Genomic DNA, 144,179 nt, shown 5'->3' on the forward strand with positions numbered 1-144,179 from the left:
AGTTTTAAACAGCCCCTGTTCACTTCAAACTGTCTAGGTATCTTGGTAACTAACTCTTTGAAACCAAACTTCTCATCAAGATACCCAATAAACATTTGAAGAATAACCTTCACTTTAGTGCACTAAGGTCTATTAAAATATGCAAATAACGTTTTAATAGTCTCAAAGCCATATTTGATGGGTCACGTCTGATAATTAAAGTAGTGTTTGATGAGCTCTTATTTCTCAGGTAGAGCAGATTGATCCCTCATCTAATCTGATTAGGAAATGTGACTTGGTTTTAAGTCACATTTAACCTACAATGTGAGGTAATGTCACCACTGCCACTTTCATGTTTGCATAAACTTCTACTAATTTTTTATTAAATAAACATTTGTGCAACCCTTTGTTAAAAGCAAATATTTAAACTAAACGCAATCTTGATTTGAAGAAAAGGTGTGTTTAATAATATAGCTGTTATCTTGGCACTGTAATGCCACAGAACAGGTCTTACTATTTAAATCATCTTTTTATTTCTTGTTTTAATAGATACTGAAGATTTCGGAATTAAAAGTGAGCAGCAATTTCATCTGAATTTGACCCGAGTGACCCTCCTACTCAGGATGAGATATTAGTCTCACATTCCTGTGAGAGAGAACAGGCAGCTTATTAAAAACAACCCTTCATTAGCATAAGACATAGCAAAGCACTTGCCTTCCTAATCTTTGGGAAGCTCCAGATGAATATCTATCCATGACTCTAAAGCTGTTATGGACAGTGAAGCAAAATGCAACGTTTGCCTGAGAGTAGAGACTGGTGGTTGCTGTTGAATTTTTTATTGTTGTGGCAAAATAACTATTGTCTCTGTAAAATCGTGTTTAGTCATGCCATGATTGTCCTTTATTGACAGGGACATGGCTGTTGCATGTTGGTGGCTGAGTGGAGGAAACAAAGCGGAGGAAGGAGACAAACAGATGTTGTAAGGATAAGGGTTGCACACATTTAGTTAAAGTTAACAAAAACAAGAGAATAGAAATGCTTTGGAGACAAAAGAGAATATAAACATGTTCATTGAGCTAATTTTCAAGAATGAAAAAAAGATATTAAGAATCTGATTCTGATCTTGGACTCAGATGAAGATCAAATGACCCGAGGCATGGGAGAACCTGAATTCACACCAGGGTACGACAAATGCAGGAAGGCAATGGGAGATGCTGAGTGAATACTAATTGATGTGGATACAATGTGATGGCGAGCGCTGTCAAGAAAAGCTGGCATACCGGGCTTCAACTCGACCGGTAGCAAGATACCATGAAACAGATTGAGCTGATTATGCTGCTGATTATGTTAGCAGGAAGAGAGACAAGCAGCACTGATAGCAATAGAGGAAGAGGCCATGCCTTCTTAATGAACAACTGACGTATTTGCTGGACATGCAAGTAGATAGAACCATTATGTTGATATAAGCTGCTTATTTAGTTCAGCGCAAATTCTTTCAGGAAGACCTAACAATAATCAGTTCTCTCCCTAAAGCGAATCAGCGCTGGAGGCTTTCACCTTTCTGATAAGCCAATCAGAATCGGCCATGGATTCCATAGGCCAATCACAGCATCACAACACTGCTTTAAAATCTGCTTCTCTCCCTGTGCTATCAGCTGTCATTTCAGGAAAGGCATTCATCCCTCCTCCTCCCCTTCCACCTCCTGTCATACCAGTACCTCCTCGGTCTGGTCTTCCGGCCCTTCTCCGCCACCACCGGTGTCTGGATTCCATTGGGGGGTTACAGCATGGTTCCCTACCCCTAAATATATTAATATAACAATGGAGTTCAATCTCCAATACTCTGTACAGCTACATGCTCTTGTACATTAGCCAAACCTTTTGCATATCTGCAAACAAGTTTCTCCTGATTGAAATGGTTTAGTTTAGGAACATGGACTTATAGTGAGGGTTTGTTTTGACATAACAAGTCAAATCCGATTATGAATCTCAATTAGGCATTTTTGTCGATGGAATCTTTTTGCAAAACAATGGAATGCTTACACAGTACCTATATAAGAGAGGACACTGTTCAATACATTTTAAAAGTGTTTGTTCAATTTTTCCTACATAATTTACATCAAGTCTTTAGAGACTTGTTACACATATAAGCCATATTAAGGTTTGAAATCAAATAGCATTGCTTGTAGCATTTTCCAAACATTGTATTAACAATAATTAAGCCCTTACTTATTTGTTATTTTTCAATAATCTATAGATGCCACATTTTACTTTCAAAAAGAAGCCTATTGATATCTTCTTACTCATCCGTAACTTCCAATATCACAGAAAGTTCTGACCTGCACTGTACCTGACACAGCAATGCTGCACCATCATGCTACTGTGACTGGTAAGGTCTCAATGCTTGTATATGCATTAATTTATAGTATAAGTTACATGGAAAAAAAATTACACTTGTCAAAAAGAACTACTTTGAGTAATGTAAATTACTTGAGGGCTTACCTGAATAAAATGAGGGAATTTGACAGTTTGCATGCAATATACCATAGTTCTGGGTCTATAAAGACCCAAGGTATCTGTTTCAGTGGTAAACAATCCACTTGACTGCTATGAACTTTCTATTTTGATTTTAATCTCTGAGAAAAACAGTATTTACAATACTAGTAAATACTCCATGCAAACCTGTTAACTCTATTTTTCATCATGAAATGCATACCCACCTGCTGCAGCCCAATGTGACCATGAGTACATTTCTGAAAAAGAGAAAGCTTGTTAATTGCTTAGTTTCCCATGTTAAACAGGACTGAAAAGAGGATTTGCTGCCAAGGTTTCCTGATTTTAAATGATCTGGAAATGTAGTTTTATGATATTATTTGGTGGTGATGCCTTCGAAGAAAATACTTTTTGCTTCTTTTTTTTAATTCTTGATTACGTCAACTTGAATGTATTTGGTTCATAATCTGAGTTCATGTAAAATATGTTTCTATGTCTGTACCATCTTAATCAATTAGCATTATCAACAAAACAAAAGCAAAAACTCTCTGTGTAAACCGAGTTTCCATATCTGGCCTTGTAATTGAAGCAAAAGACACAAAAACATTGCCTACCATTTTCACAGTCTCATTTTCTTCTGCTCAGTCTCTTTTCACAGTAAGTAAGTATGTAAGTTGGCTTTCATACAAGTTCTGAACTGCTTTTAATACATTTCTTTGAGGTGTTCTGGTGTGGATTGCTACAGAATCAGAGGTGGGCAATAGAAAGGCGAAGGCTTCAACAGAGAACACAGGGTTTTTCCTGTTCTGCCTCTCCCAGCATTAATAGCTGGAGCATTCCTATTACCTGCTCTGAGCCCTGAAGATGGGATTCCTGTGGTGCAGGCTGGGAGCTGCTCTGCTGCACTGCATTGTGATGAGTTCTCCACTGATGTTTTCTTGCTCTCGCTCCTCTCAACTCTGCCAGTTCTACTTTTCTCTCCCGCCTGTCTTCAACCATGGTGTAGTCGCTACACTATATGTGTAGTACTTTTGTGCTTCTTTTTTCTATCCTCTTGCTTGAATTTATGTGTTCTCTTTCTGCATGTTTGTGTGTGTGTGTGTGTGTGTGTGTGTGTGTGTGTGTGTGTGTGTGTGTGTGTGTGTGTGTGTGTGCATGTGCACATCTTTTCTTACTATATCTGTTACTATTCCTATGAGCAAACTACTACTGTGGATTTGAGTAGAATAATATCAACAACTGCAGTCAAAATTGAAAATTGAATCACTATACATTTTCAGTTGGGCTATGAATGAAGGTATCAGGTTTTAACCCTCTGATTTGGCCAAGTCAAAATACACTACAGCAGCATTGTTTCTTTAACAATGCACAGCTCTTACAACCCAACCCAAAGTATTGTCACCTTCAAAGGAAACAAATGTATCATTTAAGAAAGGAGATTATATTATGATGGATTATGCTCAGAAACATATTTGAACCAGACTGTCATTATGAAGCTAAAAGCAGAAGAACATAATGAATCCATACATTTTATGCACCACATGTGCAATGACAAGACCATCTGAGAGTTTAACTGCAGAGTATTAGACAGAAATCGCAGGCTCCTTGGTCAGTTTCTCTTCTTATTTTCAACTTCTGTCCTCTTCCCTGTTTCTCTCTTTCTACTAATGCTTCTCTGTGTTGTCACTCCATGTCTCACTATCAGACACCACCGTTTTCTCATCTGCTCATACTCTCTTGGGAGACCCTGTTTGTCTCCTTTTTCCCCTCATGTATCCTTCCCTCCTACTTTCTCTTCCCTCCCCAGGAGTCTCCTGTCACCTTCTTTGCTCCCAGCGGTACATCTCGGAACAAACAACCCATGTGTGAATATAGAAACTGGAGGATCTAGAATATTGCATTGACAATGAAGTGCTTCATTAGTGTGTTCAAGGATGTGTTTCCAATGCTCATCTAATTAAAACTTAGAGAAATTAGGAATGTGTGTATATCTATATGCTTATGTGTGTCTCTGTGCATTTAAAATATGTTCCAGTTTGTTTAAGCAAAGATGAAGTCCATATTCCCCAAATAACCCCACACTGCTTCCCCAGGCTCCTGCCACTCCTACTATTACACCCATCCTCCGGGTAGTTCTGATATGGGAGCCTCTTTTGCTTTTTGGTTGACAGGAACCGATTCCCCCGCCCTCCCCCTCATTGGAGAAGTCTGGGACTCATCACAGAACTGGCTGCTTGACAGCTCATCCATTCCGCCTGGCCCCACTAGGCTTTGCCCCAGTGTTTGCTGCCTTAACTGGGCCTCCATAACAAACCTCTTTGCCATGTTGACTGTGGAAAGCAAAAGGGCATGGAGGAGAAACTGGCTAGACTGTGTGATGCTCTGGACTCGGGGGCTGTAAGGTGGATGAAATGAAAGGGGTGGAGGAGGAAAGGCTAAGGGACTGAGACAAGGAAAATGAAGTAAGGCAGAAAGAAGAAATATGTTACAGTCAATAAGTAACCTAATACAGCAGTGGTGAGCAGACCAGGCATTCCTCTTCTCAGTCCCTTGTGGTTAGCCCAGCAAGCCATTTTTCAAGTTAAAAGAAGGATTTGGGTTAGATGTGGAGGCCCATGAGAGTCAATGTGGCATTTGCACTATGCATTGGGAACCTGTGGAAAAAGGAAAGAAGGCATACTGTAGAGCAAATAATTTATCAGTTATAGTTAGATACATAGACAGACATAGTTGAATTAACTGGCATGTTTATAATTATAATACTATAAAAAAGTATTAATTTATTTCTAAATACATCTTCACTGTCCATGAAATCTCAATTTGCTGATAAAGAATGTGGCTGAAAGCAAATAGGGGGCCGTTGAGTTTTTTTGTCAAATTACTGTGTGAGGTTGAAGCTCAACATCTCAAAATGAGTTTTAAACACATTTATTAACAGTTGAAAACTGCATTTGTACATGAGGATTTGTTCAATCAATCATTAACTGTGATAGAGTAGTTATAAATATTGACAAATACATTTATTAACACCTAAATGTCTTTATTTCGGCCTGTTCTCATTTTGTCTTACTAAGTGAAAGAAAGACAAAATGAGAACAGGAAAAATCTAAAAGAAAACATTCTTCCTATGAATGAAATTTTTTTTTTGTCTCAGGTTGGTAGAAGACACTGAGAAAATATCTAACAGCAATATAAACACACCTTCATTTAGAAGAATATGGGCACAAGACACTGTTTTAATCACTTAGACCTAGATACTGAGGAGCTCCACCAAAATAGCTCTTTGTTCCGACCCGCTTATTCCCTGACGTCTGAGTGGGTGCACCAATGCTGAATAACCTCCTCCACACTCTGATGGTGGCCAGCTTCTACTACAGATGGAGGGGAATTGGATGGATAGAAAAAGAAATAGAAATAGGACAAGCTGGGCCTGAAGCAAATAAAACAGAAGTGGGAATCAATTTTATCATCCAATTATCATTTTGGCCTGACCCCTGTGCACTCAATATTACAACTTTCAATAATAGATTTAAAAGTGCTTTCCCTACATTCTAATTAGAGTTACTACATAGAAATAAAGATTGGTCATCTTATTAAGTTACTATACGTCAAGTTGTGTTTAGTAGGTTGTACTATATTGAAATCAGACATAAACATACCCACATATTCATGTTAATTAACATTAAATTAATAGAATGCACATATTCTATTTCTTCCAAAATAAAAACGAGACTCAACATGAAGCCTGCCAGTGACTAAGCATGACTAATCATATAATGCTGAGACATTTCCAAGCTGTCATTTGCCAGGAACCATCACAAGTATGAGAACTGCTCCCTCAGATGGAATACTTACTATTATTGTTGTTTAAAAAAAATATTTTGTCTGAATGTGCATACAATCTGTTGCCAAAAGAAGTATACTGATAGGATCCTCACAAAGTGATCTGCATAACTTGTTTGCTAGATTAAATGCTACCTTACATCATGGGGCATCACCAGCTACAGTAAATGTCTGGGTAGCATTCATCAAACTGTCAGACAATCAAACTTAAAAATAAAAAAGTGCTGGCGCAGCATAACAAGTCCTACAGGAATTAATTGTACAGATATAACTAAGGCTGTGGGTGGCATTGGTGGCATAAGTTATGTGAAATGATGATCAATGGTAATACACAGTATTTTATATATATGCTGTATATATACTATATATATGTAGTATATATACAGCATATATATAAAATACTGTGTCATCATTTCACAGATGACAAGATAATATATATATATATATATATATATTATCTTGTCATCTGTGAAATATATATATATATATATATATATATATATATATATATATATATATATCTTGTCATCTTATTAACCTCAGATATTAGAAGACCGGATGCAGCTATGCAGTTTAATGAGATGGCTACTAAAGCCCTAAAATAGCTAAATAAATCAATAAACAATTATTTTTTCATATTCTTATTTTTATAGAAATACAGCCACTGGATCTGTGACATTAACTATATGCGTGTACATGTATTTAATATTTATATATACATTCTATAATGTCAAGAGCAACATCCGCAATAGGTTTCCTCTGGCAAACTCTTGTGTTTCCTTGTTTATTTTGGTGAGCGATAACATGTGGAGGATACATGATTTAAATGTTGGTATGCAGTATTGGCATTCTATAGCCTACTGTTAGCTGTTGCTTCAGTGACTCTGGAATTTCACAATCTTAATGATTCAAAATGTGTACAAAGGTTTCTCATTCTATGCTGCCTGCTTGACAGTGACTTGTTGCCAGACAATCATAGCTGAGTTGTTTGTTGGGGACATTAGATCCTCACAGTTTAGTTGATAGCTGTATCTACATTCATTAGACAAATTTAAAGTTAAGATAATCTTAACAGTATGGAGATTTACATGGATACTTGATTTCTTGATCACAGTGTGACAAGTGTACTGCTTTATTATAACATCAAATTTACAGCTACATCAGAAACAAACACACAGCAAGTTCTTGTATTCAGTTTTACATGAGGTAGCCATACCAAATACTCCCCCACACTTAAAGTCACAGGACATTCAGACACCACAGGCCTAAAGAACATTGTCTGATGTACTGCAATAGTGTTTCACTTCCCTGCAGGCGTGTTTATTGAATAGAAGGGGTTGCTGACCTTTAGCCCAATTAACTACTTGTGACCCGAGTAGGCCTGTTTATGTGCCATGTGTGTGCTTCTGTCACTCCTGGACACTCCAGTGGCAGCCAACAATGACCTCTGCCAGCATGTCACAGTCCGGAGCTGCTCTCAGAATAATGGAACAAATTATGCAAGGAGCTGAACAAATAGAATGAACACACAGACTCATTCTAAATTCCTTCTTTTGCTCCTTCTCTTGTGAAGCAGACATGATTTCTGTTTGAACCACTGAGAATAATTGACTTTCCATGTTCCAATCTATAATTGTCATGCACTACCTATATTATCAAATTGCACTTTGATTCAAGTGAACCATCACCTTATCGTGGTGGAGAGGTTTGTGTGTCTCTGTGAACCTGAGGGCTGTGTTGTCTGGAGCTTTGTGCTCCTGGTAGGGTCTCCCAAGGCAAAGTGGTCTCAGGTGAGGGGCCAGACAAAGAATGGTTCAAAAACCCCAATGAAGAAGCAAGGTAGAGATGGAGTGACCCTGCCCGGAGGAAGCCGGGGCCCCCGCCTGGAGCCAGGCCCAGACGGGCGGGCTCGTCGGGCGAGCGCCTGGTGGCGGGTTTGCCACGGAGCCCGGCCGGGCACAGCCCGAACAAGCTACGTGGCTCCCATCTCTCCAGCCCATGGGCCCACCACCTGTGGGAGGAACCGTTGGGGTCGGGTGCGATGTCACATGGGTGGCAGTGAAGGTCAGGGGCATCGACGGACCAGACCCGGGCGGCAGACGCTGGCTCTGGGGACGTGGAACGTCACCTCTCTGTGGGGGAAGGAGCCGGAACTGGTGCGGGAGGTGGAGCGCTACCGGTTAGATCTGGTGGGGCTTACCTCTACGCACAGTATCGGTTCTGGAACCATACTCCTGGATAGGGGTTGGACTCTTTTCTTCTCCGGAGTTGCCCAGGGTGTGAGGCGCCGGGCGGGTGTGGGATACTCACAAGCCCCGGCTGAGCGCCGCTGTGTTGGAGTTTACCCGGTGGACGAGAGGGTCGCCTCCCTCGCCTGCGGGTTGTGGGGGGAAAACTCTGACTGTTGTTTGTGCATATGCACCAAACAGGAGTTCGGAGTATTCGGCCTTCTTGGAGACATTGACTGGAGTCCTGCATGGGGCTCCAGTGGGGGACTCCATTGTTCTGCTGGGGACTTCAACGCACACGTGGGCAATGATGGAGACACCTGAGAGGCGTGATTGGGAGGAACGGCCTCCCTGATCTAAACCAGAGTGGTTGTTTGTTGTTGGACTTCTGTGCTAGTCATGGATTGTCTATAACGAACACCATGTTCGAACATAGGGATGCTCATAAGTGTACCTGGTACCAGAGCACCCTAGGCCGAAGGTCAATGATCGATTTCATAATCGTTTCATCTGATCTGAGGCCGTATGTTTTGGACACTCGGGTGAAGAGAGGGGCAGAGCTGTCAACTGATCACCATCTGGTGGTGAGTTGGGTCAGGGGTGGGGGAAGACTCTGGACAGACCTGGTAAGCCCAAACGTGTAGTGCGGGTAAATTGGGAACGTCTGGAGGAGGCCCCTGTCCGACAGACTTTCAACTCACACCTCCGGGCGGAGCTTTTCGTGCATCCCTGTGGAGGCTGGGGGCATTGAACCCGAGTGGACAATGTTCAAAGTTTCCATTGCTGAAGCTGCGGCGAGGAGCTGTGGTCTTAGGGTCTTAGGTGCCTCAAGGGGCGGTAACCCCACGAACACCGTGGTGGACACCGGTGGTCAGGGAAGCCGTCCGACTGAAGAAGGAGTCTTCCGGGATATGTTATCCCGGAGGACTCGGAGGCAGTTGCAGGGTACCGAAGGGCCCGAAGGGCTGCAGCCTCTGCCGTGAAAGAGGCAAAGCAGCGGGTGTGGGAGAAGTTCGGAGAAGACATGGAGAAGGACTTTCGGTCGGCACCAAAGTGCTTCTGGAAAACTGTTCGCCACCTCAGGAGGGGGAAGGGAACCATCCAAGCTGTGTACAGTAGGGATGGGACACTGTTGACCTCAACTGAGGAGGTAATAGGGCGGTGGAAGGAGCACTTTGAGGAACTCCTGAATCCGACCAATATGCCCTCTATGTTAGAGGCAGAGCTGGAGGATAACGGGGATTGTCGCCGATTTCCCAGGCGGAAGTCACTGATGTAGTCAAACAACTACACAGTGGCAAAGCCCCGGGATTGATGAGATCCGTCCAGAAATGCTCAAGGCTCTGGGTGTGGAGGGGCTGTCCTGGTTGACACGCCTCTTCAACATTGCGTGGAAGTCTGGGACGGTGCCAAAGGAGTGGCAGACTGGGGTGGTGGTTCCCCTTTTTAAAAAGGGGGACCAGAGGGTGTGTGCCAATTATAGGGGTATCACACTTCTCAGCCTCCCTGGTAAAGTCTACTCCAAGGTGCTGGAAAGGAGGGTTCGGCCGATAGTCGAACCTCGGGTTGAGGAGGAACAATGCGGATTCCGTCCTGGTCGTGGAACAACGGACCAGCTCTTCACTCGCAAGGATCCTGGAGGGAGCCTGGGAGTATGCCCAACCGGGTCTACATGTGTTTTGTGGATTTGGAGAAGGCGTATGACCGGGTCCCCGGGAGATACTGTGGGAGGTGCTGCGGGAGTATGGGGTGAGGGGTCTCTACCAGGGCCATCCAATCTCTGTATGACCAAAGTGAGAGCTGTGTCCGGGTTCTCGGTAGTAAGTCAGACTCGTTTCAGGTGAGGGTTGGCCTCCGCCAGGGCTGCGCTTTGTCACCAATCCTGTTTGTAATATTTATGGACAGGATATCGAGGCGTAGTCGGGGTGGGGAGGGGTTGCAGTTTGGTGGGCTGGGGATCTCATCGCTGCTCTTTGCAGATGATGTGGTCCTGATGGCATCATCGGCCTGCGACCTTCAGCACTCACTGGATCGGTTCGCAACCGAGTGTGAAGCGGTTGGGATGAGGATCAGCACCTCTAAATCGGAGGCCATGGTTCTCAGCAGGAAACCGATGGAATGCCTTCTCCAGGTAGGGAATGAGTCCTTACCCCAAGTGAAGGAGTTCAAGTACCTTGGGGTTTTGTTCGCGAGTGAGGGGACAATGGAGCGGAGATTGGTCGGAGAATCGGGCGCAGCGGTGCGGTATTGCATTCAATCTATCGCACCGCCAGACGAAAAAGAGAGCTGAGCCAGAAGGCAAAGCTCTCGATCTACCGGGTCAGTTTTCGTTCCTACCCTCACCTATGGTCATGAAGGCTGGGTCATGACCGAAAGAACGAGATCCAGGGTACAAGCGGCGAAATGGGTTGCCTCAGGAGGGTGGCTGGCGTCTCCCTTAGAGATAGGGTGAGAAGCTCAGTCATCCGTGAGGAGCTCGGAGAGAGCCGCTGCTCCTTTGCGTCCGAAAGGAGCCAGTTGAGGTGGTTCGGGCATCTGGTAAGGATGCCCCTGGGCGCCTCCCTAGGGAGGTGTTCCAGGCACGTCCAGCTGGGAGGAGGCCTCGGGGAAGACCCAGGACTAGGTGGAGGGATTATATCTCCAACCTAGCCTGGGAACGCCTCGGGATCCCCCAGTCGGAGCTGGTTAATGTTGCTCGGGAAAGGGAAGTTTGGGGTCCCCTGCTGGAGCTGCTCCCCCCGCGACCCGACACCGGATAAGCGGACGAAGATGGATGGATGGATGGACTTTGATTCAATAAACATGGGGACTTTTGTACTCAATTCCCAAGGATGTAATCGCTCCCTCAGACCTCTGAAATATGCAAGGCAAAGCATGCTCGCAGTGCAATATCAACAGCAATGAGACCCCTCACCAACTTTATTAGTATCACCCACTCTATCAGAACAAGGAACAACCCCACCAGAACCACACCTGTCATTCAGGGACAAAGAAATCTGTCAAGTCTCAACAGTGTGTCCGTACATTCTGCCACAAAACCATTCTTTTAAATGAAATTATGTGATTTCAATCTATAACCATGGCGAGATTACAGATCTTTTGGGATGGCATTTCAGATATTTGAATTCATTATGTTGGGGACCCTCACCAACTTATTTTTTGAACATTAGATGGTGACTTTTCCACCACTAAAATTGATTAAATTATTTTAACTGTGCCAGCCAGAGGAGATACTGCATATACACTGCAGGCCAGCACAATGTGGCTGAGGTTAGATACAACTCAAAATAATTGTAACAGTTTCCATATAGACTGGTAGTAATCCATATGGGAACCTTGCAGAGATTAAAGCTTTTGACCTCAGTATGGACCCTTGTAGGCAGTCATGGCCAGAGAAAGTTTCATTTAGCTGGATAAATGACACTGGAAATAAACTGAGCCTTAACTTTGAATCTTCTTCTTCTCTCTAAAAGCAAATGTAACACCATGTTTTAGTGCACATTTTAAGTCTGTGCTTTTTATTTTGTCTTGTTCAGCATAGCACATTTCATTTCCCTTTTTGTCATGGACTGGTTTTCAAAATATTTCTGCAAATCCTATAGTAAAAATGCTGCAAATTGTTGGAGCAGAGGAAACACCATTGAATGTAATGTGCCCATTTACCATAGATTTTGTTTTTGCTTTATTATAGTGAAAACCTTGGCTATTCTTTATAATGTTGATAAAGATCCCCTTCAGGCATGTTTTAAGACATATACAGTAAAATAACCTGCTTTGAATAATTATTTGTGTCAAACTAAAAGTCTGCATATACTGTACATCATTCTGCACATCCAAGTTAAATAACCATATGCAAAACACATACTGGATTGGAGGGGAAGACATCTCCTGCCAAAAAAATCCAACTTCAGTCAAACAGAAGGAACATAACTGATTGATGTATCCCAGATTGTAGTAGTAGTGATTTGTTTCATAGGAGGAAGAAGAATAATTGAGGACTTTCTGAATTGACTTTTTTTTAAAGTCTGAGATTTTTGGTTTGCAGTTCCTAGTTGCAGTTCCTAGTTGGCTTAACTACTCAGCTGTGGTTGCTGCATACTTGGTTAACATTATCAATATTTTCCTTTCAAAACAAACATTATTACATTACATTTAATACAATGAACAAGTCTCATGTTCATATATTTTAAACCACCACTTCAGTCTTGTATTCTATTATAATGAATTTAGGAAAAAAAAGTTCTCAATGGTAATTACAGATAATCAACAACATTCCATCAGTGAAATTAGCTTGCAACTGCATCGGCTAACATATGATGAAGGCTGTCTGACCTACATGTTGATAAATTGGCCATGAGTGTGTGCGATTCTGCTTTTTTTCATTTGTGGGACAACGTTCCCCCTCTCCTCTGGTATGTAGAGGCATATCCAGCCCTCTCCCACTCCTTTTCTCTGTTTTACACTCACATGCACACAATTATTCTTCACTGAAGGCAAATTTCAGTGAGTTTTCCAACATTTGAACTTGTCTTCTCTTGCATATACTATATCTGCATTTTGGACATAGTGCGTGCGGTCATGACATAGTAATTAGTTTTCATGTGTGTGTGTGAATACCAGCACTCATCTGGCAGACATCTGGCAATTAAAAGACACAGAAGGTGGTCAGCTCAAAGAAAGCCAAATTGCAAAGAGACCAAGAAACTGAAAGAGAGACTGGTAGGTACAGCAACATCACCTCACCTCAGACAAAGGGTAACTTCCAAGAAACCCTCTAAATTTAAACACGTTCATGTATTCTTGTAAATGGATGCAATCCTCCTCATTTTGTGACAGATTTTATGATACCGCATTTTGTATTATGCATTAGGTCAAAGAAATGTAAACGAGGTAAGAGGAAGAAGAGCAGAGGAAAAGAGACACAGGTGTGACTGGCTGGGGAAGAGTTTGACCCAAAACGGAGTTGGACTGTTGAGACTGCTGGCGAGAAGCAAGACACAGCCTTGGACAAGCTGGACATGACGAGGAGGGGAAAAGACTTGGTTCAATGCGCGTATAGGCTGAGTAAATCAGCTGCAGCAGTTTCGAGGGACATTGGGACCATGTGAGGAGGACAAGTTGCTGAGGAACTGACTTAGAGGGGACAAGGGCCACACACCATTTATAGTTTTTAGAATATTAAGCGTTTTTTCTTTTTACGCTGAAAGTCAATGAAGCGATCTTTAAATCGTCTTCAGGCTTCTTCCACTGCTAAATGCTACTCCTCCCACAGACTTTCACCTATAGACATCATTCAAACTTTAAACTTCACAAAACCTCATACTATTAGAAAATTATTCAGCTTTTTTAAATATTTTACAATTTTTATGTTATCACTGTTTAATTTTAGTGCTTCTTTATGCTTTTCTGTGTTTTTAAGGGCTGCCCAGTGTGGGTGATGTCCAAGCTACAGTGAAGAGGAGAGCACAGAGAACATTGTCTTAAAATGTTCTCTTTAAGTTGCTCTTTCAGTTAATCTGACATAGATATACTATACTATGACTTTTTATCACTTTTTTTATCACTTTTTAAAAATTATACTACTTTTCTTTTTTTTTAAACATTCTATACTATGACTATTTTATGACTTATTTCAGCATACTATACTTTGACTTTTTTTCTGCTATGCTATGAAGGTAAATTAACATCTTTGGTGGCTCAGTTATTAGCACTTCTCCAACAGGCAACCAGCAGGTAGTCACTGCAGACTCTGACCCAGGTTTGATTCCTAGTTCAAGTTTGCCCATATCGTGACGTTTTTTTTCGACATACAATACTATGACTTTTTTCGCCATACTGTACTATGAATTGTTTTGACATACTGTACTATGAGTTCCTTAAACATACTATAGTATGGTTTTTAATGACCTTTTTCAACATACTATACTATGACTTTTTTATGACCTTTTTGACATACTATACTATGACATTTTCATGACTTTTTTTTGACAAACTATACTATGACTTTTTTCGACATGCTATTCTATGACTTTTTTGACTTTTAATCTATATGTCATACAGGAGAAATAGCTCAAATGGTAGAGAGCTTGCTTAGCCTGCGAGAGGTAGCATGATTGATGCCTGCATTCTCCAGAGGGCTTGTTCCCTGTTTTTGACTTGTGTTTGTTGCTTTACAACTGACTCTACAAATTATGACTTTTTTATGACTTTTTTTCGACATACTATACTACGATATCTTTGGACATACTCCTTTGAACTGTGATAACAAATGCATAAAAATAGCCTTTTAACATATTAAAACTATATAAAAAAAGTGTTGGGAATCTGTAGAGTACAGATTCAATCATTGGCAAATTATCAGATGTTTTATCAATATTAATCAAGTTATGAATATGGTTATTAATTAATAACTTTATCAAATCGACAAACAATCAAAACGGGGCACCACCCTGGAATATCAGGGACCAATAATCAAACTGTGAAACAGTCTCATTTAGGTGATTGTCTCTTTAAAATACAGATCTTAACTTGGTTAAGCTATCTGGTATTCAAGGAACAAAAGGAAGGAATTCGAGCAGTACCTGTTTCAACCAGCAATTATTATGACACAATACACAAAACAATCACAGGCAACTGCTATTTAAAATATAGTAGAATTTATTAACTTCAAAATTATCAATGGCCAATCAATAATCCTTCGATCAATTAAAACCAATATACCCTTTTTTAAACTATAACAAAAACAAAGCAAAAACAAACCAGCATGTGGGTAGACACGTCTGTGTCTGTGTGAGTGTGTGTGAGAGTCGAAATGTAGTCTAGCCCAAAGACTACAAAAATGGCTACTCCTGTGAGCTGCATAAAACTATTTAGCCTCAAGAGGACGGTAGTGGTGCTGGGTGCAGCGCTATGTAGCTAGAGCAAGCCAGTTAGCTTTCAGGCTAACGTCTTACAGACCAAAGAACACACTAGCTACTCTGCTATGGGCTAGCGGTTTAGCTATTCACGCACGTGTTTGCGAGAGTGTGTGTGTGTGTGTGTGTGTGTGGTTAGTGAAAGAAGAAAGGGGAAAGAGACACACTTAGATCTTAGTTATCGATAATGACCAGCCCTCTCAGTCACTCAGGTCTGGACTAATGTGAAATTAGGGCAGACTGAGGATTTCATCTGACTGAGGGGATGTTCATTATAACCCCTCCAGTGTGCTAACAGCTGATTCTCCGCGGAGATAACACGGCTCTGCCGGTCTACACAGACCGCGGGGTGGCGTTCTCGCGGCTGTGAACAGATGGGAGATTATTATCTCGCAGAACAGTAACTAAAACTCCTCAGCAGTGGGAGAAGCAAAAAGTAGCATTTACAGCCTGAACAAGCTACGTATTCAACACAACATATCAACCGTACACCTTGATCAGTGGTGCTTTCGCAGAAATCAGCGGTCACAATCATAGATTAATAAATCAAACGCGCACCAGCACTTATTAATCAATCACATTAATGGTAAACAATGGCAACATTAGCCTTCACACATTAATAAACATACTATATTCTATCTCTGCCCTGAACACTAATCCTTACTGTATGTAGTCCATCAGTCCGTAGGCTTCCACGGAAAAACAGAACGGGTCCATGTCACTCGTCAGTGGCCACGGAGAAACTTTCCCCCAAAAAGGACAGAAGGAGGGGAGCTATGTTGACTTTGAAGAAATAACGGTGTCCTTGTCCGTCGTTCTCTCTGCAGTGTTGAAACACAACATGTGTTTCCAGGATCCCTTAATTAAATCCACTTTGTTTAGAAATGGAAGTTTTTAGCACAAGCGCTTTTGTGCTTCCTTCAGCAGCGTGAGCCACCAGTGGAAGACATTTGTTTCTGTGTGTCAGAGGGTTTTATAGTTTAAGGCCCCTTACTGTGTTTGAGGAACTTCTGAACCAATGTGAGAATCAAAGTTCCATGAAGGTGTTGAACCTTATCTCCAGGACCCTCCCTGAAGCCATTTTACACTCTTCTCCTCCTGGTAGTTTGGTGACAAGGGCTGTGGTTTTTCCACCTAGGCCAAGATCTCTTTGTCTGTGTCCACATGTGCCATATGTGTGTCTTGTCTCCAAAGGTCAGTTTAATCTGAGGCCTTTTGGTTAAAATCAGGTTTAACACCACTGATGTTCCCAACAAAAGCATAACAAATCTTTTTTTCAAAGTTGGATATTCCCAAATTAAAACGTGTTAGTTGAAATTCATATTGATGTGAAATGACGGACGCATGAACAAACATTCCAGTGTGGCTTACCTGAGGCAGGGATCAAACCCGGGACTGCTGAAGTCCTAACTGCGTCTTTCACCACTAGACCATCTCAGTCATTTCTTTTGTGTGGCGCTGAGTTTTTGAAGAGACAACTAAACAGAAATGTGTATTTGTTTTACCAACCAGTCCTACAAACCATGCAAGAATATGGGTGGTTTGTCCCCTCCCTCTTATACAACCCACAGAAGCATTTCACAAATTACAGCTCCTAGCGGTGGCAAGAAATACGACCTCATATCTAAACAAGAGAAGGTAACGGTCGTCGGTAACGTAAAACGGTCGCAATTTGGTCATGTTTAGGCACCAAAACTACTTTGTTAGGTTTAAATAAATGGTAATTCTGGAAAAACACTGCATGTATGTTTTTCGGACAGAATATTGACAAACAGTACTCAAAAGAGTTTTACATAAGTGGGCCACAAGTGCACGACCGAGATGGCTGCAACAATTGATGTAACAGTATCACTCAATGGCTCTGTCACCAAATCCATTTTGATTAAGCCCAAGATACTGATATCTTGCAGTGTGGTGCTCGGTACCCAGTCTGATGTCTTGATGACAGCATCTTCAGCCCCCAGTATGAAACAATCACTCCCACACAGGTTCTGTCTGGAGACTTGAGACAAGGCCTTATGAGGAAAAGAGAAATTGAAAATATGATGTAAATTGTAACAGAGGGCGACAGATTTTTTTAGTATTATATGACATTGAAACAAAAGCACATTGTTGTTTTTCAACCTTTACTGAGAGGCTCAGATATATTTTTGCTATCACAAGTAACACCTGGATTTGCACAATACTTTCTTGTTCACAAAAGAAATTGTTGAGAAATGACGTGTTGGACAAGTGGTTACCTTTTGTAAAGTTTTGAAAGATGTACTGTACCTCTTGAAGCACTTTTGCAAAGGGAGTTGGCCTTTTGGTACTCTATCACAACAAGAATTTGAAAAATCTATTTAAACTGAGACCTGTCTGAAACAAAAACCTTGGAAGAACATTTTATTTTGCTCATTGTCTTTGCTCTTCAACTACATATATCTTATGGAAGCGTTGTATTTTGTGCACAAATGTCTGGTTCTGGTGCAGTAATAGGAAATTAAAACATTGCCTCAGAACATGAGGATGAGTAGGATGTAATGTTTGAAGTTTCTGTTTCAAGGAAGAGAACAATTGTGTTTTATACAACAAGCTCAATAAATATTTAGACAATGATACATTTAAGCTCCATTAATCTGCTGGGGGTGGGGGGGCTTTGGAGATCATCTTGTTCTGGGTCGTGCTACGTGTGTATATCACAAGTGTCTGTTCCATTAAATGTACATGAAAATGGTGACTGAAAAATGTCGCTGAAACGCTTCCTTTGTATACACGCCTTAATTTCTGTATGATGAAGCTACATAAAGTAGGCACTTGTTTTGCATAAATACTGGAAGGGGACGAGCTAACCTGGTGCCGTCTGAAGTAAAAAAAAAAACAGTTTACTTGTTTCCAAGTTTTTTATGCTATGCTAAGCTAATCTAATCACTTGCAGCTCTAGCCTCATATTTAACATACAGTTCATCGTTGGGAATGTACAACTCTTGAGTATTATCGTTAGATTGTTTACACCTGTTTCAAGATAACCTGATAAATAGTTTAATTTTTAATTAGATTTACAAGTAACTGTGGGCATGGCTAGATTGGCTCAGGATGGCAGAATAGCTTCATGGTGGGAATACATTATCATGGAGTTGAAGAAGTTCAGTAATAGGCCCATCACATCAGCTCATGTTATTCACTTTAAAAGCAACAGGACATTTTCTGAAGGGCATTAAGAAGAGTCTAGGCCAGCTTCTTGTGAAAGAAAACTAGGCAAACAAGCACAAAGATACAACTAATAATATATGCTGCCAGGAACAGATGGAGTCCCCTTTAAAGTAAAATTAAAACACACTAAATCTCTGTTACCATAATTTCTATGTTTTTTCTATTTACAATTTTTTCGATTGCTTAAGCACTATTTTGAAAACAGGGACCGGTTTTTCAGAACAGACTGAGGAAAATATAATGTATTTCTCTCCATACCCAAATCAGTCAACATGTCAACATCCCAACAAAACATGTCCCAGTTTTCATGCTACTACAGTAGTGTGCGTAACACTGTTAGCTCAGTCAAACATAATATACTGTATCCAGTACAGGTTACATTTACAGTAAAAAAAACAACAACAAACAAAAAGAAAGATCTGAAAACAGTACAGAAAATACTAGACTTACCTGTTGCATTTTTATAGTGCTTACATTTTTTTTCAATTGCTTAAGCACAATTTTGAAAACAGTAACTGTCATTTTCAAAACACTACACACAATTAGAACAACCACATACCCAATTAGCAGAACAGACCCTTTGCAAAATGAAACACTCTTGCAAAAACTATACACTAATTTATAAAAAACATATTTTGTTACCATATGAAACACACGTTTCATTTGACTTAATCCTGTTTGAACCAGTTACACACTGCTGTTGCTAACTTAAAACACTTTTAGCAATTCTACTTCTCAGTGATTAGAGTACTGTAAATGAAGTACACAGAGAAAGTGCAAATAAACAATAAGTTCATCAAACACTACACAAGACCAATGCTGCAGACTGAGGAAAATATAATTTATTTCTCTCCATATACCCAAATCAGTCAACATGTCAACATGGAGAATCAACAACAAAACAAGTCCCAGTTTTCATGTTACTACAGTAGTTTACATAATACTGTTAGCAGCAAACAACAGGCAAACATAAAATACGGTATCCAGTACAAGTTACAATCACAAAAAAAAACAACAACAAACAAAAAAATTATCTGAAAAAGTACAGAAAATACTAGATATTATCTCTTCGCCTAGCAGGATCTGGCCAGAGAATTTCATCAACATGCGATATCCTCATTGGCAAGACAATCGTCTTGAATGTCGAATCCATCCTTGCACAGCTGCGGCGTCGACTTGGTCACAGGGGTCCTCCATGGCCTCAATAAGGGGTACCTGAGCCTGGGCCTGGAGATCGTAAACCATCACGTGAATATGCGCCCCCCTTCCTCCTTGTCGTTCTCGACCCTCAATCCTCAAATGTCACAGGCAGGGGTATCAAAAGTGCTGATATGGTGCATACAATAAGCAGCTGATTACTGTAACTGTAGACAGATTTTCTTTTACCTTTTCTTTTTAGATGCCACTGTATATCTACCAAGATTGGCTTAACTGGTCCAGTCTCCCTCAGCGTCAATCCGTGGTTCACAACATGGTCAACTAGTGTTGCGCGACTTTCATTTGATAAATTTGGTCCTCTTCTTCTTTGAGAATATTCTCCGGCTTCAGGTATTCCTCTCCCTCTCCCTCTTCCTCTACCTCCACCTCAGCCTCTACCTCTGGCTGGGCCTCTTCCTCTTCCTCTACCTCCTTCTCCTCCTCTGTGGATTCCCCCTCTCAGTCTTCTTCTTCTGACTCCTTCCATCTTGGTTGAAGGCAAGTGAACTTACCTGCTGCATTTTATATAGTGCTTAAACCCGATTGGTGTGTCTACAATTAAGCAATCATGTGTTTGCGTACCTGGTGGCTGTGTTTAACCAGTTGGTTCATGGGTGTGTTCATTTGAAAGCCTTTGCTTTGAAATTGCAAGGAAATGACATCATTATATACTTCTGTGTCTAATGTATACAAGTGTGTTTAGTGTTTTGCAAATCACTGTGTGTATTGTTTTTCAAAAGTGTGAGGTTGACATTGTGCTTAGTGGTGCACATCTGGGCCAATGTTTTGCTCCTGGAGTGTAAGGTTTTGATAATTATGTAATACTTTTGATTTCAGTTTGTAAGCAATCGGGAATAACTATCATTTTTAGATGGCAGTGATGTCTGTGCAATGGCGATAGTATAACTGAGGTTCAGGAACAAGACCACACTTCTCTCCCACTAATTTAAATCACCTGTATCTCTCTAATTTACCCACCCGTGACTCACTCATACATATACATATAGTCATATTCTCAACAACACATGAACTCAATGATAGCAGAAAAAATATTAGAAAAGATAACAGTAAGTAAGCAAAAAAGACTTCCAAAGAGATGTAACAAATCTAAAATTGAAATGGGCCATGCAGTATTTTAAAAGCTGAAGTGCAGATGACCATTATTATAAAAAAGTTATGCACTAAAGCATTAAGCACTCCAAGTAAAGATAAACATGCATTCAGTAACAGAGTGCTGTCTCCCCTTTTTCCTCTTTTACACTTAAAATACCAAACTGAGAGTATTAGATCACTTTACCCTTGGCCTATTCCAAACATTGACAGGAGATCAATAAGACATGCTGTTCTCCTCTCATGGTGTTTGGAGATCATTTCAGGATGGAGTGATGAATGGCAGAAAAACAGGTTCAGCAGTAGGGAAAAATGAGCTGGACGGGGAAAAAGGGGTCAACCAGGTTAATGATGTTGGCCATGATTATTTGCAGGTGTGAATGATCTGAGATTAATCATTTAGGAGCAAAGCTTAAACGACAGGAGGTGAAAAAGGGCTATGATGAAACTGGTGGAAGCGTTCATGAGCTCTACAAAACCTTTACTGAGGTGGAACAACAAGATGAAGTGAAGGGAAAATAGTGCAGCTGTCCACTCTTCATTGTGTGTGTGTGTGTGTGTGTGTGTGTGTGTGTGTGTGTGTGTGTGTGTGTGTGTGTGTGTGTGTGTCAGGACAAAATGCTGAAGACATGTATTGTGCAACTATGTAGGGTTTTGAGACCTTCTCATTGTGAATACTAAACCAAAATACTGGATTGGTTAACTTGATGATAGTACTAAAAATGTGTTATAAACCTTCAATAATAACAAATAATTTCTAGTGTCTGAATAGTAGCCATCTGGATATTATTTTTGAATGTAACATGTTACATCCATACCACTTTATATTTAACAGATCAGCTGCATGCCAAATGATTGTTTAAGTGAATCAAGACACTTCACATGAATGCAAAATCACTGTCACGCTAAGCTAAAGACATGACTTCAAGGGTGTTTGTGGAATTATCTTAATTTGATAAACAGATGGATCTGCATAATATGTTTCTCAAAAAGAAAACAACATATTAGGTGCATTCACAGGAAAAATAACCAAGCACTGTTTTCTCTGTGACATGACAGACACGTTGCGCTCAGTTGCTCGACTGGACCAAAGCAGATTACCCAAGGCACTGACAAGAGGAGATACATACTGTATGTTTTTCAAGACACACTTGACAGCCCCAGAAAGCAGCTGATATAGATTTATCGGCTCTGTTTAAAATGCATCTGCACGTACATCTAGACCCAGCTGTCTGTGTGGTGCAATCAGCAGCATAGTTCTGGGAATATTGTTGCAACAAGGATAATCTGTGGACACAGTTCCAGAAGGAAATACTCTGATATTGCAATCTGTATGTAAAATATATATGTGTGTGTGTGTGTGTGTGTGTGTGTGTGTGCGCGCCAGAGATAAACAAAATGGGGACCCACTCATAATCATGCAGTCACATGGTCTGACAGGCAACTAATTCATTCAGTTTTGGTGATCATCCTGCATCATCAGCACTACATGGACTCATGTTGGTAAAAACTAGTGCTGTCAAACGATTCAAATATTTAATCGTGATTAATCAATTCCGAAAATCCGAGCGGTCAATAAGACCGTCTCTGGCTGAAATAGGTAAAAGTGCTTGTATTTTCTTTGCCTTTCGTGTAATGTATGTAAAAACAGTTTTAAATTAAAATACATTTAGGAAAAGTCAGGCAGCAGCAGGATTGTATTTTTTTATTCAGCAAAGTTATTACACATATAAATTTCAAAATGGGCCAAATGACCGTCATGGCCATTCTAGTGTTAAGGCACCGGTGCCGTATTAGCACCTGGTCTCGGACCCCATTCAAAATGGCGATTTTCGTCGAAAAGCGACTAGTTTACAGGTATGTACTACTCTTTGGCCGGCTCGCAAGCAAGTGCAAACAAGTGTGTGCAGTGGTTAACATGGGTTTGTGTTAACGCCGTTAATAACGCGTTTAACTGACAGCACTAGTAAAAACATTTCCTAAAACCAACATTAAGTCATGCAGCACTACTGAATCCAAACAATCTGCACCAAAATCTGCTTGGAAGCAGACCCAGACCCACCTTTTTAGGCAGTCTCAGACTGATTATTTAGTCTGCACCAGAGATAGATTGACAGCTTTCACACCAGCTTAAATGAGCCAAACCAAACTAGCCAACGCACCAGTGTGCATTGTCCGTATAGAAATACAAAAATGTATGTATGTGTGAGTTTGTGTCAAGAGCTAGAGACGGAAGAAAGCTGGAAGTACACAAACATATACAGTATACACTTACACTTACTCATATGTAGATGCATACACAACTGCATACAATATACAGTCATAATGTTATGATGCACACGCATATTCCCATGATATTTTTCAAAACCCTGTGGTGATATTAAAAGCAACATCTTGGCATTTAATGTAATCCAGATATTATTCATTATTTGTGGACATACTGTCCATAAGTGTCAAGAGGTGGGATGTAAATCGTTTCAGCAAGGATCGCGAGAATAACATGATTTGTCACAAGTATTGCAAATGCTGTTTTCTTGGGCAACATTTAAATTATGGTAATTTAATGATTATGACAAGGTCCATTGTTATGAGGCACACTTTTAATCACCAATAGAAAGGCATGTTTTCTGCTTCATTGTGGTAAATGTGCACAGCATGAGTTTTGAGCTAATCAATGAAGTGACCTCCACAGAGCTGTTCATGTATCTGACACATAGTTGGTTGATATAAGTGGAATTATAAAGTTGAACCAATCAGATGTGTCATTCAGAGACACCATCAATTCGCATATGAGCTGCATGACTGAGCAGCATACTTGATAGATAGGAAACTGAAGCAGAGAACAACATGAAGGTCACATCCGGTTGTTCTACAGGCTAGCAGCCATGGTAACTGTAGATATTATAAGGCAAAAAGCAAACAAACAGTTCAAATGTTTTTATTAGCTTTAGTAAAAGCTGAACTTCATGCTTACTAAATGCTTTGGCCTCATATTTGACCTTTGTACACCATATTTTGCATGTGTGTATATGTAGTTGTGAAGATAGATAATTTAAAAAGTTAAAGGTAAAAGTTGTATCTTAAAAAGGAGGGGAGACCCCATGTGAGTTAGAAGTTAATTAATAGGTTTATTTTACATAACAAAATGAATGTATGGGAAATAAAGAGGGAAGGAGAGACAGGCTCACAGCCAAGAGCATGTGTATCATAATCGACCAGTGAGTCCGGTTGAGTTGAATTCTACTATACTATATGACCTCAACTCAAAGATTAACGACGATTAATCTTTCTGCTACTGAAAAATGTAGAGATTTAATATTTTCCAAGATTTTGAGAGCATTGAGAGTTAATATGTATTAATGTTCTATCTTGCTAGCAGTTTAGGCTTGTAAGATCATTAGCCTCATTGATGCACCTGAACAATCAGCTAGCACACCTGGTGTTTATTGCCGTAGGAAATTAAAGTGTTTGTTTAAATGTGCTTGTTTCCATCAATTTTGTATTTGTCCATGTATTGTGTTTGTTGTTTCCATCGAGAACCACTTTAGAAATACATGTTTTGCTAATAAGTGCAATTCTCTGGTAATTTAGTGTCATTATACTTCTTTGAGATGTTGACCCTTAAAATCAAATCCTTAAATTCCTATAATAAAAAAAATCAAATCAAGTGTCCTTCAAGTAACTTCACTCTTAAATATTCTAGCAGTGGATCCTCATTGTTAGTTGTAACTGCACATTTTTGCACCTTGCAGTTCTTTTAGTTGCTTTCATAAGTTTCTCTCAAGGAGATGCCTGTCTAAACTCTACTCTTCATTACAAAAATGTTGATCCACTGCAGTGTTGGTGTACTGCTCTTTAAGAGAAGGCAAGGAGTTGATTTAATTGGCCATGATTGATGATAGCCCCTACCACACTTAAAGATAATTTATGTCTTTAAATCCAACCCCTTTTACGACTGTGCCATTGCACCTCTGTGCTGCCATGGATCTGGTTATGAAATGACCAAAAGTCTCTTGTCATGGCCAAGTGAGCCTTTATTTGCAGAGAGAGGGCCCTTCTAATTTTCAAATAGATTTAGGCCTGAAAGGCTGAACTCCCAGAAGAAAAAGACACCTACACACCCATGGCTTTAGCTAAAAACAATAATGAGGTAATAAGTAGTCTCATTAGTTTCAGTACAGGTTGCATGTGCTTTGAAATAGTCCATCCTTCAAATGACCTGACATTTCTCAGAACTGTACTCAGATAAGGTCAGAAAAGTGACCTTGTGAAATGAGGGATAGGCTGGTTTGAATGTGCACCTGTCCACAGAAACGAACATCTCAGGGCTCTGTTGCTCTGAATAAATTGTACAGGCAAGAGCACACAGGCTGTGTTTGTGCTAGTTCCATGACCGGAGGCAGAGTTTAACACTGGGTGGGATTAGAAGTGAAACATAATCAGTGGGCGTGGAGGGGATTGACATGAGCCTTCACCTATTAATTCACCTGTTTCCATTCCCAATAAAAGCAGTGCACTCATCAGAGTGGTTCCATTACACATGTTTTTCTTAACACATGTAGACATGCCCTGAGTGAATATACTGCATCTTAATAATGATTTTGGTAGGGAATCACATTTGTTTTTTTTGTTTATATGGTCGAAGGTGACCCTTTCTCAATGTAGGAAACAATTTACAGTAGTAAAGTTGCACTAACTATCAGTACTAGCCCAAAGTGGAAGTGAATGAGGGTTGATGCAAAGACACTTTGTCACTACATGAGACCAAACCACAGTCGAGTTCACGGCAAGGTACCAAAATATAAATAAAGATTATTTTAAACTGCCCAAGGTGCGGAGCATGCATCCTAAAGATCGTCCATGTGCAATGGTCCATCGTGAAGTCACTACTCTTCATACTACAAAACAAGACTTTACCAATCACCTTTAAAGGGTAACTACCGTTTTTTTCAACCTGGACCCCATTTCCTCACACATGTGTGTCTAATAGACTGATATGACCAAAAATCTTTGAATTTGGTCCAGTATTGAGCGTGATCGCAGTGACGAGCCTGGGCGAACCAAGCTGCAATGTAACCTAATGGGGCAATTATGCAGCCTTGCTTTTTGTCAAGTAAAAGTGAATTTTTTGCTACTGACAGACTCAGATTGTTACTTGTTGTTACAGGGCTGTGAGACATGAGCAAGTACGAACCATTGTTTTTATTGAAAATCTTTTACATAAGACAAAACCATGGATGTATTATAGTTTATTGACTGCACAAAACACTGCTGCAGCCTCTCTATCTCTCTCTCTCTCTCTCTCTCTCTCTCTCTCTCTCTCTCTCTCTCTCCTCGTCCGCTCTTTATCCGTAGCCTATAGACTATAGACTATACTCTGGCTCTGGCTCAAATGACAGCGGCCATCCAATTATATGACCTCATCTAGATTGTTGAAATAATTTAAATATTGAGCCATGGCATTGTTAATCGTTTAGAGTACACAAACCTATAATTTCTGAAGTCTAACCCAAAACAACAGACTCCCCAAACACCTTTTCTCAACTCGGATTCCACGCTCCACACCGCTGTCTTCTGACAAGAAATCATGTCCTGAGATCGATAATGTTGTCAGACACTTTAGTAACAATCTGAAGTAGCAAAAAAAATCACTTTTAGTGGACAAAAAGCAAGGCTGCACAATTGCCCCATTAGGTTACATTGCAGCTCGGTTCGCGCCGGCTCGTCACTGCAATCTTGCTCAATACTGGACCAAATTCAAAGATTTTTGGTCACATCACTCTATTAGACACAAATGCATGGGGGAATCCAGGTTGAAAAAAAAAAACAGTAGTTACCCTTTAAGGTTAAACCTCAAATATTATTAGTCTGTATCAGTATTAGTCTGTGACATTCTGGTGAGGGACATTGATCCCAGGAAAAAAACATGATTTAGTCAATGAGGTCAGGGTTAGTTTTGCGACCTCTGTATCAATCTCTTAAACAGACAAAAATATCAAATAGCATACAGTATACACTGTACGTGCATACAGTGTAGATATGGTGAACAATAAAACACGAATCTCAGAAGAAATCTGGTTGTGTTTTTTTATTTTGGTCTCTCCTAAAGTGCAAGACAAATACTAAAATAATAATAATCTTTGCGTTTTTATATATAAGCCTTACATTAATGCAAAAGTGTGTTAAATTGATTATTTGTATCATACAAAACATCACAACATAAATATATATATAAAAAGAACACTATGGCCCTGAAGGACTCTTCAGATATTACATAAACTGCATCATTGCTCATTCCTCTTGATGATTATAATTAGTCTAATCCAATCCTAAAAAGTGATTGGAGTGAAAAATACACACACACACACTGCTACTTCAAAATCAGGAGAGTTGCTGTAGGTATAAATATTCTGTTATTTTTCTTCACTCTCTATATAAGCATAAAAATCCAAACTATTTCTGTGTTAACTTTCAGGATTTTGGTTATCCCACACTGAGAGTAAAATGTAATGAAGTATAATTTTAAATTAAAAATGTACATCAGTATTCAGAAGGCACATTTATAAAGGGGGCAAGTGCAGAATCACAATGAGATGTTTAATGCTGCTGGAATCTTGAAAACAGTAAGTACACTGGTGTTAGTTTAATAAATCAAGGTTCAGCTGAGAACACCTTTTATGATGGGACGGATTGAAAAACAACCAATCCTACAATAGCCTGTTTTTTTTCTTCTTTACAAAGGTTGAGAGTGACATCAGCTGTCTTCCTGTCTTGACATCACCTGGGGAATTAGTAAACATAATTGTTGATCGGTTAACTAACTTAAATCTGGGAAATTGCTCTGAAACACCATCATTCTGTATAATTAAACTGCTGATTACAAAACTGCATAGCTTCAACATTTTATTACTCTTTCAGGCAATACATTTTCTCGACGCTGAACTTCTGACAAAGAGTGAGAGTGTATAAATCTTTAGCATAAAAACCATAAAATCTGTTCCAAGTATTCTTAAGATCTCTTAGACGCCCTGTTTCTCCTGAATCACTCTGATTGTGTAAAATCTGATGTTTAGTTTTTACCACACATCTTTAACGAATCAGAAGGCTTTCTTAAAATGGTGAGTGCCCGGTGCTAACATATGGTCCCACAAAGTAAAGATAAACAATTTTCTAAAGTGCTGTTTTAACAGCTATTAAATATAGCACTAAAATGTTGCAAGGACAATTTAAAAAGAGCAAACAAATGGCATGTTCCTCAATAACGTTCAGTATGAACTACAGTAAGGCTGATTGATGGGCATTAAAAAAGTCAGTCTGAAAACCCTCTGCACCTGTCCATGAAAAACTAGAAGTCAAGGAATCCCTGAAATAAAATATAACCTTAAAACACAACACAATATAAAACATTCTAATTCATTCTAGCAGGAGTGCCAGGGTTACGGGCAGGCTCGCACTCTTTCCCCTCCTCCTCCCCACTCTAACTAATGAGAAGCTATAACTGAGGAGGTTTGGATAATGTTTATCTACGTGGCTCTGAGGGGGCCAAGGTGCCCTCACACACAGCAGTGTGTAGAGAGGGGGACTGCTGGGCATAATACTTCACACATCAGCTGCCTCTCACATGGCTGTCCTCGCCTGGCCCTGGCTCCTGCCCCATCTGCCTTCCCACCTCAGTCCCCAAAGTTAGTTTTTCCAACCAGTAACTGGCTGCGTCTGAGTCCTTACTGTGTTGCCACATCGCGCCCAAAGCCAACTGTTCTATCATGCCCTCTTCTTCATTGTCATGTGCACATAACAAATTTGTCCTTCTCCACTCAATACAAGCCCAGTCACCCTCCTGCCCCATAACCTTCCCTCCATCCCTCCCCCCTGGATCACTGCTCTCATCCTGCCAAGCTTGGCGTAGGGTCACATCTGGAATGGAGAATTATTGCCGCCCCATCCCAGCCCTCCCCTCCATCTATTCACAGATGGCCTGTTGATTTTAAGCCCTCTACTGTACAGTGAATGCAGCCTGTTGGCATGTAGAGGATGGTTAATGTATGAGGAGGCCTGTCGAGGGCTGCAATGGCTAACTAGTTTTTTTAGAAAACAGATGCAAGGATTATTACTAAACAGTTCACACTTACAATTTATACCAAAGTAATGATCTGTTCAGGTGACCATGGGAATTGGCCAGCTGCAACACACTGATATATTAGATTACTGAGCTGGACCAGGCTAAAATGGCTTGGATTGATGAAGCAGAGTATGACATGTTTGGCTGCAGTTAGGCTGGGGAGTGATGAGGTTAAACCTGACATATGTTGCCTTTTTCAAACGGTGAGGATTTACTGCCATGTATTTCTGAATGCTTGATCTACTTGATTTTCACACTGGTCATGTTTTTAACTGTTTATTCAGCTATCGCAAAATTGAATGTTTACTGTATAGTGTAACAGAGACCAAGGGCTCCTTTACCTGCCACTGATCGATATACTGTATGTTACTCTGCACTCAATATTGATTGCATGGTATGGAAGAAGCACTACATGTATACGTAAGTGAATACTTGTACGAGTCATTTTTGCAGATAATCTCTGCACTAAAGGGAGGTGTTTTTTTAAAATCAAATTAGCTACAGGGTTTTGTATTCATGTAAATACAATCTTGTATTACATTTATTCCCTGTGTTAAATTCATGTAAACGTATTCTGTTTGTTTCTTTTGCCTTTATGTTAAGCCTGGGGTTGATATTTTTCAGCCAATCAGGTGCATCAGGGATCTATGAACAGCTGCTGGATGCTCTCAGTTGAGGAAGGTGTTGGCGTTTAAAGAGTTAAAATGCTGCTTAAAGAATAAAAGCCACAAGTGGTAGGTTGCATATTAACTTTGTCTCATGCCGCTTTTTTGTGGAATTCCAGTTGCTACTCATTATATGGATACACTGATTCTAGAATTATAAATATCAGGGTCTCTGATACAGTAAACAAGAGTTTCATTTTATGTGTAATAAAAACAATTATTTAATAATACATCATTCTTTTCCTGATTAACATTAACCTCTGCCTAAACTAGCAGAGGCATGGTGACTCAGTGGTTAGCACTGTCGCCTAACAGCAAGAAGGTACTCCCCGCGTTTGCCTGGGTTCCTCTGCTCTGGTTTAATCCCACCACCAAAAACATGTAGGTTATGTTAGGTCAGTGCTCCTGCCAGTGCCCTTGACCCTGTATAGGATGGGTTATAGGACACACTTTGTTTCAATGTATGTGAGTGCTGAGAAATGACAATAAAGGAATCTTATCTTATACCTCAAATGAAGTGCATTAAAGTGGAAAACAAAACACACTACTGATTTTGTTGCTATTTATGGGCTTAAAATATTCAAAGTCAGTGTGAAGTATTATTCGATGAATTAATAAAAATGAACAGTTCAATGTTTATTAAGTAAATATTCACTTCTTCATAGAATTAAAGTAGAAATCTAGTTTGGGATTTTGGTACCCATAATTTGCCATTGTCTTTCTGTAGCATTTGTCAGTAAATATGAGAGGAATTTGTTTTCAAAATGTGCATCACCTGCACCACATCCCCCTTTACCCATCTAATGCCAAAAAAACTATTACTTTCAAACTGCTTACAGCTGTTCTTGCTCAGGAGTTTGGCAAATGCACCCTTTGAACATCAACACATCGTCTAAAGCCAGAGGGGTGATTGGGAAGCCAAAGAATGACTGCCCAAATTTGGGCAATCTGCTTATCTGCTCGGCCAAACAGAATAAAGGAAGATTTCTGAACTGCAACATTTATATGGTGATGGACTATCATTGTATGTACAAAATCTTTTGACCAAAATAAAATTAATAAAAATTCAAATTAGATTAGATTTGCAGACTGTGTTCTGACATAAACCAGGCAAACAGGCAATATCTCATTTCATGTTGAGTGTGTCATGATGCATAGACTATTTAGATTGGATGAACAGTGAAAATGTATATATTTAAGACTTTCAGCTACCTGTTGTAACATTTTAAAGTGAGATGGTACGGAAGGAAGAAAACAAGTTGTTTCCCATCATCCTAATGAAGCTCAGCGCAAATACTTTCAGGAAGACGTCATTACCCCAATCACTACTCATTCTTAAATCAAATCAGCTGTTCAAGAAGTGACGTGTCAGTTAAACCAATCAGACTCGGCCAATCAAGACAAGGGCCAATCACAGCCTTACAACTCTGCTTTAAATCTGTTCTCTCCTTGTGCTGTCAGCTGTCGTTTCAGGCAAAGCGCTCGACCCTCCTCCTCCCCTGCCTCCTCCCCTGCCTCCTCCCCTGCCTCCTCCGTTGTGTTTCTCCGGCTGACCGCTCCGTTACCTCTTTGGTCCGGTCTCTGGTCTCTTCACCGCCGCCACTAGTGTCTGGGCTCCATCGGGGGGTTATGTTCCTATTCCCTATCCCTTTAAGAAGATTATTTCGATGGAGTCCAATCTCCAAAAGACTTTGTACATTCAATATCATACAGTTGTACAATAAATCTAAATAAATAAATGCAGTGTTTTTCCCACAGAGACCTGCAACATTGTCCTTTTGCTGTTTAAAACACACTGTTAGTACTGTATTGTACATTCATACTAAATGTAGAACACAGGAACACTGGGAATAAACCTCAACAACAAACGAAAAAAAATACAGATTCACAGGGGAGATGGGTTGGTTATACTAAAAACATAGCAAATTCAATAATCACTATAATAGAAAAAGAATCCAAGGTTGCTGAAATTGTTTTAAAGGAACAGGTTTTAGGAAAAGAAGGCCACACTTTTTTTTCTTCTCATATTATTGCAGTAGTGAAACTATCCTCCTCATTAATATTTCTATACTACTGTCCTTGTTGACATGACTAGTTTGTTTTTCTTTTCCTGTGACATGCATGGAGAAACTGAGACAATCCTGTTATTCTGTTACTTATCCAAACAGAGGCATTGTGGCACACAGCAGGTACAGTATATCAATGATAGATTTAAAAACACAAAATGTCAAATGAAGATAAACATTGCAAAATGGAGGTCAGTTTAGTGTTTCTACCCAAACAGTTGCCCTGGGGAATTTCTGTCTGAAATCACATTTGGCAAGCTTCCCTCTTTACACCTCTTTCCCCTAATAGCTCTCTTCTGGTAGATACTGGCAGCACGGGTCTAACTATATTCAGCATCAGTGATTATCTTGGTATTACTGGCAGATGTTTTATTATTCAACATGCGTAATATATTCAAAAGGTACAAAATTAGTGGTTAATCTTTTAACACTGACTTGCACTTTGTTTTGCCCTTGAAAACAGGCTTAGTTAACTGCTGTGCAGATGGTAAGAGGTGATGAAAATGTTGAACAGACATGCTGATTAGTGGTCGTGTTATTATTTTTTATTTATTTTATTTTTATTTTATTTATTTAGTTTATTTGTCAGGGACAATGCATATAGGCACTGTTACATCTAAAGTGCAACCGATGCAATGTATGTGGGACTTCTAGCCGTAGGCTAATCTGCAGTCCTTGTCTCTGGTTAGGCTTTTAGAAATGACCCACATGGTAAAACACTATAAAATAGATATACAAACTAACAATTGAAGCAGACAAACAGGCAGTCACAGATGCATAAAAACTAACAGTAAAGCAAACATGGACAAGCCACATACAGTACATGCATAAAGACAGCCGACTGAGGCAGCAACCTAGCAAGCAACCTACCAAGCTGAAAATTAAAGCAAACAGTCACATAAATACATAAAAACAGTAAAACAAACACAGACAGGCAGACTTATGTAACTAAGGATAAGAAGTAAAGACATTTACGGGAATAACAACTAAAAATAAACAAAAGAGGAGTGTAAATTATATTGTGCTGTATCAAACATGTGACATAGTGTTTGCAAATTTGCCTCTTTTTAAGCCATAGTTTTGCCTTAGTATTAAAAACGTTGTGATCAGTTAATGTTTTTATATCAGATGGTAAGTTATTCCAAATATGTGGGCCTTTTTACTGAAAAAGAGGACTGGCCAAATGCTGTTAGGTTGACAATTTGAAATTTCATCTCAATAGTAAAACTCATTTTTTCCTCCAGCCCAATCCTATCTTAATTTTTGCCATATTTTTTACGAATGTTCAAAAAGGGAAAGTCTTTTTTTCTGTTCTAGTGCCTGCACAGGGAGGTCAGAGAGGTTCTGTTATTGAGCAGCTCCTCTAGAGCCGGTATGGACTATGGGTACTATCTTGTTCAAAGACATTTAAATAAGTTGGATGCTTTCAGGCCCCTCCAGTTGAAGGGTGCTGTCCCTGCTTACACCAGCCTACTGCTTATTTAATGGGATATACTGACAGGGAAGGCAGCAGGATGTTGAGTTTGTCATGTTTGTGGGATCATTCCTGACCAGCCGTAGCCTTGTAGTGTGTGGCATTATCATGCTATAAAAATGAGAGATGGATTCATTACTGCAGTTAAGGAATGGAACAGCCTGGCAGTGATTGTAGTAGTCCCTGCATACTCATGCAGTCACTTTGGTGAGTCATGGTCTGTTGTAAACTTGGAAACAATGGACTAATTTTAGGATCCCCACCCTTTTCCTGTAAAAAACAACAAATGAACAAATACACAGACACAGACAATCATATGATGATATGAGCTTATGAGCAATTTACAGCAAAGTGCAGATTATGTGCCTTGCTCAAAGGTAGGGCTCATTATTTAATTATGTTTTCATTTAATTCTATTTAATTCAAGGATTTATTGCATGCATCAACAGCTCTTCTGCATGTTTTCCTTAAAGATCTTATCACTGTCTATTACAGGAAGTATACAAAAAGCTGCCCTTGCCTCGTGATGAACCCATTTCCTGTACACTTCTGTGGTTATTGTCCTCTTACAGCAGGAAACATAAGAACTCTTTTTAAGTGAGAACATGAAATCGGTGTGGAAAATGTATAATGTTTTTTCTTATTTGCAAATTGGCACGTTTTCAATATAACAAATGGTAAAAACAGGATCATTTCTTATTTCTTTGGACATCCTTCTGTCTGATGATTGTTAGTGCTTACTACTTCAATTTATCATATTATGTATAGTCAATATTAACAAGGTCACAAATGTTTAGAGACACTGCAGCATAGACGTAGTAATAGCCACTGCTGTTGAAACATTAGAAAGCACATGGGCCTGTTGTTGCATCTAGTGCAGTGGCAGAGTGGGCTTATGATAGCCACTAGTGATAACATAACCCAAGGACAGCCCCTCGGCAGGATCTGTGTAGCATATGCTCATAGCCTGTTTCTGGAATTGATGGGCAAACCATTAGAAAACTGCCGATGGGTGAAGCTTGTTCAAGTTCAGTGATTTAAATAGCCCTACATCACAAAACAAGACAGTCTGAAAGGATGCTGCAGTGGAAAAAAAAAAAAAGACAGGAATAGAAGCACAAAAGGAAAAAAAAGAGATCCAATAAAACAACAATACAATGCAAACTAACAGGTCTGTATTGTCAAGGGTACCCGGCACTACTAGTGGGTAACCTAATCTGGCTTCACTCGGCATCCTGCCACTAAACAAAGTGCAGCATTTTTCAAAACAAGCTTTGATAGTATTCTAGGGTCTGCACATTTGACTCCAGTAGTAGCCTGGAGGTTAGAGAAACAGCATTCTGACTGATAATTTGCCAGTTCTGGACTGACTACAAAAGGCTGATACCCCTCAACAGCTTCCATCTAAGTGCAGTTGAGCAAGGCACTGAACTAGCAATTGTTCCAGGAGAGCTGCATAGTTGCCAACAAAAAAACATAATGGAACTGTGCAAGTGTGAGCGTAAAACCCTTCGTGGGTGTCAGACTCTCCAGCTTTCAACTGCCTGCCGTAGCTGTGTGCTTTTAGTAAAAATATCTTCTACATCAACTCGTCTTCTTAAGTCAACATTATGAAATCATTTGTAGTGTATATATAAAAAAAGAAAAAAACATTAGCTTTCTTTGGAAATCTGTCTTGGAAAATATACTGTAACCATGAAAGTACATTTTATTATTCATTACATCACCTTCTAACGTATTGTGTCATTGGGAGAATGGCAGAGGATGTGTGCTGACTACTGATTTACCTTCATTTTGCATTTGAAAGTTGCAGCGATTTGTGTTATTACGACTCTGTCAGGCTGGTGGAGGCGGGATTGATGGGGCCACTGAGCTGTTGCCGAATGCTTATATGAGAATAGAGGTTACAGTCTTTTTCTCATCAACACCTATGACACTGTGATGACTGGAGGCTTGTAGTTTTGACTGACAACTAAATGTGCAGGCTTGCCTCATTATATTTGGATAAGAGGCAGCATGTGACTCTAATTTCAGGAAAACACTGCAATCCATGAAGCATAGCAAGACATGATTATGTAGTTGTGTGAAGATAGGGGATATAAAGGGAGAGGGAGGGAAGAGAAACGAGAGAGGAGTAAAAACTTAGCAAAAGAGTGTGAAGTCAAGAGGAAGTACTGAAAAAAACTAACAAAAAGGGGAGCTAAAATAGATAGAAAGGAATATAGCATGAGCTTGTAGCATCAGCAGTGTGGTTTGTAACTTTATTAGCTTACTAGTGTAGCACCAGTCTAATTTTAAACAGCAGCAGGCAGAGGTCTAGACCGAGGCAAACAAAAACATGTCAAGCAAAAGCAGGAGCAGAAAACGCTCATGAAAGTGCCAGCAGAGCTTGGCTGCCCAATTGACCCTGATGAAAAGAAGGGTAAACAAAACCAGGTGCAGGATAAGGTTTTGTCGGCAAGAATTGGGAAGTAAGTGATGACTGGCTCAGCAGTGAGTACCAGGTAAGGAAAATTAGACTTTAGTGGCACAAAGAGGAAGCTGATTTGCTACACATCTAGGGGTTATTTTTCCTGTTATTCCCTGACAAAAAAAAATTTGTCAACAGACCGAAACATACCATCATAATCACTGCATTGGTAGTTAGCCATGTTGGTCAGAGGTTATCCCAGTTTTTTTACAGAGAGGCCAACATAACTTAACCCTTTTCAATGTCATGTTGTTCATCTGTCATAGCATCTGTTTGTGAGCTAAACGCCAGCGAGAGAAACAAGCATTAGGACTTGTGAGGAAGACTGGTTGATTATCTGCCCTCTATCTCCCTCCTGCTACGCTTTGTTTACATGGTGGATTTATGATAAAGTGACCTCTATGATAATCAATAGGGATAGGAACAGGTCACACAAGACGGTGTAAGAAGGCATGTGGTCAGCATGAGCATACATTTCTCCTCTTTCATCTCTTCCTTTACATCTGTCTCAGTCTGGTTTAGTCTTTTTGCATGAGTGCCTGTATCACAAATCCCAGTCCCTGCTAAAGCGGACATCAGTTGGCAGTTTATCTAACTCCACAGCCCTCCTTTATCACAACAGACCTCCAGCTGTCATAGTAGACATCCATCCAGCCACCACACTGAGGGGAGAAGAGGTTGAGTCCAACAGAGCTGCTCGGGTTCCTCTCTGACTCAAGCCCTCCTAGGAAGAAGGAAGCGAGAGCGAAGGGAGCTTTTCATCTCTCCTGTGGCTCAGTGTGCAAAGCTAGTTATTATCAGTAGGAGGAGGTGAAGGAGCACCTTATGAGGCAACAAGGTGCCGAATGAATGCATCTCTTTCTTCCTTTCATTCTTAGGTCTTTTTCCTTGTACCTATACGCTACGGTATTTCTCCCTTGCTGCGCTTCTTTCACCTTTCCTATCACCATGCCTCCCTCTCTGTTCCTATTCCACACAGCTGACACCAACACAGGTAATTCTGACTAATGTGACAAATGAACTCTTCTAATCTCAAAAAAGCGGCTGTTGCGTTCTCCTGTGCATTCATCTGTGTTAAATCAAAGGTTTTATGCAAATACAGGTTTTTACAGGGTCTTACTTTTCATCCAAATAAGCAGTTATATCAGGTTGTAAGCTGGACAGCTTTGAACTTACTATGTAAACAAGTGTCAGGCTTCATGCTGAAATGCAAACCTCCCCAACATTCACCTGTCAAAAGCAGACTTTTTTTTTTAAATTACACCTTTTCTAGTGAAGCAACATCGCCTGCAGAGAGGTTGAATTTTAATCAGGTGTGTCTGGTGAGTGATTCACCTGCTCTGCTATTTGAGACTCCTGTGACCTTAAAGAGCTTAGCACAACATCATCACTTCCACCGTACAGCCTTACTGTATATGCAAAGCTTTACGCTGTCAGCTGTGCAAACTAGATAAATAATGTCAGTAAACGCTGCAATTCCACAAGTAAAGACGTCTGATTTGGAGGTCTGTGCAGTCTGGTCAATCATATTCCAACATTTATCTCCGAATAAGCTTCACACACCCAATTTCTTTATTTCTCCAGCTTGTGGGGAAGTACATTACTGTGTTTGGGATGGCCTTAAAGGCGTTTAAACATTAACAATACATCAGAATATATAGGGCCTGTCAGGTTGTATGTTGTGTACGGCTGGGAAGCGCATCGCCAAAGCGCAGCTGTCTTGTAAGTGAGGATGGGTTCAGTGCAGCAGAAAGACAAAGCTTCACCCTGCAGTATTCATGAACAATTTTTAGAGGGGTGGTTCTGAGTGCTCTCCTTTGTACTCGCCAGTCTACATATCCTGACCCACATAACCTGTGTGACAACAAGCAGTCGTCTGTTGAGTGCTGTCTGCTCTCCAAGGGAAAGTCTTGTTTTTCTCACAGCACCTTGCACTCGGTTTAATGTGTCAAACAATTGATTCATTAGATTACAGGTGCACAGTGGAAGATGCAACTCATGGTGATTCACCCAAATCCCAAATAAACATATTTTCCATGCTTTTCCAAGTGGTATCTAGCCATGCAGATAGTTATGGTTGTACTTGCCAAGGTTTTGAGAGTCTGCCAGCGAGAATTATGCTGCCACCCCAATAAAATTGTATTGTGCGCAAAGAATTGTATAAATTAAACATGTGCATGCCTTTCCAAACAGCATATTTTTCTTAATAGCAGGGATGGTGTCTGGCATTTCTTTTTCATTTTTTTTATTTATATTTTTTAATGCTTTTTATATTTTCAAGGATACTACTAAGACACTGCACGTTTTGCCAAATCGCTGTATTTCCTTAAGATTGTTGGACATCATTTTGTATCTACTGAGATTTGATCTGAACGCACGCTTATAGCAATCAGTTGATATTAATTATTTCAGTAATGAAAAAAAGTATGCCAAACAGTGTTCTAGGTTTGAATGAAGAATGAATGAATGAAGACATTTATTTCAGACATATCAAAAATAAAACAAAACAAACAAAACAAAACATGAAAGAAATGTACTAATAAGTTAAATAGGCAAAACATTCAATAAACAATAAGAAACATTAGCCAACATAGACATGTCTGAAAAGGAGTAGGAATAAGTATACACTTATTTAATCCTACCCCTTTTCCATACCTCAGTAATTGTGTAAATATGTGTACTAACATACACATATTTACATACGCTCACACATAATATAATAACCAATAATAGGTTGCTCCTTGCAAAAAAATTACCCCAAAAAAACAAGGCTCAAATATCAATAATTGTGAGATTGTGTCATACAATGCTATAATAATGTCAGCCAAAGCCCTCATCACAGTGAAAGTCAATCTAAAGAGCTTTACAAATACATACACCATACACCAATTTTGCATACCCAAATAGCTGGCCTAAAATAGAGCATTTAGACATACAATTAAGCCAAAGTATGGTTATGTTATGAATATATATTCACTATCTCCTCTATTTGACATTTTGCAGGCATGGGGTGGTTCTTCATATGACCCTGCCAGTCATCAGTGGGCATCAGTTTGTGCCCCAGTGGTCCTGAATGATGCCATCAGGAATGGATGTGGTCTAGATACCACACAGGCCTCTCAATACCATGCCAGATGCAGCTTTGCCACCCATGGCACCATCTCAACCTTTTGAAATTTAACGGTTCATGTACATCAGGGCTGAACCATCTGGCCCTCCAAAGAGGTTTTGCATGTAAAAATGACTTTGGAGGTGATGAAATGGACAACCTGATGAGCGCAAAATATGCATTATTTTTTGTTGATTTTAATGTGATGACCTTTGATCAGTGGTTTGTTCTGTGCTTGTTCATCCAAACCACCCACCAGACCTTCCCAGATATTTGGGGCCGAATACTAATGTCACAATACAGTTTATTTTAAGCATTTCCAGTCTCTCCTTTTTGAATGAACGTACATCCTAGTTCTTTGGGAATATGTTTGTTATGTGCAAATATTGACATGAAATATGAATATTTAGCCCATGTGGGCTGGACAACTTCGGTGCATGAAGCTGGTGTGAAATGAATAAATTATTTTGTCAATAGCTTAATCTATTGAGCAGTCAGTTGATCAATGCATTGATACATTAATCAAATAAGAGCTACACATGATTTTCAGAAACAAAATAAGCCATTTGACATGACTGATTTCCCTGCAGTCATATCCTTTGATGTACAATGTGACACCTTTATTGTAAACTGGTGTCAGGCACACTGTGTCACACCGACAGCAGATCTTAGACAGCACTGTCACTGTCCTTATGCCACTCAACTGACACTTGAAAACAGGGTGTTCAGATGTGCACTGGGCTGTCATCTGAGTTGTAACACTAGCCCAGATGCATAACACACACACACACACACACAGTTACACACTCACTCACACTCACGTCACTTGCTGTGATAGTCTGGGTGGGCCAGGGGAAGAGACAGACAGACAGAGGCAGAAAAATAGCAGTATATCTAAAGGGGGAAACATTAGAAGGGCATCTCTTATGTTTTCCATTAAGGTAGCAGAGATGTGATGGCAGGAATGTGGGACCAGATAAGAACAGAAAGAGACATAAGTGGAATGCTTTTTTTCCCCTGGATAACCTAAGGCTGGCATGATTTCACGGTGACTCCAGACAGTCATATTGCAGTAGTGCTTCAGTGATAGGTTAGATTTCTATATAAAGTTGCATTACTGCTCTATATAGAACACATGAAAAACATAATAAGCAGTATATTCTAATGTAATATATTTAGTACAGATTTGTGAAGTGACACCTCAAATGGAGAAAGACAGACAGCAGCTTGTACCATTGTTGAGCCAAATTGAGAATCCTTAAAGATAATTTTCCTTGCAGCTTTAGTAAATGTCAGATAGCATTCAAACAAATCAAACACCCAATCCAGGGAGTCTTTGTGTTATGTGGCACACATCTCTGGGGAGTGCCTGTTATTTACACCCTCTCATCCTGACTAGGTTGGTGCTGTGCGGATGCATTACATTCTCACTTTGTTGTGGATCAGCATTAGACTGCTTTAACTGTCAGCCGCAGCCCTTTAAATCCCTCAAGGCCCATTCTATTTGCACTAGCCATTAGCCGAGGAAAAGGCCTCTGTATGTCGCCCAGCTTATTTAGCAACTCTTTGTTTGTAATTCCCTTGCTGATTCCCATTTGATCGTTTCATTCCTCACTCCTCATTGATGCGGACTGTGTATTACTTTTTTGCTAGCGTTTCAGTGTATAAGTTTGGGGAATGGTTGGGAGTGTGGGTGGGGGTTCAAAGCTCTAAAGGATGGTCTAATCACATGCAGGCATGCTGTCAGAGCCTTTAATCGCCTTTGTCGGCCTTGTCTCTGAGTTCAGAGAGGGGCCGTGACACCCACTGCTGTGTTCATACTGGAGATACATAAACTTTGAAAACAAAGGGAGGAAGGCAAAGGCGCAAGGCTTTGATCCGACCAAAAGCTGCCAGTTGCAGTTGCTATACATTCTATGCCCTACAAAAGTTTGGATCTGACCAAGACTGAGTCATTGAAAAGGCGCAAACAGACAAATGTGAGATTTTCATTGTGGTCAACTGACTCTCAAGACCGAAGTATTCAGCCATCAAAGTGAAGTATTATTCTGTTAGAAGCTTTCTTCATTATTTAGGGGTGGCAGTAGCTCAGTCTGTAGGGACTTGGGTTGGGAACCGGAGGGTCGCTGGTTTAAGTACTAATACGGACCAAAGTACAGAGTGTGGATTGGTAGCTGGAGAGATGCCCGTTCACCTCCTGGGCACTGCTAGGTGCTCTTGAGCAAGGCACCGTACCCGCTCAGGGCGCTGGTCCAGCACTGGCAGCCCACTCACTCTGACCTCTCTCCATTTGTGCATGAATAGATTCTGAGCATGTGTGTGTGTATTTCAGGCCTGTGTGTGTAGTGATTTCTAACAAAGAGTGTAAATTGTAATTTCCCCACTGGCGATCAATAAACAGTTTAAATTATTATTATTAAAAATTTAATTATTAATTAATTCCTTCAAGTAGACTCTGTGTGAGCCGTCAGATCTTCACTACAGCTGACAACAACAGGAAATGTCTTTTACCTTAGACACAATGTTTTGTTTAACACCATCTCAAAAATGTTAACCTCTGATGAGCCACGGAAATAAAGCTACAATTGTGCATTTAGCGTAGAAAGTATCAAAAGAATTCGTAATGCTTTAGTTTTTTTTGGGGAAAAAATAAATAATTGAAAAAAATGAAAATATATTGTTTTCTTTGAGTTTATTGAGATTATAAAGCATGTTCGTTCTGTTTTACAGTAATAACAATGCTAGCTTTTGTTAGAAAAACATGTACCGGTACTTGTTGGGTAAGATAATAGAAATAATCAACAAATGTATTAATCCATGACAGAATACATCCTTGTCTAATGCTGTTCTCTACCTCACTGGACACAACCTGTCTGGCGACAGCAGCGCTAATGATGAGAAATATCAGACAGACAGAATTCCTGGCGCTGAATCACATAATTGCTTGGAAATGTCATTTATGTTTTTTATTTTAACAAAGAAAGTTGATATGGCAGAAAAAGAGCACAAGCTATTAAGGTAAATTCAATTATCTGCCCCTCTAATTTATTTTTTGTATCATGAGATTTATCATGTTGCAAAGGAATTGGTGAGTGTGGGGGTGCTGTCTGTACAGTGTGTGTGTGTGTGTGTTCACATTTCTACGTGCATAGGCCTAGTTATATGAGTGAAATTTAACTCAACACTGTACATGTTCTATTTATTGGATTGCATTGATGTCAGACCGGATAATGATGCTTTTAAAAAGGAGATTATGTCATGCAAAGTTTCCTAACTCTGCTTTTAGCCCTAACCTCAACATGCCATTCAAAGCTCAAACTTCCACAAGCTTTCCTTTTCGCATAATGTTTAAATATAGAGTAGACAAAATAGGTAGCTCAGGATATATCCCTAAGAACATTGCCAAAATGACATTGTGGTATAGCTCAGTTAATGATGGCATAGCTAATTGATATTAGAGCAATGGATCAATGCTGCAGCTCTGCCAAAGGAGAACAGCTTCAATAGTAAGACGTTTGTCCCCAAGGTCATATTCAGTTACTGTAATATTGACCTTCCTGTTCCCTCCTGACATTCTGTCTAAATCACATCCTGTCGTTATTGTACAGCCATTTAGATATCTGTCTTCTCTTTCATCCAATACATCCTCTCTGAGATGGCCTTTGTGGCAAGTTATCAAAGTCTAACAATAAAATCACTTGATTATTTAAATAACTGATCAATTATGTTGGGAAACAAATAGAAATTCTCATTTTGCCTAAAGATTTACAAATAATAATAATGCAGGTGTTCAACATGGTTTTAGGTGTCTTGCTTTCAATTAACATTTGTTTATGTGAACAGATATTTAAAAAAATGACATTTCCAAGCATTTATAATAGGGAACTGTTGTATTCGGTAATGAACCAGCTAATGCCTGTATAAATAAGATAAAATATATGACTCCCTGGAACATCTGAGGAAGTAACCTCAGCTTTACAACAAAAAGAAACTCAGAGACTGTATCCAATTTGACTAGAAACACTGCACGTGAAAAATTGACCAGTAACAGGGAACAAAATAGGTGACTATAACTAGTTAAAAAGTACAGGTGGCCTTTAGCGAAAGGTCCTCTTAGCTCTTGACTGTCTTACACACCAGACATTTGATATTTATGAATTGATTCAGTAGTGTCAGTCACTCCTGCACTTTGCCAGGGGCACTAATCCATGTGATGGAATTCACGTCTACTTCATATTAAGTTTTCCGTGTTGCTTATTGACCTTTTCATCTAGCATATTCCCTCACTGATGTGAGCTGGCTCCTTCACACAAGCTGTCTAAAGCCATTATTTTTGGGGCTTTCTATTCTGCTTCCAATCGGAAACATTTGAACAGTTAACACACTGCTTCTGTTTGAGATGACTGTAGAAGGGTTTGAATGTGAAAAGGAACCGGCAGTCTACGGTGTTGGGTGCAGTCACACCTTTCTTGAATGTTAATCACTGTGTTTGTGTCTTCATTTTGTACCAGTGCTTTTGTAATAAAAATTGAGAAATGTCCTGAAAAGCGATACAATAACAGTTTCCAATTGATACAGGCTTAAAGGATGGCTCCCTTTCAATAGAGTCTGAATGAAACTTTATATAGAGTGTCACAAAAGCTCTTATCACCATGGAACATTCATAGTGGCATGCGTTGTTATTTAAGTGTGTGACGTTGTTTGCCATGATTGCATGTGCCATCACTTCTTCTTCAGTTTGATGAAAAGTGATTCTCTTAAACACCCACTCAGGCACTGTGGCTATAGATACCTACTGTGTTGGATAGATACCTACTGTGTTGGTGGTGGTGGTGGTGGGGGGGGCGGGTTTGGCATCAAATCAAAGATGTCACGCATGACTGTTCCTGTTGTGAAACAATACAAACATTCATATTTTCAACCTCGGCGTCTCTCACGTCTATTTTATGCAACCATACACGCACAGTCTCCCTTTCACACACACATACACACACACACACACACACACACACACACACACACACACACACACACACACACACACACACAAGTTTTTTCATATTGCCTACCTTCTCGAACACTGCCACAAATGAAAGGAGAACCCTTGTCCTTTAACTAGAATATGATGAATACCTTCTCTTCTTTGTGTTGAAAGGATATTCTCTCCATTTGCCCTTTAAGCCAGCTCAATACGGAACAGTACTTGATTAAATCCCATTAGCACAGTTATTTGAATCAAGGACCTTGATTCAAATGTAGAAATATAATTTTACTATGTAGTGTTACTCTGAAATATCTAACTCAATTTGCCTGTGACTAAACAACTAAATGAATAGTGGACTAATGTATCCACCAGGACTGTATGCTAATTGTCTTCCTTCCTATATGCATGCATTATTTGCTGATTGATGCATGTTGTCAGTGTGTCAAGTATTATCAGACATAAAAATCAACTTCTTTATTATGTTCAGGTTGTGTTTGGTCCCATTAAACATCTTTATGACAACCATACTATTCACATTCCCCACTTTGTAACAGTTTCAAAGTTGTGTGATCTGTAAAGTTCTGAGAGACTATGATTAAAGGGGATTGACACGCACAAAAGGACGGACTGTTATTTTTTTGAAGGTATGCATGGGGTTTAATGGAAACTCTTACCACTTGGCCAAATGAGACAGCGCAGTATGAAGTAGCTCCAGTCCTAGAAATGGTGTTTTTAAAGGAGTACCTCTGCTACAGTATCTTTTTAATTAATATCTGCCTTGAGGCAACTAGTTAGATACAAACAGAAAATAGCCTTGCTGCATACCAATGGCCTGCAAATCCAGTATGGAGTAAAATATTCCCTCTGTGGTCAAAATGAAAATTAATTTGATAGAGTCTTGTTCAAATAATGAATAATTCCACAAATAATTGATCTTGATGTATTTAAAGATCTTTTTTTTATTACCATCCCAGTTGATTCTGAAAATCCAAGTGTATTAAAATGGATCTTCAGACAACTACAAACACGACAGACGTTAAGTTTGAAGACAGTTTTTCCTAATATTGAATCTCTTCACAAGCATTAAAAAATATCAAATGGTAGATTGTGGAAATAATTTGTGTAATTAGGATGTGATAGTCCTGAATGAGCATTTAGAAGGACTGCAGTCTGGAAAATGACTAATAACTTAAATCCTTAGACAGCAGTATGCCGATTGATGCGTGGAATCACAAGAGCATAAAACCATATGTACTTCTGCAATTAAACAGTAATGATGGAAGAGTTTCCTGAGATAAATGTGATGGTGTATCATTAGCTTCCATGGTCTGTCATTTTGTTTTGGAAAACACTGAAAAAGGACATTAAAAACCCATTCCAAAGCACTAATACTTTAAGCACCAGTCAGCTCCCAAAAGTTTGTTCACCATTCTTATTGGGGAACTAAACACCACAAGGGAGATCACATCTGCCAGTGTATGTGTCCCACTCTTAGCATCTAACACCTAATAGCAATTCATTCTAAATTAAGCAAACCAGATTTCTCTGAGTAAATGGGAAGCGTACAGTACAGTTTATCTCCATAACCACAGGCCGATGATGAAGAGACTTCAAATTGGCTTCTGAATGTGAATCTAGCTGGCTGAAGGGTGGACTGCAACATATTTTCTGAGTAGCATTATTACACATAATTTCAAGCAGCAATTTATTTGCCTCTGAGCAATTAAAAGAAAAAGAAAAAAACAGCATGAGCAGTAATCTTTTGTGTGGCGAAAATGTGAACTTATGACTGAAGAAACATTTGCCAAAGCAACATTTTGTCAATGTGTATGTGTGTGCTTGGGTACGAGGTGCATGCATTTAAAAACAAAGAACGCTAATTGAAAAAGCCAATTGTTATCTAATCCAAAGCAAGCTGGCACTGTGAAAATAAACAGTGCAATTCTATTTGACAAGGCAAAATTGCAATTTTGAGAGAACAAAAAACAAAACAAAAATCGAGTGCTCGAGGTTCTCTTGGGAGAAGAGAAATTATGACTAGCCATTCCTTTATCGACTCATACAAGGACAAGAGCAAACATTATTAGTAATTGTTTTATTTATTTGATCATTTCATCTTTTTTTCAGATAGATCACAATGAACACAGCCTTTAGACAATAGCAGTTGAAATAATCCATACAAATGAATGTCTCTGGTCTTTTCACCAGTTGCCCATTGTAGCGTGGAGCCCTATGCTATCAGTGTGGGCTTAGGGGTGAGGGGACTACACTGACAAACATTGGGTGCTTGTTTTAACTAACCAAAATGGCATGTTGTCTCTATGTGTGGGAACCAGTGGCTGTCTGAGTCTGTACGCACCTGCATCAGTGTGAGTCAGAGACCAGAGGCAGATAGCCACATTCAACAAGGCCCTGTTCTAATCACTTCCTAAAACCAAGTCTCAAGTGGGCAAAAAAAAACCACTCAATACCTAGATTTGAGTAATGCACTGCCAACAGCGTATGATGCCAACAGTGTGTAATTAGACAATAATGAGAGGCCTCGCATTATGCTTAGTCTCCAATTATGTGTTGATCTCAGCAGCAGCTTCTGCTCTATTAAGACAGCATATACTGTAGCCTGAGAGAGGGACCATGGCTTTAAAGAATACCTTCCATACACTGCACACAGCTCATTTCCTGCCCACAGTTTGTGAGTGTCCAGACAGTGGCCAGGCCAGGAGAACACCATTCAAGGGGACAGCACTTTTAATGTGCCTGGAGTGTGACAGTGACTGTTTGTGGCAGCCAGACCGAGCAAAAGACAGAATCCCGGGGTGACCTCTGCACGTTGTTTAAATGAATGCACAAATAAAAAAAGAGACCACAGCCGTATAGGTTTTGTGTGAGTTGGAATTGAAATCTTTAGAACACAGGTGACATATATTAAATAAGAAGAAAGGAATTGTTTTGTCAAACAATGAGGGGCATGAAAGCGAATCAAGCACGTGCACACAGACACAGTAGAAAATGCTTGATCCAGCATGAAGACTGAGCACAATGAGATAAAAAGAAAATAAACCACGAAGACAAGTGTGGAAGTGTCACATTTGTCTGGGTAGCGTTTTGCCCTCTCTTTCAGCCTTCACATTAACATTAAGGGGCTATGCATTTAGAAAAGCAGTGTGCTGCTTAAGTGCCCGGGTGCTTGTGTGTGTGTGTGTGTGTGTGTGTGTGTGTGCCTGGGTGTGTGCATGCGCGCACGTGTAACAGCATTTTTGTCAGGATCATAGCTGCAGTGCGCACTTTGAACAACACATTTTAACTGTGTGTATGATGTGAATGTCACGCTTGCTTGATTTACCTAAGTATTTAAGAGCGATAACGAATAAAATCTCATTTAAAAATAACCATCAATATTTTCCTCCTCCATCAAATCTTTCAAGCCCTCTCTAAAAACAGCCTCTGCCATCTCCCAGTAAAAGAGCAAGGGTAAACCGAAACCAAATATTTTACAGAAGAAAGAGAGGAGAAAAGCTAACAGTTGCTTTGCTCCTTGGAGGCGAAAAAGCAAACAGCTGAAGAGGAGAAAGTAAGCAAATGAATAGTGAAATATAAAAAAAGATGGCAAGTAGGCAAAAGATACAGAAAAATGGCAGAATGACAGGTGGATGTCCATACATGTTTCTCGATTAAAAAAAAGAAACAAGTACAGAAATACCAAAATACTCAGATGTTCCATGTCTGCAGGATAACATGTGTGATATCTGCTGTCAAAATTCCAACTCAGCTCACAAATGCTTTAAAGTAAACAAAACAGGAGCCATATGAATGCAAGTCACTGTTCCCTCTCATGGCTGCATCTTACATAGATGTGGTGATTGTGGTCATATTTTCCAAAACACATCTAGTCTAATAGCCTACTGATCTGCTTTTTTTTACTGTCAGAGTATATTAGAAAAAGCACCTCCCTTATTTCAGAGAGTGGCCGAAATGTGCCAAAATTTTCAAAAATAAATGTCTGTAAATTTTTTTTTTTTAAGAAAGCCTGAATGTGAAGACACTTGGTTATATAAACCATGTACCTACACAGCTAAGACATCAAATCCAAAGTAACTTCAGATAGAATTTTAGATGTCAAGTTTCTCTGCAAAGTATGAGAATTCTAACATGTATCGAGAAGGAGTACATACATAAACACAGACTGCTGAAAAAGAACCTCTGTTGGTCCTTAATAGAAAATGCACATTCTGGTGGACCAGGGCTTTATAAGCAGTCACAAGCTCCACAGATACAACAAGCTCTCTGCAGAGACAGTAAGGCAGTTTTATAATCACCAAGGAAACCACTCCATTTTCCATATGGCAGGTTTCTTTTTTGGAAAGAAAGTTAAAACATAATGAACACAAGATACGCATACTAGTTATTGTTAAAGAAAATAGCTGCCCTGTAAAAATTTGCTCAGTAAAAATATTCAAACTGTTTGTGGTTGTTGCTTTTTGATGTTGGTTTGATTTGTATTCTAGATCAGCTGGCTCATTAAGCTTTTAACAGTTATTGTATTTGATCCAGCTGGACCTTCGGGTAAAAAGAGGCGACATCTCAAAAGCACTGAAGCCAGCCTGCAAAGACGCAGAATAGAGAGGAAAAAAACATCAACAAAAACCCAAACTAAAGCAAACTCACAGAGTTCGACAGCTACTAAGGCAACTTTGCCAAATACAATATAAGCCCATGTATATTGCAACACAACTATATATTAATTTAATAAAATACACAATATAGCTTTTGTACACATAACAATTTGGCTCAAATGCACAGAAATTGCAGTAAAATTAATAAAAATATGTCAGTTTGATGTAAACACATCTAAATTGGATACATTTACACATATAATGATATTATGTATAGTGATAATGTGAAGGGACATTTTCTTGTTTATTTATATTTTTGGATATTTGTCTTCGAAACAATGGCAGTGTCCTTTGCAGTTCTTTGAGTTAATACCCCGGACTTGACCTTAACTCAAGGACACTTTTTGCTGAGATTCCTCATTTCTTTTTTTCTTATAAAATGTATAAATATTTTGTTAATATTTGGACACTATACATGGATTCTTACATAGTCATCTATATAATGATATAGATATCATCTTTTCACAGTTGAGGAAAAAATGTCCCTTTTTATACAACTTGTGATTGCCTTAAGGCATAGTCACACACATGATAATTCACTGTACACAAGGGACTGAAAGCTGATGATGTTCATGTATAAGACAATTACACGGATGGCCATTTGTGTGTAAGCATTAGTGTGCACGTGTGTGTGTGTGTTTGCGTGTGTGTAGGGGCATCAGTGCATGTTAGTGTGTCAGCATGTGTATGCGCAAAGTGTAGTGCACATGTGTAAAATTGGTGCATGCAACTACACCAGTCAGCAACATGAATGTTTAAATAGAGGCGCGAGACAGACACAGCTTACACATGTGGCTACAAATGACAGGTGAAACATGGTTACACTGTTACACTGCGTAGCAATTAAGCCCCTCCGTCCCCAAGTCCATAACCAACCCCTGCAAACACACACCTGATTAACCAATCTCTTCATGTTGATACGGGATCCATCACACATTAAACACCTATATTAAAGTCAAGAAAGATAAGGTTATTTTGTGTATTTCGGTCTTTCACTGTCCCAAATAGATTCAAATTTGTTTCACTGTATCCACATCGATTGTCATGTCTGACCATAAATAGTCCTTTTTCATTCAGTTTCTATGGCCGTCACACATAACAGAAATCCACCTACACACACTTAGATATGTAGGATTTCACGAGAGACCATGAACAACACACTTATGAGCTGGTGGGCACTTAGATAATAGCTTGCGAGGTGCCAGAGGCATAAGCCTCTGCAATTTGCTTAAGAATCCAAAACAAAAAGTGTTTATAAATTCAGAAGAATTCAGATGTTTGTTACCCAGTTACTTTTTTGTTGGTAGGGATCCTAGCACCTAAACTGGTGCCAAATGACTGACGTAATAAATGTTCCCATTGTCTGTCCAGTGTCAATATTTTCAACAACAAATACAGTGAAAAAAGCTCCCATCCTAAGAGCCATTTAACCTTTTTGATTTGTTTTGGTGACAGTTTTGGCATGAGAGTTTTTGGAATAGCATTACATTCCTCTCTCTACCTCTATACTTCTTTTTGTTGCAGTCATTTGTGTCACTTCCTGAGTGTGCCAGTGGCCTCACTTCCTCTGCAGTCCTGCAATAGTTTGTCGATGTCTCTCACCACCTGGTCAGCGTCCATTCTGTCACGGTTCGCGTTGGGCTCCAGCTGCTCCAGAACACACTCCATTTCGCCAGTTGCCTCTTGGCTAATCCTGGAACGGGCCTCTGCGAGCACCTTGGCCACTGGGTCTGAGGGAGGCAAAGGTGGATAGACCCCCTGGTCTCTGGTTTGTTTGGTTGGTGACAGGTACTGGCCATCGGGAGGCCCGTAGTGGCCGGAGCAGGTGGCAGGAGGAGGTTTGCCTTCAGCTCCGTCAGCTGGGCTTTTGACTGAAGAGCAGGGAGACATGGTGGAGCAGCCCTTGGTAGGACTGCCAGAGGCTGAGGGTACCTCTTGGAGCAGTGGACTGAGGGTACGTTTTGCTTTTAAGTAGGGCTTGACGTTGGCTACTAGGATGGTGTGGTCACGCCTCTCTTTTCCAAAGGTACAGAACGTCTTCTTGCCATTGGGGTTTACAGTCTCGTAGGTCTCGGTCTCTGGCACAGTCTCCATCCCCGCTGGCACGAACATATTATTGCGGTAGTCGACACCCTCTGCTTGGTTTCCTCCAGCGGGGAACTGGGGCATCCAGCAGCGGTCAGAATGACCCAGTACTCTGCACTCCTCTGTACAATTCACACAATCCTCATCTGCAGATAGAAAGAAAGGAAGGGGATGGATGGAGAAGAAAGTGATATTTATGTGAGTAGTGTGCATAAAATAAAGGAAAGCCACACAGCGTGAGGGTAATAGAATCATAGTACCATTAAAGGAAAGCCACACAGCGTGAGGGTAATAGAATCATAGTACCATTATAAAACTAAACTGTACAAAGAGCTGGAGCCCAAAGTTAAGAGAACTAGAGCTGAACCTAATGAAGTTATGTAAAAAAGAAGAGCCAGCTACGGATGTCCCATTCCAAACTCACATCTAAATGTAAACACACACACACACACACACACACACACACCTTTCCAAGAGACTGGGGGACACCTGCTAGCATTTTCCAAAGCTCTGATCAAGGGGATGGCAGAGCATACAGAAGGGTTGGGGAGAAAGTGAGAGAAAAACAACAACAGTTGAGGTTTGGCAAAGGCATAGTGCCGTTATCATAAATTCATGTCAGTGGGCTTTGAAGCCCTCCCTAGACAGAGAGGCTGTGCCAAATGGCTTGTGCTTCCTCCCTGTGTGTTTGTGCCTGTTTATTTGTGTACTCGTTGCTGATGTTGTTGTATGTGCGCGCATGAGTGTATTAGTGTGTGCGTGTGTTCCCTTCTTTCATCTCTATTCAGATGGATGCACACACTCTGGCTGATTATTGGAGTGTTCATGCCTGTGTCAAAAAGATCCAGAACTCGGTTAAAAAAAAAATAATAATAATAATAAAAAGAGGAGCCTATTTTTTCTCCTCTTGGGCGTGAAGTAGCATCTGTTGTCCCATAAATGGAATATTTCCATTGGCCGGGTGGGATGAAACCAAAAGAAGACAATATACGAATGAAATTGGTACAACTAGTTCCTTGTTTGTCAGCCAGTGAGCAATATACTGTACAGTAAGTGGTCAGTTGAATAATAACAAGATATGAAAGATATTAAAACATTGATTATCTGTCATATTTGGCACGGCTTTAGCATGTGAAAACAGACAATTTGCACATGCTACTTGACACATTTCAGTATGCCGCCTTTACAAACCCCCACCAATCATTCCACTAGTTAAAAAGGTGTAAACTCAACAAGGTACAGACTAGACAAACACAGGAATGCAATAAAACAGCAGCATTGAACACTGCTCTCCAGTAAAATCCAAAGGTAGCTTGCACAGGCTTCCAAAACAAATGCAGCAGCTCAGGCCAATTTGCATATAGGTTTTGAGATATGAAATGCATCTCTGCCTGTTTGTAGAGCCAAACGTGGCAGACAAACACCACACTTCCAATTTCTTATAGCAATGCAACACTTGATTTTTTGCTAAAATACACTTTTTGGAACAAAACTAACTGCAACAAAACTGAGGCAGCTTTCTTTGTTAAGAGGAATTAGGCAAGTCTATTCATAGGAGCTTAATTTCCGCATTGTTGATGTTTGTATAGCCCAATGAAATTGTCACTTGCACAAGTCGCAGACAGCAATATTTTAGGAAAAACATAGTCATAGACTAAGCAATTACATGCTTTTATAATGAGCAGTAAGCAGCTTGTTGTCACCTTTCAACTCCCCTGCTGAATGTTAATGGTTTAAACCTTGATTCCTCATGATGAATCTTTGTCCTTGTTCAGTGTAGCCAAAACCACATTTTAAATCAGTGTAATTTGTCCTCATGTAACATGCCTGTTAGTGGTTTGAAGTCTGAAAACAAAGTCAGTAGGTGTAAACTATTGCCAACTAAATGTGAGAAGACAACAACATGACTGCTAGGCGCTGTAAAACCACCCCATCAATTCCATTATGCGATGCATGGTCCTTTACAGTATGGCGAGAGTGCTGCTGTAAAGACCACAAAATGGGGACTAATACAATCTTTCATTGATGCAAATGAGCAGACAGAGTGGATGTGCTTGAGTGCACTTGGCTAGGCTGTCTTTGCTGTGTTGCGGGTCAGCAGTCTAGATTCCTGAGAGACTGCCCTCCTAAGCTGTAGCGATGAGCTTAACACTTCACAAATGTTTGAAGAAGCCAAACAGCGCTGGCAAAGAGAGCCTGACATTTCCCATGTCGAGGCAGTCATCTGAAGAGGAAAGAAGGTGAGCTGGAAAGCTGAGGCCAGACCACTTTGAGATGGACTACATTTAAATGGTGTGGGGTGAATGAATTCCTCTGCACACACGGAGAAGCATTTGCTTGCATGTGCCTGGGTTTATGGGCGAGTGATTCGAGATTTGAGTGAGAAAATACAAACAACATGTCAGAGCACAAAGATTGATGATTTGGACAAAAGCTTGAACATTGAAATAATACAAACCTGAATACACTTTCCAACCAGAACACGCCATTATTGTAATCCATCACCAAGCCACAAAATATAGACCCTATGTGTAACCAAGCTTAACAACTGGATGGAAACTGGCTTCCATTCACCCACCTTGCATGCATTACAGACACAGAAAATTAACTTGGCCTCTACAATGTCTTCATGCTCTCAGAGGTGATTGTCCGTTCACCGTTTGCATATTAAAGCATAAATAATCCATGCAGACATATTTCCCTCTATTTAGTTGGAGGAAACCTCTGATAGATTATTTATGTCTCAGCTGCACGTTCAACCTTGAGGCGTTCTCCTCATATCTATGCTTAACAATATGACATATGAGAGCAAGGGTGACATTCATCTGCCTCCCCCCCTCCCCCTCTCGCTCTCTTCACCATGGCTTCACCAGCTCTCTGGGATGGGCAACAAAGACACATTTGCCTGTGATGATTTGGCTACCAGAGGCGTGCTCAGTCACTCTCTCTCCAGTTTCCCTCTCTGCTCTGGTCCAAGATAAATTACACTGATAGATACACTTAAACATGCAATCATTTGTCACAATTTGATTCACCTCTCGGTCAATGATTTGATATGGTACAATGATTTGATATGATACAATGATGAAGCACACTAATACGAAGCGTTATTCATTATTTTTGAATATGCAATAAATCATTAAGAAAAATAGTCATATTACTATATTACCTATCACCATATAAGCTTTACTATTTCTCCATCACTAGAGACTCACTGTTATGTTTTACATTGATATCCTGTTAGTAGATGTCCTCAATTTATTATGGGGTTATTTTTTTCTTTTTTTGCAAGCATCATTGCTTTCATTTTTCAGCTAAAATTATTTGTAGGTATTTGTTGTAAAATCAAAACCTCAAGATAGCTTAAACCTCTAGATATCAATCTGTGTTTACAGCAGTATTTTTTATCTTTCGTGTTCACTCTTTTATCAAGTTTGCAATCCTGGCCATTGATATTGTAGGGCTAAAGGAAAATGTGTCCTTAAATCTCATCATACAAACAAGGCTTGAAAAGGACAGTACGTCTTATAACCACATTGGCCCTGAACTAAATTGGAACAAATGAAAATGACAGCGGACAATGAGAATGATATGCAGAGAGAATTTTAGATTACTCAGTATAAAGCGTGACCAAAACATCTTAGACATCAGAGAGAAGAGAAGAGGCAAGCTTCAACGCTAGATGGTGTATTAAGCCCCCAACGTCAACTTCAAGGCAGCATTGTGACCGTAGACTTCAAGGCACCTAACCCTGACCATTACCTAATCCTAGGGCCTTCCAGGCAGCGCTGCCTGGAAGACAACGTTGGGGGCTTAAAACACCAAACACCAGCTTCAGCATCATTTACAAGTGTCATTGAAACTCTGATCGAATTGCCCGGTCAGGAGGCTGACACAGTTGATGTTTGTATCTTTGCAGCCCTATTGTAGACACTTGACCTGAATCCCTGATTGAAATCGGATATTTATTACACCTCTATTGCCAACAAAAAAGTTTAATTAACTCCGCACACTCTTTTGTACTTGTGGCTGCTTTTTTAACAGCGAGAAGCCAGAGCTATCTTACTACCTCTGGCAGGGTTAATTGCCTTGCTTTAGGGCAGAATAGCAAGACTGGTTAACAATGAGTTAGATAGGACAGCTATGTACCTGCCAGTTATCTTTACTGCTAAGAGTACATGAAACAGATATAAAAGTAGCTAAGCTGCTTTAAGAAATCTGTGAGCAATAGCAAGGACACACAGTGTCAAAGAAACCTTAACAATTTCAGTAAGACCCTTAATTCAGCAACACTGCAAAAAGAAAAAAAAATGAAGCGGGTTCACTGTGTTATTTGTTAGGGGTGGAACGTTTCATGTATTCGTATTGAACCGAAACGGTATGGGCGTCGCGGTTCGGTGGGTATAAAAATAAATAAAACTTGAATGCAAATTAATTAATGTAATGCGGAACTACTGTTAGATATGCAGGTTCCGAGCTCAGCCTATGTATGCAGTTTTAGTGAATTACAGATAGCAGCATTAATCACGAGTATGGCGAGTGGTGGCGAAGAGTTAGAGGACCCGCCGGCCTCTTTAAGATCACAAGTTTGGGAAAATCGTTGCCCACGTGTGCATGACATCAGAGCAAGTTGGGATCAATTCGGACACAAATCTTACATATAGCCTAATAGTGTGCATGACGTCAGAGCAAGTTGGGATCAATTCGGACACAAATCTTACATATAGCCTAAACATACCCCCCCCACACACACACACACACCCACACCCACACCCACACCCACACACAATCCACTATCTACAACTCCACTTGACATGATTCACAACCCAGTGTTCACTGTAAAATGTCAAGATGGAATGAGGTTGATATTAAAAAACTCCAATAATCCAATGGGGGAGGGGGAAATAAATGCTGAAGAAAATACAAAATACAGTTACACCCAGTGGACTTATTTTAAAGTGTGTGTTCTGCTGTCATTTAGCTAGTAATCATAATATAAAAATCATCAATAAACAGCCACTTTTTAATCACCATCTCATATCATGAGTTATCAGTATCATGAAAGCTCCCTCTGCCGTTTCAGCATCACAGCAACTGTGAAGGTGCTTCTTCTACAGAGCCATAAAATGCCTCTCATTTCTTTCCAAATTCTAAAAAGAAAAATGCCCCTCTTTTTCCCTTCCAGAGAAAGTGTTTTACTAAATTAACATTTAATTAATGAGGGCCACGGGCCACGTAAAACAACACACAGGTGGGCAAAAAGGCGCAAGGCTCTCTGGTCACCATTCCTGAAATCCGGAGTTGGAATTTTGCCTCACCTCAATTACATTTTTTAAACTTTCAGGGGGGAAGCTTTCAGTATGCTGTGTGAACGATGTGCACTTAAACCTGTGAGTGTAAAAATGTGCCTGTGTATCAGTGTGTGTCATAAAGCATGGTGTGATTTCCCTAAACACCCTTTTCTCCCTCCAGACGCCTGCCCCCCTGGCCCTACATGCCCATCCCTCCTCGCTTTATTACCCAGCCCTGTGATTAATGTCCCTCTGCCACACACCGCAGATCCTGTGGTGGGAGGGAGAGAGGAAACAAGAGTGAGCTGTACAAACACAGGCTATTGCTAGCAAAGCAGCAGCAGCAAGCTGAACACACAAACATAGTGTGATAGAGTATTCATTAAGTTCAAAAAGAAGGTGCAAGAAAGTAAAAAGCTGAAAACACATAACAATTTAGCATCCATCACAGTAGCGGTGAATCATTTTACTATCGTGCACACCTGGCTTGTCATTAGACAGCTCTATGAGCTCCTAAAGTAGCCTATGAGAATGGAGAATGATCCAAGATAATGTGTGTGTGTGTGCTGAGGTTGTATGTGGTGAATATCCCCCAACCCACCCAAAGTGGACAGGAGGAAAGGCAGCTGACGAATTGCGCAGAGCATCTGTGACAGACCATGACTGCACCTGTTCACCTGAGGGAGCTCACAGTGTGTGTTTGTGTGTGCATGCGGAGTGTTATGGTTTTTTTAATCTCCTCGCCTACTGTTATCAAGCCCAGCTGATCCATGCAACCCCCTCTCCCCACATTGTCAGCCAATCATGATGACTAAATATTTGAACTGCACAGATGAGAGAGTCTCCACTCTGACTGAGCCTAATGTTGAGTAAATATCGTATGACTTCTTAGGCCGCCAGTCTACCAAACAAACTGTGGTGTGGTGTGCGTCTGAAATTTCTGATTTTGTTTTCTAAAAAAAAACTGTTTAAGCGGTGGGCAGGAGGGCCGATTTGTCCTGGGGCTATATACAAAAAAAGCTTTCAATGAATATGGTATTCACTGTTGAGTTAGATCGTACGGTTTCCAGTTTTGGAATTTGTGGAAATGACGTTATAAAAGAACTGCTGTTTTATTATGAAACTTTGCTCTGTTATTTATTCTGCTGTAAATTTGGTTTTACAATGACACAGACCCAAAGGAATCAAAATGTTATATTTCTCATCACTTCGGATATAGAGCAGGTTGTTTTATATTCCTTTCTCCTTACACTGCATTGCTGTGGTGAAAATGAGAACATTACTCAAGTGTATTACTGAATCTGATATTGTTATGATTCTAAAGCAGAACGGTGCTGGGAAAGCAGGTTGTTCTCTATAGTTGCAAGTCTGTATTTTAAGAGGTTGCAATACAATAGTTTCTCAATGAAAATGCTGTTTTGGTGTATTCAACATAGTTTGCTGTTGGACCTGCATTTTATACTGGCCTACTTAAAATCTATTAGCAACGCTATATGGTGCCCATGATGTGATTTAAAATGGTAATTTAAAGAGTAAAGTGCAGTTTAAAATACATTTATACCATTTTTCTGGTGAAGCTCTATCCATGGCATCACAGCACACAGCCAATAAAATGTATCGAAATAGTAGCTGTATCCAAATTAAAACATATTCTATATTATATGATAAATTGTTGTTTAGCGTCCAATTATTGATTCAAGTATGGCTGTGTGTTGAGGGAATAGGTCTGGATTGTTTTGTGCAGTGGGTGGCTTAGCACAATGAGAAGGATACTTCTCTCCAGTGTAATAGCTTTTATCACAGTGGGAGGCAAGAGAATACCGATGCATAGCAGGAAAAGCTTGGCAGCAGCGGTGGGGGGTGCCTGGTGGCTGGCAATGCCGAGACTGAATCAAGGACATGTATCTCAGGATCAAACACGTCCTCTCTTCAGGCGTTCCTTCACAAACTGCAGGCCCCTTCCGTCAGCTAATGCCTGGCTAAGTTGTTCAAAGAACACCCTGAGGAGAGAATATTTATGTATAGGAGAGAGAGGGATGAAAACCCAAGAGCAGGAGGAGGAGGAGCATAAGCTCATATTCAAACAAACACACAAAGCCTAATCAATGATGAGCAAGCAGGGCTGTGTGCTGTGGGTGACGAGAAAGGTCTGTGGGTTGTAGAGATGAGGGGCATCTGGACAGCTATGTTGCTGTTCTCAAACAGCACTTCCCTTTTAACACAAAGCAACAATGAGGGCCCTACAATGCAGGATGAGGTCCTTATAAATACAAATTAGTTTGCAAGTGACCTACCTGGTTATATAAAGGCTGCCGCATGTGTGTACGTGTGCGTGTGGGTGTGTGTGTGTGTACGTGTGTGTGTGTGTGTGTGTGTTTTTGCCTGTTTGTGTCTGAACAAAGCAAAACGTAATGTACATTTTGCCAGAGTCAATGTGAGTGCAACTTAAGGGCATATTGATAGTTTTGTAAGGAAGCTCATTTAAAGATACATGGATTTATATAGAAATCCATTACAATATAAGTAACCTTTCCACTACATAGGAATGGTGTTCTCTATTATCTGTTGACAATCACACTTCAGACTAGTAACAAAACTAGCAACCTCAACAAACAGGTTCAACAGTAATGAACGGCCATGGGAATTTATTCAAGGCCAAAAAGCAATGACAACAGGCAAACTGATGTTTATATGTAACCACATCTGTGATGTGTGACAACACACTTCAGAAGGTTCCCACCGCTGTGTTAGGGCAGCTTATTCAATGTTCAAAGTGTTCTTCATTTTGCTGCTTTCGTTGCTGGACAGAAAAACTGTGTTTTTTTGTTGTTATTGTGCATATACAATTCCGAGCATTCACTGTTCACAGCGGTCAGAGGCACTCAAATATTGCAAGGTCAGTCAAGAAAGATCCTTGATTCAGCGAATCAAAAAACCTGAGCATCTTTCCAACCTGCGACTTAAGACCTTGTAATTCACATTTCCTCTGGATACAGCTTACTCTTTAACCCCTCTTTCTCTCTCTTACTCTTTAATATCTATATACCATAAACTAAATTTTGCCATAACTATATCAAAAGCTGAACTAAACCTGCATGTTAAAAACAGGTTAATTTAGGTGTTTAAAAAGCTGCCAGGAACCCAAAATAGAAGAGCGACACAAGCGCCTTTACAAAATGCACAAATCTTTACAGATAATCACTCACAATGTCATATATATATATATATCTCTCATATAAATTCAAAGTTATAAAAAATCTTGTTTTACTATTTATATACACAAATACAGAAAAAAAAATCTAAAAGAAATGATCCCAACGTGTTTTGGGCCTTAGTTAAATATATGGACTACAGACGAGTGAGATGTGTGAAAGCCCAGTATCAGCAATTTTAACTGGTATTCCCAGCTCGTCTCTACAGGATACAAATGCTGTAAACAATACCCACTCAGTGTATTCACCGATGAATAGACAGAATCCAGGTTGTACATTTATCTAAAGCTAACCTATATAAAAAAATAACATAACAACATAACAATCACATGTTTACCCCACAATAAACAGGCACACATTGCCAACACGTGCACTAAATTCAAAACAAAGCATGCACAAGAGAATGTGAGCCTATATATTACTGATGTAAACAGTGTCCAAATTATTGAACATAAAATAATAACAGCTAACAAAATAAGCCTGCCTCACAGCCTACTTTTAAAATGGGATTAGGTGGTGTTGTCTGAGGCAGACAGGTTAGCAAGAAGAAACAAAGAGACGCAAACAGCGATAGGTCAATAGTATATTGCTACCTTTACCTGGAGAGATACATGGAGGGTGGCACAAAGGGTGGCAAAAAGACAAGAAGGGGACTTATTAGAAGATGAGGCGAGCAGTGTGGTGAATCAGTGGCTAATCCTCCGTTTCCTCTAAGCCTGTGTAATTAGGACATGGGGGAATGCACCGTGACAGGGGATGTTTCTGGACCGCCTTGCTTTTTTTCCATCTCCTTTGTTTATTTCTTCCCTCTTTAGCCTGGGTTTATGGCAGTTTGTCATCTAAATATAGCATGCATGTGTGTGTCTTATCTCTATTGTGTGTGCATCGCCGCATGTTCACTCATAAGCAACATAAACAGACACAGCATGCCTGCACCATGTTTTCTTTTGACTCACTACTACTTACTGTTTGCAGATGTGAATGAGAGTGCACTCTTTTTTTGCTGCTTTCGTCGCTGCATGACACCCTTAGATTGTATTTGGGCATATTTGCTGGAATCAAATGAGCTCTTTCAGTCAAAAAACACTTCCTCCACCACAGACACACCAAAAAATACAAACACACAACATTTGAAGGATCGTATAATTGAAGAGCATGAGGAGAGAGTATGTACCAGACATGAGACCAGAAAGGCTGATCAGCATCCTTGTGCATGTTAATAGCCTTAATCTACTTCCTTGCCCCAGTAGACAGCGAGGAAAGTTGCCTTGGCCCATTTAGCGAGACAGTGAGCGCAGGAAATAAAGTGAGAGAGAGAGAAAGAGTGACAGAGAGAGAGAGAGAGAGAGAGAGAGAGAGAGAGAGAAGGGAGGGGGCAGGGAATAATAAAAGAAAAATTCAGCTGAGAGAATCTATGACTCACCAGCTCATTACAGAAATCCTGTTTCCATCCATGGAGAAAACAGGTTTAAAACACCCTATTAAGGAAAGAATGAAGGGAAACCTTTTGTTGCTAATTCACAGAGGGTCGTCTTTTGAAGTGTTTTACTCCAACAATTTTTTTTTACATTCTAACCATACTGCTTCACGGATGCTATTTCTAACACTTTAGATTACGGATTTAGTGCCTAAAATGAGGTGCCGTGGCCCTGTCCTTAAAACTGGCCTAAAACAAGCGTAAACACATCCAGAATTGTGGAGGCTTCATTCAGATGATCCATACAATAACAAAAAGATCTACCAGACACCATACAGTACAATTCTGTCACATTTGCTGAATCAAATCAATTTCTTTTATTGTCTCTCTCTGTGTGTCTGCCTCTCTGTTTGTCGCTCTCTTTTGAACAAAAGGGATTTGAACAACTCAGGGTGTCATGGCTTTGTGCAAGTAATCATTCCCATGTGTACAGGTTTAGCGGGATTAGCGAAAGTGCTTCTGACTCTCTGTCTCAACAGAACCATTAGTGTGATACAACAACACATACAGTATACAGTAGCATTGTTCTTACCATTGCATTAACGTTCTGTGGTATCAAATGACCATGACCAACTTTGAGCGTTGAGTTTGTTTATGTAGAATGAAGCTAAGCTTTAAGACATACAGTATATAAATTCATCAAAATCACGCAAAAAGCGGAAAAAGGAAAATTTTGTAAGCCATATGCTTATTTGATAGCTTGCTGCCACTAGCAATAGCTTCCTCTTAGTGGCCGAATCAGGACAAACTCAATAAAAACTGGGTAGGTAGGTGAAACATGTCAAGAGGCTTGACAATTGAGCCTAATGCAATCCAAGAAGGGGCCAAAAAATGCAAAAAATGCTTCAGACATCAACAAAGTGAAATATTGGAAATCATGGTTGTAAGACAAGTATAAACAGATTGATCAATTTGCAGGTGGTTTGCAATCTTTCAGATTCAATTATTCAGATTGGGATACATACTGTACCACCACCAGAACCTCCAGTGTTTCTCAGGAGAACACCTGTGACACTTCAAGATCTGTTGTATACTAGGGCTGTTGGAATGAATTCTGAAAGTCAAATATAATTTGAATAGTAAAAAATCAATACTATTTCGAATGCTGAAATTACTACTAATGTGATTTTTTTTTTATAAATAACAAATTGTGAGGTCTTAACATCACGGAGCACGTAACGTTAGTACAGGTGGAGTGACAGGCTGCGGCTGGAAATCGGAAGAAGGATGGAAAATAGTTTTAACATGACTTTAAAATTGAAATCCACCGAGACAAAATGCTTAAGTTATCAATAGTTAGCTCATTCTGGTTTCCTAACTGCGTCGCGAGTTATAGGAGCTTCATGGAGACAGCTAAAGTTTATGTTAGCTGCCCTACATCTGTCAGAGTAGCTTTTACTTCATATATTACCTTCTAACAGCTGCATTCTCAGTGACGTGACAATCTGCAAGAAACAGGTTACTTATAAATCACTAAATAGTAGTGACAGCACCGTTTGGCTTAGTTATCAATGCCGTTAGCATCGTGGCTAACACTTTTGTTACTCAGTTCATGACAAATCATGTGGCTGTGCTTTCTAACATGCTGTCGTTGTGCTAACCGAGTACCGTTAGCCATTACAACAATACACTTGTTAGATAATGTTACATTACAGAGTTCTCTGTTGATTTGTGTTTGTCGCTGTGTTCGTGGTGGAAAATGATAGTAAACAGAGAGTGGCGTGTCCAAAATGCAATGCGCCATGACGTAGGTCCCCTTCACGGCCAGGCTAATGTTGGAAGCCCTCTAGTGGACAGAACATGTAACAACAACCACGTGCTCATAGTGGCATTGACAATGCATAAGCCTGAGTAGTGTAGTACATATTAATAACAGGCTGCATTTGAGCATTAAATATTCAAATGTTATTCGAATATTTCAAAAAATAAATGAAATTTGAATGGTATTATAGATGAAGATTGACAGCTCTATTGTATACTTACTGTATATATAACTGCGTAAAAAGGCTGTGAGCTTACGCACATACAAACAGACAAAAAAAATTTTCCACTCACTGAAACGCATAGAGTCAGGCATTTTCACCATGTGTATTATTTGTGTGAAAATCACATAGAAATATGCACTATTTGTATTCCATTTGGCAAAAAATGGGGAATGTCACTGCTGGAACAAATGTTTGGCTAATTAATAATGCACACCATCATCTCTACAGAAAAAGTATACAGTAAGGTCAAATCACTGAACTTTTTCTTTGTACTGTACATGACACTGATACTGTGTGATGTATCAAACTATCAAGTAATCGTATCATAACAGACTGTGATAAAATGGGATCGCCTTAAGACTGATTGCCTATGTGCTACATCTGCCAAGAGAGGGAAAGAAGTGTGAAGACACAGCACCTGTAATGCTACCTGCCATGCCACATAGCAGCACGCCATTTTAATTAATCCTCCAGCACGTGCACTCATGAGACTAATACGTGCAATAAGAAAACTGTACACTTTAGCATGTAGGCATTTGATCAATTGTGTCAATGAACAGCAGTGTAGCTCCCCTAAGGATATTGGCGGGTGTTGAACAGAGGCTAAGTGGAAAGGTGGAAAGAGGTAGGTTGAGTCGATGGTGTTGGCTTTCTCAGCCCTGGGGCCTAACACATTTAGAGAGCTAACTGACACACTTTGGATGTATTAGCCACAGTGAGCCCTGCCAACCTCTCCTCTATTTCTGCTACACCACCTCCTCCTCTTCCTATCACCGTCTGTCTGTCACTACAATATCCTCTCCATGCAAGACTGAGGAACATGCCTAGTGTTTCAGCAACATTGCTTTAGCATTGATGTTCCACCGTGCCCCAGCCAAATTGGTGTTTGCAGTCTAGACACTGGTTGCTTGCGTCTCTGTATGGATAAACATGCGCACACACTAACACTCTCACTCGTCTGTTTATAAGTATGATTAGATTAAAAGAAACTGACGGAAATGCAATAACGGTCTATTAGTCTACCCTTCAGGGGGGATAATCATTTCAAATAGAAACGTGTTTTTCATCTCACTATCTAATTTCTACTTTCTTTGCCTCTCCATCTGTTTCACTCCTGAGACTGGTAGGTTATGAGCACAAGGCTTTAAAATAGGCAGAGTTCAAGTCCAGGCTGCTGCAATAAAACGCAAATAAATAGAAATATTTAGCAATAAATAACTCTCAGACTCGGCTTGTGAAAAAGGAAACCCAAAGGCTAGAGGACCCCAGCTCTATTTGACAGATGTATGCATTGAATTTGAAGGTGAGAAAAACAACTCTCCTCAATCCATGTTGCCTCATTCTATGTGGGGGTTTAAGATTAGGGTCAAAGATTAGAGGGTTTACACAAGATAAGAATAGGATTAAAAGAGCTCAGAGATGTAAAATTACAGATCAGAGAAGTGGTGAAAACACACCTGAATTGTAAACAAACTCATCACACAGCAGCCACCTGTCCTAGTAGACAATCCTGGCATTATGGGGGGGGGGTTGGGGGAACAAAACAATGTATTACTGATGAGAGAAAGGGGAAGTGAATATTATGGAAGCAGCATCCAATATTCCAGGGAGGCATTCAGCACACATCACAGGATGCCTCCGCAGTAAGTCTGTTAGATTTGGGATTAATGGACTCCAGAGGGGCCTGGACACACATGCAGGCACACGCACAAACACGTGTACACATACACCCACACACCCACACACACAAAATCCACTAGCACAACTCCGCCTGATAAGACTCACAACCCAGGCTAGCAAAGCACTGCAGCGCAGAGTATATCTATTCTAGTAACTCTCCACAGTAGACTCCCTACTGCAGCATGACACTGTGTTACAACATGTTGTAAGTCTGTAAAGGCAGTTGGTGTAATTCCTTAACATTCCAGTAAATGCTGGACAGCAAAAAGCTTCAACTGTCTAGTTGGTTCGAGTGCAAGATTTCCATGAATGCAGCACAGGCTCTTTCCAGTCATGTCTATTAGATGGTTTGGACAAGTTCTTTATTTTGCTAGTCAAATTACGAAGCACATGCCCAGAAAAACACACAAATCACACACACACACACACACACACACACACACACACACAGATCCATGCATACGTGCACACACAACCGTAAGTTGCCTCCAAGCTCCAATGAGTTCATGCAAATTACAAAAATGCAAATACTGGTGGTAAGGCTCTGCTGTCCTCTGATGCATTTTGAGGAAAACGACAAAATGGGGAAAAACTTACAATGAATCTATTTTGTTTAATCTCGACAGAAAGAAAGACAGCCTAATCCCAACCCTGACTGCCTTTCCACCCCAATGCCCAGACTCTCCCCATTCTGCCACCCCCCTCCTGCATCCCCTGCCCTCTGGGCTAAAACCACAGGTGCAGGCAAATGCAAACCACTGGGTGGAAAATGCTCATTGACAGCATTCTGGTGTGTTTGTGATTGGTCAGTGAACAATGAGGGAGTTTCCTGAACCACTTGTCGTGCCGATGGAACAGCTGGACACCAATACCAGCCACAGATCAGGGTGGGAAGAGACCATGCGAAACTACAGGGAACTTAAAACTAAAATGAGATTAAGCAGAGCTTAAGCTCACTGTCATTTCACAAACTGTGAGTTGCACAGAAAAGAAAAAATTGCAAAGAACACAAACCTAGCTAAATCACAGTTATTTGCGAGAAATTCACTACATTTAAATGTTTGGACTACATTTCACACTGCACATGTGTTTTCTAGTAAACAAAGTGTACACAATGAAATAAGCTTCTGTATACTATAGGATTTGTCTGATTTTACTGTCACTTGAAATTGGTGTTTTCCAATTCATATTTGAGTAGAAGTGGTCATAATTTAGTAGCTCAAAGCTGAAAAAGGAAGATGGTGGTAATCACCTGTTGTTCGATATGTCTTAAATCCTGATGTGGTTGCCTGGATACAGCAACAGCAAGAGTACATGTTCTCCATCAGTCTCTGTGTACTAATTCACTGGCTCACTCTGCTATTGTCTGCTTCTTCTCTTTTGAGCACAAGCACGCAGGCACACAAGTGTGCACAAGCACAGATCCACAGCCATGTGCACACCCAAACCAGCTCTCATCCACATGATCATCCTGAGCAGCATTATCACAATCTAGGGAACTAGATTATCCCTAGGCTCAAAACTTCATCCTCTTTGATCCCCACTTGGGAGGGGATGAGAGGCAGCACAGGGGACCATCAACCAGATTTCCAACTTGTTAATCAAGGCAGATTTTGATCACCTTCAGGGACAGATGGACAACTGTTTTCAAAACATCTTCCTAGAATGGGCATTGTGCTATCGAGGATACTTTTCAGAACTATCAACCTTCACAGTAAGTACGTTTACATGCACACCAATATTCAACTATTATTCAGAATATGACAATAGTCCGAATTTGATACAGGTCATGTAAACAGCATATTCCGGTTGGATATTCTGAAAAAGGCCTTTTTCCGAATATAGCATTTTCCGAATAAGACATGTGGGATATTCCACACGTGTATACAGCACATTCGGAATATGCGTCTCAATCTGTTTTTACTGCAGTTTACGCCCAGTTCTAGATCTCTTGCCTGTTTACGGCTTATGGTCAGCTCTGTGCATTGCTATGGTTCCTATAAACAAACCAACCAGCCAACAGTTTGCAGGGCTGCAGACCCAATAAAAAGGAGAAACACAGCTACTTTTAAACATTATCAAAGACTTGGATATCAACAGGTTTTTGGACACGCGCACACATCGCTACGACGAGCTTTTCAAGAAGCTGGTTGAAGGAATGAAAGAGGGAGGCTGTGTTTGCATGGTCCTACAAGTCCGCTGCTGGTAAACTTTGAAAAAATCATATTTTGCACCGCTACATGTAAACAGGAATATTAGTTTCAATTTTATTTTCTTTAGCCATGTAAACAGTTTAGTCGGAATATCATCTTTTTCAAAATAAGGGCAAAAAGCGGAATATTATGTGCATGTAAACGTAGTCAATGTTTATAAGATTCCATATATTAATTTATAAAAAAAAATTGAATTGAATTGAATATTAATCTCAGTAATGCTTATTTTCTAAAACTATATCAGATACAGCTGCAGATATTTCAATTAATGATGCATTGTGTGGTGCCTTTTAAAAAAATGTATGTAGAGTAATGAGATTCAGTTAAAAACAATGTAGTGCTACCCTCTAGGATGCTTTAATAAGTATTTCAACTTGCTACAAATAAGTCAAACAATAAAAAATGAAAACACATTCAACACAGTTAATCCGGTGCTAACTGGAGGGAGTAAAATATATAGGTTGAGTGGTGTTCTCTTCAGAACCTGTTACATCTACAACACATCCAACCATCTACCTCACCGTGGTCTGAATTTCAATGAAGTGTGTGTGAGTAAACCAAAAGAGGAGGGGAAAACAGACACCCATAAGCTCTGTATGAAGATCCATCATACTTAGTTGTTTACACTGCAAGCTTTCGAAATCTCCATAATAGATCTTTGTTGTGGTTTAAGGTGGGATGTTGAGGTCAGTTGTTAATTGGCCGCGGGTAATTACAGATGCATCTTAAGCTTGCTGACATTGTCCGTGGGGCTTTTGAGACCTGCCTTGCAACTAATGCACCGCTGAGATTACTGCAATGTACACAAAACTCTCATTCATGCCTACTGAAGCAGCAATTAAAGCTCCTCATCTTAAGTCTAACCTGGTTCTCAGCCTGTCATGGAGCCATTGTAAGCATCACATGTTTGGTATATCATGTATTTAGTGGGTTAAATTATATTTAGGTTGAGCTGGCCCATAGCTTTTTACACATTTAGATCAAATCACACTGTCTTTGCCACACCCCTCTTCATTTAAATGTTCTAGCTCGTCACTCCTTCACCTCTTCCATCCTTTGACAGTAGCCACAAGGGTGTTTTTCCCCCTCTATGGGGCTGCTTCCCGGTGAAGGGAGGTAGAGCAGGGACAATAGCAGCCACCCAATTAAAGCTGTGTTGGCCTCGCAATTCCTCAAGGTATTGCCATGTGACAGTTTAATTAACCAAGCCCCTTATCTTAATTTAGCAGGATCAAAAAGTAACAAACTGAGGTTATCTGAGAAAAACACTCCCAGTCGCCATCCTTGCATACTCCCCAAGACACACACATGCACACATTCTCTCTCTCTCTCTCTCTCTCTCTCTCTCTCTCTCTCTCTCTCTCTCTCTCTCTCTCTCTCTCTCAATCTCCATCACTGTAAGAAAACTATGATACAGTGCCACATGTGTAACAGAAATATTTGATGAATTCATACAGCTAGCTTTAAATGCATTCCACACAGATACCACAAAGCTCCATTAATGGTGCAAATGCTTTAATGCATATTAATTACAGCTGCAGGGGTCGGCCTGATGACGGGGACATACTTGCCCACACTGTGGCGAGTGTGTATACATGTGACTGGGTTCAGGCATGTCTTACTAGGGTATGTGTTCACGTTGACAGGTTTTTCTTTTGAATTTGAACTGGTGGCTTACTATGTGCAGGAAGCCAGGCACCATGCTACTTAAGCCAAGCTCCCATGGAGTCTGCCTGCTGTCCCGCCTCTCTTCATCCATCCATCCATCTACTGTATGATGAGCTCTTTCTTCTCATTATCTTATTACTCATTAACTGGTTGCCATGTTTCTTCCTTCCTCTATTGTGGCCCCAGGGCTCCAAACTATTTTTTTTATTTTTTACTAGAAGCACTGTAGCCCATAACTGAAAATTTTAGGGACACAGGCAGAATATTTAGGGGCGCAAACCTTAAATCGAACCAGCAACGCAATTTTTCACATTTTCCTTATTTTAACTGTATTACTGATACATGCTTTATAATGCTAATGCAATGCCTATGAATACAGTAACTACAGTGTGCTGTTTTATTTTAGTTCACAGTCAAATTTTAATTGAATGGTGCTTAACAAATGCAAAGTATTATTACTGTCAATGTACTGCATTACTGCCTCAGCCTCATACAGGCTCCCTCCCTCTCTTTTTTTATTAAAACTAAAATAGTAATCATATCTAAGGTGATTAAACTTCCAAGGAAAGGGGAGTATCTAACATCTAGGGCCCTATTTTAACGATATAAGTGCACGGCGTGAAGCACATGGCGCAGGTGCGTTTAGTGCGTGTCCAAATCCACTTTTGCTAGTTTGACGGTGGAAAAAAGGGTCCGTGCGCCGGGTTCAAAAGGGTTGGACTTAGTGTCTTCATTAATTCATAGGTGTGTTTTGGGCGTAACATGCAATCAACCAATCAGAGTGTCATCTCCCATTCCCTTTAAAAGCCAGGCGCGTTGGTACCTTGATACATTGCTATTAGGATGGCAGATTTGCACCGTAATATTTTTATTTGTAATCTTTTGTGTGCTTCTACACTTCCCTGTGTGTGTGTAACAAGCATAGTGTGCACGCTGTGCATAAGCCTAGGCACATTTTACAAAAATGCTTTGCTATTGACTTTAGACATTTTTGTTGGTCAGTGGCGTGATTGCTTCCCGCTGCCTCAAGATAGCAAAGAACACTGAATTCTGTACTTAAACATCACAATTTTCAAACACAGTGACAACAGCACCGTGCAACAGCATGTGCATCTTTCACTATGGCTGACTTGAACGTACGATGAGTGTGAAACCACGAAAGCGAGACACACAAGTGTGGATGATGTTACCCACCCAGTTGACTAATCCCTCACGGACCCTCCCGCTCTCACACACATTGGCAGACTCGCTCCCCCCTCGTTTTTTTCAGCATGAAATACATTTGCAGGTTGCTCATGTTGTAAAAAGTATGCAAACTCAAAATGCGTCTCAAAAAATGGTCACAAACCATTTGGTCGCAGTCTGGAGCGTTTTTTTTTAGATTTTTATTCTTTCAATCCACTTATTTTAGTTTATTTATTTAATGCATGTGTAAGCCCTACTACTATAATTGCCCTTAGTACCCTTTCAGATATCAAATCTGTCTTCTTTTCTGACATTTGTGATCCCCCTATCCACTGCAATCGCATAAACCACATCTCGCTTTGTTTTATTTCCTCTTCTTCAAATACTCCATTATCTATAGCACTGCAGGCAGTGGATGAAAGGACATTACTAGTTATGGTTGAGCAGAGAAGAAGTCCTGATGCCTTGGACAGGCCAGGCCCATTTATCTCTCTGGTTCCTGATGCAGTGTAACATGGGGAAACAATGCCCCAGGGCACCACAAATATTCACTCACATCGGCAAAGGAAACAGGCGGGACAAAGCGGCCCTTCGCTTGTATCTTACGATTCAGTGGAAGTTGTGCTGAATTCAGTGTATAGGGAAACTTTTAACAGGCATTCTATTTTAACATAATCAAAGCTGAACAAATCCCCCCTATTTCAAACAATCTGCCACCTGGAGTTTTTGTAATAAATAATGTTGCATCCACTATAGCATTACTGGGCACAACATTTGTCAAACCACGGCATTGAGTGATCCAAACATCAAGAAAATAATTAGAAAGAATTAGCTTACTGTGGCTGTCCCAACAAACCTATACACAAATATATACTGTATAACAGCACGCTAACAGATTCCATGTTTCCATTGGATCTACGTTTGTAAATTAAACATTGTCAGTAGCAAAGTTTCCCTTTGTACTGAGCGCAGATGCTAGAGAATGGTACACAAAATACGAAAAGTGTGCCGACCAGTTTGTTAATTTAAAGTCCAAAACAAGAGTCCAATAATCCATTAAGCAAGCAGTGAAATTGCAAGTGAAATGCGTTTGGTGAGATCAGACAAAGGGATTTCACTTCCCACAACATTGTTACCAGCTGATTAGATAACCAAGTCCTCTAATTGTGAGAACAGCCTACAGGTGTGAATTTGTCATATGTAATACATCACCGTTAAGAAGTCTCTCCATCTGTCTCTTGATAATAAAGTCTAATGTTGAAGGTGTTTGATTTGATATTAATCTAGATAGGGGAGAGAGAAGCATGAAATAACCCTCAGCCCATAAAAAATACTAAATGCACCCCAGCCAGTGAGGCATGGGGAATACTTGTTGTGGCACTCCATGAAAATCACCAGTTCCACTTCCACAGCTTTTGACTGCAAACAAGAACATGTAAAAATGCTGTAAAGAAGTACAATTCACAGAGCTTTAATCTTTTTTCCCCCGAAAACATACAAACTAAACTCTAAACTGTTACATGTAATCAGTGGTGGAAGAAAAATTCAGATCCTTTACTCTAATACCAGAGTGTAAAAATACTCTCTTACAACTAAAAGTCCTGCATTGAAAATGTTACTTAAGTAAAGTATGTAAGTATCATCAGGAAAATGTACTTAATGTATTAAAAGTAAAGGTACTTTTGCAGAAAAATCTTCACGTTTTAGAAACTCGAAACGATCAAAACAGTTCTGTGTTTAATAATTTCAGCTGGACTTGTAGGTCTAAATGTTGTTGGGTAGTTTAATTTATAATAAAACACTTAATTTGTAAAGTAACTAAGCTGTCAGATTAATGTAGTGGAGTAGAAGCAGAAAGTGGCATAAAAAGAAAAGACTCAAGTAAAGTACAAGTAGCTGAAATTTGTAATTATCTCTAGTCTGTCTAATGTTTCATTTATTTTATGACTCTTGGCAGATTAGTTTCTTGTGGTCTGAAAGAGATCCAACTCAAGAGACAAAAACTACAGATGGCCCCACTGCTTTGACTGTTACAATACTGACAGAAAGCTCTTTTTTTAATTCACCATTAATCAACTAATCTTTTGCCAATAAAATATTGCAAACAAGGACAAATACCAATTAACCAACAAATGTATTCTAATTTAAATGTTGCATCTCGTCAGCAGTAACAGTTTGGTATTTTTACTTGAAAAATTCCTTAAAACAATCATCAAAGTTGGTACCAATGACATTGTCAAGGCACGTAAATCAGTGCTGAAAGAGTTAGGAATGATGATGTATAGGACTGAAAAATGATAGGAAGTAAAAGAGGCTATAAAAGCATATGTGCAAGAATGTGGTTAATGTCTAGAATTACATCCAACACACCCGCGCGTACACGCACGCGCGCCCGGCTGTCCATGGACAGAGGACAGATGGCCGCGGAGTGGCTCTGGTCCAGGAAGTGACGACGCTCTGTATCATTATAATCTACTCCGTAGTATCCTCCCTACTGCTGTGCTGGACAACATGTTTCACCCACTGAGAGCAGACACTGGAACAGCTCTTCTGCTGCTCTGTCACACATACTTTTAGAGTGGTGCTGTGACTGTGACAACAGACTAACTTGTATTATGAGTGCTCCTTCATTTAACCCATAGAAAGTTGGTCATTTCACAGCACAAAACCACCAGGATTTGCAAATGTACAGCAGCAGCCTGTTCTAAAGCCCATCCAATCAGTCTTGGATCATACACAGGAGTTATTTTTGTCAGTGTGTGTGTATGTAACCGACACAAAGACACAACCACGATGCTGCACAACACTGATTCTGAGTTAGTTGTTTTCAGTAAAACTTAGTACCACCCATAGGCTGAAAAACTCCACACTCTGAATCCAGTGCCAGAGCTTCTATCTTAGAATATCTTAGCATCAAAAGTTATGATAACGGCCTAATTGTGTCTGCTGTAATCACAAATTTAACTAAGCTTTTCAATGAGAGGTTCATGCCTGGAAAAACAAAATAGAAAAAAAAAAAAAAAAGTAGGCTGCACTGCCATAGGGCTCAGCCACACACTGTTAATTAAATTCATTTATAGCACAGACACCACATCTACAAGGTTGTTGTTCATGTGATTACAAAGAGAACAACTGGGAGCAGAAACATGTCTGTTGTGATGATAGGGCTGATAAATACACTGGATTTTCTACCTTGCTGTTGCTTTGGGGAATATATTTTACATGTGTATGGTAGAGCAATTTCGGCAGGGTATCTTTTTTTTGCAGTCTACTTAATCGATAATGCAGGTTACTAGTGTGTTTACAGCAAGCAAGTCTGTGTGCATGTATAAACTGTAAACATGATAACTCATCAAACTGCCTAGCCTCACTTACTGAGTTCTATTACACACAAAAAAGGCATTAAAGCAGACACATTTAAATCCATCTGCAGGTGAAGCTTCGGACAAGAACAATGACAAAAAGCATCTCCTGCTTGATCTACAGCTCAGCATGAAAACGGGTTTAATGCTGCAAATGTAAAATCTGTTTTCTAGAGACTGACAAAAAAGACAAAAAAGAATAATAATTTCACTGAGGGTTTACGGGACCCAACAGTGGATGAAACTTTAACAATATGGTTGAAGAGTGATTACCTTTTAATCTCCAAGTCTCTGGACTAATCCTCATACTTTTTTTTTATGGGCCTTGAATAACATTCCCATAGCATTTAACGGCTGTGTGTTTTTTCAATGTGTAATATGAGTGAACACACACACTTGGATTAATACCCTGTAATGTTCTCATTACAGAGCGGTGTGTGGAGTGAGGGCTGGCCAGCCATAAGCATTGGAATGTGTAGGAAATGAACGCACTCTCAACGAGATTGAACACATTTTTTTTTTCATGGTATGAATCCAATCATGGTATGATGAGAGGTTGTAATGATACCCAGAGTGAAATAATACAAATGTTTTACCCGTTGCTTCCATAAACATGCCATAATTATTCACTGCGGCTACCAGGGTGAAGGGATAATGCCAGAGATTTATAGCCCAAGTGGTAAGAGTCTGAGATATTCATCAATCCTCTCCAATGCTGTGGTGCCACAGTGCTTGAGATGGGCTTCACTGGCTGAATGAGGATCAGGGGGTGAGCCGCCATGCAGGCGGGCTGGGGTTTAGAGGTGGAAATCACACCCCACAGCCAGCCCAGCCCAATATCACACACACTAAGCACAAGAGAAAGGACACAAGAATGGACAGTACCCTTCATGAACCACAATCATAACAATGGAATTTAATAAAACTTCGTGTATTAAAGAAAATAGACTAATCCCTATAAATCTTCCGTAATGAGAGAGAAGAAATCCTAAGACTGTGATATTTCCCCTCCCTTCACCCCACAAGATTTTAGGCTTTCCACAGGATTCCACTAGCTTAGCTACAAATCGCCTCACTGCTGTGCGATACCGCCATATCCGCTAAGAATGGGGTGAACACACAGGCTGGCACGTGTGTGGGCACACACACACACTCACAAATCGTATTTAACTTTGAGTGATGCATCCTGGAGAGGTCCAGATTGCTGATGGTTCTCATTTTCCACACCAGGAAAGTAGCTGGTGATGTTGCCATGAATCAGGCTATCAGCCCAGCCAGGGACAGGCCACAGAGAGCTGAGAAGATGAGAAGCAGGAAAAGATGAAAGGCTCAGAGACAAATCCGCTCTGTCCAATGGCCCGCACAAACCGTAAGAAGAAACATGAGCATCTGGCGGCTGTTTTTAGAGGTCGCTTGTTTTTCTAATCTACTCCCAAGGTTATGCTACAGATTTTATATCATTTATTTAAGGTTTGATATTAAAACACGACAGACACTTCATGAAGAGAAGCCAACAAATATCAAATTTATTTTAATAATGAGGAGGGTGGCAAAGAGGACCTCTGTAACACATTAAGTCCTGACACGCTGCTGTGAGCGAGTTCACTGGAATGATGCACGTACATGTCTCCACTGGAACAATGGTTGTAAACACACTCTGATGGCCTTAATTAATCATGTTTAAACAGACAGATGTGTTAGCATCACATGAAACCCTGGCTTCTCCATATGCTACCTGTTTGGAGTAATGTTTGTAAACCAACTAATTACAATGCTCTCAAATGAAGCCTCTTTCTCGGCAGATGTTCGTGCATTAACCTGCAGAACAATTACTTCAACATCGTGTGAAGAAACATTAACAATGCCCTCTCTGCACTGGAGAATACTCCCTGAGGGAGACGTTAGTTTATCCCACTAACTTGCTAATAGGGGGGTTATATAATAAATAGAATAGCCTCTGCTTTTAACTTTGAAAAACTAAGTTCTTGCTCTACTTATTTATGGAGAAAATACATCAATGAGAAATGATTGTGTCATATTTGTTTGTGACACCAGTCATATATACATTTACTAAGGACTGAAAGTTATTTATGCAATAGGGCAACATAGCCTCTTGATAACACGGCCAACAGGCCGTATGCATGAAAAAATGAATAACATACATCATAATAACACGCATACATACAAATCTCACAGCTAAGAATAATCAATTAATGGTAAAGAAAGATTGGAATAAAAAAAAAAGATAAATATAATTAGATTTTCGGTTCTAGCTTGGAAGATGTTTCCCAAATCTACCAGAGTTTAGAATGCCAACAAAAAGAAAGCTGAAGGTGAGGGACATCCAGCCGAAAACAAGGGACATCCGGCGGAACCTCCGGCAGCACCTGAACTATCCCGTAAATGAAACCTTGTCTGATAAATAAATGTCTAAAAGTCAAATAGCTGGCCATGTCTCCATCACATGTCCACTTTGGATCTGATGCCCAATGGAAAACTGTAGTGAGATTTCAAGCAGCCCGTCTTTCAGGAGACAGATTTTGTGTCGCTTTGTTTATTTGTTTTTGAGGTTCAATTGTTTCTGAACTGTGCGTTTCTCTCTTTTTTCTCTCTGCCTGTCTCTGTCCTTTTCGTACTTCAACTAAAAACTGTACATGATAAACTATACAATAATTTACCCCTTAAAAGGAAACCCACAAAAAAAATATATTTTTAAAACAACAAAAGATATAAGTTTATCCATTGGACTGTAATAAACCATCAGTCAGAATTGCAACAGCCATCACTGTTTTAACAGATGTTTCAAACATTTTTAGAACGCTCTGAAACAACTTAAACTGTCTGAGTCACTTAAATATGAATATATTACATGGACTAATAATAAACTAAATTGTCTTGTCTCAGTTTTGCCTATAAAAAAGGTACACTAGGTCAGCCATAACAATGCACTTTATATTATAAATTACATTATAAATACAAATAACACCAAATGACATATACATGCATTATCAATTGCAAACAGAAGTGTAAAATATATTTACTTGACTGGCCTAAATGCACTTTTTGTGACAAAAATGTCATGCATGTAAACATTGAACTCATAAAAGGCTGATCGTGATACATTTTGAATACAAATTTAGAATTATAAGAGTAATACATATCTACCCACCCTATAAAAATGTGTCTGCATTTATCTGTCCATGAAATATGAAGGATGTCAAATAGATTGCCCTTTTCCAACAGTCAGATAAAGGTTTATTGAAGGCCAAAGTGAGCAGGATAGCGGTTGCCATGGCTGCAAGTGTGAAAAGGGCATCTGATCTGACTTCTGACCAGTCAATTAATCTTGGAATTGCATTTTTTTTCATCAAAGGTTCCCTCATGATTTAAAATTAATTGCTGTGAATAAAAAGAAAAAAATAAAGACTGTGATTATGGGGACTTAAAACCCTTTGGAAACGTACAGTAATGCTAGAGTCTTAAGATTAAGACCGCCAGGGACATCAGGGAAGATGGGTAAATATTTAAGATAGATTAAAGTCTGAATATTTAGTTTGCTTGGTCTCAGTGTGGACTTGTAGAGAAACCTATTATTAAACAAAACAACATAAATATTTTATTTTCTCATGATTTTACAGAGAAATAAATGTAAAGACAAGCCCTCTTCTTGCTTGGAATTGACACTATGACAACAATGATGTAAAATAAATTACATGAAATTGCTATTTAAAAAATATGTCGTGCTCATTGTTTTGGCTGCTATATATATATAATTGAAAAATGCTAATGATGAGAATAATAATAGTGGGGAAAGCAGCCTTATATCTAAAAGGAACTGGGCTCTCATGGGTGCTGGTTGTTCCCAGAGGCATATTCATATGAAAAACTTACAGTAAGATATACTGTGATATTGTTATGTCAACGGGACTTCCATATTTGGCATGACACGTTCTTGTGGGATTAAGAATGACAGCATTGTACAATACCTAATAGCTAAAATGTCAACATATAGGCTGCAGAAAGAAATGCCAATGAAGGATTAACCAAAAAAACCTGCACTGGCGGAATCCTATTACATACTATTTACAGCTTTAACTGAAAGATTCATATAGAGACTAGGACTTCAGTTATTTTTAGGCTTTTGAAATTTTATGAAAAGGAGTTATGAGTCTGCAAGGGCCGCATTAAAGACATAAAGGTCCATATTGTGCAACAAAGTCAATGACACATTAACTTACCAATGTCATTTACATTTTAAGATATCCTCCACAAAAAACTGTACATGCATGCATCCAAGTTTATAAGTATAAGTTGCTCACGGATATCATTGGGCCATTAATTAATTAAGAGAATACAAGTTTCATAGGGTTTGGTGAAAAACAATTAAATATACAACATCATCTATTATTTGTGTACAGTATATAAGTCTCTGTGTGCATGTACATCATTGTTTGGGTGTAGAGTTTATGTGCCAAGAGTTTGCGTGTGTGAGAGCAATTGACAAAGCATTTCACTTCCCTTATTTAAGCTATTCACAAGCTGAGGGTTGATGTGGGGGAGGGGCTGTCTTTCACTCTGCCACAAATATAGGGGAAAAGTCCATTTCATTGCCTTCTATTGCGCTGCCATAGGAACACATCTCATGCCATCTTCACTGTATCCACACTGTGCTTGTAATATCACATTCTCCTCCCACCTCCTCCCTCCTCTTTCCCACTCAGGCCTCCCTTTTAAAACAAGGCAGGCGGCTTGCTTATCACACTCCAATCACAGTTAATGAGGACAGGTCAGCTGGTACAGTCATACAGTATCCCTGTCAAACAGTGTCCCTCCATGCTCTTCCTCCTCCTCTTCCATCATCCCTCTCTCTCAATTTTCTCGGACAGCCCTATCAGCGGGTAACATCTCCCTACACCACTGCCGCCTGTCTGTTCATGATTGCGACTATAGCAGTCATCTCCACAGAGGCGAGCAATGTGCTGCCAGCCACTCCGCCGGAGCCAGAGAAGCCCATATCAACGTCTGCTGCAGGCGCATTGGAGCATCAATTAATCGCCGTTTAAAACTGGCAAAAAATGCATTTGATATGCTTAAGCTTAATTAATATGTTGCTACCAATTTTGCCGGGCTAATTAATCAATTTGAGACTGATCCCTAGTGCAAAGATGTCCAGATCATGTTGTCTGGAAGGAACACATACTGAACATCAGAGAAGATGAATTACGCATTGAAATGGGCATAGATGGCAAAAGTACTCACTTCCCGTAGTCAAGTAGAAGTACAGATACTTGTGTTAAAAAATACTCTAGTAAAAGTAGAAGTACTGATTTAACTTCTATACTCAAGTAAAAGGTAAGAAAGTACAGGCTTGGAAATTTACTTAAAGTATAAAAGTAAAAGTAGCTTTGCGAATGACAACCATTTTTTATGCAAAGCTACCTGGACCACACAAATGTTACTAGAGTGCAAGCTGAGAAACTTCAGTGGACATGGAAAAAAGGCTCTTTATATGCCATTGTCTACATTTTAAATGGATGTCTGCCAATAGGCCTAAAACATCACATATATGATTATTGTGACAGAGACTGGGACTCCAGGTTAATAAGATTCCAGGAGAACAAATGTAACTGACCATTAACGTAAACTTAAAGTTACTGAAACAAACAACAAATAGCTTTTGATAACAACAAAAAGATGCATTTACCTCTATGTGTTTTTTTTTAAATTTGATGGTGAATTCTTGAAAGCCAGCAATTTGTGGTGTTTCGGTTGGCACAATTTGCAGCAAATTCGCCAGGAGTCATTCGTGATGCCTCCTATCTCAAACATCTCTCTCAGATAAGACCAAGGATGATTGGGAACGTCTTGCTGCTTGTCTGCCGAATCTCTGGGATCTCAGTTTTCTTCATTTTCAATCATGTCGCCGTCCATACTACTATGTGCTAATGTTACCGCCATCAAGCCGCAATGATTTGCCACGAATGAACGCCGCCGAATCCGTCAAGTCGTCTTGTAGCGGTGCGTCAAGTGCAACGTATATTCCCATCCATTTAGATTGAATTCGGCATTGATGACGCAAAAAATAATAACGGGAACTCCACTGACATTTTTTGAAACTAAAGTAACAAGCCAATTTTGTAAAATGTAAGGAATAGAAAGTACCGATATTCGTGTTAAAAACGTAGGGAGTAAAAGTAAAAAGTCGGCACAAAAATAAATAGTAAAGTAAAAATATCTGAAAAATCTACTTGAGTACAGTAACAAAGTATTTGTACTTCGTCACTTCCCATCTCTGGAAACGGGGGAGTTGTATGTTTGTTCTACCGATGCCAATTACCACAGGAGAGCATACAGTAAATAGAGAAATGGAGGGATAGAGAAATAATTGAGAAATAAATAGAAGTAAGAAAGAAAAAGGCCCAAAAGGGATGGCAAAGTCAAAAACAAAAAAAATGAGAAAGGTTCACAATTGTGTGTACACTGTAAGCTAGTGACCATAAGGGCTAAGAACTAGAACCGGTTAAGGGATTGATTGGGACTTGAACTACATGCTTTGTGCACTTGTAGTTCTGTTATACTGAGCCAGTGAATGAGGCCGCAGAGTTCTGGCAGACAAGCAGAGAGAGCTACAGAGAGTAATTGGGAGGGCTATGCTCGGAGAGCAACAGAGGACTTAGGATGGGATAAAGGAGGATGGGAAGGGTGGAACAGAGAGAGACCTATGAAGTAGATGCTAAGTGCTGAGATGTGAAGAAAATTAGCCTGCAGAAAAAAACAAACCCAGGGACAGTCACCAATGACAAGCTCCCGTTTCCTTTTTTTCCCCGATCTGATAACATACATACCTGTGTGCTTTTATGTGTACAGTTCATGCGTGTGCACGCAGGGAGCTTTATTAAAACCACAAATGTCAGTATATGAAAGCAGAGCAGCACAATACAGCATATTTCCTTTAATAGCTCATGATTCAGTTTCCCCGGTTCTCTTTTTTTCTTTTACTAAGCCTCATTAATTAGCCATGAAATTACTATAATAAATTACCTGTACATGAGCTGTTTTGTTGAAGACAAAGTAGCAGATGGGACTAGTCTTGAGCTCACCAGGCACAAGGTGACCAACTTGCGAGTTATCTTTAACAGCAGGACATAAAACATACAAACAGACCTTTCGAAGCAGATGAAATTGTAATTTGAGAGGCAGAAGATCACACCATAATATTGTTTCTCGTGTAAATATTCACTCAAAGTGAGGCATAATTTGCTGCTTTGAAACATTCAACTGGTTTCTTTGCAACTTAATGAAGATGAACTCGAAACACTGTCAGAGCGATGTTCACCACCCCTCAATCTTCACTGCTCTTGCACCATGCTTTGGCCTCTGCCCCTGCCCTCCCCCACAGCTTAGCTAAGCCTGCATGTCATTGGCTACTCACAGCCAGCTTCAGCCAGTTAACTGTCTAATCTCACATCAATTGATTTCCTCAAACAAGGAGAGGTGTAGAAGTTGAACAAAAGTCGTGGAGCAGAGATAAAAATACAGCAGAGTGTGAGAAACAGGCAAAGGCAGGTTGCAGCCTGAATTTCCAGCACCACCGGGCTGTGTATGGGTGCGACAATGTCTTGTTCAAGACCATCAAAACGATACTGATCGAAGACACAGACAACATAAAGGTGGATGGACAGGTTGTGGTTGGCACTGCAATAGAAGTACCCATCCACCAATAATGTTGTATTGGGACAGTTTTTACTGACTGACTACTACCCAACACAAATCTCCGGTTGTCATGTGTTTCATTTTGTGTGTATAAGTGTGATACTTTTAGTCCCTCATGGACAATTAAATAGGAACATTTTCAAAATGAGAAACATATGGAGTTGTTTAATTGGCCAATTTTTCTTGCCAACGTGTGTGGCTTTTTTTCATTTTAAAAACCAATAGAAAGGGGGAGAGGAAATGCTATCTAGTCAGACATGCATATTGCAGCACAGAGTGTTTGTGCACAAATTGTCATTGTCCTTCCGCAAAGAGTAAAACAGCCCTTCTGTTCCCTGGATTAATAGCACCATTACACAAAATCCATGTTCAGTATGCCACATTGTACTTCTGGATCCATTCAGTGAGATACATACTTCTTGGTGTCGAGACTTCAGTGAATTTGTATTTCTGTGAGAATTTCTGTTTTGCCAAGCAGGTAATGGCCCACACTGAGGTACATGAGTGGATGAAGCTGCAGTGAAAAATGTACCATACCACCTCCTGTCCCATTACTTCTTTCTATACCTCATGTATAATGTTGGCTTTCTTGCCTCCCCTGACCCTGCACTTATCATGTGAGGTGGCTGGGGTGGGGACAGCTGCAACAACTCATATCTGGGGAGTTATTGTTCTACACATGTCATGTGTAATCTGCCCGACCCACAGCGCTTAGAACAATTATTCATATTTAATCACCACGCTACGAAGCTACATCTTCTGCAGCTCACTAAGTCATTTTCCATGTTCCATTATCAAAGTTTCAGAGATGGGTGCTCAGGGAAGGGGGACTAAATGGAGAGGCTGAAGTAGTTGGGCTTATAAAAACATAATGGGCTTGTCTGCTTTGATAAACTGAGGACGTGTATAGAATGCACACTCACACCCTCAAATACACAAATAGACACACAGACACAAATAGACAGACAGACAGACACCACACACACACACACACACACACACACACACACACACACACACACACACACACACACACACACACACACACACACACACTAAATGAGAAAAGTGCAGAGAACAAAGTAGGAAAGAATAAAGTAGCCAAGTATAAATTCAGATTGTGAGCGTTCAGGCAAGTCAGTAGCTCAATTGTTAATACAAATAACCCAGATCCCAGATTGATAGTCATTTGGTTCAAGTGTGTCTGGCTTGAGCAGCATCTTTCATTTCTCATGCAGTCAAATTTGCCAGTGAGGGCTTACCTTGCTCCAAAGGCGGTGGTTTCACGCCTGTAGCCTTCAACTTTAGGGCTTCTTTTGCAGACATATCGCAGCAGGAGCCTTTGTTGGTGTCCTGGTCACTGTCAGCCTGGTCACTGTCACCATGACCACTGTCTCTGAGGCTGGCTCGCTCTGGGTCTTTGAATGTTGAACTACTAGACACATGAACAAAAAAAAGAAAAGAGTGTTAGTACACAGTGTTTGGATTAGAATTAGTCAAGGCTTTTCTTTTAACCCTCATAGGAAGTTTAAAGCGAGCATAAAACATTGATGAGCAATCCTGAATGCTTAAGTAAAACAAACGAAAATATAATAACAGGATTTAGGATGTAATAAAATGCTTCTAAAAAAATACTGTACCAGCAGTAGTGTCTGCTAAAGGAAACTAAAGATAAAACAATAAAACAGACCATCTTGTGTGTGATTATATTTGATGTATTATAGAGAATACTGTTGACTGTGACCATTTTTTAAACCTAATTAAATGTGCATGGCCTTCCTCCCCCTGCTATGACACTGTACAATTAATTGTCAGCTTAGTTACTGTTGCTGTAGTACTGTGTTGCGGCTATTGGAGAAAAGAAAACAAAAGGTCTGATGTAGTGACTGGTATAGATCCCAACTCTTACCTTTGAACAAACTGTTGTCTGCTTCCCATATAATTAGGCTCAGTGGGGAAATTGTCCGTCTGTGGAGAAGAGAGAAAGAGAAAAAAAAAGTATGTAGTGGGCTCTACAGGAATGAGTGTGAGCTTTGAAACAAGATCTCCCAGTGACATACTGTATGATAAATTATGCAGAAAAATATGAGGTAGAGGACAGAGTAGGGGCAAATAAAATGCTGGGGATGTTGGCTCTATATTGTTTAGGTTTGAGCATTTCATTAATCACATAAAGCAGGCTAATTAGCCTTTCGAGAGTAAACCGCAGAGCTGAACATCAAATCTGGCAGACATAATCAATAACTGCTAGGACAATATGATCAATAACTGCTAGGTCTTGATGAGCATAGAAAACGTGTCAGCTAAACATCTCATAACCAAATTACAGCACTATTTGTACAGGATATAAATGAAATTTGGTAGTTCCTTTCACAATATTTCTGTGAGAAACCACTGACTTTCTAAACCTCAACACTTTGTTTTTCTCGAGAAACTGAAAAAAGTGTTTGTGAGGAGCTGGGGCTTGTATGTGTTGATCCAGAGATGGGGACTCGAGTTTGAGACTCGGGCTCGAGTCACACTTAAGTTTCACACACAGTGACTTCAGACTTGTCCTCAAAAGACTTCAGACTTAACTCTGACTCGAGGTGTGGGACTCGTGAACAATCTTTATTTTTAGGAAACGTCAGATGAGCTGAATGTTATTCCTCTCCCTGCGTAACCTATAACCTACCTAAGTAATACAGAATACGTAACCACACGTGAGAGAGGATATTGAACATGTCGACCACACAGGCAGCTGCTGTGCCTTCATCAGAAGCTTTGGCTTTAAAAACAAAAGAAGAGCTGAATGCAAAATATGTGCTATCAAGATAAAAAATTCTGGCTCAACCACATCTCATTTTATCAGGCACCTGAAAAACGCACCCTGATAGGTTAGCAGACATGATTAGTTCAGCAATGGCCACCTAACGTTAGCTTGCTTCTTGCTTTAGCCATGACCTACGGCAGGTTAACTCTGACTGTCTTTTGCTAGATGTTATGAAAAGATGAATGAGCGTTTGTTTGCCAAACTTGTGGTAGTAAGTTTACGTAATCATTTATGTCCCGCTAGCTGCAATGCTTTGAATTCCTTATATATAGCTTATATATAGCTATGTAGCATTCTAAGCAGGCTGGATGGAACGTAGCAGGTGATACAACACTCATTATAACCACAAGAGACTTGGAACATGATTTGGACTCTAGCTCAGAGACTTGGGACATGACTTGGACTCTATCTCAAAGACTTGAGACTTGACTTGGACTATATATATATATATATATATATACATATGGGGCTTCATGCTATGTGGATCGATAGATAGATAGAACACTCATTATAACCACAAGAGACTTGGAACATGATTTGGACTCTAGCTCAGAGACTTGGGACATGACTTGGACTCTATCTCAAAGACTTGAGACTTGACTTGGACTATATATATATATGGGGCTTCATGCTATGTGGATCGATAGAAAAACTCATACTGTACATGCTTGTGCACGTTTACACTCAACACACACTAATGCAGTACAGTCTTACATACTGTATACAGTCACACAAAGACACACTAACGCAGTAAAGTCTTATATATACAGTCACACAAAGAAACAGTATGTCATATATGATAAAATACAGCAGTATAATAGAATGCTGGTACAAAGCCTATACTGCATAAACTGCACAAACACTCTTCAATCCTCAGCACTGTATGCAGCAGTGCATTACAGACTGGATCAATCACATTGGCACTGGAAAGTACTGTCTCTCTCTTTCTTGTTAATTATATCAAAGTACGTTATATGAAGGTTTTTAATCATGTCAAGTGATCTAAAAGGTCACAAAAGATCCCAGTTTCTTTCTGGCATTTGCAAAAGTGCCTGTCAACCTTCCTAATGATGGAAATAACTAATGTATAAGAAATCAGGTGTATAGACTCGCTGTAAGGCACAGAGAACACACAGATAGAAAGAAACTAATGTGTTTATATGTTGTTTAAATTATTACAGGGATATTTCAAACTCCCTGTTGGGTAGAGGTAGGGAGGGTGGAAACAAATGGCCCTAAGAAAAATAGCTTTCATACTGTTGGAGGTGTATTCATCACAGTAACACAAATAATTACCCTATGTAGTGCACAACTCTCTGTCCTGAATTGATAGCAGTAAAATGTCATGTTTAGTGAGTAATGTCTCTGTGTGCCAGGCTTTTTCACATGCACAGCTTGACTCACAGTCGATAGAGTATTTCAATGTCATCTGTGCTCTGCGGTGGCTCAGTATGAAAAAAACGGTGTGTGAAGGTCAGACAGGCCACCTCAGTACTTTGACCTTCCATGCTTTTGCCAACACCTTTATCTCTACCTAAACACACTATTCTACCTCAGCCTTCACCAAGATTAAAAGAAAACACCCACAGAATATATCAAAGGCTAGAATCTGACCACAGAGTAAGAGAAGAATAAATGTTTGAAATCATTTGGCATTGAAATGATAACAGCCTCTGAGTTTCTCAAAAAGGGGTGATGGAAGTCTTTATATTGATGTTCCCCTTCTGTACTTTTATGACCAGGGACTCGTCCTTGGACATACTTTTCAATCAACTCAGCTCTGTTGGCACTGAATCTGATCAGGATTAAAGGATGTTATAATATTTAATTTACTTTCCACATCTGTGCACATAGAGCAAATATCATAATGATGTCCTTCTGCATTGAACATTTTTGTATATTACATATATATAATAGTCTTAAAAAGTTTACCCACTGTAGTGTTTAGCATTGACGGCAATGGTCTACTCTACTTTGATTGTGTCTTAAACAGGGTTGGGCATCGAGAACCGATTCCTACTTGGAATCGTTTAAAAAATTACAATTCCAGTAGAATCGTTTCTTTATTGGAATCGTTTAGAGGATTTGGTTTCAAATTCGATCATTGTTTCCCAATTTAATATGCACAAGTTTTGGTTTCCATAGCAGCCAGGCACTTGTTTTGTTGCAGCCTTGGAGCACAGAAAGCGGCGCTCTAGTGTGGCTTTAATTTACGTTGAAAAAGCCCTGTTAAACTGCAAACCACCATTGAATCAAAATAAAACTTTCCTCTTATTTGTGAAAATAGGCATGTGACCCGTTTCAACTCCACCCCTGAAAGAATCGGAATCAAGAATTGATAAGAACCGGAATCGAAATGAAGAATCGGAATTGGAATCAGAATCGTTAAAATCCAAATGATGCCCAACCCTTCTTCCCGTCTTAAATGGAAATACACCACTAAATCCCATCGCATGGTATTCACAACGGTAGTTATTTCTTACCGAAAAGAAAAAAACAAGCCAAAAACATGTCGCATGTGATCTACATCCATCTACCGCCTATGCCCCCTACAAGCCAATAAAAAGCACATTACGCCACTTCATAGAAACCTCTTTCCTGCCAATTAGAGTCCAGGCTGATCTTAAGCCTCCATCTCTTCCTGTCTGTCTATAACTGCCCAGCCCTTTCACTACAATGGGCCGCTTTCCAATTAATGGATCGATAATGGCCAGTATGGGCTGCTTTGTACTTAGCCAGTCAGAGCCCACAATGAATACAAGATAAGTTGAGGGGGGAATGACACATACTGGCTAGATGTCCAGTAGTTGTATTATCATTATTAGACACTGAATTATACAGTACATAAATTAATTTAGCATTGCAAGTATCATTGAGTATTTCATGTTGCATGCTTGCACTTCTTGCCTCCTAATATTGCCTTGTGGGACTTCTTGAAATGAAATTAATTGAATGGACCGAAACTGCAGCATCTGTATAGTTGGCCTTTAGGTTTCAAACCCTGACTTGCTTATGGACCTAAAATATGAGACTTTGACCTCATACAAAAGGTTCAGAGAAGCACAAAACATGTTCAACGCAGGATCAATCCAGCGGTTCTGGGTCAATGCACTAGAAATCTGGAGAGGTGAGTTTCATTGGTAGTGTGGATGAGAATAGCAAAAGCCTGTTGTTGAATTGTACTGAATGATATGTTGTATCAAGTCCATGCAGCAAGGCCACAAAGGTCAGAGAGATACTGAGTACAGTGAGGCTGAGCAAGTGTAAAAAGCTGCACTCTATTCTGTATTCCCATTGAGACCCTAAGACTGACCGAGCAGACAGCGGGCCGATTGAGACAAATGGGACGAGCATATTGGAGTGCTATTCTACTCTCAGGCCTTGTTGGTGCATTTTGGGGCACTGTTCATTTCTATGGGGTGTGTATCTGTCTACGTGTGTGTACATGTGAGTTTTATATCTTAGATAGGGGTGGTGAAAGAGGACAAATTGCAGCTTCTCTTTCACACATCATGAGACAGCTCTCTTTTATTTACAGGAACAAGAGTACACCCCCTCCCTCTACCTACCCTGCTAGGTATGATACATGCATTTGTCCTTTACTGACTTCCAAAACAGACATACTCACTCTGTGTGTATGCGTGTGAGTGTGTGTTTATTTATGTCAGAAGGTGTGAGTGGTTCCAAATCCAGCATAACCTTGTCAGTAGTCCAAAAAGATCTGGATCGCAGTTTTTAAATTTGATAAACTATGTCTCTGGGGTGTAAGTGTGCATGCTACGTTACCACCGAGGGAACTCTACTTTTGGAACTACTACTCTTGGAAAACTGTCAAAGTAACGCAGCAACAGCCAAATGGGAAGGATGGGTGGGTTAAGGATAAAACAGAGGGGAATTAAGCTTAAAGTGCTCATATTATGCTTTTTGGCTTTTTCCCTTTCCATTATTGTGTTATATATCTTTTTTGTGCACGTTATAGGTTTACCAAGTGAAAAAGCGCAAAGTCCACCCCAAAGGGACTTACCCTCTCCAACAGAAAACACTGTTCACCAACTGCTCCAAACAGCTCTGTTGTAGTCCAGCCTTTACTTCCGTGACGAACGTGAGTCACTTTGTAACACGGTATAATGCTCGCCTAGCTACTAGCGTGGCACGCCCTCATACTCTGCTTCAGACTGGGTAGTAGTCCTTACCTAGGTACTGCGCATGTGCGACTCCCAACAAAGATGGAACAGAAGTGAGATGTCTCACTCTGTAGCTAAAACAGAGAGCTCAACACACAGGGTGAAAAGAGGAACTACAACAAAAATATGGTGTTTTTTGAAAATTAAACCACATAAACCTATTCTGATATAACCTCTAAATACAATTATGAACCTGAAAATGAGCATAATATGAGCATTAAAGGAAAGAAAAACACTGGTAAAGGGGAATGCAGCAAAAGCAGGAAATAAAAAAAGAAAAAGGTGAGCAAAGTGAGGGGATGATAAAGGAAGTAAGGAAAAAGGGGCGGAGATCTAGACAATAATTAGACTGCATTGATTACCTAGTGGCTGAGGAGCAATTGTAAGTGATCAAATCTAATTAGCTGGTCCTATACATCTTCCTGGAGATAACAGAGCAATCAATCAATGGGCTTAAGTGAACTTAAAGCCATCGCAGTCTACTGCCTGCTAAATATCTTCCACTATCTTCCAAATAACTTACAAGAGGTCAGGTCCAAATGAATTTCTGAGAAGTAAGGAAGTGCCGCTGGTGCCGGTAAATGGAGATTTCAACCATCAGTACAGATGGACACATTGCTAATGATTTTGGACGGGGCTTAATCATAAAGCAGACTTTGAAAGATATCTCACACATATTATGAGGCATTTGGATTTCAATGTGACATACGATTGTTTGGATATTGTGTATGTAATCATAGTATTTTAGAATGCCTTATCCATATTCATGGTAGGAGGAAGTGGTTTCTCTGTGGGAAAAAATAACATCGCTTGTAGTCATTTTGATTAAATTTTGTTTACTTCACCAAAAATGCTAAGAAAAAAGCCATTTAAAAAAAAGCCATTTATTTAGAGTGTAAATATATGTGGCTGATTTTTGATCATTTGCATCTGTACCACAGAATTTGTACACTATTTGCAAATTATCCTGCAAAGAAAGATGTGTTAAAACAGGTACAAATGATGCAACCTGTCTGTGTGCCAAAGGAGCCTCGTGAGTTTTGTGCACAAAGGTACAAAAATAGTAGTTAAACCGGCATCTCCCGAGGGTGAACAAGTGCAGCTGCATGAATGGCATGAGGCACAGCTGACATCGAGCATGCATGCTCAGTAAACCTCTGGACGAAGTTACGAAAAAGGCAAAAAAAAAGTTTCTTTTTGCAGTGTAAAGAAACACTAGTAAGGGAGTATTCACCTTGTTTGTTGGCTTAACCATCTGAACCACATAGCTTTTACTGGACTATTTTAGTTCTGCTAGTTTCAGCTGGCGATCTATCCATTTATTTTAAATTTCGACAGCAGTATTTATGGACCATGGGCCAATGTTTAGTGTTGTGGTTTTTAAAACCCAAAAAAAAATTTAAAGGAATTTTACCCTGACCCCAAAACAATGCTGCATATATAACTGTGAGTTTTGTGTGAAGTTACAGCCCTGATTAACTGAATATCATGTCCTGTTGCTTGGTATCTATGAGGTATAAAGCCCAGTTGCAGTCTTGAATGACTTCATATGCTCTTCGCTGGTCAGACCACAACAGAAGATGAAAAAGCCCTTGCCGCAGGGTTTTGTGCAAAATGATTTGCTACTGTGAGTCACCTGCATTTAAGCTATGTTGATTTTCCTCTATACCACAATGTTTGTCACAGGATGACAGGTAACCATAACTGTCAAATGAATGAGTGAGCTGACTCTCCATGTGACTGATGTTTAAAGCTCTGGGTTGGTTTGATATAAAGCAGCGTAAACCCTAAATGGACTTGAAGCATGTGCAATTTCTGGCATTATTAAAAAGGTTTCAGGTTATTTTTCTGGATAGAAAAATTGTCTGCAGGAAAAGAAGGACATACCTCAGTAACGCAAGAGAACATGCTCTGGAATTAGTGCCAGTGTAACGATAACATATCACTAGAGACTGTATCATAATATGTTAATTATTTGTCTCACCCCTAGTGATCAGTGGTCATTTAAAGTATATATCTTATGACAAGTCTCTCCTCTCTTCCCCATCTCTAATTTTACTGAATTCAACTTCAGTACCACAAATCTAATACAACTCAGCTGAATAAAGTCGCCCACATCTGCATGTGTTAAGGTTGCCGCTGCTTTGAAATATTGTGTTTCTTGGAGAAATATAATGGAGCATTCTGTAAGAATCGCTGGTTCATAATGAAGCTGGTGACTCAGGCAGCTCTAATCCAAATCAACAGTCTCATCGTGTTAATCATGATTTACCATAATTTATAACATAACCATATTCTTTCTCATTTTTTGTGCGTTTGAGTTCATTTGGTAGGGAATAGGGCTATTTTTTCCCGTCATTAAATCGGGCTAAGTAGCACTTTGGAGGCTTTTATATTCAATTGTATAAACAGCATGACCTCTCCCTTGCATATTCACTGCTCACCAGCAAAGACACAATATTCATAATTAATATGCAACCACTCACATTGATCGCCTATTATTTTGGTTGACCATACAGTGACATTAGAGGTGCCTATTAAGAAGCCCAGTGGAAAGAATCAAGTCGTCTTAGTGGCACTATTTTTCTTTTCTTTTTTTTCATCCTCAGTCTCAACAAAACCACTTCATATAGTGAGAAAATGGCATGCAAATGAAAGAGTTGACCTGTTATTCTAAACGCACAGTGACTGAAATCATGGAAAGGTGCAAAGTAAAAAAGGAAAGGTAGAAAAGAAAGGGTGCACAGGGCAGAGGGAGGGCTGAGGTGGTTGGGCTTGCCTCTTTTCATCAAGAGACGGGAGACAGAAACACTCTTTGAAAGATGATTTCCTTCAACCTGTGCAGTTACTGCTATTTTATTATTCCTTTTGAGGAAGAGCGCGAGCGAGCATAGATATAATTTTCTCTTCTGTCTACAAATGACTACTTTGGTCAAATTTCTAAGGTAGTTATCTTATGTACAAGCAAGATAGCTGCATTTGCATTTGCAAGAGTAACAGCTATTAAATAGTTATTCAGTGTGGATTCCTTTTTGGTTTGCTTGAGCTGCTTTTGTAGAGTACATTCTTCCTTTGTAATGATGTCATTTAATGTTGGAGACTAAATTACTTTTAAAAGGGCATGAAAAGAAAACTCTATGGGATAAACAGTCTGAGAGATGGTCAACAAAGCATGGTTAAACTATATTCCTTAGCCTTTCATTATCATATTAAGAATCAACTCAAATAGAAAATATTTAAATGTTTTTCTCTTTCACTTACACAGTCCACACACACGCACATACCATTACAGGTGCTAGAGATCTTACAGTCTAGCCTATTTTATGATGCATGAAAAAAATCAAATGATGGGCTAACCTAAATCCTGCATACACAAAATGGCTCAGAAGGCTTGTCTTAATAAGCAGATAGTAATAAAGAATAATCTGTTTACCACAAATTACAAAACAATATATAGTAATCTGTTTTGATTAACTCATATGAATGTAATTGATTCATTAATGGGCTGATTAGGCTATTATTGAATGAATCATCCTTATCTAACTAAAAAGGACAACATTACCCATAAACCTTTATGATGTTGACCAACATCCCCTCGGGTAAAGATTACAATAAGCTGCCACATTGGAAACACAAAACTAAGGCTCTATACTACAGCAAACTGGATCTTTTTTTTTCACTAAATGGAAGAAAATAACACCAATTTGACTGTGGCCTAGTTAACAATGGACCTGCAGTTTGAAATCATATTAATTGAATTCCAAGTGTTTCAGTCAAGGAACCCATATCTTTGTGCTAGAATTCAACACCTGCCGCCGCACAGTGCGTTTCATATAGTATATTTATATGTTTAATGCTATTTAAAACATGCAGCATTCATTCAGCTGCATTCCCTTTCCCTGCTCTCCTCCGTCTCTCTGTCACTCACGCACACACACGCATACACACACAACCCCTCGATCATCACCACGTGCACTCAGCGTCTGTCTCCATGAACACACTGTCTATGGAGAAGACGGCTGGCAAAATTCACAAGTTCACAAAAGGTTAGTATCTCGTGAACACCTTTACACAATCACACATTAAAAAGTGCTATAAAAATATTGTATATTCTGAATACAATGTTGTCAGTGTATTAATGTTGGAGTCCCGACCCGACTCTTAGCAAACAAGCGATTGCGCCTGCTTTAGAAAGTTAACTAGTCTCAAGTTTGCTGTAAAATGCAGTTGGGTTGTCAAGGTCAAAACACTATATGTAGCAGCTGTGAATCAAATAAACGTATTATAAATAATGTTGTGTCATTTTTTTACTCTTACACTGAATGTTTGCTGCTTCAATCCAGATGAGTACTGAAAAGTATTTTCCGCGATTGAAAAAGACAGTCTGGAATGGGGCGTCAAACCGACAACACCCCGCCCCCCGGCCACAAATTGCTTTCTAATCTGTGGGAAACACTGTCCTGTATACTTCACTTTTGGATTTAGTAATAGGGATGTGGTGCTTGTGGCCTTGTGAGCTTTACTTTGCCTATCTACACTAGTTCTAAATATATTTAAATTAGGGGTGACAGTGGCTAACAGGTAAATTTTGATATAGCTCCCAACAGTACGAGGGTTTTTTTATTGGCAAATTACATCTTTATAATGCGATTTTCTCTTTAAATGTTTCCACAAAAATATACATAAAAACAATTTTTCTTTCCTTTTTAAACAAGAAACAAAAAAAATTAAGAACAAACATTTTCACCAGCGGAATAAAGTGGAGCACAGCACGCACGTTTCACATAAACATAAAGTACATGAATCATTGGTGTGTGTACAGTATATGTGTTATTCCTGAGCCATTATGAGGTGTAGTCACACCTGTGTGCAGTGTAATATAATAAGGGCAGCCTGTTCAGGTGTTGACAGTCAACACTACATCAGACATAAAAGAAAAAAAACTCATAAAATAGGACCTGGACATGAAATAAAAAATAAATAAAATAACATTCTAAATAACAGTCCACTAGACAAAAAAAAGAGTCTATATGGAACAGGTTGTGACCCTGTCTCTATCTATTCCCACCCTTTTTTTTGGTCTCAAGTTGAAAAGGTCAAAAGCACTCCTCATTCTAATCTTACTCAAGTATTATAGGCCCAGTTACATTTGCAATTATCTTCTGCAATATGACTTCTGTATGCCTGCAGTTCCAACCGAGATTATCTTTTAAAAACACTCCGGCAGTCAATTCCGTCTCAGCTGCCATCTCAGAGGAAACCTTTCTACTCTGAAGAGGAAGGGCGACACAAGACAGCACGTTTGTACTCCTACCAACACAATCCACATCTGTGGCAGTTTAGCCCCAGGAGTAAATTATAAAGCTTTTGGCATAGATATTTATTCCAACACACAAAACCCCCTAACACAGCAGTTTCCCTTCTCTCCTAAAATAGCAGTGTTGTTTTCCCTCACTACTTGAGACATTTTGTGTAGACACATTTAACCAGCAGTAGGTTACAGCTGGGACCAGTCTTATGATTATTGATAAAGGAAAATCTTTCAACTTTGGGGGAAAAAAATGAAAGAGGAGTGGGAGACGGAGGACTTTACTTGATGCTGAATTATTTATACAACCTTCAAACTTTGAGGAAAGCTCTCATAAGAAAGAAAAGGGTGCAGTATATGATCTTGGTGTGTAAGCTACTAATCATTCAGTACTTGCTCATCAATAGTTACAACAGCTTTGCTGTTAACTAAGGCTTGAGTAAACACTGACCTTGCTTCACCCTCATTAATCCAAAGCCAACTCAGCCCAAATTCCCAAAGCTGTTACAGAGGTAACAGGCCCACTCTAACGTACATTTTTAGACAGAGTTAAATTCCCTGTACATGTTCACACTTAGTCAGCCATTAAAACTGATTCTAAAGACACGCATGCATGAATGTAACCAAACAAGCGCATGTTCTTATTGATCAAGAAGCATTTAACAACACTTAAAAGCAGAACTGTCTGGTCCCCCTCCCATTCAGACAGATTTCTAGCCAATCACACCGTGTCTGCAGGAATCACAACCGTATCTTATATGGGGCCGATTTGATACGATGACAACTTGCGGAGCCTTCACGCTTTTGGCTCGCGACAGGGATACTATGGCAAGCACAAACCTAGCTAAGTAAAGAGGAGCGTTGAAGCGTTTTTGACACACAACAACCAAGAAGGCTGCAGCTGATGTGGAACTTTCTGTTGAAGTACGTCTTTAAAATTATGATCGCAAAAACGGCAACACAAACATATTGATGCTACACCATTACAGCTCATCTCTGCATGCTGCCCGTCGCTCAGCGCTATGTCACATGTTTCGTTGCTCTGATTGGCTGTGGGTCTATCCATTTGTGTGCCCCTTGGAAATAAAAAATGAACTGAGAGGTTCCAGACAAACTCGCATTTGAGATTTGGTGTGGCGATTTCAGGCTAGGAAATCACCGTTTCTGGCAACAACAAAAACGTTTGACATGACCTCAGTTGTAACAAATTAATTAGGGAGCTTCAGAGTTGCTGGTAAGTAGGGGTGGGCGATATGGACAAAAAAATAACTCAATATCTCAATATAAATAATCTCTATATTTTTTGCGATTTTGACGATAACGATTTTGACGACGTTTTTAAAAGTCTGGGTTACTTAATCACTGATGACAGTGTTTCCTCTATGTTGATTTGACTGTGGCGGCCCCCCACGGCAACATTTCTGCCCCCCACGGTATCAGAAATAGGGCTGCATTGTTAGAGTGCATGTCAGAGAATAGCGCAGTCTCTCGGCAGAAAAAGGGAGAAAGGGAAAAGAGACGCTGTCCGGATGATAAGCCAGTTGAGATTGTGTGTGTACATCCTGGAGAACTGTAAGTCGTATAACTTATGTTGTCAGTTCATTCATGCCTGGTCTTGCAAATTTAAATTAAGTTAACTGGTGATTTTCGTTGTTTGTGTTCTTCACCTGCTAGATAAATTCAGACCTGCCCCCACTGTTAAAAAAAAATCCTAAAGGAAACACTGAATGATAATAATGGACACAATGTTGAATGAAAACAATTCTTATTTATTTTCTTAAAAATGTAAGTATTCAAGTAAAAACAATTCAAAGACATAAAATACTAATACTATACTAATACTAATTAAACTAGTGTAGGAACATTGAACTCTGAGTAAACATTCAGTTGTACACCTCTGCTGTAATGTAAATTGTGCAGCATACAAGCAAGATGAAATCATAATAAGGGCTCTGTTCTGTAACATATTGCCCACAACCATGTCCTTATTGGAAGCAGTCCTGGAGCTGGGATAGGGCAGTGTCCGGCCAGGTTTTGATAGTCCTTCTACTTGGCTGTATAGTCCTTCTGACTAGGGCTGTCCCAAACGAACAAAGGATTATTTTTTCAATTAGTCGACTAATCTAACAATTCATTTTTCGATTAATCTAATGATTCATTTTTCAATTAGTGATTATTTTCCCATTGCTCAATTATCAAAAATTTACACAAAACTAATTTCAATAATGCTCAAATCTCTATTTATTGAAATTGTTTAACACTGCACTGTTCAAGTAAAATGAATTTGTAGTGCAACCTGAAGCCAGATGTAGGCTATCAATCCAACCACAAAATAAAGTCACTTTCAGGAGGAATACAAAAATAAAAACTTAAAGTAAACAGAGCATGTGCAAAAAGAGTAGCCTGTATTTGCTTTTTTAACAGTAGGTAAAATAATGAATAAGCTCTTGTTTAACATCCAAGTTCTTCTCCCTTTAATTTAACTTTAATTATTTGTATCTCTAGGCTTGTTAAGCACTGTAGGGAGGAGAAGTTGGACAGTTTTTTTGTCTCGTTCAAGTGATTGGCACATCTGGGTGAGGGCGTCGGATATGTGTTAGCATGTTAGATGTATTTCCACTCACATACCCAACAACTGCTGAACAACCACGACACACAGTCCTTGTCCTTATCCACCACTCCCTTGCCTGTAGCCTACTACTGGAACTGACCCGAGGACCCAAGTTTTCAAGGCGGGGACGGCACCAGGCGGGAGGGCATGACACAGGACCTGACAAAAAACTGCATGTAGGCAGAGAGCTTGGCTAGCTTCAGAGCTAAGGCGGGACCACAGATAGGTGTCCCTAGAACCCGCGTATCTAACAGTAGTTCCGCATTACATTAGTTCCGCATTACATTAAATTAATTTGCATGCAAGTTTTATTTATATATTTTATTTAGTGACGCATCAACGCAAATTATTTTTTTATTTAATTATAAAGTAGTGACGACGACGAATCGTCCCAGCCCTACTTCTGACCAGGATTTATGCTGGGATCAGGAATAGTTGGATGTGATCTGACTGGCCCAGGTGAGGGAGAGGCGCAGTTCTGTATGCTTTCTTGATGTTATGGTGCGTTCTTTTTGTCCACTGAAGTCGATCTACGAGTCATTTTTCGGAGTTACAAACCGGAAGTTGCAAAAAGAACGCCCCCGAGGTTGTTTATACGACTTGTCAAGTCGTCTGAACTTAGAGGACCCTGAGTTTGTTTCTCGTTTTTCGATACGGATGTGACGTCACACTCGAGCTACTAGTCGCAATTACAAGACAAAAAGAACACACCATTAGAGTATGCATGGTTCTTCCCTCTAGTAGCACTATCTACATGCTGGAAAATGCTGGGGAGTACAGACTTTAAGGACGCCTTGTTAAAGTCCCCTGCTATAATATGTGTCCCCTCTGGGTGATCGCGCTGCAGTTTGTTCACTATGGTTAGCAGTGAGCCAAACTTGTGCTAACGTCAGCATCGGGGGCTATGTAGACGGCAGTGTGATGTTTTTGTGGTAAATAAAATGGCCTGTATATTACCGACAGGGCTCCAGGTCAGGTGAGCCGTGCTGGACAACGAGCCTGCGGTTGGTACTCCATTCATTCTGCACAAAAATGCAGTCCTTCGCCTCTGGTCTTGCCAGAGTTATGTTCTCATCCTGCCGGTAGCTAGATCGGCGTGCTAGATGTGGACAACAACCCACGCAGCGCCCGTTCTGGCTATGTCCTCCGGGATGTTATGAGCCGCCTGGAAGGCTCTCGTAACGGCTGTGTTGTATCGTAGTCCTATATTGATTAGTTCAGTGTGGCTGTACCGACAGGAGAGCTAGTAGCCGCTGCACAATCACGCGCCACCATCTTTGTTAACATTAGTGAATGTGTTGCATTCCAATGCGTGTTTTGAAGTGTTTTTTTCTAAGTAATTTAAATACTCGATAATGTCAATTTGCACATCGTTAACACAACAATGACGATATTATCGTAGACGATATATATCGCCCACCCCTACTGGTAAGCTGATTTTGTTACCTTCAGACAGAGCCAAGCTGGCTGTTTTCAGCCTGTTTCTTTATGTCTTTATGCTAATCTATGCTAACTGGCTGCTGGCTGTAGCTTCAGATTACTGTATAGAGGGGTGGAGTGTGGTATTGATCTCCTTGTCTAACTCTCAACAAGAAAATAAAATAAAGGTATTTCCTAAATTCATGAAGATGTGTTTTTAAGTTAGATCTACATTTTCACCCTTCAAATGATTTATACAAATAAGAAAGTTTCACTGAATGAAACAATGTGATCTAACAAACTTTGCAAAATGCAAACAAAAATGCATTCACACAAAAATTGAACAAAAGTCTGTATCCTTCAGTGTTTAGAGTATTAGCTAAATGCGTGCTCGTTGTTGTACAGTAAGTCAGCATTCAAAGTTGAATTCTTTAGAAAATCAGAGTGCTTGCAGCCTTGCAATATAAAAAGGGCTAAAAGCGCACCTTTAATACTCTTTCAAACTGATATTATTAAGCCCTCCTATCCAGTATTTGTGTTAAATTTGACTAAAGAAGCAAGCCTTTTATAATTTATTGTTGTTGTTGCGGGTTAACAAGACAGAAGCTGAGGGCTAGTGAACAAAAACATTAAAAGAACATTATTCCATTTGAATGGATGGAGGATGAAAGGAGTTTTAGATATTTCCCCAAAGCCTAAAACAGAGGAAGACGCAAATATATAAACACACAAACCCAGACACACAGAATGCAGGAACACATATGTCTAATGTCAATACATGCACAAGTGCATATACACACACCTGGGTTCTCCCTCTCTGTCTCCACACACACACACACACACACACACACACACACACACACACACACACACACACACACGATTTTTTGTGTTTTTACTTCAATGTGACCTATCTGCTGTATATGTATCAGGTCAGAGGAATCTGAGCAAAGGAGGGGCAGGGAAAAGGAGGAATAGAAGACAGGAAAGATACTGTCCATACACCTGGGTAAAAACTGACAGAAAAGGCTTTAGAATAATGCTCTCTTGTCAAAGTGTTGGACGCCAGTTCCTCCAAGTCTCTTTTAAGTGCATCTATGGTGCATTAAGTATCTGTCAGACCAGCTTTAGCATTAATCAGCTAGCCCACAGAAGAAACAATCACACATAATCTCAAGCTCTAAACCCTGCTGACCTTCTCTTCAAATGCACAGATAAACCCCCCTTCAAACCTCCGTGATCTAAAGACACACACAGGCCCAAGCTCCGGCGCAAGTAATTTCTTCCTCCCCGCTCTCCCTCCCCTGTAGTCTATCCGATTGGTTTATCCCACAGCAGCACCCATGTCTCTACATCGACTCTGCATGTCAACGTGACCTCAAAGAGGACACATTTCAGACAATGTGTGTGGGGAGTGGGGCTGTTTTACCCCATCAATCTGGAAATAGGAGAGGAGAGTAGGAAAGACAGGAGCAAAAGAGAAGATAAGGGCAGAATACACAAGTTCCATTCATCATTTCAGCAGCGTTGAGTGTATGAATAGCAAGATCTGTTCAGCGTTATCATTGAGCCAACGCTTCCATCGTGGTACTTCATTTATTAAGACTGTGCGAAGATCAATACAGCAGACATATACACTCTGTACTGTTGACAAGATAATCTCATCATTATGAATTTGGCTTGGGTCGTCAGTAACATGAGCAATTGCATCGCTTATCTGAGATGACAAGAGCAGAGAGAAAGAAAGGGAATCTGAAAAGGAGGAGAGTCAGAATAAGAGCAGGGGGACGCAAAGAAGAGATTGAGAACTAGTCCATTTTTTTTTTAACTAAACAATGCTCAGAGCAATAGATAACGAAATACTGTATTTTTAGTACCAAACAGAGGAAAAAATCCATAAGAAACGGAGCAATCCAGAAATTGATCTGTATGCTAAAGGCCCTAAAAACATTTCTGTCTAAGACATAAACCCAGTGAGGGGCCAATTGAATACATCTGTGGACTACAATAGAAAAACACGAGACCGGCCAAATATAACATTTTCAATACGCTATTAGCACTCAGCATCGCCACTGCTACCCTGAAGAGAAGACACAGTCAAACGTTTGATGACAAATCTTGTGTGCCCGCTATTTAGTGGGCCTTTTGTGTAGGTAATAACATCTGAGAGTGCCGACTCGTTCGCCTCTGTTGCCACAAACACAAAACAGCCACTGCAAAACACAGTGGCTGTCAATTCCCTTCAGACACACACAGGGCTGTAGACATGGGAGTCAGATTTCAAACTGTGCTACAAATATAAGCAGGAACAGAGGAGACCGTGGGATCTCTCCTATTAGGACCTTCTCAGACACACACACAAACACACAAACATGCAAACATAAACTGGCAAGATTAGATTAGATTTTAACACTAGATTAGATTAGATTGTACACGGTTAACAAAAATACTCCTCAAATTGCAAAGCAAACAGTCGTTTCCAGATTGGGCGACTGTAATGTACTGGGAGAAGAAGCCCGTTTTATAGTGCTTTGTTTTGACATGTAGTTAGGTCAAATTAGTGAAAATGAGATGGTATTCCTGGTATATCCCTCCAATCAATTAATCACATTACTGAAGAAGCTGAAAAAGTGCTGAACTGTAGAAGGCAAGGACAAGGAGAGAGAGATTCAGGGAGAAAGGGATAAATCATTTCTCTTATACTAATGAGATAGAAGGTGAGAACAGATTCCCATAACTCATTCTTTGAGCTGCGTGTTGTTTCTACAGCACATGCCTAGGGGGCACAGTGAAGGAAGATGTGGCAGAAATAAAAGCTCTCTCAGGTTGGACTGGTTCCAAGACACAACAGAGCGAGTTTCACTTTGTTTGACTTTGAAAGTGTTTGATTTACAGCAAGGAGACCCAGCTGCTGGCAATTCAAAGAATACATCGCCATGCCATGTACGCCAATGCAGCCCTCTGTGAGCTGTGCATCTCAGCGCACATTACTGTGAGGTCACTCCTATATATCCACCTATGGCTGCAGCTCCAGCACCCTGCTGCTCAAAATGTTAAGTCTAAAGACCCCAGGAGGGATCCAAGAGCCCTCAGGGGGCAGGCGGTCCCTACAGGGGAGCCCATTTCAATCTGAGGGAACCAGCAAGGCCTGTGCTTCAGAGCACAGCTGGTAGTTTCACAGGTGCATGTGCATGTACATACACACACACATACACATGGCAGCCGAATCTTAGATTCCTCCACTGTGAAAGTTATGTTTTGTTCTCTTGTTTTTGTGACCTCTGTTGAGGCTAGGTTGGCTCCTTGTGCCAGAGATTTTTGAGCACAATTCCAGAAGTACTTAGGAAAATCTACTGGGGGCATGCACAGATTTTTTTTTTGTCACAATCTTCTCTTTCTTCTAGCTTGTATTGGAGGAGTTTAAAATAAAAAGAAAACACCTCGCAGTAAAATGATTGTCAGGTATAAAATGCACATATGCATCTAGTGTGGGCGTCCACTTGAAATGCAACAGAAATATGGAAAGCTTGCAGTATCAGTAGGGTCAAGAACACAAGAGACACTGTCACATGAGAAAATAGCCACAACAAACACAAATGACTGGCAAAATAAAGAAGTCAGGCTCTTGGTAGCCTCGTTAGAACAGAATAGAAAAGTAATTACTAAGTGTGACAGGACTTGATCTGAAACAACTTAAAATGCCAGTTTGTCTATGGAAGCTAAACCAAGCTAAACAATGGCTCTAACTACTCAACAAAATGACATGACAGTAGGTCATCCGGTGTCAGTGAATAAGGCTGATCACCCACTTCCTTTCTATCACAAACACACTCATGTGCACAAAAACTCGAGAGCGAATGTTCACTGACAATCCACAGTCTTATTATCGTGCCCATGTCATCTCCAATAGGCCGCTTCCTATTGAACCAGGCAAATTGGTTTAATGTGTCCGGGCAATCTGGCTATCACGGAGGTCAACTTGTGTTCTCATATCCTGTCTCTTTCTCTGCACTTGGAAAAAAAACAAAATCTCTTTGTTTCCCTGCATTGCCAGGTCGGGCGGCCTGTTAAAATAATGACCTTATGCACTATGCAGCACAGATAAGTGCTATGTCCAAATGAATGCACAACAGCTGCCTGAAAGGTTTTATAATAGCTGACCAATTAGACCAATATAATGTATACATACATACATAATCTATTTATCTACAGTTTGACTCTGCTCAAGTTAGGGTTAGGGTTAGTGGTGGGCATAGTCAAGGGCCTACATATACGTTCAATTATTGAGCAGGGTTACTTGGATTTTTGAGAACTTGTGATAAATAAAACATTCACTTCCACAGCTGCCTCCGATCTCAAACAAATGTTCTGGGTACTCGTAATATGTTTCTGCAAATTATCTATTAATTTGGTAAATCTTCAATCTTCTTGAAGAATCTTCAACCTGCGTCGATTTAAAAAGGTTTTGATGGAACTAGTGGCAAGTTAACACATTGGTGTGTGTTTATCACCTTTTTCTTTCTAAAACTTGAAAATGTCATTACCACAGAGGTGTTGAGAGGACAAGAATCGGCTACATGACTCAGATGATTACTACAGTCATCCCCACTTTTCTCTCATGCTGTCTCAAATTTTGCTAACAGACCCAGGAAAAGTAAATGAATGCTTAAATTCTGCTTGTATCATGTTCACAAATGTGTAGCCAGAGACCTGATGCTTATCGTGACATCTTCCGCTTCCCTCTGATTTGTTAAACATATGATTTATTAATGAAAGAGGATGCAAATATAGCTGCTGTTTTGTGCTGTGCATTACACTTCTGCTAAGGCTTCAAGACATACTGACGCATCTGCACTGAAACAAGCTCCTCTGCAAACTGAAATACCACTAATAGCAGCTAATAAACCAAACATTCAATGACAACAATTATATATTTTGGTTAGATAGAGAGAACATAATTTACTGTTCCCCAAGGCAACATTCTGTGGTCTGACTGCACTTCCTCTCAGTTGTATCTACAATACGAGCTTGGGGAAGATGAAGAAAAATAATACTGCCTATAAATAATTCAGAATTTCAGCATGTAGTGGTATGTACAGTAGCAGAAGGTTTATTTGAGGAAATATGAAGACACACCCCAAGGCGAGACGATCATTTTCTTTTTTCTTGAACTGGCAAACTCAAAACAAATCTGGCCTAGTGGCCCAGAAGAGCTCAACTGGGGGACAAAAGTATATAAATTACAAATGGCTTCTCGAACCTCATTTCTATAAATGACTGTTGAGACTGACTGCATCTAGTTGCTGAGCTGCTCAATCCTGTCAGCAAGTGGGCTTCAGTACATACAGGTTTACCAAACTCATTCCATAGAAAGCTCCAGAGGAAAGCAGTTATCTAAAGATGAAGGGAGAGGGAGAGAAATTAAATAAAGAGTGCTTTTCTATTCATTGCCTCAGTGGCCACTGAAGTGTGGGAGCAATTTCAATACAATATACAGCGGAGGCTTTGATAAGACTTCGGTAGAATCCTTAAAAACAGTCCAAGCCCGGTTACATGTGCATCTGTTTGTGTGTGTGTGTGTGTGTGTGTGTGTGTGTGTGTGTGTGTGTGTGTGTGTGTGTGTGTGTGTGTGTGTGTGTGTGTGTGTGTGTGTGTGTGTGTGTGTGTGTGTGTGTGTGTGTGTGTGTGTGTGTTTCTTGGAGGAAGGGTGTTTCAAGGTTCGGACAAATACAAGATTGTCCCGCTCATAAAAGAGAGGGGCTCTGTCACAGAGCCTGCCAGCTAAAGGCTTAAATCACATGCCTGGAATACACAATGACGCTACACCCACAGACACACACACACACACACACACACACACACACACACACACACACACACACACACACAATCTCACTAAATTATGCAGAGTAAGACCATTCCTGGAAGCACCCATTTTCCACATCTGCTCCAGCTAAATTGTTGGCATGCACATGCTCAACCTAAACAGATCAAAGGAGTGAACGTTGTATCTTCTATATTGTATGTGCTGCTTAAATGATCACCGCCACACCTCTTAACTGCTTTTTTTTTTAGCATTCTTTAAATCCTCTCAATAGGTTTATGGCTGCCAGTCATTTTTAGAATCCATTTAAAGACTTTGGTTTATTATCAATTGCTACAAAAAGTATCTGCCCTGCTTTTCAAATTTATATGCAGAAAGAACTGTGTGCACATTTTACATATTATGATTATTATTGTGATTTTATGATTAGGTGTCTGCTTGGTAAATACAGTGATTGCCATTTAAAACAATTATACCAAAATGTCAGGTAATTCCAGAAAAAAAAAATTCTATATCCTATGTGTTTGTTATGTATTTATGTCTGACATTTTTCATTAGAGCAGCAGGAGCCTCCCTACCAAGTGACAAGTGACAATGTAAAGTCAGCAGACTAAAGCCCCTTTTCTCCTTGACACCCTCATCTCAATGCCACCCCATCTAAAGGCAGAATGTCGCCACCTAAAGGCAGCTTTTACTGCCTTTCAGACTCCCCCTTTGCCTCTGTGCCACCTGCACCTTATTAACATGGATGGTATCCCACCGAGACAGGATTCAGTTTAATTACAGTTTCATGGTGAATCAAATTACTACACTCAAAACTTATCAAAACAAATCAATATGATAAATTATGGGCCATTTGAAAATAATGACACAGGAGTCTTTGAATGTTTGGTAACAATGTTCCCGAAAAGGTGTAAAAAAAGAAAGCTGCAGAGAAACTTCTGAACCAGTCGGCGAGCCACAGCTTGGCACAGCTGCTGAAGCTAAACAGAATGTGGGACAAAATCCTAAAACATATTCAAGACAGAGTGGGAGACGGCTCACTCTTTGGAGCAATTTACTGAAATCCCTTCTTCCTGAGCATTGAGGAATTTTGCAGCAGATTGGTTTTAACCTTGATTCCACACTAAGTAATTCCCTTCAACGCCTTAAGCGGAATTAGGCATCATTACGTATCATCCATCTCCTTATCCCAGGAATTCTCTTTAGAAATGAAATGAATCTCTCCACTGGGCCGGTTGCTGGCACGGTGGTGACAATGATAAGGCCAGCAGAGCTCTGCTGATATGTTCATATTATTCCCTTCTCCCAGCTAGAGACCAAGCCCAGCCTGTCTGCCAGTGCAGCACTATAAAACATCATTAGAGGCCAGCAGCAGGGTTGAGAGAGACTGGGAGTTGCAGGCAGCTACAGTAGCCTCACTAGGTGCAGATGAGGAGAGCAACACTAAGGTGCCCTTGTGAAACCGACTGAGCAGGTGATATGCTCTCCCGTTTTATCTATCTCTTTATTTATTTTTCCTATTTAGCCTGTCCTCCCGGTGCAACTATAGTGACAGATGGGCTGAGAGGCCTTGGGATCGATGGAAGGGGAATTCTGTCTTTGTTTCCTGACATTTTTCCCATAGCCACTCTCCTCCGACTCAGGTTACTTACTGTCCACACAAACGGAGAGAGGAGGCAGAAGCAGGAGAGGAGGGAGAAAAGTGATACGCTTCTGTACAGATTCTGAAGAAACGTAATGCCTCAGGCCATCTCCCTCTACACAGGTTTCTATTGAATAATACAATAGAGCACCCTGCACGCCTGAATTGTCGAGGGGACCCTCTGTAAACAAGACACTAAGGAATGTGTTGTTGTTGCTCATGCGTGTTTTCCCTTTGACAGTCTGAAAGGGGAAAGAAAAGTAAAGATGTGCAACAACCTCACACAGTCTAATTCATCATCACTACATTAGCAGAGAAACAGCCTGCAGAATGGACCAGCAATTATTCTGTCCCTCTGATTAGGAAGCCTTAACGGTCTTTGTGCTGACCCTTGCCCTATGCAGCTGGCTCATAATAGAAGCAAGGCTGAGACAGAGTGGGAACAACAGACAGTGGCCTTCCTCCCTGGTGGGAACACATCACATCTGATCACAGTCAATGTCACATCTACATCTAGTGCAAATAGTGGTATAGAGAGCCTAATGGAGAGACTAATAGTTACAGTCCATCAGGATGTAACTAGAAAGAATGTAATTCTCCAATTGTGCCCAATAGAATAAGGCCATAGGCAGAACATAATAATAACAACAATAATAATAGAACTCATTAAGGACTATTTATTATTTCTATCAAATTATGAGTTTCTTTTATTTGTGAACAATAGGTAAACATCAGAAAAAGGCTTTCCTACAACTGCCCATATCTCCAGTGTTACATACCACTGTCTTAAGCAGGCCTTAATCCTCGTCTGACACGACAGACTTTTAATGAGCTTAAGGCCAAAGACACAGAGAAGTTATCACGTTAGAGGCTTATACACCCAAGTACTCCACCCAAAGACGTATAAAGTAGCTGTGAAAATAAGTACAATCTGATAAGCTCTAGGAATTAAAATCGCTACAATTAACCACATGGAGCTATAGAATTTGATGACTGATATTATGTTAAACAGTGGCTTGAAACAGTGAACACACATCTGTCACTGGTGTAACTTTACTCTAATGATACAACAGTTTTTTTTCTGTGTACAGGTATATTAACATAATATACAATTATGTTTTATGTATTTTCAAAAAGAATTAGTTATCGGATTTGGACTTGCAAATATCTGTGGGATACATAGTATAACATGGAATTGGTCCTCTTTATTCCACGGGAATGAAATGACAGTGATTGAGCGATTAATGAAAGATTTCTACATGTAAACTGATTTCAAAAGCCTGCCGTGACGTATTTCAAGCACAACTGATTTGTGTCGATGTCACTGGTTCTGTTCTATGAGAGCACCAGAATGACGGTTTAATCCTCCTAATGCTCACCCCTCCCTCCCTCCCTTCCTCTCTCTCTCTCTATGCTCTTGGGCCTCTCTGCCTCTGCCCGCCCTTATCTTTTTTTTTCTTTCAATTTACAAAACAAGGGGCCAAATGTTGATATAGGAAATGGGAGCTTCCTGAGGGTTGTGACGTGAAAATGGTGCCATAACAGTGAAGGAGAGGAGTGCAATTTCTCTTACCTGTATGATGGACATGCGGTTAGTAGGTGTGTCTGTAGTGCTGGTGACTGGGCCTGTGAAGCTGCTGTGGCATCCCACGTGGCCTTGGGGCACGCTGAGGTTATTGGCAGTGGGTTTGAGGTACATAACCTCTGACCTTGGTGAGCTGAGTGGCAGGCGTGTCTGGTAGTCAAAGTACATGGGAGAGGTGGCCAAGGAAGGGCTGCTTACCACATTCATCACATTCATGGCATCCCGCTCCTCCACCTCGCTCTGCACCAGCATGATGTCGTTCTTGTTAATCTTCTTCTTCTTGCCTTTTCCCAGCTGAGGGTGCGAGTACTCTGCAATGCGACAATTATAGGTACGGATCTCCTTGTTTTCTTGCTTGCACTTGATTGCTATGGTCACCATGGCAGCCAGAAGCATGATAGATATGATGCTTAGAGTTACAATAAGAGGCAGGGATATGTCCCAGTTCTGAGTGTCCTTCGTGCGTGGCAGTCCATCAGGAGGACGGCCGTTGGAGGCCTTGACGATGAGCCTGGCGGCAGCAGTGAGGGTTGGCTTGCCATGATCCGATACTCGGATGATCAGCTCCACAACGGGGTTCACGTCGTCCCAGAATGGGTGGGCTGTTCGCACCTCCCCAGTCACCGGATCAATCTCAAAGAGGCGCTCCTCATTTCCATCCGAGATCTCATATGTGAGCCTCCCGCTCTCACCATAGTCATTATCCACCGCCCTCACTGTGGTTACAATGTAGCCAACACCAACATTACGTGGCACATGTATCTCAGCCGTGTCGTTTAAGAGCAGGGGCAGAACTATGACAGGGATGTTGTCATTGACATCCAGAACACTGATGCGCACTGTAGCATTGCTCTCTAGGTGTGGAGATCCTGCATCTCTAGCAAGAACCTTAAAGTCAAAATACTTTATTTGCTCATAGTTAAAAGATCTCACAGCATAGATGGCTCCATTAGCAGCGTTCACATTAACATAGGTGTTGACATCACCCCCACTCACATTGGAGTTGATTATGCTGTAGTACACTGTGCCATTCTGGCCAAGGTCTGGGTCATGTGCCAGAACTGAACCTAGGTACTCCCCAGGGATGTTGTTCTCAGGTATTTGAAGAAGGTAAACTGACTTGGTAAAGCGAGGAACATTGTCATTTTCATCCAGAATCTTTACGGTGAATGACTTTGTGGAGTTTAGAGGAGGAATGCCATTGTCTTTGGCCACAATGGTGACATTGAACTCATCCTGCACCTCTCTGTCCAAGGGCCTGTCTGTCACCACAGTATAGAAGTTATCATAGTTCTCCTCAAGTTTAAAAGGGACATTACCCAGCACTCTGCACTGAAGCTGCCCATTCCTTCCCGAGTCCTTGTCTGTGACACGGACGAGAGCAATGACAGTGCCTGGAGGTGCTGCCTCGCTGATCGCTCCCTGTCTCACGGACACAAAGCCTATAGATGGCCAGTTATCATTCCTGTCAAGCACTTTAACAGTGACTTTACAATGGCCTGGGATTGGATTGGGACCTAGATCCTTTGCCTGGACGTCAATCTCAATAACTGGGCTCTCTTCGTAGTCAATTTCTCCCTGAATCTTTATGACCCCTGTTCTGGAATCTATAGAAAAGAGCTCCCGGATTCTCTCTGGGGCATATCCACTAAAAGAATAGACAACTTGTCCATTGTTGCCCTCATCAGGATCAGTGGCGTTTAAATCAATCAGCACTTTACCAGGAGGTGAATTTTCAGGAATTTCCACAACATACGAGGGCTGATCAAAGACAGGGCTGTTATCATTGGAATCAATAACTTTAACATTTATCTGCATGGTACCTGACCTAGGATATTCCCCCCCATCTGTGGCTGACAAAATAAGGGTGTGATGGCTTCGTTCTTCTCGATCCAATGGCCGTTGAATAACTAATTCTGGGAATTTAGTCCCGTCCCCACGGGATTTTACCTCCAAGGAAAAGAGATTGTAGTCATCGCGTGTTATTTGATAGGTTTTCAGGCCGTTCTCCCCTGCATCTGGGTCATGTGCGCTGGTCAGGGGAAAGCGTGTCCCTGGCAATGCATTTTCAGAAATGTCAATATCAATCTGATCCGAAGGGAAAATGGGTGAGTTGTCGTTAATGTCTTGAATATCTATTTTGATCATGCAGATTTCCTTGTCATTGGCAAACACCTCCATGGAGAGCTGGCACTTGGGGTTTCTCTTACACAAGGTTTCCCTGTCGATGCGCTGCTTTGTGTACAGCAGTCCGCTTTGGGGGTCCACATCAATGAGATGCGGAGCGGAGTTCTCCAGCACCCTGAAGTTGGCTTTCTTACCCTGTCCTCCCTGCCCCACTTGTTCGAGTCCGAGTCTAGCATCTTTGGCAATATTCCCAATCACTGTACCCGGACCCTGTTCCTCCGGGACAGAGTAATTCAAGTTTTTCAATGTCAGGGCTTGAGCCCATAAGAGGAGGAAAAAGAAAATAGAAAGATACATCCCCACTCCGTAAAAGCTTCTATAATCTGTCTTGTTTACGCTTCCTTCGACCTGTTGGTATTTTCTTCAAATGTGGCGTTTCTATTATTCAGGATCAAATAAAGAGTTCTGTTCATCATCTGAGGCCTTGGCATTTGTCTTTGTGGATTGTCTTTGCTCTGTCTCTCTCTTCCTCTTCCAGCAATATGTGGTGCTGAACACCTAATTTATATTCAGCGGAGCGCCCAGACTCATCTGAGCAATAATCACGATCCAGTCGCCAAACTGAATAGTCATTGTAAGAGTTCACTCAAACCACCTAAGAAGGAAAACAGAAAAATATATATATTTGTTAATAATGTATATGTGTCAATTAGTCACCCAAATAAAAACAGACTAGGCTACACTAGCCATTCTGCCAGTAAAAATCAGATCCACCGCTGAGCCAAAACTGAAACAAGGCTCATGTGTAATTCATCTCAACAATTATGGGGGAAGCTTGTCAATTAGTTAACCTTGGGAAGACACTCGGCGCAGCCCAGATACACAGGGAAATAATGATTCCCCTTGTAGCGTGTATCATTATAAACAGAATGTAATTTTTAAATCTATCTCTAACATGCAATCCACACCTTGACCTTAGCCTGATGATGGCACATTCGTACATTATAAGAATGCTGACTAAACTGTAGCCTAATAGGCAACTTTAATAATATGGTAACACTGCAGGCATACAGCAGAAGATGGCCTATTGTGGCTATTTGAATAAATGTGTATAAAAATGAGCCTCTTACACACATTAACAAATCCGTATAATCCGGATATTTACAATGAGCCTTATAAAAATTCGGAAATGAGCTGTCAACATCTCAGCGCAGCCGTGTAATTCTCTCCACTGATGCCCTCTGTCTGTGTGCGTCTTTCTCTTTCGTTCTCTCTCTCTCGTTCTCTCTCTCTCTCGCACTCGCACTCGCTCTCTGCTATATTCAACGGTCCTTGGAAGAAGCTGTTGCATCCGCATGCATAGGGATGGTTGTGAAATAATCGTTTGGGAAATGAGTCACAGACAGGGCTTCCAGTGTGGAATTACAGAACAGAAGAGACCTAAAGAACATAAAAAGACAAAACGTAAACTTACCGAAAGAAACCACTGCAATAGTCCCCCCCCAAAAAAAATGATTACTGTAAAAATCTAACAGTCAGTTACAGCAGGGTTCAGGGAGTTTCATCACCTAACCACTTCAGTAGGTACCACCCGTATCCTCTTTCCCTCCTCTGTGCAGAAAGAGAAGCCACAAGCGTCCGCTGCACACGCAGGCTACAGTGCAGCGCAATGGAGGGGGGGGGAGTGCTCCAGAAAAGTATGACTGTAATGTCAATGAGCTGAAGTCCTCTCCGCTGTCTGATTAGGATGCAGCGGCTCGCCTTCTGCCTGCAGTGAGTCACCGTTCTTCAGTAAAGGAAAACTGTTCGGAGAAAACTGTTCGGAGAAATACTCTATGAGGAGATAATAAAACAGACGTGTGGTAAGGTAGATCCAAAGTAGGTATTTAAAAGGTGATCAGTGTTTTCGCCCCCCGTCCGAAACAGCGTTGAGTGACTGATTCCCGTAGTGGCATTTTGTCCTTGTCCGCCGTCCCCGTAAAAGTCCACACAGAGAGACAGCTGCTGCTGAGGAGGTGGTCAGCAACAGCCCCACATTCTGCCACAGGTCTCTCTGTAGCTGACAGAAGAAAGAAAAAAAGGTGATTTTATTTAATATCTACGCACAGTCGTTACTTAGTATTGTCTGCACGTAACACAATCCTAAGCACATAGAACGCTTCCTCTCACTGACTGAAGTCCGGACACCGCATGGTGCATTAAACATTGTCGCTACTCCTCTGGCAGCCAATGAATTTGAAGAGGTGGGAAGAGAAGGAGGGATTCAAACGCCGCTTTGGGTACAGACTACAAATGATTGGTGGCTCGAAGTTCACCGGTGGTGCATCTGTGTTTTTTCAAATATCACACTTCATTGTTGTTTACAATAAAGGAAACGGTGGGGGCCAGGCTGAAGTGAAATGGAAATTTCAGTTAGGTCGTTTATCAAAAACAGACAATAGGATTTGAATTCAGTGGAAATTAATTCATTTGAATGAAATGGATTTAAATGAATTCCACAATAAAACGCTGAGAACCACATCTTAAATGCATTCAGAGCAGAGATACAATGTTTAGTAAAAGAGGAGCACAGATTATATATGCTTGTATTTTTAGATAAAGCTACTACAGTATAATTGTAGTTTAATTTAAGGATTACGATTGGATTGTGAGTGTTTTTAAGAACCACACATCTCTCCAGTTTTCATTGTCATTCTTCATTTAGAGTTTTTGGCATTTTGCAGCCATCTACTTTCGAGACTTGTGTTTGGAATCAAATTTAAAGGTTTCTATTAAACATTACTTCTCTTTACCAGTGCCTGGATACAGTATATATTAAACTGCCCTTTGTTATGGGTGGTAGGTAGTTCTCTAAAGAGAAGAAACATCAAAACTGTCCATTAAAGTTTTTTCTTTGGAAGTAAAGCTGAAATGATTTGGTAATTGCCAGAAAATTACTGATCGATTAAATGATCGATTTTTCAAGCAAAAATACAAAATTGGTGACATTACCCGTTTCTCGCTTCTCAGTGGTGAGGATTTGAAGCTTTTTTTTTATCTTTTGTGAGGTAAATTGAATATATTTGTTTTTCAACGCTTTCTCAGACAAAACAAGGACTATGAAGACGACACCTTAGATTCAAGGAAATCGTAATGTTTTTAAATTTTATAATATAATTATTATTTAGCATTTTATATATATCAAAACTCATTACACATCCATAGAAATGTCAGATTAAAGCCCTGCAGACATTTAGTCGTCTTTTGACTTGACTGTTGTCATAGAGTTGCAGTTTTGTCAGGGTTTAGCCATGCCCTTCATTTGGTATTGCAATTTCAACATGTCAGCTTTGTTCAGAATAATCTTGTAGTCGATCCATGTATAAACATGGGTCTCAACCTCTTTGACTTTCCCACTGACCTTTCACTCTGACAGGAGGGACTGACATTACTGTCAGAACCATTCGTTAGTCAGAAGGCGACCAAAGCTCATTATTAAACAGCAGGTTTGATGTACTAATGTCAAGATGTTGATAATTGATGAAGGTAAATGTCACATCACTGTCTCTATCTGCATACAGTTTGTGTGTGTGGGTGTGTGTGTGTGTGTGTGTGTGTGTGTGTGTGTGCGTGCGTGCGTGCGTGCGTGTGCATGTGTGTGTATGTGTGGATCAGCAGCTTGTGTGGAAAATAATGAGAAAATAATTCAATCTGCTCTTGAATGAAGTTGAATTATCCATTTTCCTCAAGAGCACATTGTTCCCACCACGTTTGTGTTCAAATAATATGTTTGCTACACACTGAGCTTAAACAATGCCTGAAAAACCACCTGCTTTGATGAAATATCACCAGTGCTGCCAGAGATAAACCCAGCCATTAGCAGCTTTCTTCATTAGCCCAATTAAATGGCCCTCAGGAAATTCACTGCCAGAAAGCGTATTTGGAATGGGCTGCTGGTGAACAGCTGCATTAAAACACTATTTCGTAAATTCAATTTCAAACTAATGGCAATGGCCTTTCTTCAGGTGGTAATAAGAGAGAGAAGGCCTCTTCCTGCCTATGCTTTTTAACCCATTTTTTCTTATTCTCTTTTTCTCCCTTTCCTACACTTTCTGATTTCACTTCTTCCCTAAGGCAATACAATGTGTTACACTGTTAGAAGAAATTGAAGACGGACAATGTGGAGTCTGAGTGTGAGCTTTTGTCTACTACTGTACCACTACTGTAAGAAAAGAAAAAAAGAAAGAATCAGAGCTGACTTTTTACACATGGAGAGTTTTTCCAGGAGCAAACTGTCACCTCCTCCACTGTTACTTTTTACCTGCTTGTTGTTTGTCTCCCACATAAATCTTTCCATGTTGCCGTCTGAATCTGTGCCTCTCTTATTCTTTACACTGTTTAACTCTTTTCTGTGTTGGAGGGAGAGGGGCAAGTAGCACCTTATTGTTTACTTCACTTTGCTGTGGTTCAGCAGTAGAAAAAAGCTGGTTTCCACCACAGTTTGAGCAACTCGTTGTCTTTGCCTATGATAGTATAAAAAGCTGAGACAACAGCACTGATGATATTTTTAAATAGAGGTGTCTCTTTCATTCTTCAAAGCCCTCTATATTGTACATTAGTTACAGCAGCCATGTATAATGCAGCCTGACTGCACTAAGCTATTAATATTAATACTCGTTCCTACAGGTGACCCGCATATGACACGCTTTACTGAAAGTTAGTTCAACCTGCATTTGACCCCATAGCTATACTGAATATTATTACAGCATAATCCGTGAGCAGCTAAAAGAGACTGTTGAGGCTGTAATTCCCTACAATTTAATTCCAAACCATAGACCTAAAGTGAACTGCAAAGAATTGCACGTACTTGCTCTCTGTTGCTTATTGGAGTCTCTTTTCTGTTTCTTTACATTCCATTTTACTAGCCCGGGAACCAGACAAAACCAAGTAGGATTCTCTGCGGGTCCATAGTACTACACGACACGCCTACTAAATGACACACTCTCAAAACAGTTGCAGTTGGGTTACGTTAATTCAATCAGGAGAGACTTTGTTGCAGATATGCAAATATTTATTGTACATATGCATAATATGAAATGTACAGAGTCTTTGGAGATTAGACTCCATCGATATAAAAATATTTTTTAAAGGGGTAGAGAAGCCAAGAAATATCCCCCACGATGGAGCCTAGACACGGGATGGTGGAGAAGGAACCCGAAGACCGAACTAAGGAGCTGTCTGTTGGAAGGGGACTCAGGGTGCCATGGTTGACGATGACCAGAGGTGGAAGGGGAAGAGGAGGGTTGCACGTTTGCCAGCTGACAGCAACGAAGAGAAGACATTTAAAGCAGGATGTCATGCTGTGATTGGATCATGAATTTCTTGGCCAATTCTGGTTGGTTTACTGAAAAGTGAACACCTCTAAACAGCTGAATATATTTAGGAAGAGAGAGCGGTGATTGAAGTTATTAGTTAGTATATAGTTATAAGTCTTCCTGAAAGAATTTACGCTGAGCTTCATTAGGCACCAAAACTATATGGTTAGGTTTAGGCAAAAACTACTAAGGCAAAAAAAAATACTTGGTTAGGTTTGGGAAAAGTAGGCTACACAAATACGCATTTGCGAATTAGTCTGACAGTGCTAGGCTAATTTTTTACACTTGTCCGGTAAATAAAGTATGCTTCAAGTTAACTAGTATGTATAAAGTGTTGTCAACATTCATCTAAAGGGAAAAAGTGTGCCTGTTCTAAAAGGCCACACTCAAAAGTAGGGTGAAAAGTCTTCCATAACAGGAAAGGACACCATGGATCTAGAAATGTGCACAAGGGCGCACACTTGCAGACATGCTCTCATCAAAGCCATTCATGGTGTTGCTCTTGATTGTACACAAAAAGTAGTCGTGTAAAGAAAGAAAAAAAGAGAGCCTGAGATACAAGCACTTTGTTTGAGGCACACTGATGCCTTAAATCCTCATGAATGTAATTTAAACCTCAATAATAATGAATAAAAATGGCCATTCCTAATAGAGATGCCTGTTAATTAAAGCTGAATAGTGTCCAAACCACATTTAAACAAACAGGTCAGGAGGACAGTTGGGAAGCCAAGTCAGATGTAAATGCATTGATCCATTCAGTCCGCTTCACTGTGTTGGTCTGAAGAAGGTATAATAGAGGTAAATACTGATGAGCACAGTCACGGTTTACACTTTGAGCCATTAGAATTTAGCTATATGTTTAATATGCAGCCTGTCTTTTTTTTCTTCTCTTTCAGCTCTTTGCTGTCTGCTTTAGCAGTGTCATCAAGCCTTAAGAAAAACAATGGTTGATTCAAAGAGGTTGATAGACAAAATGCTATTCTACATGACATTGTGTCGTTCCGTAAACATGTCTTTATGTTGATTTCTAATTCATCTTTACATGGGCTGCAGGTAATGAATGCTTCTTTTGAGCATATTGGACAGGATGGATGTGTTTAATGGTCAAGCACAATCTGTTTGTGTGATTGTTTCTGTTCGTCAACCAAATGTGTCTCCAAGAAATATGTCCTGATCAATGCTCACTGTGTAACTAATTCTGCCTTATCACAATCCTCACAGTTGCACTGTGAGCTGTAATAGGTCTCAGCAGGTGGAGGGCTGGATCACGGATTACCACAGTGAAAAGGCTTTAGTTTATTTTTGTGAAATCTTTGGTGAAATGTTTATAAGTTGCTTTGTAGGAAACTAAGATTGCTTTTCATCAGGCGTGATTTATCTGCAAATTGCTGGACAACCTGTATTTCTACACTGACTACACTTAAAAAAAGGTGATGAGTTGGAATCGGATGCATAAATTAATGCTCTCCGCATGCTCTTAGTGGAACACTTTGGAAAGAACATGAGTGAGAGATGAATTGTAATCATCTCCTATAGCTTTTTAGCATAGTGCTCCTAAAGTGCCAAATCACATTTGGCCAGCTGAGACTGGACACAGAAAATAGGTGCAGTATGGGAGTCATGCACATGGTTATGCTTACAGTATGTCTTGTTTTCACCCTGAGGTGCTAATAATTACCTCTCCTCTCCCATGCACTGCCAGGTGTCATGCAAGGAGACGAGACGAACAGCTCCCTTTGGCATACTGTAGGTGGGCCATTAAATGTTAGCCTAGCATCAAACGATACACCAACACCCGCATTGAAAATTTCCATCAACCATCTGTTCTCTTCTGGATCGCTTCAGTCAGAAACACTTTAAAAGTGCTGCATCTTGATCTCCTGGGTTTCCAACATTATTTCTTCGCCTGAACAGGTGACAAAGAAAACCAAAACCCTTTTCATACAAAGTTTAAAAACCTGTGGAAGAAGTCAAGCTGGGCAGTCTTTGGTATTAGCACCGACCACTTACATCTTTTCCTGCAATGATTTTGTTTTGCTTATTAATACTAGAGAGATTAATTACAGCAACAAACAGAGGTGTTTATTAGGCAGCGTAAAGAGCTTACCAAAGTGATCGAGGGGGCCCCCTGAGAGACGATAACTTTTCATCAACACTTATTAGCCGCATATGATTTGATTTTTTTTTTCTTCCAGGCCAGGCAATGTAAGAGTACTCAGTCCATTAAAGGTTAATTTTTCTATTTTCATTTGAGTTATGCAAATTAGGTATTGCTGTACACAGTTTTATTAGAATGACACAAAGGATGATAGTGATATTAACAAGCTTGATTCAAGTGTATAAAAATATATGAAATACTCCAAAGTAGTGTCTTGGTCATACTTGCCTAAACTTATCTAAAGTTAAAGCGGTTAAAAGACACATCTGAAAGATCTGATTTCAAATATGCACAAGCTCTACTCTCTTTAACAACATTTTTTTTGTTGTATTGTACGTTCTGCTACTTCCAAAACTTATTTTACTTAAAAAAAAAGAGATTTATTCATTTTTGGTTTTATGATGAGCTGACAATAGAAGAGAGAAGAGATACTCTTTGACACTGAAAACCGCAGAATGGGAATATGAGCAATGCAACATGTGTGGGCAGAAGTCAATGCAAAAAGGTGCCGTTTTATTAACAAAAACGATGAGCAGCTAAATGAAGAAAACTTTGAGCTGAAATAAAATCTACTAATGAAAGCAACAGTGAACTGCCACTTTATCCCTCACTACAGACAATGACTGGCATTTATTGTCTCATCTGCTCAGGTGAGCACAGGGGTGAGCTCAACAAATACCAGCATCCAAGAATACTAAAGAAAAACCAAAAGAATTAAGTTACACTTAAAGCTTTAGTGTGTAACTTTTTGATATTAATAAACGTCTGTTACATTCACGCCATTGCCAAATGAGTTGCTACAAAGCTAATTAAGACTATCAGCTCCACACAACTCTCTCTGTATTTCTCCTGTATGACTATGTTCAGAAGATTGTGTCATCCGGTGACTTTCCTGTGCAGAAGCTCGAGTGAAAATAATGACCTCTTCTGAATAGTCCATCATGTTTTTTTTGTCTTTGGTATCCTCCTTGGCTACTAGCAACTGTGTGGAGGAGGGGTGGGGGTGCGCGATCATGTGGACACACCACAGTTTTGTTTGTCATTACTTAGAATTTCTCATAGGGGCGAAAGAAACTACACACTATAGCTTTAAGATAGATATTGTTGAAACCTAAAAGAATTTTAGCTGTCAGCAAGAACCCACTGTTCACATGAGCAACATTAATCAACTGCCATCTACTGTAGAACAGTTTTACCCCTACTTCAACCACTTGTGAGTAGGATACAATAATGCACACCTGTTTTTAATATCACTGAATATGAAGGTGATCGGCCACACCACAAACACAACTGACACAAGCTTGTGGTCTGTTGGTTGTAGAACTTGACTGATAAAATATAGAAACAATAGACTTTATGATTCAACACTTTAATATACCTTCTTCTGAAAAGAGAAGGAAGTTGCCTTTTCACATTTGAAGATGCAACACAAAGTTATCTTAAGCTTAAAGCACCACCTACCTAATACATACACATACACATCAGTTCACCAGGCTCTTCAAGAGAGATAAATATATTTTTTGAATGGCACTGAATAATGTCTAGACTTAACAAGCGTATGTCTAAAATTGTTCTTTTGTCTAATTTATTCGTTTATATCATAAAAGGCAGAAATAAGAACATGGACTACATTACATCGAAATAGGTCAAAGTGATTTTCTACAGAGAAGATAGAATCATATGGGTCACTGCATTATTTCTGGAAATTCAGAAAGAACAAGTGTTGTAGGATTGTTGAAAATTACCAACCAATTTTATATAGGTGACCTAGTAGAGTGTCTATATTTGTCTTTCATTGGGCTTACCGTATGTGGAGGGAGTGGATTTGTGTGTCTCTCTCTCCCTCTCTCCTTTTTTTTACATCTCCTCTCACTTTATCTGGACTTTATCGTCTTCGCTCTTTTTCTCTACATGGCTGCCTGTCTGTGTTAGTTGCCCGTGTCTGTCAAGGCCAAAGACTACTACAAAACAACTATACATTTGCTTTTTTAAAAGCCATTCACTTGTCTCAGATTTTCATATAATATGCCAAGGTCTTGTTTTAGAGAATTGGAACCAGTCTCAATCATGCCTGATATTAAAAAACTAATCTTAAAATGTGCATAAAATGAACTCTTAATTGTTCTATTTCACTCAACAACACTTATGAGTAGCATTGTCATTTTGATATCAAGAGATAGGGAATTTTAAAACAGGATTTGAGATTTCTTCTTTGGTGTTTGGCTTGACTTGGACTCAACTAGGCCAGCTCAGTTTGTCTTGTCAAAGGCAATTTTGACTCTAGGGATGGTCACGGTTTCATCCTCTGTAGCTGAGCATCCCTGTCTCTTCGTCTTAATCTCTCTCTCCCCACTCCTCAGCTGCTATCTCCTTCTTTCTTTCTGTGAACTTTACCAACCACTCCTTCTATCTTCCTCGTCTCCTTCCCTCTCTGTGCCCTCTGTCTCAGTCACCCTGTAGCGAACAGGTGTATCTGTCTCTCTCCTGATGAGTTTATTACTCTGAAGTGTCTCCATGGTCCCCGTGGACCCCCTGCCTCCTAATACACTTAGCCCTCACAGCTTATGTCAGCCAGAGTGGGTGGTCTGCACTTGATCAAGCCATCCACATCAGGGTCCATCTGGTCCACAGTCACTTTGGTCAGCTTGTATGTCAGGGAGTAGACACACAGACAGACAGACTCCCACACAGAGTAACCATTAAAGGTGATGGGAGTGACACTGCAGTGTGGTACCACGGTGACCAGCTTTCTAGACCTGGGGAACATTTCTAGAAATCTTTCCTTTTTCTCTCAGCAACAGGTATGGAGATTAATGCAGAATGACTCAGCTTGGTTTCTTCAACACATCAAACTGCCTTGCTCTCGAGAGTAATCAGGAAGAAGTCCATTATATATATACAGCAGCTAAGCGACAGAATTCTCCGCTCACTCCCAAAAAGTATACCATCATATCCCAGGTTTAAAAGCCAAAAGCTTTAATATTAGGGAATTCATATAAAAAAAGCTGCTATCTCCTTCTTTCTGTCTATGCACCTTACCAACAACTTCTCTTTCTATCTTCCTCGTCTCCTTCCCGCTGCGGTAAGGACTCAGCTATAATGGTACATGCTCTACCCGGTGAGCTCCCGGGGCTCCCCTCAGAACCATCTGAGAATTTGTAAATGGAAACTGTTAAGAAAAGGGCAAGCACTTTCAGAAAATACTTGGTGATTGGATGAAGCATCTATCTATCACCGTCTATCACAAACAGTCACCTCTCCGTATCTAAATCATGCCCGTAGCTGCCAGTATCTTTGCACAAGACGTTGATTGGTTCCAACCACTAGTGGTTTGGCACAAATGCATTATTTGAAGCCTTACTTTTGTGTGACTCATGATCCTGCAATTCTCTGAATTCGCGAATTAGAGTTGTGTTTCTGGCCACCTGATTAATGTAAATCCAATAATCACTCTCTCTTTTTAGCTCTGCTTTTGGTCTCCACCAATTCCTGGGGGGAATATTTGTCCCTGTAAATGCTTCACCACATTTACAAGCCATTGGATCTTAGGGGGTGAGAGCGATGAGTGAACCTAAAAAAGGTAAGTTGAGGGCCTGTAAACCTAAACATTGAGTTGCAAGATGCCAAAATACTTGAGGGGAATTATGGAGTTGGCTAATAATGTTTTGTGGATTAAACACTACAAGCGACCCCTTTCACATACCATTTGATCCATTGTTAATATGAAAATATTGACTGTAGCAGCTTTAAAGCAAAACAATGTAAATATGTAATATATATAAAAAAAAATCATGACAATATAACTAATGGAAAAATAAGTACTGTAGATGCAAGCAAAAAGATAGACATACAGCTGACAATATGGCACGGAACACAGTACAGTGATACAGGGATCAGGATCACAATATACTATTACAAAGTCTCAAGGTTCGCAACGTGGTTTCACTGGCTGAGTTCAATATTCTATATATACTGTAACAGGGAGACTGTATCTTCTTCTCATTAATGGTATTACCCTCCACTGTTTCTTATTCACAGTATAAATAACAGCAAGCTAACATATGTACTGAGTAATCCATGGAGACTCCCTGCTCTGATCCTGGGCAGCAGAGGTGAAATAGGATGGAAATGTTTGGCTTGCCATCAACAGAGGAATGATCTCACCCTCTCCACCTGCCTTTTCTCCTTCCCTCTTTTTTCTCTCTCACTTCAGCATTTTCCCCCTCGTCTTTTACTTGCAAATGCCTGCCCCCTAACCTTCCCACGAGGAGATATCAAAGGGGTTGAAAGCAAGACAAAGACTCCAACCCAGCCTCATAGAGTAGTGCGGTGCCTGCACTTAGATGTGAATCGCGCTGAAGTGAGAGTGCAGCACCTGATTCCCTCAGAGCTGCTGCAAGTCTTCATAGACTATCAAGGCCTTGAAGTATGCATATGGGTTGTGTGCATCATCAGTAGAAGTACACAACAGCAGGAGACAACCTTTTTACTCTATGAAGTGCCTACAGGTGTTACTCACAATGATGTTTGACATGCAAAATAACATGTTCAGTACATTTCCCACAAGCATCTGAGTTATTCACAGCATTTGTTAGAGCCAAACCTGCATTGCACTGCCATAAGATGAATGGGCTGAGAAGTAATAGCTTATTTACAGTGATATGTTGTATTCAATTTACACTGTTTCCATTATCCATTATATCCAGTCCTCATCAATTGTAAAGAAAAAAGTACCCTCTATACTTTACACCATACTTTAATGTCTGGTTGTCCATGGCAACCACACACTCTTTTTTTGCTCTCCTTCTGTGGTTACAGAAGATGCACACAGCTCATCCTAAGCTGAACCTTTGAAATGTCCTCTCTTCTGGAAATTCATCTAAGACCTTTCAAATTAATATGTTTAATTTAACCTTAAATTGTTCAAGTGTTGCAAAGAGAACATCCATCAGCTGACAGGAATGGGGTGGGAAACACATTAGCACCATCTAGTGGTGAGTTTAAAAGAGCCTTTGTGTCCCTTTACATGATATCACATCTGTATTGTCATGTGTGGACTCATCACTGCAATTTTTAGCATATCATTGTAGACACCTAAACACAGTTTGCATGCCATCATGTTTTACATATCTATCTATCTATCTATCTATCTATCTATCTATCTATCTATCTATCTATCTATCTATCTATCTATCTATCTATCTATCTATCAATCTATCTATCTATCTACATGTTTACTTCCTGGAAAATGCAGTAAATTGTAGCTATATACTGACACACATCATGCCTTGCAGTGCTCTGATTAAAATAAATCTCAAACTAGAGCCAATTAACCAGATAAAGTATTCTGAATTTCAAGTCAATTATGAATTCACTTCCAGCGTGTTCTTGTAATTATCTCCAAATGTGTCCTTTTTCAAACCTCTCTTTACCTGTTTGAAAGTGCCAGTGCTTTATGTCGTATATAATAGATCAAACCATTGGCCAGAGCATTTAGATACTAATTTCAAGCCTTGCTCATGGAAGTCACAATCCCATCTCCAAACCAACTAAATCAAAGATTTCAATGCACATAACCAGCTTTCTTCACACATGCCACGGTGTTCTCATGAGATTTGTAGGGATTTTCAGATTTTTGTCACTCATAATAGTCAAAAATTCCATTTGAGAGGTCCATTTTCTTTCTTGTACATTTCTATTTATTTATTTTGTATTTGGTTTTCATTTGGTTGTGTCTCTGTGAGAGCAGGACCAGTAACAGAAGGCTGAAGTTCAGCAAGGTCAATATTAAATCAGTCTGGGCTAATGTTACCACTGTCTCACTCCCTTTGGGATGTATTTGGCTTTTGTAGCATACACATTTAATTATTTAACATGAACCTTAGTTAATTAATGTATAACACTTCATGTCAAATCTAAATGCTTTGAAGTCCAAATTGCATGACTAAATTGTTATTTATCTGTAGAGGACAGTTGATTATGTGGTCAGTAGATGATTCTAAATCTGGTAGAATACTCAGGTAAAGTACAGTCTTTCCCAATGAGAGATTTGTTGTAACGGTATGCGTGATGCTACAGGTGCCTTTTATAGCTCGGTAACTTTTGCTACATTTAAATGTGGCCAGCTATTTTCATAAACAGACATTTTAACCTCTCCGTTTTCAAAAATAACATTGTGTTATTTAAGATATCCGGTAAATATATACTGCACATCTGATTACATTGAATACCTGTTAAATAGTGATACTGGTATTAGAAGTAGGAAAGTGACAGAGGTCTTCTGCCACCAGATTTTACATCCGTATCTCCCAGTGCTTCGACAGATGATTTTTGCTGTGAATCTGACTTGGATGTAACATTTTACTGTGATAATATTATCTAAACATGACAGAAATTAATGTAATGGCAGAAGCTCCATATTCATATATCATACTTCTTTTTTTCCCCCCTGCACACTGGTGCATTCTGACCGCAGAAGTAGCAATCAGCCAAAGCAAAAAACATCCTTTGACAGATACAGTATGACATAAATTTGAATTCAATGATCCCTCGTATAATTATGTAAAGATTTGATTTGTAACACATTAAGTTCTCATCAGGCCAGTAACTGTAAAGTAATTGCTAGAAAATCTAATTGTAATAGTTTCACTATTCTTAATGTGTTTTGGGGGAAATTAATGAGATTATCCTCAGATTATTGCCCTAATTACTTACACAAATTCCCTTTTTTGAGAGACCTGTGGTGATGGTATTGCTGTTGTTTTAATAATTTAAGATAACCTGTGCTCTGTTACGCAGTTATTCACCAGGCTAAGGTCATTCTAGATTGAGGGAGAAGTGGAAGGCTGCTTTAGGAGTTTAGTGGACTGACTCTGACTGACTGTGTTCATGGAGCCAGTAGATGACCTCTGTATGAATCTCTGCTGCTGTCTGCATATTAAGTATTTCTTAACCCTTTCTGGCTGCATGACTTTAATGCCAATTTTTCATATCTTTTCTCTTTTCATATGTCTCATTGGCCTCCCACGTGATATATTTGTCTTACTCCTGTTTTTTTCTTCACTTTTCCAAGGAACAAAATGAAAATAAATACATTATACTGTAAGTTTTTAGAAGCTAAAGCAGTGCCAAAGATCTTCTGAACCTGCTAACAAATATTCTGAGGTTGACTGCATTTTATGAAAACATGGAAATGAAGTGGAAGTGGAATGATTGCAAAATCCAACCTACACCAATGATGATTTTGTATAAGCACAAATGTTACTATTATACCTTACCAAAGGCAAAAAGGTATCCCAAACAACATCTAACTGTAACTCCAAGGTCATGCAATCACTGCAAATGTATTTTAATATAATGACAAATTTATGGGCAAAATGTCCTCCCAAAATGGAACCACTAATACAGAATTGTTGAATATGTAATTCATAGGAAATTGGGTTGGAGTTAACGATTTCTTTGAAACACTTGATAAAGTAACAGTAACATGATCCCAAATCTACTCTTTTTTCCATCCCCAGTGCTTTAATGCCCGTGGTGAAGGCCACTGAGGCATGAGTAACCATAGTAATTTATGGACACTGTGTGTAATTGTAGTCTTCTGCTGGGACACAAGGAAGAAAGAGGCATGAAATCACAACCTGATATTTTTTGGGGTCTTATTATAGACAAACGTGGACACAGTAGGATACTAAGAGGAAGAGAGAGAGAAAGAACAAGTAGACCCTGACACAGTTTACATAGTGAATTTGTCACACTAAAACATAATATTCTATTGAACTAGTATTCACAGTACATGTTTTCCATATTTTCTTTTCTTATTTAAATTATCTAAGTAATGTTAGTATGTTGAGTACTGTTTGAGATTCAAGAGTAATATTGTATTTAATTTAAATGTTCAAGACATTTTCTTCTGGACAGGTTTTGGTATAAATAGCTGAAAATCAATTACACTGTAGCCTTTGTTTTTACCTTTCTTTTAGGTTCAGCCTCCATTACAGCCTGCAACATGAAGCAGCAGCAATAAATCACATGTTTTGCTGGATTAGAAACAAAAACAACCTTCGAAAACAACCTTCAAATACGTTTTTGAAACTGCATCAAAAATAGCTCCAAGTGCGTTATAAAAAAGTCAGTATTAGCCACCACATCCACAGAATGACACCTACATTTCAGGAAATTGTATGATTCACTCTGGTTATGTATTTATGTATTTATATATAATGTATTATCTTAGTCTCTTGGTTTACAGCTTAGTTGGTTGACAAAAATGTGCAAAAAGACTGTGCACTGTAGCGCTCTCCATGGTTCTGATCTTGTGGCTGGGACCGGCTAGGGTGCTATCCTGGCTGCTTTCTCTTTCTCTTTCTCTCTCTCTCTCTCTCTCTCTCTCTCTCTCTCTCTCTCTCTCTCTCTCTCTCTCTCTCTCTCTCCCCCGCCCACACCAGTGGGAAGGTTGCTGCCAGCAGGAAGTTCCAGCCAATAACTTACAATGTCTAATCATTGACTTCACCTATTGTCTATCATAGATAAAACCCCTGTAAGTGTTTCATGGTTGCTGAGACTTGAGTTCACCTCTCATGCCTGCTTCTTCCAGAGAAAATGTTTGTTCTTTTCAGCATAGTAGATTGACAGAGGCCAAGTAAGGGTAGTTAACTAGCATTGTTGGTTGTAGTGTTTTTGTTTTGCCAGGATAGAATATTTGTTAAACACATCTTTAGTCCCCTGCCTTTATCTGCACTCTGGTGCTTACTGTATACATATCAGAAAAATTATACTGATTTATCTAATAAGAAGTTTTAGTCAACACCATCCTCATTACAAAAATAGCTTTGGTAGTTTGTTCAAACACATTAAACAACATGTTTACATTTTTGTGACAAATTACCTCTTTTTGTATGTGAATAATGATTGTTCCCTCTCAGAAGAAGTGGTGTCATGTTGTTATAACCCCACAAAAACTCTTAGAGAGGAGGTCAGGGTAGATACTAGAAAACTGTCAGAATTTGACATAACAAACTGCAAACTGTAGTTTGCAATTGGTTTATTTTAATCCTAACCAGGATCCTACCCTAACCTTAATCAAGTACTTTTAGTAGCATTAACTTAACCTAATCCTAACCAAAGTGGCCTCCTGTATTTATTATGGGAGCAAAGCTGGAATTAAGGTGACAAAGTATAAGAGCGCCAAATTTCACATAAGGAGGGAGAGGTCAAACAAACAGGACTTTCATCCAGGAGACTGGGGTTTTTTGTCACCGTTAAGTAAACGTCAAGGTTTTTTATGAAACAAACATGCGTAACAGAAAGTTATGATTCTAACCCAAAACCATAATCTTTTTTTAAACTTAACTAATTTTGGTGCCTTAACATAGCCATGTGTTTCAAACAAACCGTTAAGTTTAGATATGAGGACAGAAAACGCTCCCGTGGGTCGTATTTCCTGCCACTGCAAGGGGCGCTAATTTATGAAACGCTGCTGTGGGTTGTATTAGATGGTAAGAATAAACTACCTGTATCATCATTTGGTTTGTAGGACTTGTTGAACCATGAGTTGGCAGATCTGAAAGGGCTTAATGAGTTATTTTGGAAGGCACTAAGAAACTTTCTTTTTAGTATGAGGACTTGTTGGGCAAGTCATACAACCGATGGGACCGCCAGCACAGAAAATGCTAATATGGGTCAGTGACCTTGACATTTTTGTCTTTTTGGTATTAACACTGGTAGACAAACTGGTGTTATATGCGTTTCGCTCATAATGATAATGACTATCAAACAATAGCCATCATTTTATCCCTAACTTATTTAGTCTTTTACTTAAAGGTACCTGTGTAGTTTTTGCCCATTAGAAATTCTATGGGGCAATGTTTAATGTCGGTTTCCGTTTCATTTGATCTTGTGCATGTGCACAAGGACACAGATTCACACGCACGTGTATGCTGGTAATGAAATACGCATTACAGACAATGTTTCACACCATCCCTGTTGTACAGGTGGCAGTAATGCACCAACAGAGGCAGGGAAGAAGAAAGGAGTAAGGGAAAATGGATGTGAACAATGCAGGTTTTAGACCTTTAAGAAATGTATGCTTTGCAAATGTTCCTTGAAGAAGAAAACACATTCAACATGTTTGTTAAGACCTCAAAGACAGGCACATGCACACATAGACATCAAAAGGGGCTTGAGAACTTGTACTTTTTCCTCCTCGAGAGAATATTTCTTTAATAAAAAAATCAAAATATCAGATCGGGAGATGAGACTTTGTCGATCCCTCTCTTTCTCGAAAAAAAAAATAAACGCGCAAAAAGACACTGCACTGTAGCGCTCTCCATGGTACTGATCTTGTGGCTGGGAACGGCTAGGGTGCTCTCGCTCTCTCTCTCTCTCTCTCTCTCTCTCTGCGATGCATCTCCTCTTACCACACACACACACACACACACACACACACACACACATAGAGGCAGACAGGCAGGCAGAAAGGCAGCAGTCCCTTCCAGCTTCTACCTCAGAAAGTGTTTTTTGGCTTGTGTGAAGGTGAGTGGTGATGAACAAAAGACTTAGCAGCCAGTGCCTCAAGTTTACAGCTAATTAGCCAAAAGACAAAACAAATAGTTAACTTCTGTCTTGCTAACATGCATGAGCTACTAGCTTATGTAATAAGTTATCTAATGTTTAGCTAAAGCATCATGGCCCTACAGGCTAATGTACTATAAACAGAGACACACCAGGTGAACAGCTACAGTAAAATCTGTGTCTAATAACGTCATTACAATCGCTACATTGATATGCAAATTAGTGGTTAACTAATTAAAATGTGCTAATTTGCATTCATCTGACAAGGCACTGCAAGTGAACAGGATAAACAAAATAACGTAAACATGTTACAACAGAACATCCCCAGTTAATGAGTTGAGAGGCTTTCCCCCTTAAATGTTAGGTATAGATTAATTTAGAAGAAATCTACAGATGCATCCCAAAACAAAATCCATCTAGATGTGTATTTTGCAAGTTTTATTTCCTTTAGAGTAAAAGAAGACATGGAAGCAAAAAAGACCAACATCTCTAAATTGACCACAACATGAAAAAAGTGTCCTGCATTAAACAGTAACTTCATCATTTGGATCGTAATAACAATGTTTTTCATTATTGGTGCAGTATTTTGTAAAATTAACAAAATAGCAGCAACAGCCTTCTTCAGTTTAGAGTGTTTTTTGTTGAGATTTTTCAAAAAGATTATTTCTTTTTTCAAAAAAATAAGTTTTATTTATTCCAATTACACTAGAAGAAAAGATTTTAAATGATTTATTGCCATTTGCAAAACAAACAAAACTATGTCCCTTTCCTTGGTGCAGTCACTTGTTCTAAATATATACTTGAAACTAGTAGCATAGAAAACATGCACATTGTGGCAGTTTCCTTTGGGTTTTTGTGATTAACCTGATGAATACTAAAAAGGTATCTGTGAACTGATTATTTTGTTGAGTATTTATTAAATATGTTAAACAATTGCGTAAGGGAAATAAGATAAATTGGTAAGGTAGTCAGATTTGTGTTAATATATTTAATGTTTTGTTTAAATTTCAAGAGACCCTACCACACAAAATGTCTGTGCACGTCCCTGCTCAAGGATAACACACAACGCATTTGGGTGAGAAGCACTGAATGTGAACAGAATTTCTTTTTTTTAAACTTCAGAGGGCTCCTTTAAGTTCTAAATGTGTAGTTCATATGTCAATACAATTAGAACTAAAATCTTACAGTATATTATCTAACCGACAAAAAAATAAAAAAGGCTCATTGTTTCCAGTTATAGCAATTTTTCACATAAAACATTTGTTTAAAGCTTTAAAGCTAATATTGGTTTACGTTAAATTTTCAAATTCTATGTTCCCACATGCCAACATCTATTCTGTTTCCAGCAGTGAGAGAACATTGTTCCCTGGGGTTTACAGTAGAATTCTACAGTATAGGGCCCTCTCATGGTGAGCACTGCTGCAAATATATACATTTCTTTTATATGTATTTCTTTTATATTCTTTCTTTATATATCTGTATTTAATTTTCAATAAACCACCACTGAAAATGTATTAACTCATGCAATCATTTGAGTTTATGTTCCCTAGCTGTTCAATAAAGCTTGAAGTCATGATGAATATTGATAGGACGAAATTAATAAGGTAAGCTGTTAATTGATATTACACCAGCTGTACAGAGGAAGAATGAAAATTGGAGGGAGAAAAAAAAGACAGAGAGGATTTGTGGTTTCTTAAATGGCTCAGTGCTGTAATTTGTGCTACATAAAAGAAGGAAACAAGTCCTGAAGGTTTAACCTCTCATTATAAACAATGAACCCACAACAAAGGCTCTCACATAAGCATTTGCAATACACTAACTACCAACTAGGACTAAGACTATTATTCTGAATGCCATTCTTTTAAAACAATCTTTTGGTTTGTCCTCTGCAGTCTGTGTTATTATTATTATTATTATTATTATTATTATTATTATTATAGTCTTACTCCCTTCTCATGTTCAACTAGTTTCTTTTGAAACAAGTTTTAAGAATTCTCTTTGACTTTGCAAAAACCCTAAAAGGTTTGTTTTGTTTAAATGTTGATATTTCTCTCTGCTTTGGTCTATTCTGATGGTCTGCCAGACAGTTCCTCAGCAACGGAAAACACATATTATCCCTCGATAGCAACTTCCCTTCACACTCCCACCCCGGTCCTCACAAAAACATGAGCATTCACCTCTTCAGCATCTCTGTTTCCCCAGGCCTTCTGCTGCAAATGCAAAACATGAGTCTCCTCTTTGATGTTGAAGTGTAATGCAAGTGGCACAATGAACACTGTATACCGTTGTGGTAATGGAGAACAAAGCCCAACGAGGTGAGCGGGTGCGACCCCTGACTTTTCAATCCTCCTTTGCACTTCCACCTACAATCACTAGCACTTCTCATTAAAGGGCACTTCCCATTAGAGTGTGTCAGTCCCTCAGAGTGTATGGCTACAAGGCTTGGCTTATTTCTCATCAGTCCCATGCTGCATTCATTATGTCTTCTCTTTTCCTCTATTCATCTTTTCAGATTAATATTCCTGAAATGAAACAAAAGTTTTATTTGAAAAACAGCACCTATAGATAAGTTGGGTTGGGCCCCCATAGATAATCAATGTGAAAGAGCCTGTCTTAAATACAACTCCAGTATTGAATTAGATGAAGATCTGGGTTAAAAAACAATATTTAATGTGCCTTTTTGTGTGAAATTATCCTGCCGGTTGAATCAGAGATACCACAGATGCTTTTGAACACAAATCTCTGCACAGATGGTCTGAAAAACAATCACAGACCACCTTCAGGTTGCTGCCAAAGACATTACTAACATCATATAGTGCAAGGTAAATAAGTTTCACTAGTGAGTGAGCCAAACAAATATATTTCAGCTACCTGTATGTATTAAACCTAAACTAAAATAATTCATAATTCACAGTCTCCTAAATATGCTACATATGAATTGGATTTGTTTAAAGGAACACGCCGACTTATTGGGAATTTAGCTTATTCACCGTAACCCCCAGAGTAAGACAAGTCGATACATACCCTTCTCATCTCCGTGCGTGCTGTAACGCTGCCTGACGGCTCCAGCATTAGCTTAGCCCAGCACAGATCCTGCAGGTAACTGGTTCCAGCTAGCCTACTGCTCCAAATTGTGACAAAAGTGACAAAATAATGCCAACATGTTCCTATTTACATGTTGTGATTTGTATAGTCACAGCGTGTACAAAAAACAACGTAACATGAGACACAGCCGTCTTCTAACTGTAAACAAACCGGGAACTTTATTCTCAGGTGGAAGAATATAGTACTTGGGCGGAGTGATATGCTCGCAGCAAGCCTGTTTGAGAATATTACATTACATTTATAATTTTAACATTTATTGGGTAAAACCTATTGATGTGATGCTGCATGACCATGATGCCCAGTTTTGCAAATTTCTGAATCTGGTCCTCCATTCATTTGAGCATATGTTCCCAAATGAGGATCAGGACCCCCCACAGGGTCACAAGATAAATCTGAGGGGTCCAGCGACAATTGATAGAAAGGAAATCAGACAAAACATACAGTATTTGTGTTATTCCAAAATGTATTGATGTTTTTAAACCTATTTGTAGTCCTCACTGTTTGCTTGCGAATTGCTGAATATGTTTACATCTGGCCCCTAAAACCTTTAATTTGATAAGGAAAAATCACTCAATCACAATCTGTGAGAGCAGTCAAAAAACTTCCTTTGAAGGGGTTTCAAACTAAAAACATTGGGAACCACTGCTTTACACATATCTTTTTTTTAAATAAACATTAGATACTATTAATAAACAAAAATGGCATTAAAACAATGTAATTTCTCGAGTATAATCATGTTTTCTTTAAATATGTACTGTTAAAATCTAAAATAACTGCTGAAGATATCACCACCATTGGTGCTTGTGCTTCATCCGTGTTGCCTCTTGTAAATGTGGCTCCACCACACAAGACCTGTATCGCTTGTGAGACAATCCACCTTAAAATCTTCAACTATCAGTTTCAGTATTAATATTGGATGTAGGAAAGTAGAGCATTTACGTAATTCTCGACTCAAACCCACATGTCTGCCAGTTGCCAATCTTTGGACTTTTGTGCAGAGATTTTAGCCACACTCTATCCAGCTGACATTCTGTTTTTTTATAAGTGAACAAAGATCAGGACGCAGACTTTTCATCTCTCCGACTGTGTCGAAATCTGATATTTTCTCATCACAAATGATGAAGAAGGGCATTCAAAAAAATGGGTCTTACAGATAAAACATGAGACTAATGTAGGCTGATATAGGAGTTTAGTGTGGGGCGGCTGCTCTGCAGGTCTCCATCAGGTATCGCTCAGAGTATTGCATCAGTCACTTAAAACATCAATTTGTAGTACATTTTTCCAATTAATATTTTTCAAATCACTCTCCAAGCTTGAGAATTCCTGATCGTTATTAAGACAGCTCTGCAAATTGTTTTTTGGTTAAAAAACTTAATTTTAAGGTTTATGAAAGGTTTATGTAAATCTTTATTACCACAGTGTTTAAGCATTTAGTAGGTCCACAATAGAAGAAAATGGAACCACACACACACACACACACACACACACACACACACACACACACACACACACACACACACACACACACACACACACACACACACACACACACTTCAGTACCTGTCTATACTTAACAGGTTCAATACAAGTGCAAACTCAATACACCAATCTAAACTGAATGGGTATATATGACATGGATGAAAACAAGAGAGCAGGGAAAATGGGACCTCAGCTGATTTATAGCTTCTCTTTCCACGATGAGAAGCCAGGTGTTTTGATGGCAGTAATCCTTGTCTCTCTGTCTCTTTATCAGCCAAAAGCAGAGGAGCTCTGCTGCAAAGATGGCCTCTTAGCCTGCCCAGGTCTCTATTGGATTATCTTTGCTTTCAAAAAGAATTACTGGTGTTATCGAGTTTTGCGCCCATGTTGGTTAGTGATTTGTTTTCTTGTACTTGTGACAACTTTAGCTCTATCCATTGTCTTAACAGCAACTCTGAACTGAAATTGACTTGCTTCACTGAATCCAGTGTTGTCAGAGTGTAGGTTGACACAAAATACTAAAATAAATAGAATTCAAAGTTAATAGAGGAATTTCGATATAAGTTATCCATCATTGTGACAATATTGCCAGTGCTCATGTTGGGAAAGCCTGTCAGGTATGGAGCTAAATCAGGGCCAAATGTTTTGTTCATTTGAAAAAAAAATATATAGTTGAAAAAATAAAGCTTGAAATTGAAAATTTAAGTTTTGGTCAAAACTTGGAAAAAATAAAACCATGTATTCAAACTTAAAATAAGTGTACCAATTTTTCTTTCAGTTTGAATAAAATATAGATTAAATTCTGGAATTATTTTGAATAAATTATAAATTTTCATTTTTCACTTTAATATTTGTTTTCAGTTCCACATTTCATGTTTTCAGATTCAAAACTTATTTTTTTTACGCCTTCAAATCTTTTTTTTTTGGTTTCAAATCTTTTTTTTTTCGTTTTCAGATCTGTTTTTCACTTTCAGATAATTTTTTTTCGGTTTCAGACTTTTGGCCCTGATTTTGCGTGGGGGCGTGGCTTCAACTCAGAGGGGCGTGGTATTATGAGTGAAAGCCTAACAACGAAGGCAGAAGACTCCTCTGTCATGTTGACTTCAGGAAATGGTGTTACTGTGAGAACTATGACTGAATGCTTTCTATCCACTATATACATGTGATGTTTACTTAATAAACTGATGCAAGTGACAAAGTTCCATTTAAAAAATTGTATTGGACAACACATGGTACCAATTACACTATAAGAGCAATAAACTGATTGTGCAGTTCGGCAGGAACAATGACTTCTCCCACTTCCATGTATGACATTGAATGTAGCACCACAGTATTCACTCGGCAGTCAGCATAGCGTCCGCTCCGCCAAGGCAACCTGCTGGCGCAGCCCACAGGTAAGACATGTGAAAGATATTAGCCTTTTTGAATAGATACTTTGGGACATTATCCCCGCAGTGGCATTTTTTTTGTCATTAACACATAAAGGGTAAATAGGTGGACAGCTGGAAATGAAGCATCGCTAGCACAAAAGTTAGCATTAACTAACATTAGCTTCACACTAGCTGGTGTTTTTACACCAATTTTAGTGTCCAGCTCAAGTTTTTTGACTTTAACGTGTAGTGGTCTTTGTTAACCTCTGTTTGTCAGAATGACCATAACTCGACAGTGGCTGCCTGCAGCCGTACAGCCTTATAAATGTAAAACATTATAGATAACTAACATTGCTAGTGTTACCTTTTCATGGTTAGTTTAAACAACATAACTTGTCCTGGTCCGCTTTGTTAATCAATCAGTCAAAGCTTTTATTACGGACACACAGTGTCCAGAAAACAGACAGTAAGACATACAAATACAAAAAGACAAGTTAGTGTATTCTGATACTTCAGTTAGGCTGTGGTAGAAGCCTTCAAAGTTTGCCCACTTGGCATATTTTGTAAGGCATAACTGTCATGCTGTTACATGTAACGTTATAGTGTAAAACGTAATTTATCAGGCCAGAGCATTAATGTAAAGTCATATTTGTCTACTCTATAAAAGGAGACCTTCTTCACTGCAGCCACTGTCAAGTTATGGTCATTCTGACAAACGGAGGTTAACAAAGACCACTACACGTTAAAGTAAAAAAAACTTGAGCTGGACACTGAAATTAGTGTAAAAACACCAGCTAGTGTGAAGCTAACGTTAGTTAATGCTAACTTTAGTGCTAGCAATGCTTGATTGCCAGCTTTGTCCAGCTGTCCACCTATTTTCCTTTTATGTGTTAATCACAAAAAAAATGCCACTGAGGGGATAACGTCGCAAAGTATCTATTCAAAAATGCTAATATCTTTCACATGTCCTACCTGTGGGCTGGTGCCAGTGAATACTGTGGTGCTATAAGTCATACATGGATGTGGGAGAAGTCATTGTTCCTGCTGAACTGCAGAATCTGGCACAGTTTATTGCTCTTATAATGTAATTGGTACCATTTGTTGTCCAAAAATTTTTTTTAAATGGAACTTTGTCACTGGCATCAGTTTAAGTAAAAATCACATGTATATAGTGGATAGAAAGCATTCAGTCATAGTTCTCACAGTAACACCATTTCCTGAAGTCAACATGACAGAGGAGTCTTCTGCCTTCTTTGATAGGCTGTCACTCATAATGCCACGCCCCTCTGAGTTGAAGCCACGCCCCCCACGCCAAATCAGGGCCAAAAGTCTCAAACCGAAAAAAAAAAAAATATCTGAAAGTGAAAAACAGATCTAAAAAAAAAAAAAAAGATTTGAAGCCGTAAAAAAAAGATTTGAAGCCGTAAAAAAAATAACTTTTGAATCTGAAAACATGAAATGTGGAACTGAAAACAAATATAAAAGTGAAAAATGAAAATTTATAATTTATTCAAAATAATTCCAGAATTGAATCTATATTTTATTCAAACTGAAAGAAGAATTGGTACACTTATTTTTAGTTCAAATACATGGTTTTATTTTTTCCAAGTTTTGACCAAAACTTAAATTTTCAATTTCAAGCTTTATTTTTTCAACTATATATATTTTTTTCGAATGAACAAAACATTTGGCCCCGATTTAGCTCCATAGTCTGGACGTTTTAGGAAATGGACATCATAAAAGTAAGCAACAAAGCATAATTTTTTTTTGTACACACACTCACTATAAAATATCCCGATTCTTTAAGAGGAGTAGTTGATTCAAGCTGATTTTCATCTGGGTATTATGTCTCCACACATTGTTTTTGTATTTTCTACTGCAAAAGGACTGCATTTAACAGTAAGCAAGGTCCTGTTGTGGCTGGGGCAACACAGAATATTTCTCCAGAAATAGAAAGTAAAAAGCAAGATGGTGTGGAAATGCAGCTCCTCTGCTGTTTATGCTGCTGTTCAACCCGAATCCAGCAAAGAACAAAAAATAAAGATTTTTTCTTGATTGATTCTGCAGTGTTGATTATTTTTATGAAACCAATTAAATTCAGACACTTATGAGAAAAATAACAAACAAACAATGTGTCCAAATATTATCTCACCGTGTGACTTGAGGTGAGTAGTAACATCAATATAATCTGATTTGAGTGAAGTCTTTATTGTGGCCCACCCTCTTCCGACAGATGAACTACTCTATCGATGACAGAACAACACACTTTAAAAATGTTTGCTACAATGGACCACAATGTGCCACCACCATGTTCTGCAATGATGTGGTGATATTTGCAGAAATGCATAAGGGGAGTGCTACTCACTCTCTTAGAGTGTATTTCCATCCAAATGTTTTTTTATGTGCTTTTTATATTTGCTCATGAAAGAAGCTGAGTTAAAATTCTGGAAATAAAACAAAAGAAATAAATGCTTGGCAGAGGTAGAAACACTGGTGTATGCATATAAAAATTTTGACATGAAGTGAATAATTCATGATGTACATGAAGCATGTGATTTAGACGTCCAGTGAAGCTCCTGCTCTACTGAAGAAAGGGAAAATAGCAGCAGATGAAATATATATTTTTTAATCTTTTACAACATTTTGTTATGTTCAGTTAAAAATATCTGTGCTACATTTGGATGGAAACTTGACTTTTGACAGTTTATGTTCCTCAAAGTTACATGAAAGTGCACCATCATCCTTGTATGTGTCCTAGAGACTGACATGGATGCATGGTGGTCCCTTTCCTTAATGATCAAAGGTCATGGCTTAATCTTTTTTTCTTTAATGTTTACTGAAACTGGAAATTTGTATGACCCAAGTTTATGGTCTATTCTGAGATGTGCAGGCATCTGGAATTTGTAAAATATAAAGTAGAAGTTGAGTTTGAGCATTGAAACGCCTTAGTTCTATGACAGGTGGAGCCCTCTTACTGTAGGCTATTTGTCACCCTTCTTCTAAGTCACTGGCTTTGTGGATGTTATTGGGATAGAATACAATAGTCATTTGAACAGCCTGTGTCTGTCAAACCTAAACCGACAAGCAAACAAAACACAGAGATTGCATCAGCTACATCTTTATTTGTATTGCTTTTGTGAGACACTCATGATAGCACATTCGGAGTAAGGTTTTTTGGAAATTTATACCAGCTGCGGGTTGTACTAGAAAACGTCATTCCCAAGTGTTATAATTATCTTTAATGATCAACAAACAAAATCAGAAAATAATTTTAGTTTGGTCTCAGTCCAACATTTCATCTCACCATCAACAGCTAGAGGAATAGGATTTTATTTGAAAATAAAAAGTACTGTAATGTCTGACGAGCAGCTTGCAGCACAGTCACATATGTAATGGGACTCACATACTGTTACTTCTACATTTACCAGACATTTTATTAGAAAGAAAGAATACTGACAATTATGACACAGAAATGTCATCCTCAGAGCATATCTAATAGCAAGGCATTCTGTCATGTCACCCTGCTTGAATTAACTATGGCTCCAAAACTGTTTGTCATGGACTTCAACAGCCACGGAACATTTGAAGAATCTAAAACTACACTAATCTGTGTAACATCACTTTCATCATCACCAATTACAGCAATGATCAATGTTAAATGAGGTTTGTAAAGTGTGCAATTGATAACATGAAAATGTCATTCCTCTTCATGAATATTTGGTTAATTAAACAAGTAATGTTTCAACAAAAATGCTTGTAGTATTATAGCTATTTACATTACTGCATAAAATCTTTATTGATTTATGTCTAATATTTCTAAATCAAAACCAACAATGCTCATAGAAGTATTTTGCTTTTAGATAAAAGGAATCCAGTCAATGAAATATCCAATGGGCATCCAAATCCATAACCCATTAATACAAACTGCGAAGGGTTTAAAACAATATTATTACGATCTGTTATGAAGGAAAACACTTCAATGCTAACATATAATGAATACATATGAGCTGTTTTTTAGAATCCAATGACAACTGAGACAATTGTGTGGCTCTCAAAAGCTACCTCAGACACAGAGGGCCTGACTTTGCAAGGGCAAAGTTTGTAATCCTGTCACATGCTGATTGGTTCGGATGCATTTGAATGACAGGGCTCACCTCATCAGGTATAGGTTCATGTTTGTGTGCAGTCCACTTGAGTCTGAGTTGCATTTTAAAGAAAGCTAGATGCTCACATTAGCATCCCCTGTGGAGCCCAGGCAAAGGCTTCCTGGTCATTTGCATGCAGCACTCGCACTTGCTCAAACTGACTGACAAATATAAACAGGAAGTTATTTTCCATTGGGACAACACTGTATACAGATTGACTTCAAGTCCCTTCAGCGACTCTATCTTTAGGTAGCCCACAGCACTCAGAGCCATTAGCTCAAGCAGTTTAATAAACTACTTTGTGTCCTGCGTTGAAGTAAACATTTCACGCAGTGCACTTCTACTGGTGTAGATGCCCAGCAAGGCAATGCTCCTTACGACATCATCAGTGTCACAAACTCATTTATGAATGCGTCTTAAGTGGCTGGCTGTCAAAAATGCTGTCCACTGGAAGACTATCTCCGCTGGTGTTCTCATGACAGAAGCTAAGTGAAAAGACTAGGCTACATGGAGGATAGAAAGGGCACTTCAGCCTGAACATTCAGTTCAAAACACAATTATTCCTACAGTATGCAGCTATGATCTGGTTTTAGTACAAAAATGTGTGATGAACAGTAAAGATTCAGGGCTTTGTTGAAAACATTTGGGGCTGAAGCCCTGTAAGCACAGCCCTGGTGTTGGCTATTGCCTCAAGTGCCCTTTAAGAACAACTAAATAAATAAATGACACACACAGTAAAAGTGTGTTCAGACCATAGATGGTAAAGAAAGATGGACGACGTGTCTCCACTTAATCCCACTGTACAAAAGTAAAGCTAAAATATCCTGGATACAGGTGCTGCCATCTTCGCCGCCCGATCTGACCAATTGCGAGTCAATCACAGCTGACAATCATGACGTTTCATCCTGTTTTTATACCATCAAATAACTAATACAAATACTTAACTTAAAAAAAACTTGAACAAACATCAGCATCATAACAACTACCTAAAATGACAGAAACCGTAATTGGAAAAAAGTTATTTGACATGTACTTTGATTTTTTTGTTTGGCCCATATCCCATCCGCTAACATGGAGGGTGCGGGATATATGACCTATACTGATGCCAGCCACCATGGTAAAATTCCCGCAAATAATGTAAGCCACTCAAACTGCTGTTTAAGGACATAGCATTAATTGGCATTAATGTGTGCTGAGTCCTTTGCAGTGGCCGGGGCTCGAATCCGACCTGCGGCCCTTTGCTGCGTGTCATCCCCTCTCTCTCCTCTCTCCCCTCTTTCCTGTCGATCCACTGTCACTATTGAATAAAGGAAAAAATAATCTTAAATTTCTAATTAGCGTCCAGTGCATAGTATGACAGCTTTGCTGCGTTTGGTTTCGTGGTCAGTGTTATAATTGTTTGTACTATTTGCCTTTACCTGTTAATGTATAATATAATTTGTAGAAAATTACCAGTGTTTGTGTAATGTCTTTAGATAATAATTAGATAGATAGTAATGGTTTATTACTCTTTTGAGCATGTTGAATTTAATATCTTAGAGCTCATAGTTGCTGAACACTGTAATAGGCTAATTGATGACTGTGTTTAGCGAGGGTTAATGCGGCTTTATGCTCAGGAGACAGTTGGCTAGACTGGGCACTGGGTAATGATAAATAGGCTCAATTGTAAAAGGTTGAAATTGAACTCTTACTTGACCTGATAGGTTAATCAACATATTCATGTGTTATTGTTTTCATTCTTATACAAACATGCTGCTCATTTACTTTTTCACTTGCTAATGAAGTAAACTGACTTGAGCATACTCTGACTAAAATCCCATTGACATTGAAACCTATAAATTTCTAAAGGCTTGCATTCCTGAATAGAATTTCCATTAGACCAAATGGATTTTCGTTTATTATAAAACAACAATACCTGCTTATAGGACAACAACAACACATGTGTGGTGCAGTGCTGCTCTGGTCACTTGACACTAATTGATAGTGGGTAAGTTGGCGTCACTAATACGTATGTAATAGGGCTGTCAAACGCTACATTTTTTTAATCGGGATTAATCGCTGAATTTCTATAGTTAATCGCTATATATCACATGTTTTATCACATGATTAAAATTCAATTATTTTGCATTTCAGAACTGTTTTTAAGTACATATTAACAATGGAAAGCAATTCTTACCAGTGTATATTGATTGGAAATCAAATGAATGCAAAGAAGGTGACTTTATGAACTTGATTTTAAGATTTGTATTTGGTTATTATTTATTTATTTACTGTAAACAAAAGAAAAATGTGTGAATCTAGTCACACATTTGAATCTAGAGTCAATATTAGGGTTGGGTATTGTTTGGTTTGGAGACCGGTGCTAAAGCGGTACTTTAAAAACGTTACCGGTGCCTTAACGGTGCCTGAACCGATACTTTTTAAGAAAGTAAAAAAAAAGAATGGTACTAAACAACTGTTGGCAACATTAAAGAACGGCTCGTTTATTGCTAAGCCCATATTGTCAAAATTAAATGATTTAATAATAATGTAATAACTATAACAATAACTTATTTCACTAGTAAATAGCTGTTGAATGACAAAAACAACCACCAGATGGGAAAATGGTATTTAACAATAACTTTGAATGCACCACGAGGCTGTAGGTTACCAGTTTCATGGAACGCACCTTCTGTGTTTTTCTGACAACGGCAACTGCAGATTGTTACATCCTGGTGTTGGAATCCGCTACAGTGAAATACAGACAAACGTTACACCGTTTAGCTTTAGCTGTCAGCATTGTAACTGTGTTTAATCCAGCTACTAGCTAGCGTAGGCTAACGTTAGCTGCTGTCGACTGTAGTGTTAACTAGCGTCACGTGCAACAGCAGGATGTGTTACGAGGAAGTATGGAAAAGTGCGGCAAAGGGTCAAAATAGTAGCCTGTTAGGCACGACGCGAAGCCGAGTGAAGTGAAAATAAATTAAATGCGATTAAAAAAAATTAATGCGTTATGCTCGGCCCTTAATCGCAACGCGATTAACGCGTTAATGCTGACAGCCCTAGTATGGCATAATTGAATGATGTATGTAAACAATAAAGATTGCATCATGTTTGTGTACATTTTTATAGACAATATTATAAATACTGTATTATAGAACATTATGTTCTATATTTGGAACATAAACTGTATATTTTGTCCAGGTTCAGAGTCAAAGTGCATCATTTGCATCTGTCTCCGGTAGCAAAAACAAGTTGCCATCTTTTGAGCATGTTCGGTCCTCTCATCTATCTCTCTGCTAATAAACATATTTCAATGTATATTATTACATTTCCAAAGACACCTGTCTATTCAAATACAGGTAAAATGAAAAGAAATTGAATAATTAAAATTAAATTGAAAAATAAAATGTCTCTTATAATGAGAGTAAGGCAAGGCAAGGCACCTTCATTTTTATAGCACATTTCAGCAACAGGGCAATTCAAAGTGCTTTACATAAAACATTAAAGAGCAGTTAAAAACAATTAAAAGATTAAAAACAGATAAAATACAAGAAAAAAATGTACAGTGCAGTATAATAAATTAACAATTATTTAAAGAAAGGCAACATCAAAAAGAAAGGTCTTCAGCCTTGATTTAAAAGAACTGAGAGTTGGAACAAACTCCCAGAAAACTGCAGGTCCGCTGCACCTGCAGTTTTCTTGGAGTTTGTTCCAGATATGCGGAGCATAAAAACTGAACCCTGCTTCCCCCTGTTTAGTTCTGACTCTTGGGACAACAAGCAGACCTGTCCCAGACAACCTGAGAGGTCTGGGTGGTTCATAGTGTAGTAGCAGATCAGAAATGTATTTCGGCCCTAAACCGTTTAGTGATTTATAAACCGGCAAAAGTATTTTGAAATCAATTCTTTGAAGCACTGGAAGCCAGTGTAGAGACTTCAGAACTGGAGTGATGTGATCCACTTTCTTGGTCTTAGTGAGGACTCGAGCAGCAGCGTTCTCAATAAGCTGCAGCTGTCTGGTTGATTTTTTAGGGAGACCTGTAAAGACACCGTTACATTAGTCAAGTCTACTGAAGATAAAAGCATGGACAAGTTTTTCCAAATTTTGCTGAGACATGAGTCCTTTAACCCTATGTTGTTTTAAACATTGTCATTTGAAGCTGAGCACTGACTTTTAATTGTTCCTCTTTTGCTCCAAAAACAACCACCTCAGTTTTTTCTTAGTTAACGAGTAGACATGCATTTAATGTTTTACAGAATTAATACATTTTTTATAGAAGCTGAAATCCAGATAGTGGAATTTATCTGTAAAGCCTGGGGAAATGATTACATTTAATGATACTTTATTAAAAACATTTTTATGTTTAATAAGTACAGCATGATGTACAGATTGTCTTGAAGGCCTGTTGGAGTGGGTTCCTCTGACAGTATAGTGTATAAATAGAAATAACTAATGACAGTCACACCTTTTTACCTTTTGGCTTAAGCTATGTGTATCATGATAATGTGCTTACATGACAAATATTAGCATTTTTATAGACGCTACTAGCAACTTAGATCGTGGTGACCACTTATCATGACAAGATCAAAACTACCCACAGTCTTATGCACCATTTAGTCTGTGTAGATATATTTAAAATTAGTAGCAGTTCATACAGAGGGTTCATTAAGTTTCCTTTTTTCTCTAGATTAAAAGATATCATTATGAGCAATATGTGGGTATTTGTATTGGAGAAAGTTTCAGTTCAGACAAAAAATAAATAAAACTAATGTCTGTGTAAGATATTCTGTCATATTATTTCTAAAATAACTGCATTCCCCATATATATATATATATATATATATATATATATATATATATATATATATAAATCACTATAGGGTTTCATGTTAGAACCATGCAAAGTATGAATAACAGTGGGAAGTGCATGGGATGGAAATAGCAAATTGTCAAGTATAACATTTTTATATACAATTTGTCAGACAAGAAATTGTAAAACTGATAAAAATGGGTCATTTGTTGTCTGGTTAATAGTGTTGTGTTGTGTATGTGTTGGCCTGTAGGCACTTGAAATGCATACTGAAAACAGTATGCATTTATATGTGAACTTGTTTGCAGGGCTTTTGGAAAGAGCTGGTATTATGGGTTGAGGTGGAAGATACTACAAAATCATGTGATCGGCCATTCCTATCTCCATTTGTCAGAGTCTCGGCTGTAGTGTGCCTACCTGTATACTGAGAAGAGGGGTTGATGCATGAGAGCTGGGTATAACAAATACCGCCCAGAAAGACAATGAGAGACACAGATAGACCGACAGAAGGAGAGGGGGGAGAGTGAGAGAGCTGTTGTCTTGTTGCAGCAGAGTATTGAGGCTTTTATTCCATCAGTCATGAAGCATCCATAAAGCATGCAGAGATAAGGTTAAACAGCATTTAAAGCACATGGTTATAAAAAAATAAATGTTGACTTCATTATAATGAGATTGACCCTTTTTATAGGTACCATTTGCAACAGCTCATCTGTTTGTTCTGATAGCTCAAAACAATTGTAACATGCTGAAGCTAATCCTTTCTGGTTATTTGTATTCACTGTTGACAATAAATTACACAATTGAAGCAAATGTAGTTTTTAAAATGTGTCTTACTTCCCTTCGGAAATAAAACAAGAGATTGGGAGCAGATGTGAGAGAAACAGGAAGCATGCATGAACGTTAGGAGTATTCTACACTCATGCTGGGTTTGAGATGACTATCTAACATAATTGATGTACCTGTTTATGTACCTGTTTTGACTTAGAGGAACATATACAGACACATAGGGCCCTATCTTGCACTCAGCGCAATTGCCTTTGTACACCGACGCAGCAGACTTTTCCCTCGACAGACCCACGTCGGTAAATTAAGGAATGTATTTGCGCTCCAGTGGGCGGTTCAGCGAAAAGAGGAGGCGTTTTCAGGTGCGTTCCCTGGTGCTATTTTGCAGTTTCAGAAAACAATTCCGCCACTGACCAGGAAAAACCTAGTCTAAAGTCTGTGGCACTAGTCTAAAGTTATTCAGATGCTATTTTAGGGGGGCATGCTTGGCCATAATATAATGTGTGCACAACACGCATACACTTTGCTTCTCTCATCTACACGGATGCAGCAGTTCCCATTTTTGCAAACCATACATAATTACAAAGAAAAATATTACTGAAAATGTGCTTCAGGTGTTTGGATAGATCAGGAGGCACTTTACAGTACAGTACTCAAAAAGTCGCAGCATTCTTTGTGGCTTGTTGGGTTTTACATTACATTTACATTTACATGAATCATGGATGTGTTGATGACATAAATTAGGAAATATTAGAGGACTTAAGGAGACGTGATGTTGAACTACGGCAGGATTGGACAATCTGGTGGGATCTGGTCCGGGAGTGGCAATGCTCCTAGTGGAGCGGGTGGACGGAGATGGAGTGGGGGGACTACCGATGAAAATTAGCACTTTGAGCTAATTTAGGAACATTTACATTGTTTTAATGTTGATTAATGTTCATTGTCCCCTTTCACATAAAGAAATTGATTAAGACGGGCATTTATTACTTTGCCGCATCCCGGACAGCTCCCTCTGGCGTGCGTCAGGCAAATCCGCCATCATAATAGCAATCTGCCATGGAACAAGCAGCCTGCTCTTAAAGGGAATGTGAGATGATGCTCTGATTGGTTTATTGCACGTTACGGCCAAACCACACCTAGCTACTTCAGACCAATCCATTTTAGATTTGCGTTGGGCGCAAGAGTCATTTATCCCGCCGGTATAATAGCACCGAGATCCGCCCACAAAGCTACTTGCGTTTCACGTTTGATACTTGCATTTCAGATCGTTAAAATAGGGCCCATATAAAATAAAATATTCTCCAATGTATACTCAAATGTATTCTTAAATGAATTCTCAGACGTATTCTCATACAACAATTAGTATATCTCACAAAATATGACCGTTCCCTTCAAAGTTTTAAAATGGCGACCGTTACATCGTTATATAACCGTGACATTACGTTTTGGAACCAAAACTTAAAATACAACTGACTTTTGGATTCACATGGGACATGGACACCTTTCTCCCAGGTTAATGTCCTGGGTTTTTAGACGCACCCATCACCACAACCTCCTCCCAATGTCACGGTTTCAGCAGGAAGACCCAAATGCAAGGCTCTTTCAGGCAGAAGTACAGACAAACACGTTTTATTTTGACTCTACAACTTACTACAAACAAACAGGACTCTCACAGGACAAACAGAGTGACGAACCGACAAAGGACAGAGGAACACCAGGACTAGAAATACACAGACCAATTAACAGGAAGACAGGGGACTAGACAAGACCATAAAAGGGAACAGGTGTAGCAGAAACGGAGGGAAACTAACAAGACAGGAAATGCAGACCATATAAGGGGATGGGCGGAGACAAAGACACATGACAGACAGGTAACCACAGAGCACATGGGAAACAGCAACAAGCACAAAACACAACACAATATACAAAATATACAGAGTGGCACAAAGGCAGTCAATCACAGCAGCATCCTGGTGACTAGGATGATAACTGGGATGGTGACTGGAACAATAACTGGCACAGGGACGGGACTGAGAACAGAGACACAGACAGGCACAGTGACGGGGACAGAGGTAGGGTCAGACAGGGACGGACGTTCACAAACAGGGGTCAACGGACACTCAGACTCAGAAACATAGACAAAAAAAAAGCTCAGAAACTGGAGTAGATAAGGGTGAAGACAGACAGACAGAGACAGAGGTTGAGGAACCCGACTTGGGCAGAGGTGGAGCCGACTCGGGAAGAGGCGGGGCTGACTTGGGCAACCGGACCACAGGCATGGCTGTAGGTGAGAGGCAGGGCTGCAGGCGTGGCGTCAGGCGACTGGGCTGCAAGCGTGGCGTCGGGCACAGGAGCAGACTCAGCTGCGGGCACAGAAGCAGACACCTCAGGACTGGGCAAAGGAGCGGATTTGGCTGCGGGCACAGGAGCGGATTCGGCTGGCGGCTTGAGGGCAAGCCTAGTTCCCCAGAATGGCGATTCCTCTGGATTAGGGAGGATGGGGTCTAGCAGGGAACTGC

General features: G+C 39.6%; 1 protein-coding gene across 1 annotated transcript; it reads right to left on the reverse strand.

Moving 5' to 3' along the window:
- Positions 1–48,680: 48,680 nt before the first annotated feature.
- LOC114555152 (protocadherin-17) lies at positions 48,681–110,059 on the reverse strand. The gene is made up of 5 exons (XM_028577332.1): positions 109,377–110,059; positions 105,764–108,557; positions 82,297–82,355; positions 81,650–81,822; positions 48,681–50,747 (listed from the first exon to the last, which is right to left on the reverse strand). Exons 2-5 carry the CDS (start codon positions 108,257–108,259, stop codon positions 50,050–50,052), a joined length of 3,426 nt encoding a protein of 1,141 aa, XP_028433133.1. The 5' UTR covers positions 108,260–108,557; positions 109,377–110,059; the 3' UTR covers positions 48,681–50,049.
- Between the last annotated feature and the right edge of the window lie 34,120 nt (positions 110,060–144,179).

This window comes from Perca flavescens, chromosome 1, assembly GCF_004354835.1.
Source record: "Perca flavescens isolate YP-PL-M2 chromosome 1, PFLA_1.0, whole genome shotgun sequence".
Taxonomy (NCBI): domain Eukaryota; kingdom Metazoa; phylum Chordata; class Actinopteri; order Perciformes; family Percidae; genus Perca; species Perca flavescens.

Coding starts and splice junctions, on each gene's coding strand:
- LOC114555152 (XM_028577332.1), bottom strand. CDS start 108,259: ATGTATCTTTCTATTTTCTTTTTCCTCCTCTTATGGGCTCAAGCCCTG. Junction 81,823..82,296: donor AGACAACAGTTTGTTCAAAG/GTAAGAGTTGGG, acceptor TCATGTGTCTAG/TAGTTCAACATTCAAAGACC. Junction 50,748..81,649: donor ACCACCGCCTTTGGAGCAAG/GTAAGCCCTCAC, acceptor TTCTATCTGCAG/ATGAGGATTGTGTGAATTGT.